Raw genomic sequence first — 144,179 nt, forward strand, 5'->3', positions numbered from 1 at the left:
CGACGTTGAAGTTATTCTGATGTTTGATTATCAGGAGCATTATTTTCTGCATCAATTGCCCTGTCAGGAATTCCAAAAATTAAGTCATAATCAAAATCATTAATTTCAGAATTATCAATTTGAGTATTTGAATCCACAAGTATTGATTTCTGATCGAATTTACTATCAATCTGTTTAAGATAGTAATCGTCAAAAGTTAAATTGAAAGTTTCTTCAATTTTTCTTGTTCGTTTATTAAGCACTCTGTATGCAACTGAATTCTGTGAATATCCTAAGAAAATGCCTTCATCAGCTTTTGCTTGAAACTTTGACAAATTATCTTTGAGATTCATAATAAAGCACCTGCAACCAAAAACATGAAAGAATTTTACATTAGGTTTCCGATTATTGATTATTTCATATGGAGTAACATTGAATCTTCTGTGAATGAATGATCTATTTTGAGTAAAACATGTTGTGGACACAGCTTCTGCCCAAAGATATTGAGGTAGATTCGCATATGTGAGCATGGTTCTGGCTGCTTCGCATAGAGTTCGATTTCTTCTTTCAACTACACCATTTTGTTGTGGAGTATATAATGATGAGAAATTATGCGAAATACCTTTGTTTGTAAGAAAATTGTCAAGAGTTTGATTTTTAAACTCCGAACCATTATTACTTTTAATTTTGCGTACATTCGTTTTCAAACTAATTTCAATCTTTTTGATAAAATCAATCATGGTCTGAGCAACTTCAGATTTCAACCTGAGAAAAAATACCCATGTGAATCTAGAGAATTCATCTACAACAACTAAAATATACCGCTTTTTATTTATTGTTGCAACAGTTGATGGTCCACATAGATCAATGTGAAGAAGTTCCAATGGATCTACTATCTTTGAATCTATGACAATCGGATGACCTTTTCAATGTTGTTTTCCTTGTTCGCAAGATGCACATAAAGAATCATTGTCAAATTTTAATATTGGTAAACCTCGAACTAAATCTTTAGTTACAAGTTTATTTATATTTCGAAAGTTCAAATGTGACGATCTTCGATGCCAAAACCAGCTAAGATCATTTGATGCTTTTGATAGTAAACACACAGCTGGTTTTCCCACAATTGGTTTGATGTCCAATGTAAACATATCACCATATCGTTTGGATTTCAGCAGTATTTCATTTGTTTTTGCATTTGAGATGATACTTCCTTCTTCATTAAACACTACTTGATTTCCTGTACCCACAACAAGTTGTGATACACTAATCAAATTGTGTTGAAGTCCTTCAACATAAGCAACTCTGTTTACTGTGAAGTTTCCATTTGTGACTTTCCCATATCCTTTCACTTGACACTTGTGATTATTTCCAAATTTGACAACTCCAGCATTCTCCAAGCTTCGATAATCTCGCAATTTTTCCTTTCTTCCAGTCATATGACGAGAGGAACCACTATCAATATACCATTTTGGATCATATTGCTCGTCACATAGCACCTACATTTATTGAAAAAATTTAGGAACCCAAGACTTATTGGGTCCATCATTAGTAGAATGAAACAACTTTTTGGAACTTAAAAACCATGTTTTCACTTTGTTTGTAACTGAATCCATTATATCAGCATCATCAGTTCTAGATATTGAAATATAGTCATTTAATAGTTTTGGATTCGCATTGATTGTAATCTTATCCTTCACAACATTCGCATGTTTGATAACTGGTTTCCATTTTTGAACCGGAACTTGTGAATTATGGGATGATGTACTAGCAGTTGAAGAATTATTTGCGAACTTATCAAAGGCACTTTTGATTTCTTGTTCTGAAAACTTTGCACTTTGATATTTCTTTCCTTTCCCTTCAAACCAATTATTGATCATATTTACATCAGTCTTTACTTTGATATATGAAACTTTGGTTTTTGATGATATTGAAGGATTTGGAAAATTTGGTTGTTGTGGTGAAAATTTCGCTTTGACTTGATTTGATTTCTTCAAATTTGATGAATTATTCGTGAATTTGTCAACATTTGGAAACTTTTGATTATTTGCAAATTTTTGCGAATTCTCAAATTTTCTATTGTTGTCATATTTGCGAACATATGAAACTTTGTCAACAGAATTTATTTGTTTATGAAAACTCGAAGTTGTGTTATTGTTTTTATTTTGAAATTTTGTCAATGATTTTGAAATTTGTTATTTTTCATTATTCACAACTTGCCAGAATATTGCTTTTCTTGCTTGTCTTTTTGAAACATTATTTTCTGTTGAATAATTTTCAACCATAAATTTGAATTCTTGAGAATTTAATTTCACTTCAACCTTTGAGTTTTCAACTTTTTCAAAAGGTTTGTTTGATTTTTCACCTTTAACTACCCATTTTTGTAATGATTTTTGTTTTTGAAACGCATAAGAATTTTGAGTTAAATTGTTTTCTACTGTGTTTTGATTTGCGAAGAAACCTTCAGGTGTTGACTTTTGATTATCTTTTTCAATCATTTTATTGAACTTAGGATGAATTTTCTCAGCATTTCCAGTAGTAACAAAAACTTGATTTGGAAAAATAGTTTCATCAGTACATACAAAATTTGGATATACTACTGTGTTGGTTTCCAAATAATGTGCGCCTTTGTCATTTAAAAGTTTGTCAAATTCTTTTGTGTTTTCAAACACTTGATCAACTACAACCCTTTGATGTGTTTCAGTTGAATTTTTCTTGTCTTCTTTATTTTCATTAGTATCATCACATTTCCAGCTTTCAACTTCCACATTATCAAACTTACAATATTGCGAAGTTGAAGATTTATCAACTTTATCCTCTACTATTGAATCAACTATTATTTCTTTACCTTTGATCTTAGATGTAATACTAATGATTGACAATTGAGAACAATCAATCTCTTCTTCTTCTTCAATTTCACTGATTTCACTCACATTATAAGAATTTTCATCAATATCAGCATAATTGAATTGCGAAGTAAGAGTTGAATTTTCGGTTTTCTTTAAGATTTTCACTTGTTCACTTTTTGTCAAACTTTCATTTACAATGTTAACCAACTCATCAGCATTCAGAAATTCATCAATTTTGACAATACCATAGGAATATCTATCATCACGTATTTTGTCAAACTAAGCAATTGTACTTTCGCAATCATAAGAAACAACATCAACTTTTTCACGCTCATACTCAAGAAAAGGTAAAAGTTTCCTATGTTGTTCTTTGCTAATTTCAGAAGAATGATGTAAAGCAGTTAATTTTGCATATAATCTTTTTGCTGAATTACAATAGATGTTTCTTTGTGTTAGTAACAATATAACATCATTCGAAAGATTATTCCTATCACAATCTATTTTTTTGATTTGCATTTCTAATTTTTCAACTCTGCTCTTCTTTATTTCTAATTCCCTTTGTGTCTCACTAAGTTGCACATTCAATTTCTTAGCTTCATTACTAGCAGACACAATAACAGAATCAAAATAAGCCACAGTATCATCAAACGAAACAATTTCAGTATCATAAGCAGATAAAGGAATATTAAAATATTCAAGAATTGCACGTACCTTGGTTGTCATGGGAGATTTGTCTGTGGATTTAGACATAAAACATTTCCCATCGTAGTCCTCAAAACTTGCGAACATAGCTCCATGTGTTGGATGCCTCATTTCTTCATCATCAGATCCTGAAGACCAAATCTGATACGTTCCACTTTCTTCTTCATCCGATTCTCCCTTAGCAACCAAAGACACTCCTTTGTTCTTTGCACGTAACTCTTCAATCTTTTCAGAATAGTAAGCTTCATCTTTGACCTTTTCTTTCTTTTCTTCTTTCTTTCGTAACATGCAATCAGCTGCGAAATGATTCGCACCATTGCAGTAGTGGCAATAAATTCCTGAATCACCCTTCAACTTTTTCTCTTCATTCGTATTCTTCTGTTTTCCATCTGTTTTCTCCATTTTCTTCTTCTCTTCTCCTCCAGTTCTTGTTACATCATTTTTCACATCACTATTCATTCCTTTTGGATTAAAAGGCTTTTTGAAAAACTTTTTAACTTTGTTGTTTGAATAGTATGCTACAGCTTCATCATCAGAGTTCATAAAAAATCCTTCTACATCTGAACCCTCTTTTTCATCAGTTTCAGTTACTTTTGAAACAAGAGCCAAAGGACCACCAATAGCTTGTTTTGATTCTTCATACATTTCTGTGACCTCACATTCATGTGTTTTCAGTTGATTGTAAAGATCATTCAACGTTGTTGTATCAAAACATTGTTGATTCTTTATCATCATGCTCACACCGCGCCATTCCTTTCGAAGACTCGTGATGAAAGTTAATTTGAACTCCATGGTTGATCTAGTAATTCCATACCTATTGCAGCGAAACATAAGCTCATTCAGACAATCATCACAACTTTCTAGAGTTTTTGAATCCTTTTGTCTGAATCCCTTCAGTTCAACGAGGCACTGCTTCACAGAGTTGATCTTTGTCTTTTCACTACCTTGATATTTTTCTTTTAGAGTATTCCAGATCTCTTTTGCTGTTTTACAACTACGAATGTAATTGTAAACCACAGGAGGCAGAGCACCTCTTAGTTCTCTCATGCATCTCTTTTCATTTTTCTTCAATCGATTGCGTTGTTCTTCAACATCAGTAGACGCAGTAGATGATCCAATTGGTTGAACATTAGCAGCATCTAGTACTGTTCCATCGATACACATCTAAAGTTCTTCATCAATTCCATTTAAGTAATCTTCCACTCTATCAACCCACTGATCATAGTATTCTGGAATTAACATCGGGATTTTGGTTGATGAACCAAGCAAGTGAGAGAAAGAAGTCATTGAATTCATGTTGAAGTTCGCCATTGATGAACACAGAAAATATCTGAAAACTTGAAACCTTGATATATTTCAGAATTTATCAAACGAATTGATCACAAATCACTAATCGATTACTCGATTTAACAATTCAAATGCAGAATCAATTCAAATCTGAAGATCAAAGTGATTTTCAAAACCAAAAATGTGCGGAATATTTTGAGTGAATCTGTAACTCAAATAAACAAATGATTCTTATACGAAAATCAGATCTAAGCAGTTTGAATCCTGCTCTGATACCAATTGATGAGAATTTTTATCGAGAATTTAGAACAGAAAAGATAGATTTGAATGATTTAAGATGAAGAACACAGAGAGTAAATATTAATCAGATCTTATATTGATGAAGACTGATTACAATGTTAAGCAGAAGTGAGTTCAAGTATGGTCCTACAACTTCTAGCCTAAGTCCCTATTTATAGGGAACCATCAAAAAGTATACTAAGTCTAAACATTTTATCTTCGCACAAAAATGACTTAGTAAAATAACATAAAGTGCGAAACTATACAAAACACTCTATTCGACTTTTACTATATACATCAACAAGTAGAAAGGCTTCAATAGCTTGCTAAACCACAAAACAACACTTGGACTTTAAGACTAGAGCTTATGATCGTCAAATCTATAGTTTACTGTCGTAAACTCTCTAAGTCTTGACCACAAAATCGTAAACTCGAAGGGAGTTTACCCTTCGACTCCAAACACACTAGTGTTTCCCTACCCACACTCCAAACACACTAGTTATAAATTGGCTAATTAGTTATATATATGTTCATTATATGATAACTAGGCTCGTGCGTGTCTACAAGTTTTCATTTGTCACCTCGCACCGTACCCGATATTTCAATCCAATCCACTCACCACAAGTGAGTTCATACCCCTTTAATTAACCTTTGAAATACTTTTGAATGTTTTAAATGCTTTTATGGGGGGCGTGGAATACAAGTTGAATATTTATTGTTATTATATCAATCACATGTGATTAATAACTACAAAACTAATGATTTTACTACTATTTAAACTATTTATCAGAGCTGTTTTACTTCCAATTGTTTTACAAACTCTTTTACTTATCAAATATGTTTACTTAAACTTGTTTACACTTATTATAAATTGCATGCCCGTATATGTATAGTTATATGAGGAATGTTAAAAAGGCTTAGGAAGGCCGCACGCCCTTTTTCCTTTTCCTCGATTTGGATGTGGTCTGGTGGGATATCGGGTAGCCGTCTAAAGGTCGTTTCAATATTAATTATATATCATGTGTACATATATAGACATAAAAGTTCTTCCATATTCATACATACTAGTTACATCATTTGTAAGTTACCATCTGGGTAACACAGGATCATACTTATACTATTGTTAGATCAATGAGTTAGTTCATTCATGAGTCAATACTTATTACTATGAGAACATATACAACTATACTAGAAAGAGAACATATACAACTATACTAGAAAGAGAACATATACAACTATACTAGAAAGAGAACACAGCTATACTAGAAAGAGAACATATACAACTATACTAGAAAGTGAACACAACTATACTAGAAAGAGAACATATACAACTATACTAGAAAGAGAACATATACAACTGTACTAGAAAGAGAACATATACAACTATACTAGAAGGAGAACATATACAACGATACTAGAACGAGTAACAATACATTACATATACATATATACATTGACATAATTGTGATCCATTGTATCGGAGCATGCCTTAAATGTCATGGCCAGAGTTGTAGCCAGAGTCTCTTGGAGGGAGAGCGTGAGTTTGTGTATAGATCTATACTGGATTGACTATCCTACACCTTGTTGCTAGCTACAGCCGGACCTGCAGGTCTGCGGGTGCCAAACATCATTTCATTTTACGACTTACATTTTTCGTTGTTTATCCAGTTGATAGTATGGTGCAATTTATCACATGATACCTTAATATAAATCCAGTTTAAGGTGGTTAGTACAGCAGTAGTTCCTATAATATAACACTACATTACAACATAATTTACCCTTTACATATTTAGTGATCTTTTCACTTAACATTAATGTACAAACTATATTTTGAGAATGATAGTTACACTGGTAAAATTTACACACTTTTACAGTAAACGAACATACAAAACAGTTACGCCTTGGTAGAAGGCTACTTTTAATAGAAAATATAGGTTTTTCTAAGAGATTCAAACTTTTACAAACACTTACAAATATTCACGTACTTATATTTCCAATGTTTACAAACTCATGTTTATAACTACGTTCAAACATTTTGATACAAACACCGACACTAAAATACTTATGGACTCACCATCTTTAATGTTGATAAACTCTTTCAAAATAACTTGTATTCTCAGGTCATCAGTAGACAGGTACCGAGGCTAGATTTTGAGAAGATGGAGCACATTCAAGACTCATCTTATTATTTTGATTTACAATTTTTGGTGTCTATAACTGTACGGAACACGCTTGTATTAAAATTTTATATTTAATGCAATGAATGATGTTGTTTGCTTGTTTACTGTTATACTATGTTGTGATACTATACATGACGTCCTCCGCCCCAGAAGGTTTCTGCCGTTCTTGGTTGTGGGGTGTGACAGATTGGTATTAGAGGATTATTTATAGTGAATTGAGTATATCAATCGATAAAAGATATACTAACTATAAATACATGGGATTAAAATACTCTGACCAAGAGTTTATACTTACAAACACTAAAATATTTAATTAAGTTTACAAAGTCTGCATTCATACTCAAATCAGTGTCACTAGGACAATACAAAAGAATTACGATTGTTGAACAATACAGGTGGACTTAGAGACATATAGTCAAAACTGGGAAGATATAGCCTGATCAACTATATTATCCGAGGGTTGACTAGCATGTGCCTAAGTATACTTGTGTGGTTGCAACAAGTCTAAAATCTTACCAACAATACCACAATGAAAACACTAGAACATAACATTAAACTTAAATTACTATAGGAGTATTTTGTGCTACTACAAACTATTGCTACACTAGATTCTTATACCTCTCTTCTCGTGTAGATTAAATGGATGGATTCCATCATGGCGACCCATACTTTCCACCCAACGGAAATGCTGGATGGCTTGAGGCAGAGTCTGATGATGAGCATCAAATCCCTTTGGATGATCATCAAGCAGAAGGATTTTATGATGGATTTGACTCTGAGCCTGAAGTCAACAACCTACCGCTAGTAGGCCAAGCCCCAAACAACAACCTCCGACCAGCTTTTCCAGGTCCTACACCCTTATGGGCAACCAACTTGAATCGCTGGAGCGATGAACAGGGTTAACCCTTACCATACTTTGGGGACCGAAGCTTTTACAACCTCAGCGAAGGTGGCTCTGCGGATCGAGCTCTACCCGTCATCATCCACAGAATAGCCCGTAATGATTAACAAGGTCGAGCAGCCATCGACCGAGTCATGGAGATTGATGCCAATTCTGGTGTCAACACAGTCAGCATCCGCCGTCTCGAAGAAGAAATGGAAAGGACCAGGAGAACCAACGAGACCCTGCAGCAACAGCTGGCTACCTCTCAAGCCGAAGTCATAGAACTTCGAGCTCGTCAAAGAGCTCATGAACGACACCTCCAAGAGGTGGTCCGTCAAGTGGGAGACCTCAAGGTTCGCCCGAGGAATTCCCATCGCCGTTAGAAGATGTCTACTACATCTTTTTCTTTTGGGTTAAGGATTAGCCTTTAGTATATGTGCTCTAAGTAGCACTTGTCTATAAAATATTCCTAACTTTCAGTACTCTAACTAGGAATCTAGGAACTGTCAAACCTTCCGTATGGTATGATGTAAGACCTACTGTTAGGTCGATTTTCCTTGAACTCATTACATCAGTAATACCAGTATTATTGACAACAACCTACTCTGTGGGAAAAATATGTACACTTGTGTTTTCCTACTAATCTTCCTTGTTGTGATCTCAAAAACTCATTCACTGTTAGGCTATGATTAGTTAGTTCATGTGTCACTCTCACCTCTTTTACAATTGATTCTTACCATTGCGTTTATCTTTATAAACTTATAGCTGAAAGATGCCCCCTCGCAAATCTCCTAGGAATAATACTGCACCACCACCTCCTCCTCCGGTCATCGATACTGCAGCCCTGAATGATGTCGTAGCTGCAGCAGTGGCAACTGCCATGGCACAGTATCACTCTACTGATGCCAGCAGAGGTGGAACCCATGTTAACTCAATTCCTGTTGAAACCCCTGTGCGCTCGAGAGAGTGCTCCTACAACGATTTCACTAACTGTAAGCCGATGTCCTACCATGGCACCGGTAGAGTCATTGCCCTCTCCCAATGGTTCGAGAAGACTGAATCAGTCTTTGAAATCTATTCATGCTCGGCTGCGAGCAAAGTCAAATATGCCGCATGCACCTTTGAAGGAAAGGCCCTAATATGTTGGAACGGCCACGTTAAAGCACTTACTCTCGTAGTGGCGAATGATATGGGCTGGGAAACCATGAAGGACCTCATGATTGAGGAATACTGCCCGAGGGGTGAAATCCAGAAATTGGAACAGGAACTTTGGAGCCTAACCATGAAGGGCACCAACGTAGTCGCATATACCGCCAGATTTAGCGAACTGGTGGCCCTCTACCCCAATATGATTCCCACTTAAGGGAAAAAGATCGAAAGGTACATATGGGGGCTAGTGCCTCCGTATCAAGGGAATGTCCTATCATCAAACCCCGCTACCTTTGACAGTGCTAAGCGATTGGCACAATGACTCATCGACCATGGAGTCAAAACCCTCGCAACAACAACCACCCTAGCCATCCCGGAGCCCTCCAAACCCGCTGACACTAAACGGAAGTTCTGGGAAGAGAAGAAGAGGCAGCGAGCTGCCAAAAAGCAGCAAGTTGTGGATGTGCATGCCGCAATAACCCCTGGTGCTGATACTACTCCGGTGAGACAATACGCTGGAAGTTTGCCTAAGTGCAACAGATTCAACTTCCACCACAACGGCCCCTGCCGTGAAATGCAGTGCTCTAACTGCAACAGGAAAGGACACACCGTCCGTTTCTGTAAATCCCTGGCGAAGCCGATCACCCAAGTCCCCGGATCTGGCGCGAGCCCGACCTGCTATGGATGTGGTGAAGCATGCCACTATAAGAGGGACTGCCCCAAAGCGAAGAATGTTTGAAGAGCAGGGAGGGTACTAGCAATAGGCCATGGAGAAGCAGTTGCTGACCCGACGGTAGTGACTGGTACGTTCCTCCTCGATAACTCCTATGCATGCATTTAGTTCGATAGTGGAGCGGAGCGAAGCTTCGTGAACCATAAATTTACTCGCATGCTTAAACAACAACCACACGCACTTAAGGAACTCTTCACAGTAGAAATGGCTAATGGAAAAACATAAAGTACAAATAGCATTTACTTAGGATGTAGCCTAACTTTAGATAAACATTCTTTCCAATCGACCTTATGTCGGTCTCGATCAAAAGCTTCAACGTTATCATCGGTATGGATTGGTTGAGTCTTCATCGCGCCGACATCATGTGCTATGAGAAAGTTGTCCGTCTAAATCTCCCGTCTAATGAAACTCTTATCGTCTACGGCGACAAACCCAGTGCGAGTCTTCATATTATATCAAGTATTCAAGCACAGAAGTACCTACGTAAAGATTACCATGCATTCCTTGCTCACGTCGTCGATACGAGCCTCGAAGCTAAAGAACTAAAGAACATTACATTAGTGAGCGACTTTCCCGACATCTTCCCAGAAGAGCTACCTGGATTACCTCCGCAACGACAAGTCGAGTTCATAATCGACTTAGTCCTAAGAGCTACCCCAGTAGCCAAGTCGCCCTACCGATTAGCACCAGCAGAGATGCAGGAACTATCTGGTCAACTTAACGAAATGCACAACAACGGCTTTATAAGACCAAGTTTCTCGCCGTGGGGAGCACCGATCTTGTTCGTTAAGAAGAAAGATGGATCATTCCGTATGTGTATCGACTATAGAGAACTCAACAAACTGAAGGTCAAGAATCGTTACCCTCTGCCTCGCATAGATGATCTATTTGACCAACTGCAAGGGGAGAACTACTTTTCCAAAATTGATCTAAGATTCGGATATCACCAGTTACGAGTGCTAGAGGAGGATGTTCCGAAGACAGCCTTCCGAACTCGTAATGGACACTACGAGTTCGTGGTGATGCCGTTTGGACTGACCAATGCGCCCGCAGTTTTCATGGATCTAATGAATAGAGTATGCCGACCTTACTTGGATCAGTTCGTCATTGTTTTCATAGATGACATCCTGATCTACTCCCGAAGTAAGGAAGAGCATGGAGATCACCTGGAACGGGTTCTAGGAACCTTACCAACGGAGAAGCTCTATGTGAAATTCTTTAAATGCGAATTTTCGATCCGAAGAGTTGAATTCTTAGGACACATGGTAAGCGAAGATGGAATCCACGTGGACCCATCCAAAATTAACGCCATTGAGAACTGGTCAGCACTGAAGATGCCTACATAAATTCGTCAATTTCTAGGTCTCGTTGGCTACTACCGCAGGTTCATACAGAACTTCTCCTGAATTGCAAAACCTCTTAAAACACTGACCCAGAAAGGCATGGCCTTTAACTGGGAAGAGAAACAGGAGAGAGTGTTCCAAACGCTCAAACAAGCCTTGTACACCGCACCAGTACTATCCCTCCCCGAAGAGATAGAAGACTTCGTAGTCTATTGTGATGCATCAAATCAAGGGCTCGGGTGTGTTCTGATGCAGCGAGGTAAGGTCATCGCCTATGCCTCGAGACAGCTTAAGACACATGAGATCAACTACACAACCCACGATGTTGAACTAGGAGCAGTGGTGTTTGCTCTGAAGATCTGGAGACATTATTTATACAAAACGAAAAGCACTATCTTTACTGACCACAAGAGTTTACAACACATATTCAATCAGAGGGAGCTCAACATGTGACAACGAAGATGGGTCGAGCTACTCAGTGACTACGAATGCGAAATTCGTTATCATCCAGGTAAAGCCAATGTAGTAGCGGACGCCCTGAGCCGGAAAGAATATTCTGGTCGAAGAATCAAATATTTGACTATAACTATCCATCCACACTTGTCCATACAAATTAAGGCTGCACAACTCGACGCTTTGAAGCCTAAAAACGTAGTAGGTGAATCCCTGAGAGGAATGGATAAGAACTTAGAAGTTAAGGGTGGTGGAGCTTACTAACTCATGGACCGAATCTAGACACCAAAACACGGTGGTTTCTGAGGCTTGGTCATGACCGAGGCGCACAATACTCGATATTCAGTCCACCCAGGTTCAGATAAGATGTATTTGGATCTCAAAAAGCTATACTGGTGGCCTAATATGAAAGCAGATATTGTTAACTTCGTAAGGAAATGCCTTACTTGCGCAAAGGTTAAGGTCGAATACCAGAAGCCCTCCGGTTTACTACAACAACCAGAAATTCCAGAATGGAAGTGGGAGCGGATCGCTATGGATTTCATAACCAAGTTGCCCAAGACAACGGGTGGACTTGATACCTTATGGGTCATCGTCGATAGATTGTCCAAGTCTGCACACTTCCTGCCTATCAAAGAAACTGACAAGATAGAGAAACTTACAAGAACTTACATTAGGGAGATTGTAAGATGGCACGATGTTCCCTTATCTATTATCTCATATAGAGGTAGTAGATTCACTTCAATGTTTTGGCAGTCGTTACAAAGTTCCCTAGGAACTAGGCTGGATATGAGTACGGCCTACCATCCACAAACCGACAGGCAAAGTGAGAGAACCATCCAAACACTGGAAGATATGTTGAGAGCCTGTGTGATTGACTTTGGAAAGGGATGGGATACTCATTTACCCCTTGTCGAGTTTTCCTGCAATAACAGTTACCACACGAGTATCAAGGCAGAAAGTGCAGATCTCCTCTCTGCTGGGCTGAAGTGGGGGATACCCAATTAGCTAGGGGGCAAACATCTGACAGTACTCTCACCGGCCCATAAATCATTCAGGAAACGACAGAGAATATCGTTCAGATCCGTCAACGATTGAAAGCCTCTAGAGACCGACAAAAGAGCTACGCTGATAAGCGAAGGAAACCTTTGGAATTCCAGGTGGGAGACCGAGTCCTTCTTAAAGTCTTATCTTGGAAGGGCTTGATACACTTCAGTAAGCATGGAAAGCTTAATCCAATATACATAGGGCCCTTCGAGATTCTCGCAAGAATCGGCCCTGTAACATACAAACTCAATCTACCCGACGAACTTCGTAATGTACATTTTACATTCCACGTATCTAACTTGAAAAAGTCTCTGTCCGACGAGACTCTTGTAATCCCACTCGACGAGATTGACATCAACGAGAGCCTCAATTTCGTGGAAGAACCAGTAGAAGTCATGGACCGAGAAGTCAAGCAGACAAAGCAAAGCCGTATCCCGATTGTGAAGGTTCGCTGGAACGCCAAGCGAGGGCCGGAATTCACTTGGGAGCATGAGGATCAGATGAAACTGAAATACCCTCATCTCTTTGCTTAGTTATTTGTAACTACTTTAATTGTTTAGACTTTAATTTCAGGATGAAATTCCCTTAACAGGGGGATGATGTGACAACCCGAAATTTCCTTTTGGTCAAACCCTAACAGTCAACCACTTCGTATCATAAATTAATATCATTATTTCTTATTTTTAAGAAATATAAAGTTCTTTTGACAATTTTAATATTATTTTTAAACGAACGGGTGAAAGAAAGTGTCGTCTCGGGTTTTGATTTTTGAAAACCGCAAACACTTCATGTATTAGAAACAACCGACCAAACTTTTATGTTTTGGGTTTAGAATTCACCCAAAAACAGTGAACTCATACATATGTATGAGTTTACTCCCCAAAAACTAGTCATTTGTGTTTACTCCCCAATAGTCAAAAGGGTAAACTCCAAAAACTCTTTCAAGTATCATCCAAGATTTAATTCCAAATCTTCAATCTTGTAAGTGTTCTAACCATTTCAAGTTTGTAAAACACTTAATCTAGTTTTTGTGCATCTATTCATCCATTCATATCCAGTTTTTGTTTAGATTTTCCAAAACACCAAGAACACACACTAACTGTTCTTGGCCTTTTAGCTCAAATCAAGCCTTCTACTAGTAAGTGCTTCCATCCTTGAGTAATTCTAAGCTAGTATTACATTTAAACACCAAGGAAATATGTCAAGAACATAAGGTAAAGGGTGCTCACAGTCCAAGAAGATGCTTGGGTCGTAAACACCATAAAATGCACCAAAGTGTGCCTAAGTCCTTATCTAAGCCCTAGTTTGATGTATAAACCATCCTTGACATGTTTAAACCTTCCTTTGTAGTATTTATGCCTTGAAAAACATAAAATGCCCAAAAAATAGGTGTTTACGGTTTGGGTATCTCCCAAAACCGTGAACACCCAAAAGCATGTCTAAATGGGTTATTTTCCTTCCTTAGGCTTATAAACTAGCTTATACACTTACCAAATTGTGTTAGGGACTTGAAAACATGGCTATACACTCTTCCATATGGGTTTACGGTTTCTAAACCCAAAGGAAAAAGCCATGAGGCCGTAAACTCCGCAAAAGAGGTGTTTTGTTGCCCTAGTCCATTCCAAAGGCCAAACCACTTAGTAGAAAGGCTTCAACAGCTTACTAAACCACAAAAAAAAAAACTTGGACTTTAAGACTAGAGCTTATGACCGTAAACTATAGAGTTTACTTCCGTAAACTCTCTAAGTCTTGACCACAAAACCGTAAACTCCAAGGGAGTTTACTCTTGGACTCCAAACACACTAGTATTGCCCTACCCACACTTAGATGCAACCCTTGTGATCTTTAACAGTTGAAACAAAGTGTTTTCATGTTCTAAGGTGTCCTAACTTAATTTATTAGTTATAAATTGGCTAATTAGTTATATATATGTTCATTATATGATAACTAGTCTCGTGCGTATGTACAAGTCTTCATTTGTCACCTCGCACCGTACCCGACATTTCAATCCAATCCACTCACCACAAGTGAGTTCATAACCCTTTAATTAACCTTTGAAATACTTTTGAATGTTTTAAATGCTTTTATCGGGGGTGGGGGGGAATAGAATTTGAATACTTATAGTTATTACATCAATTACATGTGATTAATAACTACAAAACCAATGATTTTATTAATATTCAAACTATTTATCAAAGCTGTTTTACTTCCAACTGTTTTACAAACTCTTTTACTTATCAAATAATTTTACTTTAACTTTTTTACACTTATTATAAATTGCATGCCCGTATATCTATAGTTATATAAGAAATGTTAAAAAGGCTTAGGAAGGCCGCACGCCCTATTTCCTTTTCCTCGATTTGGATGTGGTCTAGTAGGATATCGGGTAGTCGTCCGAAGGTCGTTTCAATATTAATTATATATCATGTGTACATATATAGACATAAAAGTTCTTCCATTTTCATACATACTAGTTACATCATTTGTAATTTACCATCGGGGTAACATAGGATCATACTTATACTATTGTTAGATCAATGAGTCAGTTCATTCATGAGTCAATACTTATTACTATGAGAACATTTACAACTATACTAGAAAGAGAACATATACAAATATACTAGAAAGAGAACATATACAACTATACTAGAAAGAGAACATATTCATCTATACTAGAAAGAGAACATATACAACTGTACTAGAAAGAGAACATATATAACTATACTAGAAGGAGAACACATACAATGATACTAGAACGACTATCAATACATTACATATACATATATACATTGACATAATTATGATCCACTGTATCGGAGCATGCCTTAAATGTCATGGACCGAGTTGTAGCCAGAGTCTCTTGGAGGGAGAGTGTGAGTTTGCGTATAGATCTATACTGGATTGACTATCCTACACCTTGCTGCTAGCTACAGCCGGACCTGCAGGTCTACAGGTGCCAAACATCATTTCATTTTATGACTTAGATTTGTCTTTGTTTATCCAAACGATAGTATGGTACAATTTATCACATGATACCTTAATATAAATCCGGTTTAAGGTAGTTAGTATAGCAATAGTTCCTATAATACAACACTACAGTACTACATAAATTTACCCTTTACATGTTTAGTGATCTTTTCATTTAAACATTAATGTACAAACTATATTTTGAGAATGATAGTTACACTGGAAAAATTTACACACTTTACAGTAAACGAACATACAAAACAGTTACGCCTTGGTAGAAGGCTACTTTTAATAGAAAATATAGGTTTTTCTAAGAGATTCAAACTTTTACAAACACTTACAAATATTCACGTACTTATATTTCCAATGTTTACAAACTCGTGTTTATAACTACGTTCAAACATTTTGATACAAACACCGACACTAAAATACTTATGGACTCACCAGCTTTAATGCTGATAAACTCTTTCAAAATAACTTGTATTCTCAGGTCATCAGTAGACAGGTGCCAAGGCCAGATTTTGAGAAGATGGAGCGCATTCAAGACTCATCTTATTATTTTGATTTACAATTTTTGGTGTCTATAACTGTACGGAACACGCTTGTATTAAAATTTTATATTTAATGCAATGAATGATGTTGTTTACTTGTTTACTGTTATACTATGTTGTGATACTATACATGACGTCCTCCGCCCCAGGACGTTTCCGCCGTTCTTAGTTTTGGGGTGTGACATAATAGAAAACAACTCATGGCTCTGATACCACTGTTGGGTTTTTGGTATAATACAACATCCTATGGTGAACATACAACCCTAAATACTTTTGCTCTATGTTTTCTCTATTATACATGCAAATATAAATTTTCCAATGTATTGTTCTAACTAGCAAAATATGAAGTACATTTAATATAAATTCTAGTAGAATTGCATACTTCTTTGTTGTAACTTGATTCCATGGAGCTTAATAGCCTAGTGCCTCAAATGTGACATCTCAAATGGTTCACACAGCATCACCAACATCTGGGAATAACTTCAGGGAAAAGGTTCCTCTGCTCAAATTGGCTAGTCCTCATGTGTACACACACTAGTGCGAATTTCTTGAGCCATGGGGCCCTTATATATGGTGGTTATTAGGGTTACACCATGTAACTCATGTCATTCCATATTCTTCATGCTCCATGGGTTAAAACCTCCATGGAGTATCCATGGGTTACTCCACGGGGTTAGCCCAACATGAAAAACTATGGACCATAAGCCCACATATATAAGAATGAATGATTTACACAATCAATCCCCATATATTTAATTAGTCTAATTAATTTCAAATTAATTCTTGATCAATACTAATTAAATAATATGATTTTATATTAATATATTAGAACTTATGATATGTTAACAAATCATAATTATCCTTTTCGCATAAAAGTCTATCCAAATTGTTCTGATGCCATGCAACCCAAATGGACCATGTTAATCAGTTTGAGTACATACCAATTATAGTTACGGGCTTAGATACTAATCCAACAGAAATGAGAACGGATCACGATGGACTTCATTACTAAGTTTTCGAGGAAGAAGAAGGGATATGATGCTATATGGGTCATCGTGGATCAATTGACCAAGAGTGCGTACTTCTTGGCCATATGGGACAGTTCGTCGACCGAGAAGATGCCCGACATAAATGTCCACGAGATTGTTGGTCGCCACGGAGTTCCAGTCTCCATTGTTTTCGATCGAGATGTTAGACTCACCTCCCGCTTCTAGTAGAAATTCCACGAGGAGCTGGGCATGCGGCTGCATTTTTGCACATCATATCATCCGCAAATCGATGGTCAGAGTTAGTAGACTATACAGACCCTCGAGGATATATTGAGGGCTTGTGTCATCAACTTCAGTGGGAGTTCGGATTCCCACCTACCAATTGCAGAGTTCGCTTACAACAACATATATCATTACGATCTGTTGGGGTGAGGTTGGTCACAGAGTGATAGGGTGGACGGAAGTAGTTTTACAAACTACTGAGAAGATTCAGCAGATTAGACAGTGGTTGCAGACCGCACAGAGTATACATAAGAGCTACGCCAACCGACGTCGATCAGAGTTCGAGTTCCAGGTCGGTGACATGGTACTCCTGAAGGTCTCGCCCTAGAAGGGTGTGATCCGCTTCAGGAAGAGGGGGAAATTGGGTCCCCGATACATCGGTCCATTCAAGTTCATTGCCAGGGTTGGCAAGGTAGATTACAAACTAGATCTTCCCGATGAGCTCAGTCAAATCAACAACACTTTTCACGTATCACAACTGCAAAAGTGTATACTGGACGAGGAGGTCGTAGTATCATTGGAGGACATTCAGTTTGATGAGCGCCAGAATTATGTGCATAGGCCCGTGGCCATTCTTGAAAGGAAGGTGAAGGTTCTACAAAACAAGGAGATACATTTGGTAAAGGTACAGTCGGAGCACCGAAGAGGGTCCAAGTGGATGTGGGAGTCGGAGGGCTGTGATGTGGGAGCATTATGCGGAGATATTCACCGAAGCGGACTTCGAGGACGAAGTCTAGTTCAAGTTGGGGAGAACTATAATGCTTTGACTCTTAGTTATTAATTTTTATAGATTTATTTTCATATTAGAAGGTCTACTCAATGAGTTGATGCCCTTACTCATCGAGTAGGAACTTTTGGGGGCCACATGTTTTACATGACCAACTCGCCGAATTGGAGACATGACTCGACGAGTTGGAGCTGTAGGATGAAACCCTAATTTATGGGGTTTGCATCTTATTTAAAGGGTCATTAACCTCCCTTAGCCTCCCTTATAGCCCCTTGTGAGTCCAGAAACCCTAAATCGTCTTTTTCTCTCCATATTTGTGTGTTTTAAGCTTGGAAAGTGAATTTTTTAGTGACAGGAGCTTGAAGATCAAGAAGTTTGAGGCAAGGAATGTGTGAGGATCTTAAGTCTACCCCACTTTAGCATCATTTGAAGGCATCAAGTTGTTACCTTGATCTCATTCTAGCTAGATCCTTCTTCATTTGGGTTTTAGGGCCATTTTAGCATGTTGGTGCTCCATTTCAAGTGATGAACCAAAAACTGAAGTGGCAACTTAAGATCTAGGCTCACATTGGTCCTTATAATCACAAAGTTTCAGCCTTTAGCATGCTAAAGCATTTCCCTTGCCTAGAATCTCTTCTTTAGCTTGATTTAAGTCATTATCACCATGCATGTACGTAAAATGTTAGGAACTCAGATATGCATTATACAGCTTTAGAATGGCATACAATCGTTTGGATGGTGAAAGGACTGAAGGGACTGAATGAGTTGCATGGCCAACTCGGCGAGTCTAATGAAGATTGTCGTGCAAGGACTTCTGCATGGACTCGGTGAGTCAGTAGGGTGACTCGGCGACTCTACTAAGGTTTCCCGGACATTGGAACATGCATGAACTCGGTGAGTTTCAAGGAAACTCAACTTGTCAACTGGGGATTTCACGGCTTCTCGAGTTCAGGAAGGACTCGTCGAGTCAATGAACTGCACTCGACGAGCCAGGTCAACATGGAATGTTGATCTTGACCATTGACTTGGACTTTGACGAAGGGTTGACTAGTTAACTTCTTGGGTACTTTGGTAAATGGGAATTTATGGAAAACATCTTATGGTAATTATAGGTGTTGGAGTTCGTGGCCGTGGTTCAAGAGCTCTATTTATCACTTTGATTCGACAGTTGAGAGGTGCGTTATCCTCATTATACTAAAGGGTCGAATGCACCAATGCCAGCCTATTAGATATGTTATCCTAGAAGTTAGTAGTATGTTGAGTATGAGTTATTGTTGCTTGCTAGTTGTTATGCCAGTTTGGTAGATCTGTAGGACTAACTGTACTGTTAAGTGATTATCTGTATGCACATTAGTTGTGTTATATGTCGACATATTATATGTGTTGGGTTGAGGTTATACTGCTCCGTACGGTAGCCAACGAACCCTAGAGTATTCTAGATATGAGCTGAGGCCCGGGCAGTGCATGTCGGGCTCATACTGAGGACATAGGAGCATTCCAGATACGAGCTAAGGGTCGTGTAGGCACGCCAGACTCGTACTGTGGGCTTGGGAGCATTCCAGATACAAGCTGAGGTCCGGGTGTGGAATACCAGACTCATACTGTGGGCTTGGTGGCAATACAAATGTGAGTTGTGGCCCCAGAAGGCAATCCAAACTTACACTGTGGGCCTAGGGGTAATCCAGTGTGTAAACGTGTGGACCCAGTACATGCTGTTATTTGTATATGTGTTATGTGCAGTGTATCGGTATTTTGGGGGAACTCACTAAGGTTTAGGCTTACAGTTTCAGTTTTTGTTTCAGGTACATCAGATGATCGCGAGAAGGAAAATTTGTGATCGTACAGCTCCTCATATTTGTGTTTATGTTTCTGGGATACTCTGATATTATAGTATTTTGGAAACAAGTTTTGTAATAATTAATGATTTTGAAATGTTTTGAAAAGTTTAAATTTGGCATGATTATTATGGATGTTATAGATTTCAATGATGAAATATGTTGTGGAGTCGCATTGTAGTGTTAAATTCTAATAAATCGGAGGCATGTATTGCTAGAAGTTGGAAGTTGCAAAAAAAATGTTTCGATTTGGTTCACGAATTTAAGTTACTTTAGATTGGTTCAATACATATCGATCGAAGGGAAACGGGCAACAAGCTTGTTGGAATGATTAAACCTTAAAGATCGATATATTCAAGCAGAATAATAAACGACAACGTAATAGATAACATAATAAAGAACACATGAATGGTTTAACTGGTGTCTAATGATTAAACTTTAACACCATAGAAGAGCTTGATTAAGAACTTCGACTGTAGAGGTGTTTAGGGTTACAAAGCAATAATGATAATAATAATAATAATGGTCATTGTATCTAAGGCATACATGCATGCACTATAAATAACATAACCCTGATCTATAATCACGGATGGACAGGCCCAATCCGAATATACAAAAATGAGCTCATGATGCAACACTAAATACCCAACAAAGCTGCACCGCTAGCCCTTTCTAGATGGCAAAACCAATTCTTTTGAAAACAACATTTGTGGATCTAGGAGATATGACATTAGAATGCATGACCCATTGGATTCTTTTGAGGAGCTCCACCGTCTCTGGTGCGAGAAAACTAGATATATCGAATGCAAAAGGTACAAACGCATGTTGATTTTCTATACATGCATTCTCGTGCTTTCCACTTTGCACGCAACGACTTTCAAAGCGGCATGCCCAACTGTGAAACCCCCGCTCCCCAAACCAACTAGAGGAGAGACCCCAGTAAGATCCACGCATGCATGCTTTCCTCCTATCCATCCAAAGACCAAAATTTCAGGCGGTCTAAGTGTGGACCTACCATCCTGCAGATCCGTCAAAAAGTTCACAAACGCTTCTTTCTTCACAGAAATACCAGCAAGTCGACAAGCTTCAAAGACAACATCCTGAACCACATCATGTCTGTACTTAAAACCATGGAGCTCTCTACAATGAACCGCGTGTTCCCCAAAGGTATCCAAACATGTCTTGCAGCAAACTGGGCATATCTTATCAATTGGGAATATGTGAATCATGAGGCGGTAACGAAGGATAGTTTGGTACTCCACATATGCTGGCCAAGACCATCAATAGGCATAGTTAGCAGAAAATCCTAAGCAGTAGGTACCCGCAGACACTCAAAGACTGCTTTCTGTCTGACAGTCATATCGAAGTCGACTTCCATATCTTGGACGATTTTGCTAAAAATGGCACACGCCAAAGCATTTTGGGATTTAAGGGGGGCAGTGTCCTTATTAGCGAAACCGCTACAGTCAAATCTCGGAATTGTATCGCGAAGACAAGTCATAGCAGATAGGTAATCCGAGTCCATACCACATACGCCACTGTCACGTAAGATGTGGTCTTGTAATGCCCAAGATTGGGCCGTCGAGGCTACAAATGCGTAGGAGCAAACCTCGTATGCTGAATACAAACCCAAACCACCGAAACGAATAGGTAATGAAGCTAGGCGCCACTGAATGTCTCCAAAGAAGGGGCCTCCACATACCATCATATCCTCGATAGACCTGCGCAATCCTTTGTCAAAGAACAAAGTTGCCTCTTCTATATGTACCGTCTGGCATGTCCCTAAACCGAAGAAAAGTTTTGCAATGCCCATACATGATCGAAATGTTGTTGCATTCGACGAAATTAAAATGATACATGGTTTTGTATTTTGTTCGTTACCTTTTTCTCTGCAACCAAAATTCACGTTTGTGTTTTTGTATCCTTCAGTTGTTCTACTTCGCAAGTGTTCTTTTTTGCTTCATAAGTGGCTATTATTATTTAATTTGAAATATAAATTTTTTATTTATCATAAGAAAAATAGCATATTAATGAATTTTTTTATATTGGATCGTCGTTTTTCGTAGTGTTTTAGATTGAAAATCATATTAATCAATTAATTAGCTAATAAAAGTTAAAATACTTATAACTCTTCAAATTTCGAACTGATACAATAATTAATTATTTTTATATCTCTAATAACAACAAATTGATTAAATAAATTCTCATATATTTATATATTGACGTTAATTATAAATATGTATATCATATTAAATAAATAATTTATCATGTTTTCGAGAGATGACCGTTAATTTTAAATTTAAAGTCTAAAGTTTTTACTAATTTATTCAAACTAGTAGGAATTACATGCGCCGATGGCGCTGGGTTGGATCAGATTTACTTAGATGTTGATAAATTTTTGAAGCAGAAAAGCATATTCGCTATATCGGTTCTCCACAAAAGAGGCTCTTTCCTATGCCGGAGAGGGAAAAGGCGTCGGAGGAGGGCTGAGGGAGGCAAGGTCAGCGGTGAATGTCTTGATGAGGATGGGAATGATAATTAAGGGGGGGGGGGGGGGGGGGAATGGGGTTTAGGGCAAAAGTATTGGAGTTGGTAAAAAAGGGAATTGACGTGCCAATTTTAGTGAATCACGACGATGAGTGAGGAAGTTAATACCCGACATGTGTATAGTAAGGGAAAAATTGACGAAACACACCCTCAATTGTTAAAAGAAAAGGGTAAAGAAGATATGAAAGGGAGGTAAAGGTAAAATTAAAAAAAAGTGAGCAGCGATTATATTAAACCCGAAAAAATGTGTGGCTAAAATCAAAAAGTATAAAAAAATGTGAAAGAATATGATGTGACAATTTTCTTAAGTCTGCAGAAATCCATGGCAAAATTCGAATTTTCAAAACATTACTGTTCACCAACCCTTTTATATATCTTTACTACTTATAAAAGAAATCTAACTATTTCTATAAATAGATTGAATATAATAATATTATTTTTTTAAGACGTCCAAACTATTAAGCTTGAAGTACAACCCATTTATAATATAATAATATTAAAACTTTAATCATATCCTTTATCCCTTAAAAATCTCGTATCAAATTAATAGAAGAATTCATTTGCAAATTGAACCCGTCAATCTCAACACTTCAACCATTTGAAGCGGTCAATGTCAACCATTGGTAACAAACAATCTCATAATATCTATCTTCGTAATCCCTTCAAAGTAAGAAATATACGCACTCTCTCTCGAAGAACTCTAACCAGTAACCAAGACAGTATAACCACCACCACCACAGCCGCTCTGCCTCCTTTCGCCTTCAATCAACCACTATCACGACTACCGCCCTACCTCTCACCCACGACATGAACTTTCTTTTGGAACATAACATTTTTCTTTAAAAAAATATCGTTGAAAGAAGCTATTTGTCTCCGCCGCTGTGCGCGGGTAACGGCTAGTGTATATATATATATATATATATATATATATATATATATATATATATATATATATATATATATATATATGGGTTAACAACATTTAAATTAATTATAATCCTTATATATGTATTTTATTTGAAACTTCCATAATTTTTTGAATACTTTTAGTAATGATTTTATTTGGTTCATTAATCTATATAATTGTAAACAAATCAAAAAAAAAAAAAAACAAAACAAAAACAAAATCAAAAACAAAAAAATCTAGACTTTAGTATTTATAGTATTTTAGTTATAAAAAATGATTTTAAAATTACTGATAAATTGTTAATAATAATAATAAGTTGTTTTAAAATTATTTAACAATAATACTAATAATTATAGTAACACAAAATATAAATTATATTACATTAATTCAAAACCATTTGTTTAACATTTTAAAGAATTATCGTGATCCAATTTAATAGATATAAATGAGTAAATTTTATATTAATCTTTAAATATTATTAAAAGATAACATTTAATTCACCAATGAAGCAATCGGAACCTTTGATTGCATTTCAATCCTATGTTTTCCACCATTAGATTAGATTGATGACATCATCTCATTCAAATAAAATTCAAATACAATTACATTTAATTATATAATCTTTAAATTCAATAATTATATTATCAATTACAACATATTATTCTACTTATATACGAGATATTAGTTTCTCTGATTAATATTGTTTCTAATTTAACTCCCTTATTTATAGCTTTTGGCTTCAAAATCAAACCCATTTAGATTTTTTTTTTTTAACTCATTAAATAAGCATATCAATAATTTAGTCATTAACCTATAAAATCTAATCTAATCCTATTAAATTAGAAAAATATTTAAGAGTCAAAAATAAAGTCAATATTATTTATAATTTATCTCCCGATACATCCGACTAAAATAAATCAAGTTGAGATAATAGTTTTGCATTTAAAACTCATTAATTAAGCAAGTCAATTAATTTGAAATTTTGATTCAATATAAATGATATCCTTTTTTTTCCAGAGGAATAATCGAAAATTTCCAAGATAATATTTTAGGATCCCATTTTTTTTGGAAGATAATGATTTCTTTATTGAAAAACAACCTATATATACGATTACATTGAAGTTGTTCTTCTTACGATTTTGGATTGAGTCGTATGATTTACAATGTTCTTCTTCAACAGTCTTATTCTATAATTATTTTTTCTAGGTTCTTTCTTTACCCTGTTCTCATTCTTCTTCTACAATTTCTTGTATTTACGTTGTTCTTATTACTTGTTATTACTGTATTCATGTTGAGAGGTGATGAAAAAATTAAACAATCTACTTTATTCATTTAGTTATAGAAATAAAATTATATCCTTTATATTGATTTTTTTAATATGTTGTCCTATGTTTTGTCAAGAGAAAACCATAAAAGTCGTTTTAACGTATGATGGAAAAACTCGTGGAACGGACCAAAAGCAAGATGAAGAAGTTTTTTATTGTTACACTTCAACTTGCATGAACAAATACATATATCTTGTTCTAAGTTTTTCAATAATTCTTTTATACATATTATTATACTCTTTAGTTAAATTTTCTAATTTTATATTACTGTATTTGTTTATATCAATGGCTTTAGTTTCAAATCGACATTCAAGTACAAGACTTTACCGGTATGTTATTTGATTGTGACACAAAGAAACTTCTCGAAAAAACCGCACAAGAGTTGCTTCAAAAGTTTAATAAGGTTATGGAATGGGCACAATTATTAATCCGAGAGCAGGAATTAGATCCGAGATTATGGGTTAAGTAAGAGGTAAAATTCAAAGTCCGAGAGTATGGATAGTCTCGTTGTAAGGATTAACGGGGTGGGGTAAGAGTTGCTTATGTATATATGGTGAAATTGTATATTTTGTGAGTTCTAAATTATATATATGATATAACATTGTGTGATTGAAATCCATATGTACTCGCCAGGTTTCCTAACCTAACCCACTTAGTTTATTTATATCACAGGTGTTGATATGAATTCACATTACACTGTGAGATTAAAGAGATGTAGATCACTAGTGTAAATGAATGTAAGTTATGTTCATGCTTATGTTTCTGTATTAACGATGACATCCCAAATGCTTTAAAATGAAAAAAAAAATAGATTTCCTCGGAAATGCTTTGATAACGTGTTTATCATGTTTTACTGGTAACAAATTCCACAACATATTTATTAAAAGAATTACTCTGATTTTTATAAAGCATAAACAAAAATCGGTCTTTTCTGGCCATGAAAATAGGGATGTCACAGTTGGTATCAGAGCATTAGTTTAAGCGAACTAGGAATATGGATTTATTTCTAGACTTGAACTTAGAATGTTAAGCAATGATTGTGAGGTGTGAGCACTAGCTTATTTTAGGAATTGTGCCTAAAATGCTTTTATGTGCTAAATGCTTGTGCCTGATATGCTTTTATTTGTTCGGATCTATGGTTTATTGCCGACCGAATTTGGAAACCTTATGTGTTTAGGATTATAAGCGTTTAACTACGATATTAGAACTAGCATATAAACGTTTCAGAGTGATAAGGATGATTAAATAAAGATATAAATTCACCTTATTCGGTGTATAGCTCAAGATGGCTAGGACCTGTAGTGGAAACGTGAATGCAAATGGGAACCGAGATCAGCCCACAGTGATTGAGCAAATACCTGTTGTAGTAGTCGCTCCTGAGCAAATCACAATGGCCAGAGTTCAAGCATTGATCCAGATGATGTTGGATCGTCAAATGGAAAAAACAAGGCGTTTGCTTTAACAAACTCGAGAGGAACTTACGATGCCTATCGAAAACCAAGAACTAAATGATGGGCAGTCAGAGGAAGGGAACTACAGTGGGACCGTTGGTCAGGCTGATGCACCGGCGATTAGAAGGATTAATCAAGATGACGGAGTCGAGAGGAATGGACGGAAGTACAAAGATTTTCTGACTTGCAAGACATCGAATTTTACTGGAAAGGAAGATCTGATCGGAGTTATGGATTGGATCTCAGAGATGGAGTTGGCCTTCATGATGTTTGGTTGTAGAGGCAATATACAGACCACGTTTGTGGTACAACACTTCTGAGGAGGTGTTGTTCGTTGGTGGAACACCCTAGGGAAGACTTTAAACCCCAATGAACCCTTGAAACTAACTTGGGTAGAGTTTTTAGTGCAATTCAAACATAAGTACTTTTCAGCCCAAAACCTGCTCGAGCTGGAGAACCAATTGCTAACCTTGAAGAAAGGAAGCATGTGATGGGTTTTAGGTAAAACAAATAAACTAGAAAACAATTCCTAAGTTCACATGCAACCTACTTTGGATCTATGTTTTAACTATTGAACATACAACTTTGAATTGCAAAACAAGAACCCTAGAGGAGAGAGGCTATAATCAAAATTTACAAACTAGGGTTTAGTAATTACATACCTTTCAATTGTTATAGTAAACAATTGATAATTCCCTTGATCTTGATCTTGATCTTCTTGGAAGCTTAGCACCACAAGTGTAATGCCTCTAATGGAATCACACCCAAACTAGCAAGAAGGAAAGTAGAAAAGAGAGGGGAGAGGGAGTATGCAAAATCTCAGCCTTTAGATTTCTTCAAAAGAAAGAGTGACCAAAATATGAACCGGGAGGCTCCTTATATAGCTGAGGGATCTAGGGTTTAGGGAAAACCCTAGTTATCCTTTTCTTAGGGCCTAAGCAAACCCAAGGGTCTTATCCAAGCCCTTATGGACGAAATTATTAGGGTTTTCCCTAAAGATTTCGTCCACCCTTATGCAAGGGGGTTCTAGAGCCTTACACTCTACTATTAGATAATTGCAAACTAGTCCCTGCACTTTATAATTAATTCTTTTAACCCCAAAATTAATTCTAATTAATTTATGGCTAACAATTAATTAAACAAAATGATTTCATATTAATATATTAATCTTTTAACATATTAATAAATTCATTTATATTAATTTATTAATCTTATAATAAATTAATATCTCTCCTTTCATAATTTCCTTGTCCGGTTGCTAGGTTTGAGGGCAACCCAAAAGGACTGTGCTGCTATCTATTCAAGTACATACCAATTATAGTTATGGGCTTAGACACCTAATCCAACAGTCTCCCACTTGGATAAGTCTATAACTATAATTGCTAGTATGCCTTCTAAATTTGACCAGCAAATTGTAGCTTCCAAAAAACTGCTGACGAACTCTGACCCAATCAGTTACGTGTCCTAAGATAAGTGATCATATAATCCTTCGTTCTGCTAGATATCCCTAGACAAAAGACATGGAATGCAATAAACCTCTCTATCCAGAATCTATGTTTCCCGATTTCTGATTTTTGATGATGTAGGACTTCTGATTGAACACATCAATTTAGTCCTGGCTGGGCCTCGCACATAAGTCAACACCAAATCATCGAGGGGCCCACAGATATCGTTTTTCCTGTTAGGGAAAAAGGAACGAATAAACATTGACTCATATGCTTGTATCTTTCACTCATCAAACCATACATGATAATACGTTTTATAACACCAAGTTAACGATGCGTTTTCGTATCACCAATGCATAGCCGACTTGCAAATTACAACTCATATATCTCTGTTTCAAGATCATAGATGTTATCGTCTCGGTATTACTCGTGATGAATTCCAAGAAGTAATACTCTGAGCGTGGGTTTATCCAATACTCAAATCTCACTCTCTGAGTACTCATGAACATTGCAACAATTATATCGCTATGTCTATCCTCAGAAAATCTGCAATCCAATTCATGACAGTCTTAATTCACTACTTACTTCCAAAAATCTGAGCGACTGTGGAGTTTGAATAATCTTATTATTCGGGAAGTAAAACATGCAAAAATTAAACACAATAATAAACAATTGACAAAAGCTAGAACCCAAACTTATAAATAATACTTTATTATTTATTCACCAAAAGTCAATTACATTTACTTTGTTTCAAGTTTCAAAAAACTAATCTAACTACTAAAACTAATATCATCTTTCAGTCCTATGCTCCGAGCATGCTGAATATGCTTAGCCCTACTCAAACCCTTTGTGAGGGGATCTGCTGGGTTATCTTGAGATGACACCCTCTTGACTATAAGATGGCCTTCTTCTACTCAATGTCTGATGAAATGGTACTTTCTGTCGATATGTCTGGTTTTACCATGATCTCTCGGTTCCTTCGTCAAGGCAACCGCTCCTTCATTATCGCAGAATAGTTCCATAGGCTCCTGGATGGTTGGAACAACTCCGAGATCCCCGATGAAGTTCCTCAACCAAGCTGCTTCTTTCGACGCTTCACTTGCTGCTATGTACACTGATTCACAAGTAGAATCAACCACCGTATCTTGCTTGGAACTCTTCCAAGTAATTGCCCCTCCATTTAATAAGAATACCCAGCCTGACTGAGAACGGAAGTTATCTATATCCATTTGAAAGCTGGCATCACTGTAACCATCTACTCTCAAAGTATCATTCCCACCAAGCACGAGGACCTAGTCCTTCGTCCTTCACAAATACTTGAGTATATTATTTACGGCTATCCAATGTGCTCTACCTGGGTTTCCCTAATAGCGACTGACCATGCTCAAAGCAAAGGCCACATCAGGGCGAGTACATGTCATAGCATACATGATCGATCCGACAGCGGAAGCATAAGGTACATGACTCATGTCATCTATTTCCTCATCTATACTCGGGCATTGAGTCTTACTCAATTTGGTATTGCTCTGGATAGGTAGCTCTCCCTTCTTGGAATTTTCCATAGTAAACCTCTTTAGTACCTTATCCATGTATGTGCTCTGACTAAGTCCAATTAGTCTCTTCTTTCTATCTCTCAATATTCTAATCCAAAGAATATAGGCGGCTTCTCCTAGGTCTTTCATGGCAAAACACTTTCCAAGCCAAGACTTAACTTCATTCAAGGTTGGAACGTCGTTACCAATGAGTAATATGTCATCGACATATAACACCAGAAAAGTTACTATACTCCCACTAGCCTTGATATACACACAAAACTCATCTTCACTTCTAGAGAAACCAAACTCTTTGACTTTCTCATGGAAGCAAAGATTCCAGTTGCGAGATGCTTATTTCAATCCATAAATGGATTTCTTAAGCTTGCATACTCTATTTGGGAACTTTGCATCAACAAAACCCTCTGGCTGATTCATGTAAACATCCTCAGCCAACTTCCCGTTAAGGAATGCAGTCTTGACATCCATCTGCCAGATTTCATAGTCATGAAAGGCAGTTATGGCGAGCAATATCCTAATAGATTTAATCTTAGCTACTGGTGAAAAAGTCTCATCATAGTCAACCCCTGGGGTTTGAGTGAAACCTTTTGCAACCAGTCGAGCCATGAATGTATGCACATTCCCATCCATGTCTGTCTTCTTCTTGAAGATCCATTTGCACCCAACTATCTTACGACCTGGTGCACTATCAACCAAATTCCAAACTTGGTTGTCATACATGGACTTAATCTCACTGTCCATTGCCCCTTTCAACTTGGAAGCCTCTGGGCCTGCCATTGCTTCCTTATAAGTGACTGGTTCATCTAAGTTTACCAGTGTTTTGTCACTTATGAATGTGTCACCATCTGAAGTAATATGAAAACCATACAACTCACGTGGCACACTTACCCTAGTGGATCTTCGAAGAGGTAATGATTTATCAACTGGTTCAACAGGAACTGTTTCCTCTGGTTGAGTGCTAGTGTCATCTAAGGTTCCTTCATTGGTTGACTCTTGAATTTCCTCAAGGTCAATGGTACTCCCACTGTCCTCTTTGAATATGACCTCTCTTTCCAGAAAGACTCCTCTTCGAGCTATAAACACAACGTTTTCACTAGGTCTGTAGAACAAATATCCAAAAGATTGTTTTGGGTAACCAATGAAAACACATTTCTCACTTCTAGCTGCTAGCTTGTCATGAGTCTCTTGTCTTACGAAAGCTTCACAACCCTAGACTTTAATATGTGCTAACAAGGGAACTTTGCATGTCCACATTTCGTGAGGTGTTTTGGAAACCTTCTTTGAAGGGACAAGATTGAGGATGTGGGCGGCTGTCTCTAAGGCATACCCCCAAAAGTGAATAGGAAGCGAGGCACGACTCATCATAGAACGAACCATGTCTAACAAGGTTCGATTGCGCCTCTTAGGTACACCATTTAACTGTGGTGTCCTACGAGGAGTCAATTGTGAGACTATCCCATATTCTTTCAGATAGTGGTTGAACTTGGTACTAAGATACTCCCCGCCTTTATCGGATCTATGTATCTTTATCTTTCTACCCAATTGATTTTCGACTTCATGCTTAAACTCTTTGAACCTTTCAAAGGTTTCTGACTTATGTTTGATCAAGTGGATGTAACCATATCTGCTATAATCGTCAGTGAAAGTCACATAGAATCGATTAGCATCCCTTGTGGTTGATCTGAAGGGCCCACACACATCTATGTGTATGAGATCCAACAAACCTTCACCTCTTTCACAAGACCCTATGAATGGTAATTTTGTCATCTTTCCCAAAAGACAGGACTCACACATATCATCTGATTTTAGGTCAAATGATTCCAACACTCCATCCTTTTGGAGTTGGGCTATGTGTTTCTTGTTAATGTGTCCAAGATGACAATGCCACAAGTATGACTTGTCTACACTATTAGACAAGTCAATATTAAGTACACTATTTCCTAGGCTATCAACACAATTCACTGTTTCATACACACCATCACAAGGTAAAGCTTCGAACATAAACACACCATTCTTATAAACAGAAATTGAACCATTCAAATCATTAAAAGAATATTTAAAACCTTATCTGAACAATGCATGAAATGAAATAATGTTTCTCGTCATCTCAGATGAATAGCAACAATTTATCAAATCTAATCTAACATCATTACTAAGCAAAAGTTGATAAACTCCGATCATGGTTCCTGGTGAATACTTCTTGTTTCCCATGATCAAGTTTATCCTACCTCGCTTTATCTCCTCACTTTCCCTTAGCCCCTGCAAATCAGAACAGATGTGAAAACCACATCCTGTATCAAGGACCCATGAACGAGGAGATAATGAGTTATTAGAAAAAATAGTGTAAATACTTACCGAGGATGGCTTCACTTTTCTATCTTTGATGTCCTGCAGATATTGTGGGCAAGTTCTCTTCAAATGCCCTTTTTGATTGCAGTAAAAGCAAACAGCTTCCTATGGATCAGATAGATGGGGAATGGAAGCATTGGGCTTGGCTTTCGGGCCATTGCTAGACGACCTTACTTGTACCTTTGCCTTCCAGTTTTGCTTAGGAGGACCTTTCCTCTTTTTCCCCTTTGCCTATCCAATAGCTAGAACAGGAGCACTTGCAGGAGTGGAGGCTATACTATTACCCTTCATTCCTGCTTCAGCAGTCTGCAACAAGTTGTGCAATCGGGCCAATGTCTGCTCAGTGTTGTTCAAATGGTAAGTTAAGATAAACTGACCATAACAATCAGGCAATGAGTTCAAGACCATGTCAATGGCCAATTCCTCATTAAAATGAATGTTGATCTTGACCAAACGCTCTATGTAGCGTTGCATTCTTTGCTCATGAGATACAACTGATTTCCCCTCTTTCATCTTGCAAGCCATGAGTGACTTGAATACTTCAAACTTTTCATGACGAGCTCGCTTATGGTATTTTTCCATAAGGTCCCTGTTCATCTCAGAAGGCCAGTAGTCCTCATAGTACCTTTGCAGTTCTGGAGACATGGTTACGACCATGATGCATGCCACCTTGGTAGCATCATCATAGTGCTTCTTGTAGGCAGCGTACTCTTCGGGAGTGGCTTTGGACTCATCAAGTTCCTTGAGCTCCTTTTCAAAGACATACTCTTTGTCCTCGAACCTAAGCGCCATCTTGATGTTGCGCATCCAATCATTATAGTTTGAGCCATCCATAACGACTTTGGAGCAGATGTTTAGTAGAGAGAAGTTGTGGCTGGAGGATGATGAAGCAAAAGTGTTTCCAGGAGGAAACATCTGAAAAAGAAGGATAGTTTTAGTTAGATTTCAAGACACCTTAATATAATAACCCAAAGATATCATATCAAGGTTAGGATCCAACTATGACGATTTACAACTTAGAAATGGGATGTCGAGATCCAAGTTCAAATCTCATAAAGGTAGGTGAATGACGATTCACCAATTCCACTATTAGACAAAATAAACGAAGTGAAATTCCTAATTCTTTTGAGATACATTAAGACTATTTAATGGCATGTTTTAATCTCGGATTATGCTCTACTATTTGTGACTGGGATACCGAGGATCACAAATTAGATGCGAATAACCATGCAAATGTGCTTGGTAACCTTATTGTCTTTATCATTTACTATTGATGTGCCGGTAAACCACACACGCTCCATCAAAATGACAATTATAAGATACCCATTACTACTCTTTATTAGTGCCTTTTAGTGTGCCGGTTAACCACACACACTCCACTAACGACCAATAAAGCATAATGTGCAATTTCATGGATTAGCATACTTTTCACACTTTTCCTAAAGTAACTAGAGTTGGGATTTTGAAAAATAATGTTCCAGTACCTTCTTTAATAGCATTATACTTTTAATGAGGAGTAGTTGTCCTATCAAATCCGTTCTGCTAACGACCCTCCACTAATCAAGGAAGCGGTGGGTGAGAGTGGACACCCATTCAACTACCATTTTATAGGCAATTTCCTTATACCCCCCTTGTAGACTAGCTTCGTGAATGAGGCATACTAGCGATGTGACTGACCATATTCTTATACATATATAATGTTTAACTTTTAATTATAATATATATATATATATATATATATATATATATATATATATATATATATAAGGTGTGTTTTAAAAGATTTTAAAACTCCAAGAGTTTATATAAATTTTCAAAATTTAAACTATTAAATTTTAAATTTAAATAAACCAATCAACTTTAATATTTATCTATTAATTAACTTTTAGTTAATTTATTAAATCTTGTAAGGATTATCTAATCAAATTAATCAATTAATTTAATCCTAATCCTTATCCCTCTAAATTTCGAAAATTAGGGGTAAAGGATAATTATCCAATTAATCTAATCAAGTAACAATTATCCAAAACAAGAAACCCTAAAATCTCTAGCATATTTCGAAATTCACATGGGAGGAGGCTAGGGTTTTCAAAACCCTAACCCTAATTTCGATTAGGGTTCTTTGGAGGCTAGGGTTTTCGAAAACCCTTTGATCCAAAACCCTAGAAATCGAAAAATGGCCTTTAGGGTTTAATAGCTATAAACCCTAATTTGCAATTCAACAATTATAGTAATTCAATTTAAAAAAAAAAAACAATGGCTCTGATACCACTGATGGGTTTTAAGTAAAACAAATAAACTAGAAAACAATTCCTAAGTTCACATGCAACCTACTTTGGATCTATGTTTTAACTATTGAACATACAACTTTGAATTGCAAAACAAGAACCTTAGAGGAGAGAGGCTATAATCGAAATTTACAAACTAGGGTTTAGTAATTACATACCTTTCAATTGTTATAGTAAACAATTGATAATTCCCTTGATCTTGATCTTGATATTCTTGGAAGCTTAGCACCACAAGTGTAATGCCAATAATGTAATCACACCCAAACTATCAAGAAGGAAAGTAGAAGAGAGAGGGGAGAGGGAGTATGCAAAATCTTGGCCTTAGGGTTTCTTCAAAAGAAAGAGTGACCAAAATATGAACCAAAAGGCTCCTTATATAGCTGAGGGATCTAGGGTTTAGGGAAAACCCTAGTTACCCTTTTCTTAGGGCCTAAGCAAACCCAAGGGCCTTATCCAAGCCCTTATGGACGAAATTATTAGGGTTTCCCCTAAAGATTTCATCCACCCTTATCCAAGGGGGTTCTAGAGCCTTCCACTCAACTATTAGATAATTGCAAACTAGTCCCTACACTTTATAATTAATTCTTTTAACCCCAAAAATAATTCTAATTAATTTATGGCTAACAATTAATTAACCAAAATGATTTCTTATTAATATATTAATCTTTTAACATATTAATAAATTCATTGATATTAATTTATTAATCTTATAATAAATTAATATCTCTCTTTTCATTATTTCCTTGTCCGGTTGCTAGGTTTGAGGGCAACCCAAAAGGACTGTGCTACCATCTATTCAAGTACATACCAATTATAGTTATGCGCTTAGACACCTAATCCAACAGCATGACCATCGATGAATACGCCAACAACTTCATGGACAAGATGGAGTTTGCTTTGCACCTTGTCCCGGACGAGCAGACAAAAATTGACCAGTACGCAAAGGGACTTCCATGGGAGTAAGCGGTTCCAGTACGTCGGGAACCTACTCTGGAGGCAGCTATCTGAGCTGCCAAGTCTGTTGAAGATATGATCAAGGGAAGAGCCACCAACAAGATGGAGGTTGTCAAGAAGAGAAAGTTTGAAGGATCCTCAAGGTCCGACGAGAAGAGAAAATTCTCGAAGTCTTGTTCAAAGAAGTTCGAAGAAGGAACGTAATGGTGTGACAAGTGCAGAACGAAGCACATTGGGAAATGCTCTAAAGAGATGATGAGCTTTAAATGCAGGAAGATTGGTCATTATGCTAGCGAATGCACAACCAAGAGAGAAGTCTGCTTTAAGTGTGGTGAAGAGGGACACTTCAAGCAAGACTGCCCAAGAAAAGAGGGGCTACAAAGCCAAATATGCGGCCAAAACTGAAGGCAAGAGCATTTCAGATGATCCTTGACGAGGTAGAGGGCAATGCGAGGAATCAAGGATGCGGAATTCATATCCGAAGATCGAGTTATGCAGTAGGCATAATATCGTATGATGTAGCCTATTAGAGGCATAGTCTAGGGTGAACTTGAACACCTATGTAATCATTTCAAGGAATAATATAAAACCTTCGTTTTGATAATTGATGTGTTAAGTTGTTATGTGATTTTCTTGTACGGTGACTTGGAAAACTACGGGACAATACTTGGGATGAGTATGAGTAGGTGTGAATGGTAGTAGAGGCCTATACTACGGGAAACACAAGACTCACGCTTAGATCAGGGAAAGTCACAAGGTTACCAAAAAGCTAGTAATTGATACCGATTTATTCAAATATGTCATTACTATTGTTTCAGTAATGATTAAGAAGATGATTTTCATTTCAATGCTAGTGGTCCTATCATATCGAGTCTGACTAAGACGAGTATGTTAAGAGAACCAAGATCGATGTAGCATCCGATTTAAGCCACATGATTGAAGTAAAATCAAAGCGATCATATGAAGTAGCACGATCATTGTAAGAGCTTGTAGCTAGAAGTGCTACATGTTAGAATGTGATTATATCACATTAGAGCATGAAGGGAGTTGTCTTCAAGTATGGAATTTGATTCTAAAAGACGTGAGTCTAAGCGTCGCATCATACGATGAGAGGTCATTAGAACATGACCCATCGGTCTATTATGATAATCAAAGGAAAAAACTTACCTCAAGATTGTTGAAGAAGGAGTCTCCAACAAAGATCGAGATTGTGACATGAAGATCATGATTGGAAGTCTAACATGACATAGAGAGTGGGTCGAAGATCGGGCACCGCCTGCAGTTAGGAAGTCTTAGAGTTAGATACTCGTTCGAAGAAACATGAAAGTTACGGTTATTACCTAGGATGAAGAGATAACGTATGGAGACATCATGTGAGCCCTGTTTCGTTAATGATTTCGGGACGTAATCATCCTAAGGGGGAGATAATTCTAAGGCCCTTACATCTGGGCTAGTCAATTTAGAGATAATAGGGGTCAAAAACAAATTTTCAACAAAAGATTATTTAGAATAAATAATCTTAACCAAGTATTATAATATGACTCAAGGGTTCGTACATATAAAAAACACCGAAATCCAAATTATAGCGAAGAAGTTATGGCACGTCAAAGTTTTACGGCAAAACAGACACAGCACCAGGAGACGTAAATAGTGAATTTTTCATAAAGGACTTTATAGGCTTATCGATCCAAATAAAAGTTGTTAATTTTCTAAGATTTGGCATACAAAAAAAAAAAAAAAAAAAAAAAAAAAAAAAAAAAAAAAAAACCAAAATCTGACTTCGTATGAGGAAGTTATTAATTTTCTAAGATTTGGCATAGCAGTGCACAGCCCGAAACTCGAATTTTAGTTCTAGTAGTTTTTGGCCTACGCGACCTAAATGAGAATAGAAGATCTCATTAATAGGAACTCAACGGTAAAATGACAGACAAAAACAGAGTCCGTATGTAGAAGTTATGAATTTTACGCAGACATTTAACAGTATCATCTCCTTGTACTATTAAATTTAAGATTGGTCGAGAATTAGCCAACCAAGTCAAAATGAAAGTTGTAGACCCTATTTTTACCTGCGCGTGAATATAAAGAACGTCAAATACAGAGGTCGTATGTGAAAGTTATGGATTTTAGAAGTCGGAAGTGTTTTGTACGAAAATAGCTGATGTGGCACAATCTTGGCGATTCCTTTCTCCCCAAGTCTTGCCACTAGATGGTGGCATGTGGCACCAAGTTCAGCCATTTTCACTCTATAAATAGAACCACTCCCACCCTCATTTTCTTCACACCTTTCCCATTCTTTCTTCTTTTTACTCTCTCTTAAGAACCTCTCTTTAACCCCGAAACCCCCCGAAAAGCCTAGGGAACCTCCCTAGCACGAGGTGGAAGCCCCGGAGTACTTGATGGCTCCGAGAAGGGAGAGCTTTTTGCCTCGGGGACGCTTCTCCAAGAAAATCCCATTTTTCTATAAAACCCGCTGTTTTGTCAAAGGAAATTATTTTTTAGAAGCAAATTGATGTCTGAGTTCGGAATCACCACGATAGTAAGTGAGTGCATAGTCCATTTCATGAACATGATTTTAATACAAGTATTGAATGAAGTATTAATTATATGTTTATGTGCGAGTTAATTGATGTAGCCTGAAATATGTGTTAAAGAACATACCTGGTTATATATGATGATTTAGGATAAAGAGTAAACCTAAATTAATTATGAGGAATATTGGGTAGTATTTTCTTACGAGTACAAGTGACTTGTACTCAGAGGATAGAAATTTAGTATATGTCATTGATCCGGGAGCATGGATTAGACACAGTCATTGTCCCTAGTCCGAGAGTATGAATTGGACATAGTCAATTGTCATTAATCTGGGAGCATGGATTAAGACATAGTTAATTGTCCTTAGTCCGGGAGTATGGATTAAGATATAGTTAGTCGTCCTCAGTCCGGGAGTATAGATAGGACATAGTCATTCTTCGTTAATCCTGGAGAATGGATTTACACATAGATACTTATCCCTAATCCGAGATTATGGAATAGGCACAATTATTAATCCGAGAGCGGCAATTAGATCGGAGATTATGGGTTAAGTAAGAGGTAAAATTTAAGGTCCGAGAGTATGGATAGTCTTGTTGTACGGATTAACAGGGCGGGGTAAGAGTTGCTTATGTATATATCGTGAAATTGTATATTTTGTGAGTTCTAAATTATATATATGATATAAAATTGTGTGATTAAAATCCATATGTCCTTGCCACGTTTCCTAACCTGACCCACATAGTTTATTTATATCACAGGTGTTGATACGAATTCACATTACACTGAGAGATTAAAGAGATGTAGATCACTAGTGTAAATGAATTTAAGTTATGTTTATGCTTATGTTTCTGTATTGAAGATGACATCCCAAATGTTTTAAAATGAAAAAAAATATATTTCCTCGAAAATGCTTTGATAACGTATTTATCATGTTTTACTGGTAACAAATTCCTCAACATTTTTAGTAAAAGAATTACTCTGACTTTATAAAGTATAAACAAAAATCGGTCTTTTCTGGCCATGAAAATGGGGAAGTCACAGTACCCTTGCTTTCAAAAGCCAAGGAGATTCAAGGGACTAGTTGTTATTAGTATATAACAACAAAAGGTATCTATTTTATTCTCCTATGTGGATTTCGAAAATAGAGTTGTATGTTATGTTTCTTTTTGTGTTCATAAGGTTGTATGCTTAATAGTGAAAACATAGATCCAACTCTAGGGTTACATGCACGTATAGGATTGTTTGTATCAAACCTAAAATTTTCTTTACCTGCTCGTGCCCTACTGACCAGAAGGTCAGTTGTGCCCTGAAACTGCTTGAGGCCTGGGGCCAAGGACTGGTGGAGATTGACGACTGGGTCCTACACTTATGATAAGAGAGTTGATGTTACTTGCGAGCAATACATGGATATGTTCCGCGCTCGTTACATTCCATGGGTTGAGTGGGAACGATTGACTCAGGAGTTTTTGAGTGTAAGACAGGATAGGGAGTCGGTGATGGAGATAACCTACATGTTCACAAAGAGGGCGATGTTCAGCCTTGAGTTTACTTCCAAGCAAGCTCAGATGACACATTATCTAAGCATGCTCAAGACTGAAATTCGTCAAGTTGTGTCTACCGGCGATGTGATACTCAACTGGAGTTACAGGAGGCCGCTAGGTGGCATGAGTTGGAGATTAAGCTGCAGTTGAGGGAGTAGCAGAAACCCCGGCACAGTCACATCTAGTGCCAAAGCAGTCTAAGACCGCCAATTCTAGGACTGGGAGTCAGCAGAGCCGCACTTGTGGAAAGTGCGACAAGGGTCATTATAGGGTTTGTCGAGCTGATAATGGGTGCTACAGGTGTGGCAAGGACGGGAACTATGTGAAGGATTGTCGCCAGCCCGCCTCAGTTCCGACTATGATATTGTGTTATCACTGCGATCAGGTTGGCCACTTGAAGGGCAACTGTCCGTTACTTACCGCCAATCCGGCACAGGCTCCCGCACCAGCTACACTAAAGATTACGGATGGGAGGCCAGGTAAAGCAGATCTCCCGAAGGCTTAGGGACGTGCCTTCCTGCTCACAACAGAGGAGGTCAGGGAAACACCCGATGTGGTTGCTGGTATGTTTCTATCCCTTATCTTATTGATTGTATATATTTTTAGTGAACTCCTTGCCTGCATTGGTTTTGTTTGACTTAGGGGCGAGTCAGTCATTTGCATCTCAAATGTTTACTAGGGAGTGTAGTGTGCTAGTAGGAGAGCTAGAGTGTCCGTTGCGAGTCTCTATCGCCAATGAACATGGGGTTTCCGCTTCTTCGATTTACTGAGGATGTGATTTAGTAATCTTCGGAGTATCTTTTCCAATTAACTTGATTTCGATACCCATGAGGGTGTGTGTGTGTGTGTGATTGCGGGGATGGACTAGCTTAGTCGATTCGATGCCATGATCGAACGCGAGGGTCAGTAGGTAGTGGTTAGAGCCCTAAGTGGGGGAGATTTGATTGTCTATGGCGAGGGTACTAGAGTGGTATCAGGGTTTTGTTCAGCCGCCAGGGCTAGATAGTATACTCAGCATGAGTGTGTAGGTTATCTAGCGTATATGGTGGATACGCAAGGAAGAGATCATATACCAGTCTCAGAGGTTCCAGTGGTTAGGGACTTCGCGGATAAGTTTCCGAAGGAGTTACTAGGGATATCTCAGGAGACGCAGGTCGTGTTTGAGATCGACCTGGTGCCAGGTGCGGCACCTATCGCCAAGTCACTATACCGATTGGCGCCACCAGAGATACAAGAGTTGTCATCACAACTACTGGAACTGCTGGGCAAGCAGTTGATTCTGATGGGTTTTGAGCATTCTAACACTTCCTAAGTGTACATGCAACCCTAATAACCTTGGATCTATGTTTGTCTAATTTTTCATGCAAAGTTGATTTCCAAGGTTATATTCCTATCTAGCATACATAGGGAACAATTTTAACATAAAGTATAGATAGAATAACTTACCTTGTTGTTGCTTGTGTTCCTTGAAACCTTGTGAGCCTAGCACCCCAAGTGTGATGCCTCAAATGCTTCACACAACACCAAATGCTCTTGGAAGAACTTATGAGAGAATACTCACTTCACAAAATCGGCCAAGCCCTCTATATTCTTAGTGTGTAGATGTTGTAGCCAATTTTAGGTGGAGACATGTTTCTTATATAGTGTTGACACATCTAGGGTTAAACCCTAATGTGTCATGACTCTTCATTTCCATGACCCATGGGTTTGTAACTCCCATGGAGTATCCATGGAGCATCCTATGGGTGGAACCCAACTTGATGATCCATGGAGCCTTTTAGCCCACTATACAAGATATGGATGATTTACTTAATCAACCCATATATTTAATTAGTTATCTTTTGATCACTTAATTAATTCTTAATCAAACTAATCAAATAATATTATTAATATATTAGAACTTATAATATATTAATAATCTCCAAGCGTTATTTCTCTCATTTAGTCTATCCAATTGCATGGTGCCATGCAACCCAAATGGACCATGCCGGGTCGGGTCAAGTACATACCAGAAATAGTTATGGACTTAGACACCTTATCCAACAGTCTCCCACTTGGATAAGTCTAGTAACTATTACTGCAAGTATGACTTCAGGAACCGATCGGCAATCGTAGCTCTTTACAAGGTTTCTCGAAACTTGAGAAGATGATGGTACGCCATTTAAGATAAGTGATCATATAATCCTCTGTTCTAGATATCAGTCGTACAAATACACGGAACAATGTCTTACTTATTGTCCAACATTTGTTTCCCGATTTCCGATTTGTTTGACAAAGAACTTTATTGAACACATCAATTTAGTTCTGACCGGGCCCGATACATAGGTCAAAACAAAATCATCGAGGGGCCCAAATATCAGCTTCTAATCCAAGAAGGAACAGATAAACTTCGACTCATATGTTTGTTCTACTACTCATTGAATTACACACAAGAGCACGATTTTATAACATTGAGTTACCAATGCGTTTTTCGTACAATCAATGCATAACCAACTCGTAAGTAACAAATCATATCTCTAGGTTTAAAGACTTATATGATATTACCGTCTCACGATCACTCGAGATAGAATTCCATGAAGTGATTCCAGTGAGCGTGGGTTGAGTCCAATGCTCAGAACTTATGAGCACTCATGATTGTTGTAGCCTTGTCCCAGACCTCTACAATCAAACATGACAGTCTTGATTCATACCTACTTCCGACATATGACCGACTGTGGAGGTTTGAATAATATGTTATACCAAACAAAATTATTCTGGAAGTCAAAACATGCAAAAGAAATATAGTAAACGATCGACAAGAGATAGCAACACTTTACTCATAAATAAAACACTTTTATTCATCATCAAATGTCAATTACACTTTACAAATTTCGAGATTATCTAACTACTAAATCTAATATCATCCTTCAGCCCTATGCTCCGAGCATGCTGGAGATGCTTAACCCGAGTCAGTCCCTTCGTGAGGGGATCTGCCGGATTCTCATCTGATGATACCCTCTTTGCCACGAGGAGTCCTTCTTCGATCCGATGTCTGATGAAATGGTATTTTCTGTCGATGTGTCTGGATCTCCCGTGATCCCTTGGTTCCTTGGCTAAGGCAACAGCACTTTCACTATCACAGAAAATTTCCATCGGCTCTTTAATAGCTGGTACAACTCCAAGATCTCCAATGAAGTTCCTCAGCCATAACGCCTCCTTTGCCGCTTCGCTAGCTGCAATATACTCTGATTCACAAGTAGAATCTGCCACTGTCTCTTGCTTGGAACTCTTCCAAGAAATTGCTCCTCCATTTAGGGTAAAAACCCAGCCCGACTGAGAGTGGAAGTTATCCCTATCAGTCTGGAAGCTAGCATCACTATACCCTACAACTCTCAAGTCATCACTCCCACCGAGGGTAAGGACCCAGTCCTTAGTCCTTCGTAGGTACTTGAGAATATTCTTTACCGCAATCCAGTGTGCCTTGCCAGGGTTCCCCTGAAACCTGCTAACCATGCTCAAGGCAAAGGCTACATCAGGTCGAGTACACTTCATAGCATACATGATCGAACCTACAGCCGAAGCATAAGGTATTCGACTCATTTCTGCTATCTCAGCCTTAGTGCTAGGGCTTTGTGTCTTACTCAACTTGGCGCTACTCTGGATGGGTAACTCTCCTTTCTTGGAGTCTTGCATTCTGAATCTCTTCAGAATCTTCTCCAAGTAGGTACTTTGACTAAGTCCAATTAGTCTTTTACTCCGATCTCTCAAGATCCTTATCCCCAAAATATAGGCAGCTTCACCAAGGTCCTTCATAGCGAAACACTTTCCAAGCCAGGACTTTACTTCCTGCAAGGTTGGAATGTCGTTTCCTATGAGTAGTATGTCATCCACATACAATACCAAAAAGCTAACTATACTCCCACTAGCCTTGACATATACACAAGATTCATCTTCACTCCTAGAAAAGCCAAATTCCTTGACCTTTTCATCAAAACAAAGATTCTATCTGCGAGGTGCTTGCTTTAATCCATAAATGGATTTCTCAAGCTTACACACTCTATTGGGGTACTCGTTACTGACAAAACCCTCTGGCTGACTCATGTAAACATCTTCAGCCAACTTCCCATTAAGGAAAGCGGTTTTGACATCCATTTGCCAAATTTCATAGTCATGAAATGCGGCTATGGCTAACAGAACCCGAATAGACTTAATCTTGGCTACCGGAGAAAAGGTCTCATCATAATCCACTCCAGGAATTTGAGAGAAGCCCTTTGCAACCAGTCTAGCCTTATAAGTGTGTACTTTACCATCCATGTCGGTCTTCTTCTTGAAAACCCATTTGCACCCTACAGTCTTTCGACCTGGTACATTCTCAACCAAGTTCCAAACTTGATTGGCATACATGGATTGTATCTCGCTATCCATAGCCTCTTTCCATTTGGCAGACTCGGGGCCCGCCATGGCTTCCTCGTAGCTGTTAGGGTCATCTTGACTTACTAGTGTCTCATCACTAATAAGTGTCTCACCTTCTGCAGTAATATGGAACCCATAGTAATGCTCAGGTACACTCCTAACTCTCGTGGAACGCCTCAGAGGTACAGATTCGTCAATTGGCTCAACAGGAGTTTCCTCCTCAAGTTGAGGGCTAGAGTTTGAAGTTCCTTCACCACTTGACTCTTGAATTTCTTCAAGATCAACATGCCTCCCACTGTCTCCTTGGCTTATAAACTCTCTTTCTCGAAAGACTCCTCTTCTTGCTACAAAGACCACATTGTCACTAGGTCTGTAGAAGAGGTAACCAAAAGATTGCTGTGGGTAGCCGATGAAAATACACCTCTCGCTTCGGGGTTCGAGCTTATCATGAGTCTCGCGTCTCACGAAAGCCTCGCAGCCCCAAATCTTGATGTGGTCTAGTTTAGGTACTTTACCAGTCCACATCTCGTGAGGAGTTTTGGCAACTTTCTTTGTAGGGACTAGATTAAGGATATGGGCGGCAGTCTCTAAGGCATACCCCCAGAATGAGATTGGTAGCGAAGCTCGACTCATCATGGAACGAACCATGTCCAACAAGGTTCGATTACGCCTCTCAGCCACACCATTCAACTGCGGTGTCCTGGGAGGTGTCAATTGTGAGACAATCCCACATTCCTTTAGATAGTCGAGGAACTCTGAACTAAGATACTCACCACCTCGATCGGATCGAAGCATCTTAATGTTCCTTCCCAATTGATTCTCGACTTCCTGTTTAAATTCCTTAAACTTCTCGAAAGTCTCTGACTTATGCTTGATTAAGTAGACATATCCATATCTACTGTAATCATCGGTAAAAGTCAAATAATAACGATTAGCATCCCTTGTGGCATGTTTGAACGGTCCACACACATCTGTGTGTATAAGGTCCAACAAACCTTCACCCCTTTCACACGAGCCTGTGAAGGGTGACTTTGTCATTTTTCCAAGTAAGCATGATTCGCAACTATCATTTGACTTTAGGTCAAACGACTCCAAGACTCCATACTTTTGGAGTTGGCCTATGCGTTTCTTGCTTATATGTCCAAGACGACAATGCCATAACGATGCTTTTTCCAAGTTATTATTATTAGTAGAATCAATACACAAAACATTATTTCCTAAGTTATCTACAATAGATACAGCTTCATACACACCATTACAAGGTAATGCTTTAAAATAAAGTACATTATCAAAGAAAGCATTAATCGAACCAACTTCATTATCAAATGAAAAGGTGAAACCTTGTTTGTACAATGCATGAAAGGAAATAATATTTCTTGCCATTTCTGGCGAATAACAACATTTATTCAAATCTAAATTTAACCCACTACTTAGCGATAAAGTATAAACTCCAATCTTGGTGACAGGTGTAACTTTCCTATTCCCCATGATTAAGTTTATTCTTCCTTGCTCCACATTCTCACTTCTTCCTAGTCCCTGCAAGTCACAACAAATATGAATTCCGCAACCTGTATCAAGGACCCAAGATTTCGAATGGGGTGAGTTATTAGAAATGATAGTGTAAATACCTGCATGGTTGGGTTTGACTTTCCCATCCTTTACATCTTGCTGGTACTTTGGGCAGTTCCGCTTCCAATGAGCTTTTTCGTGGCAATAGAAGCATTCAGCCTCTTTTGGGTCAGAAGAGGGAGTAATGAAACCTTTCTTGGTTCCACTTGAAGAAGAGCCATCAAGGGTCCGAGCCTTGGTACCCTTTGAAGATCTCTTTCTCTTCCTCCCTCGACTTTACCCGATTGCCAAGACCGGAGTTGAGTCTGGAGTAGGAGTGATAGCAACCGACTTCCCCTTAAGACCTGTTTCTGTGGTCTTGAGAAGTCCCTGAAGTTTGCTGAGGGTGACCTCTTCCTTGTTCATGTGATATGTCATGCGGAATTGATCATAGCATGATGGTAAGGAGTGCAAAATGATATCTATTGCAAGCTCCTCAGGGAAGTTCACATTGAGCTTCAGCAACCGATCCACATACCTTTGCATTTTCTGCATGTGGCTCGTGACGGACTCTCCGTCCTTCATCATGGTCGTTATCATGGAGCAGATGACTTCGTACCTCTCTTGTCGTGCACTTTGATGGTATCTTTCCATCAAATCTTGGTGCATTTCATAAAGGTAGAAGTCTTCATAAGACTTTTGGAGTTCAGCTGTCATGGTGGCTAACATGATGCAAGCCACCTTGGTTGCATCTCTTTCATGAGTATGAAAGTCAGCGATCTCCTGGGGAGTTGCAGTGGACTCGTCAATTTCCTTAAGCTCCTTGTCAAGGACATATTCTTTGTCCTCGTAGCGGGTAATCATCCTGATGTTTCTGATCCACTTATTGAAGTTGGATCCATCAAAGGTGACACTCCCACATAGACTCATAAGAGTAAAGGAGCCATTAGGATTCGAGCCAGAAGCATTAGTTGAAGTCATCTGAAAAAGAAGAACAAGTTTAGTTTAGATTTAAGTGAGTCCTTAATAAAACACCCAAATGTAATATTAAGGCTAGGATCCAATCACAATATAATATAACTTAGAAGAGGTATGCCGTAATCTAAGCTATACCATATTTCAAAGGTAGGTGAATGACGATTCACCAATTTCCACCACGAAAACCGAAATATTAAATATTTAGTTTTTATTGGTTTTAGAAATTCCTAGATTCTTTGAGATCCAATGAACTTTTCAAAGGCATGTTTCAATCTCGGGAGTGCCCTCCAGGTTTTGTGACTGGGATGCCGAGGATCACAAAACAAGGTGTGAAGTAACCATGCAAATCACTTGGTACTCTTAAAGTTTATCACTCAATCGATGTGCCGGTAAACCACACACGCTCCACCGATACTATAATAAACCTTAAGTCACCCTTTACCTACCTTGTTAAGTCCAAGTTAGTGTGCCGGTTAACCACACACGCTCCACCAACGACTCAGACAAAGTGTAAAGTGTAATTTCATGGATTAGCACCTTATTCACATTTTTCCTAAAGTAACTAAGATTGGGAATTTAATAAACATTTAGTTACTTTATTATATTCATCATACTTTGAATGAGAATTTATAAGTCCTTGTCTTACCCGTTCGGCTAACGACCCTCCACCAGTCAAGCAAGCGGTGGGTGAGAGTAGACACCCATTAAGTCACCATTTTATAGGCAACAACCTTATACCCACCTTATAGACCGGCTTCGTGAATGAGGCGTACTAGCGGTAAGACGACTTGTTCTTATACATATATATATATAATTATTAAATCATCATAATATAAGTATAAGGGTTGAATTTTAACTTTTAAAATTCTAGGGGTTGGAACTAAAGTTTTAACTTAACTTTACTTGTTCCAAAACTTGAGGGCAAGTTTTGTAACTTTCAAAACTTTTCATTTCTTGTAACTTATGAGTTTTAATAGAGTCATAAAATGACGACTCTTCATTTTTATAACTCTTGTGTTTTCTTAATGGTTTTAACTCAAGTGTGACTCTTGGTTTTCCATAACTTAAGGATAAGTTATGGACTCCATTAAAACACATTATGATCAAGAATTAAACTACCAAATAGGTTACAAATAATTCCTATGATCATCTAAAACATCATAAGAACAAGAACATGAATATGAACATAATCAAAAAATACATAAAACTTTGTAATTTTGATAACTAGTTGTTGTAAATGAATTAGCAAAGACATTACACCACCAAAAACAAGTTTACAATTACCAAAATAGTTTAGGGTAATGTTTCTAATTCATTTTCCAGCAACTGAATCGAAATTCTGCACTCATTCGACCCTACTCGCCGAGTGCATGAACATGACTCGCCGAGTTGGTTGAAGATACACATGGACTCGACGAGTCCCCCCTATAGACTCGACGAGTCCATTCGCAGACAGCAAATTTCCGATTCTGTTTTCAACTTTTAAGCACAAATAAGAACAAACAAGCCTAGGCTCTGATACCACTGATGGGTTTTGAGCATTCTAACACTTCCTAAGTGTACATGAAACCCTAATAACCTTGGATCTATGTTTGTCTAATTTGTCATGCAAAGTTGATTTCCAAGGTTATATTCCTATCTAGCATACATGGGGAACAATTTTAACATAAAGTATAGATAGAATAAGTTACCTTGTTGTTGCTTGTGTTCCTTGAAACCTTGTGAGCCTAGCACCCCAAGTGTGATGCCTCAAATGCTTCACACAATACCAAATGCTCTTGGAAGAACTTATGAGAGAATACTCACTTCACAAAATCGGCCAAGCCCTCTATATTCTTAGTGTGTAGATGTTGTAGCCAATTTTAGGTGGAGACATGTTTCTTATATAGTGTTGACACATCTAGGGTTAAACCCTAATGTGTCATGACTCTTCATTTCCATGACCCATGGGTTTGTAACTCCCATGGAGTATCCATGGAGCATCCTATGGGTGGAACCCAACTTGATGATCCATGGAGCCTTTTAGCCCACTATACAAGATATGGATGATTTACTTAATCAACCCATATATTTAATTAGTTATCTTTTGATCACTTAATTAATTCTAAATTAATTCTTGATCAAACTAATCAAATAATATTATTAATATATTAGAACTTATAATATATTAATAATCTCCAAGCGTTATTTCTCTCATTTAGTCTATCCAATTGCATGGTGCCATGCAACCCAAATGGACCATGCCGGGTCGGGTCAAGTACATACCAGAAATAGTTATGGACTTAGACACCTTATCCAACAGATTCGTCCGAGCAGTTCCCCATCGGGAGCACCGATACTTTTAGTTAGGAAGAAGGATGGTTCATATCGGATGTGCATTGATTACCGGGAGTTGAACAAGCTAACAGTGAAAAAGTCTTATCCACTCTAGAGGATAGATGATCTCTTTGATTAGTTGTAGGGAACATCTTCGTTCTCCAAGATAGAGCTGAGGTCCAGGTACCATCATGTCAGAGTTAGGGAGGAGGACGTGGAGAACATCGCGTTTCGGACTTGTTATGGACACTACAAGTTCGTGGTGATGCCGTTTGGGCTCACCAACTCCCCAATGGTATTTATGGACCTGATGAATTGGGTCTATAGACCGATGCTCGATCGCTCGGTCATTATGTTCATAGACGATATCTAGGTGTATTCCAAGACCCGAGAGCACCATGAGGAGCATCTATAGGATTTATTGGGAGTTCTAAGGCGGGAAAGACTCTATGCTAAGTTCTCAAAGTGTGAGTTTTGGTTACGAGAGGTTCAGTTCCTCGGACATCTCATTAACCAGCAAGGGATTTTGGTTGACCCGGCCAAAATTGAGGCAGTCATGCAGTAGGAGGTTCCGAAATCTCCCTCAGACATTAGGAGTTTTCTAGAATTAGGAGGGTACTATTGGAGATTCATACATGATTTCTCCAAAATTATAGTAGCCTTCACTCGTTTGACGAGGCAGGAGGTGGATTTCCGATGGCGCCCCAAGCAATAGAGAACATTTGAGACCCTCCGACAGCGACTATGCGAGGCTCCAGTCTTGAGTCTTTCGAAGGTTGTTAAGGATTTTGTAGTATTCTGTGATGCATCTATCACGGGATTGGGGACAATCCTCATGCAGAGAGGATGGGTGATAGCCTACACATCACGCGAGTTGAAGCCGTATGAGATGAGATACCCTACTCACGATCAGGAGTTGGGAGCGGTGCTATTCGCTCTCAATATTTGGAGACATTACCTCTATGGGGTTCGTTGTACCATATACACAAATCACAAGAGCCTGAGACACATCATGGATCAGCTGAACATGAACATGAGACAACACAGGTAGCTGGATGTAGTTAAGGACTACGGTTGTGAGATCCTTTACCACCCAGGAAAAGCGAACGTGGTGGCAGAAGATCTAAGCCGCAAGTCAGCCAGGTCTTCCATACCAGAGACATGTATGAGGATATTGGTGGATTCTCTACTTGTGAGTTTGATTAGAGATGCTCAGGTTGAGTGCATGCGACTAGAGAACCGGAAACTGGAGAGGATCAGGGGTGAGAACACCCGATTTGTATAAGATAGTTGGGGATTGTTGACCCGATGCGGTTGGGTATGGGTTCCGATGTCTAGCGTAGTCCGGAAGACAGTTATGTATGAGGCTCAAAAGTCTCACTAATCTATTCACCCAGGAGCCACCAAGATTTACTGCGATTGGAGTTTGACATACTGGTGGCCATGCATGAAGCGAGAAATCGCTTGGTACGTCGAGAGGTGCTTCACCTGTAGGATGGTCAAGGTCAAGCATCAGAGGCCGCATGACAAGCTGCAGCCTCAAGAGATTCCCGTATAGAATTTTTTGATTTTTTCGTATAATACAACATCTTATGGTGCACACACAACCCTAAATACCTTGGCTCTATATTTTCTCTATTATACATGCAAATATAAATTTTCCAAGGTATTGTTCTAACTAGCATAATATGAAGTACATATAATATAAATTCTAGTAGAATTACATACCTATTGTTAGATATAGTGTCTCAGTCGATAACTATATTTGGTATGTACTTAACCCGACCTGGCATGGTCCATTTGGGTTGCATGGCATCATGCACTTGGATAGACTAAATGAGAGAAATAAGGCACTTATGGTTTATTAATATATTATAAGTTCTAATATATTAATAATAAGAATAATAATATTTAGTTAGTATTGATCAATAATTAATTTCGAATTAATTATGTGATCAAAAGAAGACTAATTAAATATGTGGGTTGATTGTGTCAATCATTCGTAACTTATATAGTGGGCCAAGGCTCCATGGATTATCAAGTTGGGTTAAACCCATAAGATGCTCCATGGGAGTTATATAACCCATGGGTCATGGAAATGAAAGGTCATGACAATTAGGTTTTACATGGTGTAACCCTAATTGTGACACACTAAATAAAGATTATTCTATTTACCAAAATCGGCGACTAGAAAGAAAGAGGAGGGAAAACCAAATTTGCAAGTCTTATTATTCTCTTAGAGTTTATTCCAAGTGTACTTGGTGTTGTGTGAGACATTTGAGGCATCACACTTGAGGTGCTAGCCTCACAAGGTTTCAAAGGAATCCAAGCTACAAAGTGGTATGTAATTCTTACTAACTATTAGAATAAAAGATCCCCATTTATACTAGATAGGATTATGAACCTTGGAAAATCATTTTGCGTGTATCCTAGTCAAACATAGATTCAAGGTTTCTAGGGTTGCATGTACACCCTAGGAGTGTTAGAATGCTTAAAACCCAATAGTGGTATCAGAGCCTAGGCTTGTTTGTTTGATACTTGATGCAAAATAGCTTAAAAAGGAATTTTTTTTTGTTCACTGCACGTATAAACTCACCGATTCCATGGGAGGACTAGACGAGTCCATGAAGAAATGTGTGCTACTCTTCAAGTCTATTCATGCACTCGACGAGTAGAGGCTGTAGTGTCTAGTTTTTGGAGTTTTGCCGCTCGAAATGGACTAGAAACATTACCCTAAATTGTTTTGGTGTTCTAAAACTTGTTTTAGTTGGTGTAATGTTTATGCTAATCCATTTACAATGGCTATTATCAAAAATTAAAAGTTTTATATAAGTTTGTTATGATTCTTGAAATTCTTGATAATCATGTTCTTGAACTTATGAATTTAGATGATCATAGGAACTATTTGTAACCTCCATGTTAGTTAATTCTTGATCATTATTTGTTTTAATGGAGTCCATAATTTGTCCTCAAGTTATGGAAAACCAAGAGTCACACTCGAATTAAAACCATTAAAATAACACAAGAGTTATGCCAATGAAGAGTCTTCATTTTAATACTCTAATAAAATCATAAGTTATGAGAAATAAAAAGTTTTGAAAGTTTACAAAACTTCCCCTCAAGTTTTGGAACAAGTAGAGTCATAATTAAAACTTTAGTTCCAACCCTTAGAATTTTAAATATTAAAATTCAACCCTTATACTTTATAATATTATAAGAGAATAATAATTATATATGTATAAGATAAAAGTCGTTTTATCATTAGTAGGCCTCATTCACGAAGCCGGTCTATAAGGGGGTATAAGGTTGCTGACTATAAAATGGCAACTTAACAGGTGTCCATTCTCACCCACCGCTTCCTTGATTGGTGGAGGGTCGTTAGCCGAAAAGGTAGAACAATGACTATAATTCTCATAATAAGTATTATTAATATACTAAAGTAACTAAACTTTTATTAATTCCCAAATCTTAGTTATTTTAGGAAAATGTGAATAAGGTGCTAATCCATGAAATTACACTTTGCACTTTGATTAAGTCGTTATTGGAGCATGTGTGGTTAACCGGCACACTAACTTGGACTTACCAAGGTAGGCAAAGGGTGACTTAATGTTTATCATAGTATCGTTGGAGCGTGTGTGGTTAACTGGCACTTCGATTGAGGGGTAGTACATTAAGTGTACCAAGTAATTTTCATGGTTACTTTACACCTTGTTTTGTGATCCTCGGGATCCCAGTCACAAAACTTGAAGGGCACACTTGATATTGAAACATGCCATTGAAAAGTTAAATAAATCTTAAAGAACCTAGGAATTTCTAAACCAATTAAAACCCAACAAAATTTATTCCATTTTATGGTGGAAATTTGTGAATATTGTGTTCGGTCCTACCCTTAATATAGCATTTGGGTGATTTATTAAGGACTATCTTGAAATCTAATCTAATCTTATTCCTTCATTTTAGAAGTCTTCCAAAAACAATGCTTCTGGCTCAAACCCTACTGACTCCTTCTCTCTCATGAACCTTTGTGGGAGAGTCATCTTTGATGGATACAATTTTATCGATTGGATCAAAAACATCAGGATGGTCACTCGCTATGAGGACAAAGAATATTTCCTTGATAGGGAGCTGAAGGAGATTGACGAGTCAACTGCTACCCCAGAGCAGATAGCTGCATTTCAAGCACATGAAAGGGATGCTACGAAAGTAACATGCATCATGACTTCCACAATGATAGCTAATATCCAAAAGTCCTATGAGGACTATTACCCTTTTGAGATGCATATGGACTTGATGGAGCGATACCATCAAAGTGCTCGTCAAGAGAGGTATGAAATAATCTCCTCCATGATAACCACCCAAATGAAGAACAATGAGTCCCTCATGACCCACTTACAGAAAATTCAAAGGTATGTGGATCGCTCGAAGAAACTGAATGTTGACTTTCCTGAGGAGTTAGCAATAGATATCATTTTGCACTCCTTACCTTCATGTTATGATCAAGTTAGAATGAGATACCACATGAATAAGGAAGAAGTTACACTTAGTAAATTTCAAGGACTCTTAAAGACTATAGAAAGTAGTCTTAAGGTTAAGTCGTGTGTTACTACTCCTCCTACTCCTAGTGCGGCCAATGTCTTGGAAATCGGGCATGGCAAAGGTAAGAAGAGAAAGAACCCTTATAAGGGTACCAAGGGTAAGACCCTTGAAGGCTCCTCTTCAAGCAAAACCAAGAAAGGTTTTGTCACTCCTTCTGCTAACCCTAATGATGTTGAATGCTTCTATTGCCATGAAAAGTCGCACTGGAAGCGAAACTGCCCAAAGTACCAGCAAGATTTGAAGGATGGGAAAGTAAAACCCAACCATGATGGTATATACACTATATTGTCTAACAACTCAGCTCATTCTAAGTCTTGGGTCCTAGATACAGGTTGTGGCATTCACATATGTTCTGATCTGCAGGGACTAAGATGAAGTGAGGATTTGGAGCATGGAAAGATAGAACTAATCATGGCGAATAGGAAAGTTTCACATGTCACCAAGATTGGAATTTATTCCTTGTTACTGGATAGTGGGTTTACATTAGACTTGAATAAATGTTTTTATTTGCCAGAAATGGACAAAATGTTATTTCCTTTCATGCATTGTACAAACAAGGGTTCACCTTTTATTTTGATAATAAAAGTGGTGGTATTGATGCTTTCTTTAATAGTGTTCTTTATTTTAAAGCATTACCTTGTGATGGTGTGTATGAAACTGTATCTATTGTAGACAACATATGAAATAATGTATTGTGTATCGATTCTTCCACTAGCTTAGATAAAGCATCTTTATGGCATTGTCTTCTTGGACATGTAAGCAAGAAATGCATAGGCCAACTCCAAAAGGAAGGAGCCTTGGAATCATTCGACCTAAAGTCGAATGATATTTTTGAATCTTGTCAACATCGAAAAATGACAAAGCCACCTTTTACTGGCACTTGTGCTAGGGGTGAAGGTTTGTTGGATCTCATACACACAGATGTGTGTGGACCCTTCAGAACCACCACTAGAGATGCTAATCGCTTTTATGTGACTTTTATTGATGATTTTAGCATATATGGATATGTCTACTTAATCAAACATAAGTCGGAAACCTTTGATAAATTCAAAGAGTTCAAGAAAGAAGTGGAGAATCAATAGGCCAGGAACATTAAGATCCTTCAATCCAATCGAGGTGGTGAGTATCTTAGTACTGAGTTCCTTGACTATATTAAGGAATGTCGGATAGTCTCACAATTGACACCTCCCAGAACACCACAATTAAATGGTATAGTTGAGAGGTGCAATTGAACCTTGTTGGACATGGTTCGTTCCATGATGAGTCGAGTTTCGATACTAATCTCATTATGGGGGTATGCCTTAGAGACTGCCGCCCATATCCTTAACCTAGTCCCTACAAAGAAGGTTGCCAAAACACCTCACGAGATGTGGACTGGAATAGTTCCAAATCTAGACCACATCAAGGTTTGGGGTTGTGAGGCTTTCGTGAGATGCGAGACTCACGATAAGCTCAAACCCTGAAGCAAAAGCTGTATTTTCATCAGCTACCCACATAAATCCTTTGGTTACATCTTCCATAGACCCAGTGACAATGTGGACTTTGTAGCAAGAAGAGGAGTCTTTCGAGAGAGAGAGAGAGAACTCATAAGCCAAGGAGACAGTGGGAGGCAAGTTGACCTTGAATAAATTCAAGAGTCAAGCGGTGAAGGAACCTCAAACCCTAGCCCTCAACCTGAGGAGGAAACTCATGTTGAGCCGACTGAAGAGTCCATACCTCTGAGGCGTTCCACCAGAGCTAGGAATGCACCTGAGCATTATTATGGTTTCCATATTATTGTAGAAGGTGATACCCTTATCAATGATAATACACTGATAAACCTGGAAGAGCCTAACAGCTACACGGAAGCCATGGCAGGCCCTGAGTTTGCTAAATGGAAAGAGGATATGGATAGCGAGATACAATCCATGTATGAAAATCAAATTTGGAACTTGGTTGACAATGTATTAGGTCGTAAGATAGTAGGGTGCAAATGGATCATCAAGAAGAAGATCGACATGGATGGTAATGTACATACTTATAAGGCATGACTGGTTGCAAAGGGTTATTCTCAAACTCCATGAGGTTATTATGATGAGACCTTTGCACCAGTGGCCAAGATTAAGTCTATTAGGGTTCTATTAGCCATTGTTGCATTTCATGACTATGAAATATGGGAAATGGATGTCAAAACCGCTTTCCTTAATGGAAATTTGGCTAAGGATGTTTACATGGTTCAGCAAGAGGGTTTTGTAAGTATAGAACACCCTAATAGGGTGTGTAAGCTTGAAAAATCAATATATGGATTGAAACAAGCACCTTGCAGATGGAATATTTGCTTCGATGAGAAAGTCAAAGAGTTTGTCTTTTCGAGATGTGAAGATGAATCTTGTATATATGTCAAGGTTAGTGGGAGTATAGTTAGCTTTTTGGTACTGTATGTGGATGACATACTGCTCATAGGAAATGACTTCCCAACCTTGCAGGAAGTGAAATCCTGGCTTGGGAAGTATTTCGCTATGAAAGACCTAGGAGAAGCTGCCTATATCCTCGGGATAAAGATTTTGAGAAACAGGAGTAAAAGACTAATTGGACTTAGTCAGAGTACCTACTTGGACAAAGTGCTGAAGAGGTTCAGTATGGAAAATTCCAAGAAAGGAGATTTACCTATTCAATGTAATGCTAGACTGAGTAAAACTCAGAGCCTGAGTACAGATGAAGAGATAGGTGAGATGAGTCGAGTCCCATATGCTTCCACTGTAGGCTCGATCATATATGCTATGACTTGTACTCGTCCTGATGTTGCTTTTTACTTTAAGCATGGTTAGCAAATATCAGAGTAATCCTGGGAAGGCTCACTGTACTGTAGTAAAGAATATTCTTAAGTAACTACGAAGGACTAAGGACTGGGTCCTAACCCTTGGTGGGGGTGTTCACTTGGAAGTAGCAGGGTATAGTGATGCTAGCTTTCAGACTGATAGGGATAATTTCCGCTCTCAGTCGGGCTGGGTCTTTACCTCATATGGTGGGTCAATTACTTGGAAAAGTTCCAAGCAAGATACAGTGGCTGATTCCACTCGTGAATCAGAGTATATAGAAGCCAATGAAGCAGAAAAGGAGGCTATATGGATAAGGAACTTCATTGGAGACCTTGGAGTTGTACCAGCTATTAAGGAGCCCATGGAAATTTTCTGTAATAGTGAAAGTGTAGTTGCCTTAGCAAAGGAACCAAAGGATCATGGGAGATCCAGGCACATCAACAAAAAATATCATTTCATCAGACATCGAATAGAAGAAGGAATCCTCATGGAAAAGAGGGTATCAACAGATGAGAACCATGTAGATCCCCTGACAAAGGGACTGAGTAGGGTTAAGCATCTTCAGCATGCTAGCAACATAGGGCTAAGAGATGATATTAGTTTTTAGAATTTAGATAATGCTAAAATATGTAAAATGTAATTAACATTTGATGATAAATAAAAGTTCTTGTTTATGAGTAAAGTGTTGCTATCTCTTGTCAATCATTTACTAGTATTTCTTTTTGCATGTTTTGACATCCAGAATAATTATATTATGGTATATATCATATTATTCAAATTCTCCATAGTCAATCATATGTTGGAAGTAAATATGAATCAAGATTGTCGTGGGTTGGTTTGTAGAGGTCCAAGATGTTGGACAAAGGGGGCTACAACACTCATGAGTGCTCATAAGTTATGGGTATTGGATTCAACCCATGCTCACTGGTATCACTTCATGGAATTTATCTTGAGCAATCGTGAGAAGGTAATATCATATAAGTCTTCAAACCTAGACATATGACTTGTTACCTATGAGTTGGTTATGCATTGATTGTACGAAAACGCATTGGTAACTCGATGTTATAAAATGTACCTTTGTGTGTAATTCAACAAGTAGTAGGGCAAACATATGTGTCAAAGTTTATCTGTTCCTTCTTGGATTAGAAGCGATATCTGGGCCCCTCGATGATTTTGTTTTGACCCATGTACCGAGCCCGGTCACAACTAAATTGATGTGTTCAATTAAGTTCTATGTCAAACAAATCGAAAAGAGGGAAACAACTGCTAGACAATAGAAAGACATTGTTCCATGTGTTTGTCCGGCTGATATCTAGAACAGATGGTTATATGATCACTTATCTAAAATGGCACTCCATCATCTTCTCAGTTCCGAGAGACCTTGAAAGAGCTACGATTGTTGATCGGTTCCTGAACTCATACTTGCAACTATAGTTATGAGACTTATCCAAGTGGGAGACTGTTGGATATAGTATCTAAGTCCATAACTATATTTGGTATGTACTTGACTCGACCCGACATGGTCCATTTGGGTTGAATGGCATCATGCACTTGGATAGACTAAATGAGAGAAATAAGACACTTATGGTTTATTAATATATTATAAGTTCTAATATATTAATAATAAGAATAATAATATATAGTTAGTATTGATCAATAATTAATTTAGAATTAATTATGTGATCAGAAGAAGACTAATTAAATATATAGGTTGACTGTGTCAATCATCCATAACTTATATATTGGGCCAAGGCTCCATGGATTATCAAGTTGGGTTAAACCTATAAGATGCTCCATGGGAGTTATATAACCCATGGGTCATGGAAATGAAAGGTCATGACAATTAGGGTTTACATGGTGTAACCCTAATTGTGACACACTATATAAAGGTTAGTCTATTCACCAAAATCGGCGACTAGAACAAAAGAGGACGGAAAACCGATTTTGCAAGTGCTCTTATTCTCTTAGATTTTATTCCAAGTGTAGTTGGTGTTGTGTGAGACATTTGAGGCATCACACTTGAGGTGCTAGGCTCACAAGGTTTCAAAGGAATCAAAGCTACAAATAGGTATGTAATTCTTACTAACTATTAGAATAAAAGATCCCCATGTATGCTAGATAGGATTATGAACGTTGGAAAATCATTTTGCATGTATATTAGCCAAACATAGATCCAAGGTTTCTAGGGTTGCATGTACACCATAGGTGTGTTAAAATGCTCAAAACCGAACACCTATTTATTGTAGCTTGATTCCATGGAGCTTAAGAGCCTAATGCCTCAAGTGTCACACCTCAAATGGTTCACACAACATCACCAACATCTTGGAATAACTTGAGAGAAAAGGTTCATATGCTCAAATTTGCTAACCCTTATTTGTACACACACTAGTGCCAATTTCTTGAGCCATGGGGTCCTTATATATGGTGGTTATTAGGGTTACACCATGTAACTCATGACATTCCATATTCTTCATGCTCCATGGGATAATACCCCCATTGAGTATCCATGGGTTTAGCCCAACCTAAAAAACTATGGATCATAAGCCCAAATATATAAGAATGAATGATTTATACAATCAATTCCCATATATTTAATTAGTCTCCTTTTGATCACATAATTAATTCCAAATTAATTCTTCATCAATACTAATTAAATAATATGATTTCATATTAAGATAATATAACTTATGATATATTAACAAATCATAATTATCCTTTTCCCATAAAAGTCTATCCAAACTGTTCCGATGCCATGCGACCCAAATGGACCATGTCAATTGGGTCGAGTACTTACCAATTATAGTTATGGACTTAGACACTAATCCAACAGAAATGAGAACGGATCACGATGGACTTCATTACTAAGTTGTTGAGGACGGTGAAGGGATATCATGGTATATGGGTCATCATGGATCGATTGAACAAGAGTGCCTACTTCTTTGCCATATGGGACAGTTCGTCGACCGAGAAGCTGGTCGACGTAAATGTCCGCGAGATTGTTGGTCACCACGGAGTTCCAGTCTCCATTGTTTCCGATCGAGATATTAGAGTCATCTCCCGCTTCTGGCAGAAATTCCATGAGGACCTGGGCACGCGACTACATTTTTGCACAGCATATCATCCGCAAACCAACGGCCAGAGTTAGCGCACTATACAGACCCTCGAGGATATGTTGAGGGCTTGTGTCATCAATTTCAGTGGGAGTTCAGATTCCCACCTACCACTTGCAGAGTTTGCCTACAACTGCATCTATCATTATGATCTGTTGGGGTGAGGTTGGTCATAGAGTGATGGAGTGGACGAAGGTAGTTTTACAAACTACTGAGAAGATTCAGAAGATTAGATAGCGGTTGCAGACTGCACAGAGTAGACATAAGAGCTACACTGACCGACATCAATCAGAATTAGAGTTCCAGGGCAGTGACATGTTACTCCTGAAGGTCTCGCCCTGGAAGGGTGTGATCCGCTTCAGGAAGATGGGGAAATTGGTTCCCCGATACATCAGGTCGTTCAGGGTCATTGCTAGGGTTGGAAAGGTAGCTTACAGACTAGATCTTCTTGAGGAGCTCATTTGGATCCACAACACTTTTCACATTTCGCAACTACAAAAGTGCATACTAGACGACGAGCCCGTAGTATCATTGGAGGACATTCAGGTCGATGAGCGCCTGAATTATGTAGAGAGGCTTGTGTCCATTCTGGAAAGTAAGGTGAATGTTCTACGGAACAAGGAGATACATTTGGTAAAGGTACAGTGGGAGCACCAAATAGGGTCCAAGTGGACGTGGGAGCCAAAGGATGAGATGCGGGAGCATTATTCGAAGATGTTCACCACAGCGGACTTCGATGACGAAGTCTATTTCAAGTGGGGGAGAATTGTAATGTGCTGACTCTCAGTTATCAATTTTTATAGCTTTATTTTCATATTAGAATGTCTACTCGACGAGTTGATGCCCTAACTCGTCAAGTAGGAACTTTTGTGGGCCACGTGTTTTACATGACCAACTCGCCGATTCGGAGACATGATTCGACGAGTTGGAGCTTGTCACACCCCAAAACCATGAACGGCGGAAACGTTCTAGGGTGGAGGACATTATGTATAGTATCACAGCAATGAAAAGTAGTAAACAAGCAACAACATCATCCATTGCATTAATAATATAATTTTTTTTACAAGTGTTCTGTCAAATTATAATAAACACCAAAGTATAAATCCAAAAGACAGATGAGTCTTGATTAAGTTCCATCTTCTCTAAACCTTGCATCGGTACCTGCCTATGGTTGACTTGAGGATACAAGTTATTTTGAATGAGAGTATCAACTTTAAAGCTTTTGAGATCATAAGTATTTTAGTGTCTTAACTTGTATGTAAGTATTTGTATGTATATGAACTGTAGTATTGAAAATGTATGTGAACTGTAAGTATAAAAATGTATATGAATTGTGAGTATGAACATGTTAGTAAAAAAACTGTAAATGTATGAAAAACCCAAGAAATCCCAATGATTCCTACTATTATAAAAGAGAGTCTTCTACCAAGACCTAACTGCTCTGAATGTAGTCTTCTACCTAGACATCTAGTGTCTGTATGTGTGTCTCTTGTAAGAGTGTGTATTTTCCCAAGTCTAACTATCATTAACCAAAAATATAGTTTCTACATTACTATGCGTCGTGTGAATGTTCACAAAGTGAATGTAATGGGAAAATTAAATAGTACTACGGTGTAGTGTCGAACTACAACCGTACCAATTACCTATAGTCTAGGGTAATTCTTCTAACTACTGTAGCATTTGTAATAAATAATTACATCGGTACTCAACTGCCTTATTTGAGAGATAAGGTATAATGTGATGTCTAGATCCCAGACTATACGCTCCCCTGTCAAAGGGATTTTGAGACCTACCCATGACCCATGCATGTATGCAAGCCGTGAGCATCCACATTGCTATGATCATGTATACTCGATATAACTATCACAATTGCGTTGTGATTCATCGGTATAGTTAGATCTTGAACTGGTTCCATGCTATAGCACCTAGTAACGTCTGTCCTATGTATATGTAAGCGTACTCATGTAAGTGTGATCATGTAATTGTACTCATGTAAGTGTGATCATGTAATTGTACTCGTGTAAGTGTAATCATGTAAACATATCTATGTAATAGTATAGTAATGTACTGAAATGTTCTGTGTGTGCTAGCTGTAATGTGTGTTCTCTATCTGTCTAGCATGTATAGTAATGTACTGTGTGTACTAGCTGTAATGTGTGTTCTCTCTCTATCTTGCATGTATAGTAATGTATTGTGTGTACTAGTTGTAATGTGTGTTTTCTCTATATCTAGCAAGTATTGACTCATGAATGAACCGACTCATTGTATGATATTACGTTCTAGTAATAGTTCTAGTATCCTCCTAAACTACCCCTATGGTAGTTTACTAGTAATCTAACTGGTACGTATGGACATGGATGTATACCCTTGCTACCCAAGGGCATTGGATGAACTGGAAGGACCTTTATGACTATATATGTACACATCATATATAACTAATATTTAAACGACCTTCGGACGGGTACCCGATATCCCACCAGACCACATCTCAAGCGCAAAAAGGAAATACGGTGGATCGCCTTCCTAAGTCTTTTGAACATTCCTTATTTAAATATACATACATATATATATATATATATATATATATATATATATATATATATATGCATGCAATTTATAATATAAAAGCATAAAGTAAGTTTTGTAAAACCTTTGAACAATATTTATTATCTAAGAAAAGATCGACGTGATGTCAATCTATAAAACGGTTTGAAGGCATAGGTTTGATAAAACAATTTAGTGTAAAGAAACATTTGTTTGAAACACAATTGTAAATAAGTTTGAAATGTAACATACAGAGTAAAATGTACAGTGTAATAATGAGTTTTAAACACATAAAGTGTTTATGAAAAACATTTGAAGGAAACTGTTTGGTAAAATGGCTAATGAGTAGCCAATCATTTAAATGTTGCTTATTAATCACATGTGATTGATATAATAATTAGCATAATTCAACTTGTACCCCCCCCCCCCCCCAATAAAAAATTTAAAAACAGTTAAAACGTTGATTAAAGGATATGAACTCACCTGTAGCAAGTGGATCGGAAGGAAGTTTCGGATAAGTGCTTGGTGTTAAGTGAAGACCTAGACACGCACAAAGATCCTAATAACATATAAGGATATATGTATATAAACAATTAGTCTTTAAATAACTAATAAAAAAAGTCAAGACACTCTAAGGCATGACAAACACTTTGTATAGGTGTTATAAGTGCTAAGGAGTGCATCTAATTGTTGTAGGGAAAGGCTTGTATGATTAGGGGTTGAAGGAACACTCTTAAAATGAGTTTACTCCCTAAGGACCAACACCCCTTGAGCTTACGGTCCTAAACTCTTGAATTTACGGTTGTAAAGTCCTATCCTTTTGATCATTTGTTGGTTTGAAGTCTTCTAAGCTATTCTAAGCATTCCTACTTCATGTTTTAGCCTTAGAATGTGTTGTGTGGCATCAAAACACTCCTAAATGGAGTTTACGGTCTAAGGACCATTTCTCTATGAGTTTACTACCTTAAACTCATGAGTTTACTACCTTAAACTCATAATTTTGGTATTTGGCGGTTTTCAAGTCCTTAGCTCAAACAAGGCAATAATCTAGGTTAGATTTAGACATAAGGAACAACCGTGGGACATTTATTGGACTTTTACACCTCATTTGAGGTGTTTACGGTTTTGGGAGCTCCCCAAACCGTAAAAACATAAAAATATATGATTTTGGTGCTTTTTGTGTGATACACCCATCGAGGATGGATCTAGACAAGTCCCTAAGGTATTATGAAGCATTTAGACAACCTAAAGCACCCTAAGGCACTATATTTGCCGTTTACGGTTTTGGGAGCCTCCCAAAACTGTGAACACCTTGTTCTTGGTGTTCTTGGGACTTTTCCTTGGTATAAACATGTATAGCAAGCTTAAAATGACTCTAGGATAGAAGTACTTACATAGAGGAAGCTTGAAATGAACTTTAAGTCCAAGAAAACTTAGTGTGTGTTCTTGGTGTTTTTGGAAACTAATCAAAACACAAAAATGGATGGATTAAAGGATGTACAATCACTAGATTAAGTGATATGCTAAGTTGATAGGCTAGAAACACTTACTAGATTGAAGATTTTGAATAAAAACTTGGATGATACTTGAGAGGATATTTTGGAGTTTACTCTTTTGACATTTGGGTAGTAAACACAAATGACTAAATTTTTGGGGAGTAAACTCATACATATGTATGAGTTCACGGTTTTGGGTGATTTCTCAACCCAAAAAATAAATGTTTGGTCGGGAATTTGTAAGACGCGAGGCGTTTGCGGTTTTTAAAATTCAAAACCCGAGACGACACTTTCTTTCACCCGTTCATTTAAAAATAATATTAAAATAATCAAACAAACTTTATATTTCTTAAAAATAAGAAATAATGACATTGACTTATGATATGAAGTGGTTGACTTTTAGGGTTTTACTGAATGGAAATTTCGGGTTGTCACATCATCCCCCTGTTAAAGGGAATTTCGTCCAAAAATTAGATTTTAGATAAGGAAGTAGGTATGAATGATCGGGTCGAGAGGAGGACACTTGCTAATCGATTAGTTCTAGCGCTCCTAAGTGAAATCGGGTCCTCAGTTGGTATCCCAACGAACCTTCACTAACGGGCGACTGCGTTGCTTCGTCCGCTTGACCTCTCGGTCGAGGGTCACTACGGTTCTAATACGAAGGCGAGGATCTCGACGAGTGGACTTACAAAAGTCCTAATGGAAAGGTACGGTTTCGCCATCAATACGTTAATGGTAAAATGTACGTTACTGAGTTCGGGGAGTAGGTCTAGTTTGCGAGGTACAGGACCGATTTTGGTGAGAATCTCGGAGGTCCTATCTATATTGGATTTAGCTTTCGACGCTTTACGAAGCACAATAAGCCATTCCCAGAGTGAGATTCCTTAAAGAATTTGGTCTCTCACTTGGAATTCGAAAGGTTCTTTCTCTTGCTAAACTTCCCAGTCAAGGGCCACCCCTTGCTGGGTCAAAGTCGAAAGGGTTTCCACAACACTAACTGTGTGTCCTAGGAAATTTTGACTCTTCAATTCCAAAACTCGTGTTCAGAGAACTTTGCGAAAAGTATCTTTGAGGGTAATGTTTCCATGGGTTTCTTCTTATTATGAGGGTAGATAAGTAAGTCATTACATGGAGTAATGACGAACTGATCCAAGTACGAAAGATGTACCCTACTCATTTAGCTCATGAATACTATGGGAATATTGGTCCTATCCGAGGGGTATCACTACGGACTCGAAGTGTCCGCATCGAGTTCGGAAGGTAGTCTTCCGGACATCCTTCCCTAACACTCGAACTGGTGATATGGGGATATCAGATCCATTTCTGAAAGTAATTCTTTCCTTGCGTTTGCTCAACCAAATCATTTATGCGAGGTAGAGATAACGATTTCTACTGGAAAATCTTGATGGAGTCCTCGATAGACAAGGTACATACGATGCAATCCGTCGATCTCTAGAAGAATAAGACCGAAGTTCTCCAGGGTGAGAATCCTAGTCTTCTAAGTCTATTTCTGTGTAGTTCGTTAAGTTGTCTGTACTGTTCTTATATCTATGTACGTGTTTAGACTGTAGGGCAATCTGTTTACAGAAGTCGTACTGGGTTCTAAGTTTGTTCACATGACGATGCGAACATGCCTTGCGGCAAACTGGATATATCTCGTCAATTGGGAATATGGGAATCATGAGGTGGTAACGAAGGATAGTTCGGTACGCCACAGGAGACATATGCTAGCGAAGACCATCAATAGGGATAGTTAGCAGAAAATTTTGAGCATGAGGTGCCCGCAGACACTCAAAGACTGCTTTCAGTCTGACAGTCATGTCAAAGTCGACTTCCATATTTTGGACATTTTTGCTAAAAAGGGCACACGCCAAAGATTTTTAGGATTTAGGAGGGGGGTGTGTCCTTATTAGTGAAACTGCTACAATCGAATCCCGGAATCGTATCGCGAAGACAAGTCATAGCACAAAGGTATTCCGAGTCCATACCACATACGTCATTGTCACGTAAGACGTGGTCTTGTAATCCCCAAGATTGGGCCCTCGAGGCTACAAATGCGTAGGAGGAAACCTCGTATGACGAATACAAACTCAAACCACCGAAACGAATAAGTAAGGAAGTCAGGCGCCACTGAATGTCTCCAAAGAACAAAGCTGCCTCTTTTATGTGTGATGGCTCGCATGTCCTTAAACCGAAGAAAAGTTTTGCAATGCCCATACATGATCAAAATGTTGTTGCATTCGACGAAATTAAAATGATACATGGTTTTGTATTTTGTTGGTCATCTTTTCCTCTACAACCAAAATTCACTTTTGCCTTTTTGTATCCTTCACTAGTTTCACAAGTGTTCTTTTTTGCTTCATAAGTGGCTATTATTATTTAATTTGAAATATAAATTTTTTATTTATCACAAGAAAAACAGCATATTAATGAATTTTTTTATATTGGATCGTATTTTCGTAGTATTTTATATTGAAAATCATATTAATCAATAAAAGTTAAAAGACTGATAACTCTTCAAATTTCGTCCTGATACTATAATTAATTATTTTTATATCTCTAATAACAACAAATTGATTAAATAAATTATCATATATTTATATATTGACGTTAATTAAAAATATGTATATCATATTAAATAACTAATCTATCATGTTTTCGAGAGATGACAATTAATGTAAAATTTAAAGTCTAAAGTTTTTTCTTATTTATTCAAATATGTATCAGGATTAAATTAATTATAATCCTCATATAGGTATTTTATTTGAAACTTCCAAAAAATTTTAAATACTTTTAGTAATGATTTTATTTGGTTCATTAATCTATATAATTCTATAAAAAATAAAAAAATAAAAAAATAAAAAAAAAAAAAAAAAAATTAAACAAAAACAAAACCAAAACAAAAACAAAAAAAAAATCTAGACTTTAGTATTTATAGCATTTTAGTTATAAAAAATGATTTTAAAATTACTGATAAATTGTTAATAATAATAATAAGTTGTTTTAAAATTATTTAACAATAATACTAATAATTATAGTAACACAAAATTATAAATTATGTTATATTAATTTAAAACCATTTGTTTGGCATTTTAAAGAACTATCGTGATCCAATTTAAAACGTAAAAATAAGTAAATTTTAAATTAATATATTCTAATAAATAAAACCATTTGCCAAATTTTTAATCATTTCACGTCATGTTATTTTCTTATAATCTAGCCGTTCTTTTTAACATGGCCTAGAAAAATTGCACATCATATTTTTCTTAATAGGAAAGTCTTATAAGAGGTCAAAATATTGATTCCTAATTGATAAGGATTAACTTTTGGAAATGACTAGAGGAATTTTAAAGAATAATATGATTTGTATCCAAATAATCCTCAAAATTTTTAATGTAACCTTAAAATTCAATTAAAAATCATCCATACAAAGAGATTTTAAACTTAAATGGATGCTAATTTGCGAGCTAAATCCTCAAAATCTCAATAATTTTGAATGACTTCTCATCAGGTTGCATAAATTAAGGAGAAAAGAAATGATTATTTCAAATTCCAAATTCACTGTAACGTCCGTACATCAGGGCTAGTCAATTTAGAGACAATGAGCATTAAAAATGATTTTTTGATGGAAGATTATTTAGAAGGAATAATCTTAACTAAGTTGTAGTATATGTTACAATGATTTTGTACATATAAAGAATGCTGAAATCCAAGTTATAACGAAGAAGTTATGACCTATCGAAGTTAAATAGAACCAGCACGACACAACGTGACATAAAAAGAACGTCCAAATCTGACTACGTATGAGCAAGTTATGATTTTTCTAAGTTTCAGCTTAGCAGTATGCAGCCCGAAGTTCGAATATGAGATGGACGGATTGCTAACCGAAACAATCTAAATGAGAATCGAAGATCTCATCGATAGTAGTTCAATGATAAAAAGACAGACGAAAACGACGTCGGATGAAGAAGTTATGAGTTTATAACGGAGTTTTCCTGTCCCGATCTACTAAAAATAATATAATAAAAATTAAATTCAAAATTAGTCGACGAAGTTCAGACGAAAGTTGTAGATCTTGTTTTTACCTACGCGTGGAAAAAAAGAATGTGGAAATCGGAGCTCGTATGCAAAAGTTATGAATTTCTGAAGTTCAGGGAGCGAACCCCAACACTGTGTCAGAGCTCACGCCGTGAACTCAATAATTATGATTTCTGGAGCCTGACAGACGCAACTTGCGATGACGCATGCAATGACGATCAAGCCAACGACGTGAAAATATTGTTCACAATGTGAATATCGAGAAATCAGTCCTATAAAAAGATTTGAAGAAGCACCCGGCCAAAGTTGCTAATTCACCATTCTATCACCCATAATACCTCGATTTACGTGCAAAGAAGTACCCCCGAAGCCCCGATATCATCCCTAGACCCGAAGCGAGTCCCGATACTCCGAAGAACCCAAGAAGAAAAGAGTTTTCTAGCCAAAACTCTACCCACGAGAAGTCCGGTGTGTGAAGATATCTCGGTTTCACCGAAGAGTTACTACTTGGAGAGCCATAGTGCTACCCGATAATCATCTTATCAAGTGAGTGTATAGTCAACACAATAGGTTACAAACCTCAAGTTGTGTGCTAGTGATTAACAATAGGTTTACTCTTGATTAGTTCTTGAAACTATTCAAGATCTTGAAAACTCCCACTTTCCTCTTGACATATAAGATTTTTTTTTGTCAAGAACCATTCCTTGACAAAACAAATATTCAAGAGTTAGTGTGGATTCCAATCAAGTTAAACAATTGTCACAATTGGTCTTAGTTGGTCTTTGTATTATCCAAAACATCATAACTTACCAATTTCAAATATAGTGGAGTAATAAAACATTTTACTCTACATTTGACAACTGTTTTAAGCCTTTCTTAAGATTACGTCATTCAAGTTACAATATTAGAGTATGACTCTAAGATTTGATTTTGGAACGAAGTATGATTTATCTTTTGATTTAATCATTTCAACAATTCATGATTCCTCTCCTTAGTCAAACAAATGAACTAAGGTGTAATTAGAGAATCAGTTGTGATATTGTTTCATAATCGCTAAGATAGTCATAAAACAAGATACTCAAGTACTCTCCCATCTCTTCATATTCGAGAAACTTTTATCTTTCTGTCTTATTTGATTCTTCTCATCCGTTCTTCCATACATTGAAACTTTTCCAATGTTTCAGAATTACAATTAAACTTGTAAGCATAACCATATTCATTAAACTTTAGTAAATCATAACGAATACTTGTATTGACCTTTGTGGTGAACCTAATCAATGCACAACCAAGTGTACCTAATCCTTTAGTCCTTCACTCAACTCACACATACATGTCAACAAGGTCTTAGTCTTAATTTCCAAAAGATGAAAATTCTCATTCATCATACTATACAACTCTCATGATTTCCAAGTTTCTATCCAACTGAAACATTGGGTGATGAGAATCTTTCCTTATTTCGTAAATTTAGACACGACCATAAATGAAAGTATCAAATTCATATTTCCATTATTGCTAAAAATATACAAACATCAATTTTCCATAAGTGTCATTGCAAGGACATATAAAATACAACAAAATTTTATTTATTTATCAAATGCACAAAAGTTTTCCTTACAATGAACCTTTAAATGGAAACTATGCTATTACATATTTCCTAGCAATCTATAACAACTCTTTAAGTAGTAGCTCAAGAATCCGATCTTCGAACCATTCGATTGAAATCCATCTTCGTGATCAGATTCAGCATACTCTTTTTCTGAGTTCCCTTCCCTTTGCTTGATCCTGCCATACATTAAAAATGTATTAAGAATCTTCAAATAGGAAGTTAGATAGTGGACTTACCTGAAGCAGAGACAAGCTTTTTGACTAGACCTTCTCTCAGATCTTTCAGGTAGTTAAGATAGCTTCACAATCAATGCCCCTTCCTTTGGCAACAGAAACATATGGACCCTTTGGGAATGCTGCACTAGACTATCTCACACTTGCCTTTCTCTTTACCATTTGGTCAAATGAGTTAACTATGGTCAATCCCTTTCCATTGGGAAGAGAAAGATTTTCTGTATATCCAACGTTACCATTTTTAAAGTCCATGGAAGTTTGGGAAGTTGATCTTCTAATCAAATTTGCTATACCAGTGCTCCAAATCATTCTTGATTCCGTAGCACAAAGCAAATCAATAAGATCATTAAGGGTCATGTCATAGTCTTTAACATAGTAGTCCATAAAGAACTCACTATGTGTCTTAGGAAGTGATTAGTTGACATCCAACTTCCTCAAGACTTTGACAAGCAACTCTCCCGACTTGTCAATATGTGACTTCATCTCCAAGATGTGAGCACACATAAACCTTTATTGCTAACGGGGCTTGCGTGAGCTTCAACTTGTAGGTTCGGGAGAATAATTGGAGGAGGTGGAGGGAGTGAAGAATGATTTCTGGCACATCATCTTCATTAGGAAAACTTGTTCCAAGAGTTTTTGGGAAGATCATAAATGGCTGAACCAGACATCTTTTGGGAGATATTCAAGACAGTTGATTTAAAATCCTTAATATAACACCCAATATGAAATATTAAGGCTAGGACCCAACACAATATTTTATAACTTGGAAGAGGGATGTTGTAATCCAAGCTATAGAATATTTGAAGGTAGGCGAATGATGATTCACCAATTTCCACCATGAAAAACAAAATAATTTATTAGGTTTTAATTGGATTTGAAACTTCTAGATCTTTTGAGATTCATTGAACTTTTCAATGGCATGTTTCAATATCAATTGTTCCCTCTCAGGTTTTGTGACTAGGATCACTAAACAATGTGTCAATAACCATGCAAATATACTTGGTACCCTTAATATTTACCCCTCAATCGATGTGTCGGTTAACCACACACGCTCCATCGATAATGTAATAAACATTAAGTTACCCATTGCCTACCTTGCTAAATCAAGCTAGTGTGTCGGTTAACCACACGCGCTCCACTAACCGACTTAAGGAAAGTGCAAAGTATGATTTCATGGGTTAGCACCAAATTCACATTTTCCTAAACTAACTAAGATTAGGAATTTATAAAAGCTTTAGTTACTTTATATTTTTCATTCACATTTTTAATGAAGGGAGAATTCTAGTCCTTGTCCTACCCGTTCAGCTAACGAACCTCCACCAGTCATGGAAGCGGTGGGTGAGACTGGACACCCATTAAGTTGACATTATATAGGTAGTAACATTATACCCCCTTATAGACCTGCTTCGTGAATAAGGCCTACTAACGGTAAGACTGACTTGTTCTTATATATATATATATATATATATATATATATATATATATATATATATATATATTATTAACTTATAATACTATAAATTGTAAAGGTTGAATTTTAACTTTTAAAATTTGAAGGGCTTAAGTTGGAATTAAAGTATTAATGAGGGAAACTTTACACATTCCAAAACTTGAGTTCATGTTTTGAATAATTCAAGAACTTTTCTATTCCATATCTTATGTGTTTAAAGTAGTTTTTAATAAAACAACTCTTCAAGTTCCATAACTTGAAGACAAGTTATGGAAGACTTTAAAGCATTTATAAAATGAGAGTATTCATTTTTTTATAACTTGTGGAAATCTTATGAATTTAATTAAAGTTTTAGAGACTTAAATGAAGAGACTCTTGAACATCCATAACTTGAGGAAAAGTGGAGTTCATAAAAACTATTTATGTGAATAAGACTCTACATTTTGTAACCTATGACATTATTTATGAGTTTTAAGAATCATAAATGTATCTTTTCATATAACTTGAGGACAAGTTACAAAAGTACATCTTATGAACAATTTGTAGATTAATTTGGTTTGAAAACAACTAACACAAAGGTTTTTCATTAATCTAAATTAACTCATAAAACAAGGTAACACAATTTTTTTTTAGAATCTATAACTTATGGAAGTTTCAAAACTCTTAAGATCATAACTTTTAAAAAAGACTTTTGAGTTCCAAAATTTTATGACAAAATTTGTAAATCCTTAAAAAAAATTTAGATCAAACTTTTAAAAAAAATAAAATAATCATATCATTCTATCTTTTAATAATTAACCTAATTCAACTCTTGTAGTAAAATGACTCAAATTTTACAAATTATTAGTTTTCCATAAAATCAAGTAATTAACTTAAAATTTCACAAACTTAATGTTTTTTTTTTGTTATCAACTTTGAAAACCAAACATTTGCATCAAATATAATAGAAAAAAACTCATGGCTCTGATACCACTGTTGGGTTTTTAGAATAATAGAACGTCCTATGGTGCACATACAACCCTAAATATACTTTGGCTCTATGTTTTCTCTATTATACATGCAAATATAAAATTTCCAAGGTATTGTTCTAACTAGTATAATATGATGTACATATAATATTATTTCTAGTGGAATTATGTACCTCTTTGTTGTAGCTTGATTCCATGGAGTTTTAGAGCCTAGTGGCTCAAGTGTGACACCTCAAATGGTTCACACAATATCACCATGATCTCGGAATTACTTCAGAGAAAAGGTTCCTATGCTCAAATTAGCTAGCCTTCATGTGTACATACACTAGTGCCAATTTCTTGAGCCATGGGGTCCTTATATATGGTGGTTATTAGGGTTACGCCATGTAACTCATCTCATTCCATATTCTTCATGATCCATCGGTTAAAACCTCCATGGAGTACCCATGGGTTTAGCCCAACATGAAAAACTATGGATCATAAGCCCACATATATAAGAATGAATGATTTACACAATCAATCCCCATATATTTAATTAGTCTCCTTTGATCACATAATTAATTACAAATTAATTCTTGATCAATACTAATTAAATAATCTGATTTCATATTAATATATTAGAACTTATGATATATTAACAAATCATAAGCATCCTTTTCGTACAAAAGTCTATCCAAACTGTTCCGATACCATGCAACCCAAATGGACCATGTCAACCGGGTCAAGTACATACCAATTATAGTTATGGATATAGACACTAGTCCAATAGTCTTCCACTTGGATAAGTCTAAAACTATTATTACAAGTACGACCTGATAACCCGACTAGAAATCGTAGCTCTTAAAGTTGTTGTCAAACTCTGAACAAATCAATGACGCGTCCATTAGATAAGGGATCATATGTTCCTCCATTCTAGATATCATATAGATTGAGAGAGGGATTATAATCATTCTCTCTGTCCATTTTTTTTCCTGAATTCTGATTTATGACAACTAACTGATTGAACAAATCAAATCAGTCATGGCTCGACCAAGCACTCACAAGTGTTATCATCAAAATCATCGCGGGGCCCACAAATATTGCTTTTATCCATTTAAGGGTAAAAGGAATGGATAACCTTCAACCCATATGGCTTGTTCTACTACTTGTCGCATCATACACAAAGGCACATTTTATAACATCGAGTTACCAATGCATTTTCGTGCAATCAATGTATAACCAACTCATAGTAACAACTCATATCTCTAGGTTTGAACAAAATAGGATATTATCATCTCATCATTTCTCGTGATAAAATCCATGAAGTGATTAAAATGAGCGTGGGTTGAATCCAATACTCAGAACTTATGATTACTCATGAGTGTTGTAGCAACTCTTGTCATGTCCAACATATTAGACATCTACAAGCCAACTCATGACAGTCTTGATTTAATACCTACTTCTAACGTATTAACGACTGTGGATGGTTTGAATAACTTAGTCATTCGGGAAGAATGACCTAGTTATTCTGGAAGTCAAAACATGCAAAGTGAAACATAAGAATAATACTAATCCTTTATGGCCCCAACACTTTGAGAGTAAATAAAACACCTTCTATCTAAGCACCATATTGATGACTTATTATTCAATGTTTCGATTGTATAACTCAAAATCAGAAAGGCCAAGAAAGGAAAGAAAACCCTAAGTCAAAGGGTCAACTCGTCGAGTCCAGGGAGGAACTCGACGAGTCGGAGCAGGATCCAGGGGATCGATTAAGTAACCGACTCGGCGAGTCGGCAAAGAGGACTCGGCGAGTCCGGTCTGAAGAGGGGAACCCTAAATCCGGGACTTTGCGCACTATTTAAGCATTTCCTTCTCTCCCTTAGGGTTCCTTGTAGCCTCTCTTATCCAGAATACGAAATCCTAAGCCTCCATTGTTGCACATTCAAGCTTTCTTGCCATGTTGGGTGATTTGAAGGAAGAAGGTAGAAGGGAATCATTAGGGATTCAAGGAGTGGCAGTAGATCCAAATTTTGTGCGATTTTTCAGAGCATTTGAAGGTAATGAGTCACTAACTTCACTCTTTTTCATATACATCAACCTTTAACATGAGATTTAGGGCTTTAAGGGCAAGTTTAAGAACGATTTCGAGTTAGAACCCCAAATCTGAAGTTGCTACTTCATATCTAAGTGTATCTTGGCCTAGAGAATCATAAAGCATCAGTCTATTGGTTCATTGTAAAGCCTCCTTTTCTTAAACCCTAGTTTATAGTGTTTTGAGCCTAGATCTCCTTAGCTACACGTAAAGTTTTCCACTTTACGTGAGGAATAGGCTTTAGAAGAGTGGATCTACAGTTTGGAGTCCATGCATGACTCAAAAGCCTCTGAATGTTTGAAGGACTGAATAGACTCGGCGAGTCCTTCGAGTGGACTCGGTGAGTAGTATGAAGATGGAGATGAACTCGACGAGTTGGATGAACAACTCGGCGAGCCTGTTTAAGATTGCCTTGGACTCGGCGAGTCTGTTCTTGGACTCGGCGAGTCAAGTCGTGAAACCCCAAACCCTTTGAGTTAAGACTTGGATCAGTGAGTCGAGTGGGGACTCAGTGATTTGGACAGGTCAGGACTCGAAAATCAGTAGACTCGGCAAGTCATGGTCTGACTCGGAGAGTCGAGTCGCGAATGAAAGGGGTTTCTGAGCTTATGAACTCGGTGAGTCAGTAGGCTGACTCGACATGTAGGGTCAACCTGGAAGGTTGACTTTCACCAGGACTTTGACTTTGTCAAAGATTTGACTTAGTTGACTTTTGGAGGACTGTCAGACTAAGTGTTATATTGAGATTGGTAGCATGGAGAGCTAGAGGAGCAGCGCCTCAGAGGGTTGTCAGTTAGCAGCTAGAGGGTTATCAGTAGAGCTCAACAGTTCAGGTGAGTTTCCTTCCAGTAGGAACGGGTCTAAGGACATAATGCCTACCCATTTAGCTAGCAGTAGTTTCCGGACTCCAGTCCGATACAGTAGTTACTATGTTTGATGCCTTCGTGGCTCAGACAGGATTTATGTGTTATGTGTTCCGGGCTACGACCCGATGTAGTATGCAATATATGTGTTCATCCTAGTTGATATGTTTATGTTATGCCATGTTCAGTTAGTTCCGGACTTCGGTCCGATGCAGTTAGTTCGGACTTCGGTCCGATGTAGGGGACAAGGTCCCAGTCAGTTTCTGGACTCCGGTCCGATGTAGGGGGCAAGGCCCCAGTTAGTCCGAACTTCGGTCCAATGCAGGGGACAAGGTCCCAGTCAGTTTCCGAACTTCGGTCCGATGTCAGGGGAAAGGCCCTAGTTAGCCCGGACTTCGGTCCGATGTAGGGGACAAGGTCCCAGCCAGTTCGTGACTTCAGTCCGATGCAGAGGGAAAGGCCCCAATCAGTCCGGAACTCGGTCAGATGCAGTGGACAAGGCCCAGTATGTGCTTTATATGTTATTGTATGGTATGTGGTAGTCTAGGGGAGCTCACTAAGCTTCGTGCTTACGGTTTCAGTTTTTGCTTTCAGGTACTCAGTTTTCTAAAAAGGAGCTCGGAGAGGTTGCAATGCACACTCCATAGTCAGCTAGCATGGGAATATTTACTCTGATAATAAGATTATGTTTTGGATTAATACTCAGAAATTATGTTATGACTTATGATGCGATTTTTATAAATATGGTTTTAGTAATGTTTTTTTAAAGAAATTTTTATTCGTGATTTTTGGGTTGTTACATCGATTTTATCAACTTTATACTTGAATTTAAAAAAACACTAGTTGTCCCATGCTCCAAGCATGTACACTATGTTTTTCTAAACACTAGTTATGCCATACATAAAGTATGCACCCTATGTTTGTTTACGATCCTTACTTTGTGAAATAGATCGTTTGAACATAATTCCAATGATTCTCATTTCACACTCCCCGATACTTATTGAAAAATGTAAGAATTCCAAATTCCTGCCATTTACTGAAATCTGTTAGATTTTAAACTTATATGCACTGATCCTATGTAATGATTATGCATAAAGTCACAAAGACTAGTCACCAGACAGTACAGAGTATTCCAATAGAGATCAACTCCACGGAAACGAAGTCTCATATTCAAAGTACATTTCTTTGAACATCCTTCTTGCATTAAGTTTTCTAATCTTACACAGGTTGAATAACTTCCATCTATTAGAATATTTCCATATTCTCATTTTCACTATCACTTCTGAACAAGAGTTGCCTATTTTCAGAATATGTCAATATGGTCCTTCCAAAATTAATACTATACTTCCAACTATCCCTAAGCAACCAATATTTGGTAAACCTTAGATTGTCCTTGACAATTGTTTAATCATTTTAGTTATATCCAATTCTAGACTTTTTCCCTTCTTAATGCCCCATGCATTTGGAAAATTTAGAAAGGATAAATATTATAAAACATGTAATCGATCCTATACCCGAAACATATGGGACATGATTCATGCTATAAAATTTTTATTTGTCATGTTCTCAAAATTTGACTATAAGGAGGGATGCCGTAATGATAATCAAATTTTGAGAACGCAATATATAGAATTTTTCTTATGTTGAACCATTCCAACATAAAATTCATATATATATATATATATATATATATATATATATATATATATATATATATATATATATATATATATATATATATCCTTGACTAAATGTGATTAAAATCTCAATTTAAGCTTTTAGAATTGAAATGAAGTACATCCTCTCCCTTAATTATAGAAAAACAACTTTTCCAACCCTTGCAACTTCGAGAATTGAAACTTTGTTTTCTATAATTAACATTGTTAAGTTACAATAATTATCATAATTATCATGCTCCCACTAACATAATGATTATTAGCATAATACTTATGCTCCCACTAGCTTTGACATGTATCAGAAAACAACTCGACTTCTAGAAGTCAATACTTTATTGAATTTCTTACTAAAGTTCAGATTTCTGATACGAGATTGCTTTGACAAGATTTTATCAAAATCAAACACCTTTTCTTAGATAGCTCATATGTGTGTCTAAACAATTTCAAAACTATGAAAATGGATGCTGTAATTATAGTCTCAATTGTTTAGACGTTTGCCATTTCTCATAAGTCCATGTTAGTGGATCGGTTAACCACACACGCTCCACTAACGACTTTGTGAATGCAAATATTACAATTGCTATCTACTTAAAATCTACTTAGTTAAATCGTTTCCTCACTATCATTTTAATGAATCAGAGAGAAACCATATGACACTTAGATTTTTTATAGTGTAAGTGTTCCTATCCATGTGAATTTTTTGTAACCTTAATCACAAGAATATGTCAACACAATAGGTTACAAACCTTAAGTTGTGTGCTAGTGATTAAAAATAGGTGTACTCTTGATTAGCTCTTGAAACTATTCAATATCTTGAAGACTCTCACTTTCCTCTTGACATATAAGATTCTTTTTGTCAATAAACATGTTGGATAAGGTGTCTAAGTCCATAACTATTTCTGGTCAGTACTTGACCCGACCCGGAATGGTCCATTTGGGTTGCATGGCACCATGCAATTGGATAGACTAAATGAGAGAAATAACATTTGGAGATTATTAATATATTATAAGTTCTAATATATTAATAATATTATTTGATTAGTTTGATCAAGAATTAATTTAGAATTAATTAAGTGATCAAAAGATAACTAATTAAATATATGGGTTGATTATGTAAATCATCCATATCTTGTATAGTGGGCTAAGAGGCTCCATGGATTATCAAGTTGGGTTCCACCCATAGGATACTCCATGGACGCTTCATGGGAGTTACAAACCCATGTGTCATGGAAATGAAGAGTCATGACACATTAGGGTTTACATGGTGTAACCCTAGATGTGTCAACACTATATAAGAATCTCATTCTCCACCAAAATCGGCCACATACATGAAACAAGAGGGCTAGGCCGATTTTAAGAAGTGTGTATTCTCTCAAAAATCTTTCCAAGAGCATTTGGTATTGTGTGAAGCATTTGAGTCATCACACTTGGGGTGCTACGCTCACAAGGTTTCAAGGAACATAAGCAACAACAAGGTAAGTTATTCTATCTTTCATTCAAGTTAAAAATTGTTCCCCATGTATGCTAGATAGGAATATAACCTTGGAATTCAACTTTGCATAATAATTAGACAAACATAGATCCAAGGTTATTAGGGTTGCATGTACACTTAGGAAGTGTTAGAATGCTCAAAACCCATCAAAACATTCCTTGACAAAAACAAATATTCAAGAGTTAGTGTGGATTCATGTCAAGTTAAAAACTTCTCACAATTGGTCTTAGTTGGTCTTTGTCTTATCCAAAACATCACAACTTACCAATTTCAAATATACTGGAGTAAATAAAACATTTTACTCTACATTTGAGAAGTGTTTTAAACCTTTCTTAAGAATATGTCACTGAAGTTACAATCATAGAGTATGACTCTACGATTTGATTTTGGAACGAAGTATGATTTATCTTTTGATTTAATCATTTCAACAATTCATGATTCCTCTCCTTAGTCAAACAAATGCACTAAGGTGTACTTAGAGAATCAGTTGTGACATGGTTTCATAACCGCTAAGATAGTCATAAAACAAGATACTCAAGTACTCTCCCATCTCTTCAGACTGGAGAAACTTTTATCTTTCTGTCTTATTTGATTCTTCTCATCTGTTCTGCCATACATTGAAACTTTTCCAATGTTTAAGAATTACAATTAAACTTGTAAGCATAACCATATTCACTAAACTTTAGTAAATCATAATGAATGATTGTATTGACATTTGTGGTGAACCTAATCAACGCATAACCAAGTGTACCTAATCCTTTAGTCCTTTACTCGACTCACACATACATGTGAACAAGGTCTTAGTCTTAATTTCCCAAAGATGAAAATTCTCATCCATCATACTGTATAACTTGCATGATTTGAAGTTTCTATCCAACTGAAACCTTGGGTGATGAGAATATTTCCTTATTTCGTAAATTTAGACACTGCCACAAATGAAAGAATCAAATTCATATTTCCATTATTGCTAGAAATATACAAACATCAATTTTCCATAAGTGCCATTGCAAGGACATATAAAATAAAACAAAATTTTATTTATTTATCAAATGCACAAAAGTTACCCTTACAATGAACCTTTAAATGGAAACTATGCTATTACATATTTCCTAGCAATCTATCATAGCTCTCTAGGTAGTAGCTTAAGAATCCGATCTTCGAACCATGCGATTGAAATCCATCTTTGCGATCAGATTCAACATACTCTTTTTCTAAGTTCCCTTCTGTTTTCTTGATCTTTCCATACATCAAAAATGTATTAATAATCTTCAAATGGGAACTTAAGAGATTTAGCTAGTGGACTTACCTGAAGCAGAGTCAAGCTTTATGACTATACCTTCTCTCAGATCTTTCAAGTAGTTAAGGCAGCTTCGCAACCAATGCTCCTTCCTTTTGCAACAGAAACATATGGACGCTTTGGGAATGCTGCACTAGACTATCTCACACTTGCCTTTCTCTTTACCATTTGGTCAACCGAGTTAACTATGGTCAATCCCTTTCCATTGGGAAGAGAAAGATTTTCTGTATATCCAATGTTACCATTTTTACAGTCCATGGAAGTTTGGGAAGTTGATCTTCTAATCAAATTTGCTCTACCAGTGCTCCAAATCATTGTTGATTCAATAGCACAAAGCAAATAGATAAGATCATTAAGGTCATGTCATAGTCTTTTACATAGTATTGCATAAAGAACTCACTGTGTGTCTTAGGAAGTGACTAGTCAACATCCAACTTCCTCAAGACTTTGACACGTAACTCTCCCGACTTGTCAACATGTGACTTCATCTCCAAGATGTGAGCACACATAGACCTTGGTTGCCAATGGGGCTTGCGTGACCTTCAACTTGTAGGTTCGGGAGAATAATTGGAGGAGGTAGAGGGAGTGAAGAATGATTTCCGGTACATCGTCTTCATTAGGAAAACTTGTTCCAAGAGTTTTTGGGAAGATCATAAATGTTTGAACGAGACATCTTTTAGGAGATATTCAAGACAGTTGATTTAAAATCCTTAATATAACACCCAATATGAAATATTAAGGCTAGGACCCAACCTAATATTTTATAACTTGGAAGAGGGATGTTGTAATCCAAGCTATAGAATATTTGAAGGTAGGCGAATGACGATTCACCAATTTCCACCATGAAAAACGAAATAATTAATTAGGTTTTAATTGGATTTGAAACTTCTAGATCTTTTGAGATTCATTGAACTTTTCAATGGCATGTTTCAATCTCAATTGTGCATTTCAAGTTTTGTGATTGGGATGCCGAGGATCACAAAACAAGGTGTCAATAACCATGCAAATATACTTGGTACCCTTAATATTTACCCCTCAATCGATGTGTCGGTTAACCACACATGCTCCATCGATATTGTGATAAACATTAAGTTACCCTTTGCCTACCTTACTAAATCAAGCTAGTGTGTCGTTTAACCACACACGGTCCACCAACTGACTTAAGGAAAGTGCAAAGTGTGTTTTCACGGGTTAGCACCAAATTCAAATTTTCCTAAAGTAATCAAGATTGGGAATTTATAAAAGGTTTAGTTACTTTATATTTATCATTAATAATTTTAATGAAGGGAGAACTTAAGTCCTTTGCCTGCCCATTCGGCTAATGAACCTCCACCAGTCATGGAAGCGGTGGGTCAGAATGGACACCCATTAAACTGGCATTTTATAGGTAGTAACCTTATACCCCCTTATAGATCGGCTTCGTGAATAAGTCCTACTAACGGTAAGACTGACTTGTTCTTATACATTCATACATACATACATACATACATACATACATATAATACTATAAAGTATAAGGGTTGAATTATAACTTTTAAAATTCTAAGGGCTTAACTTGGAATTAAAGTATTCATGAGGGAAACTTTAAACATTCCAAAACTTGAGGAAAACTTTTGAATAATTCAAAACTTTTCTATTCCATAACTTATGTGTTTAAAGTATTTTTTAATAACAAACTTTTCAAGTTCCATAACTTGAAGACAGGTTATGGAAGATTTGAAAGCATTTACAAAATGAGGCTCTTTATTTGTTTTATAACTTGTGGTAATTTTATGAGTTTAATTAAAGTGTTAGATACTTAAATGAAGAGACTCTTGAACATCCATACCTTTAGGACAAGTTATGGAGTTCATAAAAACTATTTATGAGAAACAGACTCTTGATTTTGTAACCTATGGCATTATTTTTGAGTTTTAAGAATCATAAATGTGTCTTTTCATATAACTTGAGGACAAGTTACAAAAACACATTTTATGAACTATTTGTATATTAATTTGGGTTGAAAACAACTAACACAAAGTGTTTTCATTAATCTAAATTAACTCATAAAAAAAGGTAACACAACAAAACTTTTGAGAATCCAAAACTTATGGAAGTTTCAAAACTCTTAAGATCATAACTTTTAAAAAACACTTTTGTGTTCCAAAATTTTATGAAAAAATTTGTAACTGCTTCAAAAAAATTTGGATCAAACTTTTATAACAAATAAAATAATTATATCATTCTATCTTTTAATAAATTGACCTAATTCAACTCTTGTAGTAAAATGACTCAAATTTTCCAAATTATTAGTTTTCCATAAAATCAAGTAAGTATCTTAAAATTTGACAAACTTCATGTTTTTTTTCTCTTTTTGTTTCAACTTTGACAACCAAACATTTGCATCAATATAATATGTGACAACCCGAAATTTCCTTTTGGTCAAACCCTAAAAGTCAACCATTTCGTATCATAAATTAATATCATTATTTCTTATTTTTAAGAAATATAAAGTTCGTTTGACTACTTTAGTATTATTTTTAATCGAACGGGTGAAAGAAAGTGTCGTCTCGGGTTTTGATTTTTGAAAATCGCAAACACTTCACGTATTAGAAACAACCGACCAAACTTTTATGTTTTGGGTTTAGAATTCACCCAAAAACCATGAACTCATACATATGTATGAGTTTACTCCCCAAAAACTAGTCATTTGTGTTTACTCCCCAATAATCAAAAGAGTAAACTCCAAAAACTCTCTCAAGTATCATCCAAGATTTGATTCCAAATCTTCAATCTTGTAAGTGTTCTAACGATTTGAAGTTTGTAAAACACTTAGTCTAGTGTTTGTGCATCTATTCATCCATTCATTTCTTGTTTTTGTTTAGATTTTCAAAAACACCAAGAACACACACTAAGTGTTCTTGGCCTTTTAGCTCAAATCAAGCCTTCTACTAGTAAGTGCTTCCATCCTTGAGTAATTCTAAGCTAGTATTACATTTAAACACCAAGGAAATATGTCAAGAACATAAGGTAAAGGGTGCTCACAGTCCAAGAAGATGCTTGGGTCGTAAACACCATAAAATGCACCAAAGTGTGCCTAAGTCCTTATCTAAGCCCTAGTTTGATGTATAAACCATCCTTGACATGTTTAAACCTTCCTTTGTAGTATTTAAGCCTTGAAAAACCTAAAATGCCCACAAAATTAGGTTTTTACGGTTTGGGGATCTCCCAAAACCGTGAACACCCAAAAGCATGTCTAAATGGGTTATTTTCCTTCCTTAGGCTTATAAACTAGCTTATACACTTACCAAATTGTGTTAGGGACTTGAAAACATGGCTATACACTCTTCCGTATGGGTTTACAGTTTCTAAACCCAAAGGAAAAATCTATGAGGTCGTAAACTCCTCAAAAGAGGTGTTTTGTTGCCCTAGTCCATTCCAAAGGCCAAACCACTTAGTAGTGATGAGAATTGTTCTCGAGAATTTAGAACATAAAAGATAGATTTGAATGATTTAAGATGAAGAACACAGAGAGTAAATATTAATTAGATCTTATATTGATGAAGACTGATTACAATGTTAAGCAGAAGTGAGTTCAAGTATGGTCCTATAACTTCTAGCCTAAGTCCCTATTTATAGGGAACCATCAAAAAGTATACTAAGTCTAAACATTTTATCTTCGCACAAAAATGACTTAGTAAAATAACATAAAATGCGAAACTATACAAAACACTCTATTCGACTTTTACAATATACATCAACATTCTCCCCCTTTGTAAACAGTCGATACAATTCAATTCATAAGCTTTTGAATTACAGAGTCAATTGCCTTTCGCATCTCTCCATACCAGGAGATCACCTTCTTCAAATCCTTCTTGTCTCCTTCGTTATTTTTTTTGCAATTGTTCATACGTACAATGAAGTGCGTATATTGCGAAGAATTATATCGTTCAATCTCTGAGACCTTGAAAAAAAAATTCTTTGGATTGCCTTTAGTGTCTCAGCCTGAAAACGTCATACCAAATGGTTTGAGACAGATTTCTCCAACAGCATACTTTGACAAAGCAGATTGTGTCAAAGTCTCCTCCCATGGAACATTCACTTCCCTTCCCACAACATGTGCTAATTCATCATCAGTAAGGGCTAGACAATCGAAGTAATTGTCTATGAAAGTCTTCACATGTGCGAAACCAGCTTTGAACACATCTGTATCAGAGCCTTTGAGATTGTTTTCTTCCATATGTTTCAAAATCAGTGCCACTTGAATCAAGTCATTGCAATTCATCAAAGGAAAGTCAGCAACTGTGAAGTCATATTGTTTGTTGTCAGCTCTGATAACAAAGTATCTGAAATTCTGTAACATCTCTTCAAACATAACATCTTTCTTTATAGTCACAACCTTCTTGATCTTCATTAACGACCAAACTTCATCAGGATTCTTCCCCAAGACAGCATGAAATCTGATTTTCATTTGAGTGTAATCATTCGGATTATCAAATTTCTCACTGATCTTGTATTGTGCATTGATGAATAGCATTTCATTAATGGGGAAGTCCAACTGGCAGTGATCTGAGTTCGCAATATCATAACTTCTTTTCGGCTTTTTCTCGAACTCATACATCTCCCTACACACAACTTTTGACTCTATGGTTTCGTAAGAGTAAAGTTTTGCAGGACCTCCTTTGTTCATGGAGGGAGGATCGCTTGCCCGTTGCCTCATAATGCTGTGGAGTTGCCTCATCTTTTCCATCTCAGCCTCAGCCACTGCTTTCAACTCTTCTTTTGATTTTTCATATAAAATTCCTTTCCCTCTTCCTACAACATCATGTTGGGATTTAGAGCTTGAACCACCTTCATTTCTTCCAATAACAATACCCTTGGTAATTGTTCTTGTGGTGATCGTTGTTGCAGAAATCAGCTTTGAAGGAATTGAAAGAGTAGCAATAAGCTGAGTCGAAATCACTCTTCCCACAGTTTTCGCATCCTCTTCTTTACTTTGTCTTTCTTCTCCCCCTTGCACCCCTGTGGAAACAGTCGGAGCACCCTTTGGAAGTAAAGAAGTAAAATTGGTGAGTGGAGTAAGGGCTTTGTGAATAGCTTGTTCTAAAGTATTAATCTTTAAAGACAAGAGTTCTGGAGTAAGAATTTGAGATGATGAAGAATGCGAAAGAGCTGTTTTTAGATCAGTGACCAACTGGATGAGCTGATCAAACTTCATCATTATTTCTGCTTTGTGATCGGAAAGAGCAGGAAGATTATGTAGCTTTTGAAGCTGAGAAGCAATATCCACAATTTATTGTTGAACTGCATCTTGTTTGTTGTGGACATCATTTAGATCCTTCGCAAGTTCAGACTTCAACTCCTGAATTTTGAAGTTGACGTCTTCACGAACCTTTATAACATCTTGTACAAAAAGAACATGACATTCTTTTGTAACTGCGCGAAGATCTTGAACTACAGAATTAAAATTATTGCCTTGAGACATAATTCTGAGCTCATTGTTTTTATCAGACTGAGCAATTTTCTCCATTATTCATTTTTCTGCTCCTTTAATCATGATATCAACCTCCATGGCAGATATTGATGACATTCGACCTAAATCAGCCTGTGATTGAATAATGGTCTTCAACTTTTGATTCAATATTTTAAACTGTTTTCCTGTCATCAGCATATGATCAGGAATATCTTCTTCATCTGAATCCAAAGGAATATCATCAAGTATCCCCCCAAAGGCACCTCCTTCGACTTCTGGATCAGACATTGGTTGCGAAGGTTGAGGATTTTCAGGTGATTGCGAAGGGAAAAGTGTGGTGAAAGGGTTTTGTAGAGCATGGTCAAAAATGTTTGAAGTGGTAGATAAAGTGGTAACAGGTAAGGAAATGGGTAAGGTTGTTTGAACGGATGGTGCATCACTCAGGATAGGTGCCCCCGTATCAGATACGTTGACAACTATATCCGAAATAGGAACCTCCTCAGTAACTGATTTGGTAAGAACTATTTCGAGTGGTTTGGTTTGGGAGATAGTGGTAGAAATTTGTGAAGTGGGAATGATAGGTAAAGAAATAGGTACCATTGTGGTGAAAGGTGGAGTTTCTGGGACAATGTCTTCTTTAGATGATTCATTTTGAATCACCTTCTTCCTTCGCTTTACCATTGTACGTTGCATGTTTTTCGCAACATCTTCAGCTCGTTGTCGTTTCTTCGTGGGAGATACTGGCGCTGGAATATTGCGGATAGTAACTCCCTTACTACTCACTTCCGCTTTGCGAAGCTGCTTCAGTACCCCAGACTTGGAAGGTAAGATTTCCTTCTTCGACTTCTTGGAAGGGTCCTCAGTTGGGATGACTTCAGCTGGTACTGAGGAAGATAAACCCTTCGCAAGTTTCTTGCCAACCTTCTTTGTTTTAGATGGATTTGCAACATCTAATAAAACTCCAGTTGGCTCATTTGTATCAACAGTTCTCAAATATCTCACCAAAATTTTGTGAGTGGGAAAGACTTTGTGAAGCATCGCATCTGGAATTCGAGCTACATGTGTAAAGATCTCTTCATCATCTTCTACAGCTTTAGGAAATTGATAGAATGAAAATTCAGCAACTTCAACATTTGACAGCATCGGAATCTCTTCTTTCTCATACATGTGTTCAAGAATCAAACTCCAATATCTTGCACACGAAATTCCCTTCTCCGGATTTGTGTGTTCTAAACTGTTGACAAATTCCATCCATAGCTGTGTTGCGTAATCAACACTAATGTCATAGTATATGCCCATCACCATGGCATATACTTCCATTCTTCCTCTATCCAACCCAACTACTCTGCCTGTAAGACATCGGAGAAAAATTCCAAAAAGAAAATTCCACATACACGGCAAACCAGATTTTCTGAAATCACTGATTTTTGTTAACTCCGATTGATGCCCCATTTCGTTAAACATATGAATAACCTAGGAGTTGACAGGTTTGATAAAGGGAGGATTGTTTGGAATTTGTAGAATTTCCACAAACAAGTTCTTTGATAGTTTAACTCGTTTGTTGTTGATGAGATTAAAAGTAATCACATCCGTTGTGTGATTGTATGAAGCTGTGGAAGCGGCACGTGATAACCAGACCATTGGAACCGGAGATGAACTGAACATTGCAGTTGCCAAAGAAGAACGTTTTAGAGCAACAATCAGCATCTTTAACCCTTCAGGATAAGCAGAAACTTTGGGATCAACTTGGTAGTTAGTGCTTTGAATCTTCATCAGAGACTGAGAAAGAACCTCATCGATGTTGGAAGTAGTGGCCGTCATTGTTAGGGTTTGGAAAAAGAAAGTAGAAGTTTGTATCAAGGGTTAATCTTGGAAGTGTTTGTGAGAGTTCTTGTTTGCGTAACCGTAACCAGTGTTCTTTACCCCCTTTTATAGGTTGCTCAAAATTGATTTGAAATTGAAGCGGGATACATTTAATGTTATCCAACGTGGCACCTTGAAAGTCGGATCATGACTGCAAAAGGTAACAACATTCCAAAAAGTAACTGTCACGTCTCCTTGAAAACCGGACAAAATACCAACGATGTTGAGTATACAGCCTGTCAAGTATCCGTTGTAGAGTAGTAACCAATAAAACCCTTCGCATGGAAGCAAGGCTCATTCACTTTTGGGATTTAAAGTGAATTCATATGCCAGATTTGCGAAATCATCAGTTTGAGTTGGTTGTACTCAGAACCTCAAGGATTTCGTGTGTGGATTGTGCCAAACGAAATAAGATAAGAAACAAAGATATTTGGAATGTGGTGATGTCAACAATTCAATTTGACATGAATGCATTAAAACCCCGGGCAAAGGTTACTTCGTTAATTATCAAGAGAGATAATCAACTGCTTGTATAGTGTCCCGTGAATTACAATCGAATACTTATAGAAAAGTATCGAAGGGCTTCTTTTTAAAAGTCATTTTGGATTGGTTTGAAATTTCATTACATATCAACCTTAACATAAGGTGAGAAAGTGTAATTGAAATTACTTGTTTGACCAGTGTAGTCAGTGACAAGTTGGTTTTGGAAAAATATTTATCATGACAAGAATTTGCGAATGAAACTTACACTGAAATCATATTCAAATGAAAAGTTTGTTCTGGATCTTGTTGGGTAATCAAACATTCTGGGTTCGGAATATTTGATCAAGACCACACATGCGAATTGAATATGATTTGAAGTTTCGAAATTTTGATACAGAAACAAAAGTTTCGTAAAAATCTAGAACAAAGTTCCCCGTCAATTCCTTAAGGTGTTTGATTTTTGGGTTTCACTTTCATCACGGACTCATGATGACAGGTCATTAACACAGAGTTGTGATTTGTCTAGGTTTTGATTGGTTTGAACAAAAACCTCAAGGACAAATCTTTTCAAAAAAAAATTTGGATTGAAAGAATTGTTTGGTTTAAAAAGATTGGATGAGAATCGAAGTGTACCTCTGTTATAATGGAAAAAACAGAAAACTCTTAACTCATTTGAGAAGAGTAAGGTAGCTCATTTTTGACTTATGCGAATATAAGCCTTTATGGGAAGAAATTATCATGTGATAATGTCATCAAGGCTTTCTTTGCACACATAGAGTCATGTCGAGGCTTTTGGTCTACATACAGCAGCATGCTTCTAGGGACATCCTAACTAGTCATAAAAAAAATTTATACCTTCCCATAGAAACAAAATCTATGACCACTTCACATTCTAGCCCTGCAGTAAATTCATAGCACACAAATGAAAAAACAAAGAAAAATAAAATCTTTTTGGATTTTTGATTTTTCAAAAGAAAATACAAAGAAATGAAAATCTTTTTGTATTTTTGATTTTTCAAAAGAAAATACAAAGAAATGAAAATATTTTTGTATTTTTGATCTTGCAAAAGAAAAGAAAGTAACATATGTAAAACATTCCTAAGTTGATATTACCACAGATACGAAATGATATGGATGCGAAGCCATGCGAAGCCTCTGAATGAACAGTAACTTCTAAACAATGTGAACGCATCTTCTGAACAAAAAATTTATTCTTGTGTGGATGAAATTGAATTCACATTAAGCATCCCCAAACCTGCTAAAATTCTAACAAATGATTTTTCATCAAGAGGTTTTGTAAAAATATCAGCAAGTTGTTCAGCTGTTTTGACAAAATGAATTTCAATATTCCCATCTTCCACATGATCTTTGATAAAATGATATCTAAGAGCAATGTGTTTTGTCTTTGAATGTTGCACTGGATTATGACAAATGCGAATCGCACTTTATGAATCACAATACAAAGGAATCTTTTTCATGTTGATTGCATAATCACGAAGTTGACTCTGAATCCATATTATTTGCGAAGTGCAAGCAGCCGCAGAGATGTATTCTGCCTCAGCAATTGAGATAGCCACACAAGTTTGTTTCTTTGATTGCCAGCTCACCAACTTTCCATCCAACAATTGACATCCACCAGTTGTACTTTTTCGATCTAATGTACATCCTCCTAAATCAGAATCTGAAAAAGCTTGAATGAATAATCCTGTTTTCGCAGGATACCAAAGGCCTAAGGAAACAGTTCCCTTTAAATATCGAAAGATATTTTTCACTGCCGTCAAATGTGGTTCTCTTGGATTTGCTTGATATCTAGCACAACAACAAACCGAAAACATAATATCAGGTCTACTCACAGTTAAGTACAATAAAGACCCTATCATGCTACGATACACTGTTAAATCAATAGTAGGAGTGTCTAACGAAGGAGTTAGTCGTGTTCCTACTGCCATAGGGACTCTGAGCTTCGTGCTATTAATCATTCCAAACTTTTCAAGCAAGTTCTTTGTATATTTTTCTTGATTAATGAAAATTCCTTGCCTGTTCTGTTTTATGTTTAAACCAAGAAAATTATTAATTTTTCCCATCATGCTCATTTCAAACTGACTTTTCATTAAATTTTCAAATTCAAGTGACAATGCTAGATCAGTTGAACCAAAGATAATATCATCAACATAAATTTGAACAAGCATTAGATGACACCCAACTTTCTTGCGAAATAACGTGGGGTCAATTGATCCTTGTTTAAATTTAGATTGTTTCAAGAAATTTGTAAGTGTTGCGTACCAGGCCCTTGGTGCTTGTTTTAACCCATATACAACTTTATCTAAAATATAAACATGATCAGGATGTTCAGTGTTTACAAAACCTGGTGGTTGTTCAACATACACTGTTTCTTCGAGTTAGCCATTTAAGAATGCACATTTAACATCCATTTGATAAACATCAAAATCTTTGTGAGCTGCATAAGCTAAGAATATGCGAACTGCTTCAAGTCTTGCAACAGGTGCAAATGTTTCTTCATAATTAATGCCTTCTTGTTGCGAATATCCTTTAACCACTAGTCTTGCTTTATTTCGAATAATATTGCCATCTTTGTCGGTTTTGTTTTTAAAAATCCATTTTAATCCAACAATCGAAACATCAGAAGGTTTATAAACTAATCTCCAAACCTTGTTTCGTTCAAATTCATCCAATTCAGATTGCATAGCAACAACCCAATCTGAGTGTTCCATAGCATTCTTGACTGTTTTTGGCTCTATTTTCGAAATAAAGATATTAAACATACAAAGTTCTTGGTTAGTGTTTAGTACCTCATTTTTCGGACGAATTTGAGCTCTAGTCAACACACCTTCTTGTAAATTTCCAATTACCTGTTCTTGTGGATGATATCTTGTCCATTTCGCAAGGGGTGGATAATTTGGATCATAGTCTAATAGTGCATCTTCATGCATATCTTCATTTTCAGATCCTGCAACAGAAAAATTATCATTAAATTCATGAAAGTCTGCATTGTTATCAAGACCATTTGTTGCTATTTCATGAAGCTCTCTCTCAACATGATCTACATTTGGATACTCCCCCTCAAAATTATGTGCATGTTGATTTTGCGAATGCTCCCCTTCAACTTGATGTTCTTGTTGATTTTGTGAATGCTCCCCCTCAATTTGATGTTCTGGTTAATTTTGTGAATGCTCCCCCTCAAACGTTGGTATAAAATCTTCATGGACACTTGTGTGTTCCTCCGTCATATGAACATTTGGTGTGCTTTCACAAGTTATCGACGTTGAAGTTATTCTGATGTTTGATTATCAGGAGCATTATTTTCTGCATCAATTGCCCTGTCAGGAATTCCAAAAATTAAGTCATAATCAAAATCATTAATTTCAGAATTATCAATTTGAGTATTTGAATCCACAAGTATTGATTTCTGATCGAATTTACTATCAATCTGTTTAAGATAGTAATCGTCAAAAGTTAAATTGAAAGTTTCTTCAATTTTTCTTGTTCGTTTATTAAGCACTCTGTATGCAACTGAATTCTGTGAATATCCTAAGAAAATGCCTTCATCAGCTTTTGCTTGAAACTTTGACAAATTATCTTTGAGATTCATAATAAAGCACCTGCAACCAAAAACATGAAAGAATTTTACATTAGGTTTCCGATTATTGATTATTTCATATGGAGTAACATTGAATCTTCTGTGAATGAATGATCTATTTTGAGTAAAACATGTTGTGGACACAGCTTCTGCCCAAAGATATTGAGGTAGATTCGCATATGTGAGCATGGTTCTGGCTGCTTCGCATAGAGTTCGATTTCTTCTTTCAACTACACCATTTTGTTGTGGAGTATATAATGATGAGAAATTATGCGAAATACCTTTGTTTGTAAGAAAATTGTCAAGAGTTTGATTTTTAAACTCCGAACCATTATTACTTTTAATTTTGCGTACATTCGTTTTCAAACTAATTTCAATCTTTTTGATAAAATCAATCATGGTCTGAGCAACTTCAGATTTCAACCTGAGAAAAAATACCCATGTGAATCTAGAGAATTCATCTACAACAACTAAAATATACCGCTTTTTATTTATTGTTGCAACAGTTGATGGTCCACATAGATCAATGTGAAGAAGTTCCAATGGATCTACTATCTTTGAATCTATGACAATCGGATGACCTTTTCAATGTTGTTTTCCTTGTTCGCAAGATGCACATAAAGAATCATTGTCAAATTTTAATATTGGTAAACCTCGAACTAAATCTTTAGTTACAAGTTTATTTATATTTCGAAAGTTCAAATGTGACAATCTTCGATGCCAAAACCAGCTAAGATCATTTGATGCTTTTGATAGTAAACACACAGCTGGTTTTCCCACAATTGGTTTGATGTCCAATGTAAACATATCACCATATCGTTTGGATTTCAGAAGTATTTCATTTGTTTTTGCATTTGAGATGATACTTCCTTCTTCATTAAACACTACTTGATTTCCTGTACCCACAACAAGTTGTGATACACTAATCAAATTGTGTTGAAGTCCTTCAACATAAGCAACTCTGTTTACTGTGAAGTTTCCATTTGTGACTTTCCCATATCCTTTCACTTGACACTTGTGATTATTTCCAAATTTGACAACTCCAGCATTCTCCAAGCTTCGATAATCTCGCAATTTTTCCTTTCTTCCAGTCATATGACGAGAGGAACCACTATCAATATACCATTTTGGATCATATTGCTCGTCACATAGCACCTACATTTATTGAAAAAATTTAGGAACCCAAGACTTATTGGGTCCATCATTAGTAGAATGAAACAACTTTTTGGAACTTAAAAACCATGTTTTCACTTTGTTTGTAACTGAATCCATTATATCAGCATCATCAGTTCTAGATATTGAAATATAGTCATTTAATAGTTTTGGATTCGCATTGATTGTAATCTTATCCTTCACAACATTCGCATGTTTGATAACTGGTTTCCATTTTTGAACCGGAACTTGTGAATTATGGGATGATGTACTAGCAGTTGAAGAATTATTTGCGAACTTATCAAAGGCACTTTTGATTTCTTGTTCTGAAAACTTTGCACTTTGATATTTCTTTCCTTTCCCTTCAAACCAATTATTGATCATATTTACATCAGTCTTTACTTTGATATATGAAACTTTGGTTTTTGATGATATTGAAGGATTTGGAAAATTTGGTTGTTGTGGTGAAAATTTCGCTTTGACTTGATTTGATTTCTTCAAATTTGATGAATTATTCGTGAATTTGTCAACATTTGGAAACTTTTGATTATTTGCAAATTTTTGCGAATTCTCAAATTTTCTATTGTTGTCATATTTGCGAACATATGAAACTTTGTCAACAGAATTTATTTGTTTATGAAAACTCGAAGTTGTGTTATTGTTTTTATTTTGAAATTTTGTCGATGATTTTGAAATTTGTTATTTTTCATTATTCACAACTTGCCAGAATATTGCTTTTCTTGCTTGTCTTTTTGAAACATTATTTTCTGTTGAATAATTTTCAACCATAAATTTGAATTCTTGAGAATTTAATTTCACTTCAACCTTTGAGTTTTCAACTTTTTCAAAAGGTTTGTTTGATTTTTCACCTTTAACTACCCATTTTTGTAATGATTTTTGTTTTTGAAACGCATAAGAATTTTGAGTTAAATTGTTTTCTACTGTGTTTTGATTTGCGAAGAAACCTTCAGGTGTTGACTTTTGATTATCTTTTTCAATCATTTTATTGAACTTAGGATGAATTTTCTCAGCATTTCCAGTAGTAACAAAAACTTGATTTGGAAAAATAGTTTCATTAGTACATACAAAATTTGGATATACTACTGTGTTGGTTTCCAAATAATGTGCGCCTTTGTCATTTAAAAGTTTGTCAAATTCTTTTGTGTTTTCAAACACTTGATCAACTACAACCCTTTGATGTGTTTCAGTTGAATTTTTCTTGTCTTCTTTATTTTCATTAGTATCATCACATTTCCAGCTTTCAACTTCCACATTATCAAACTTACAATATTGCGAAGTTGAAGATTTATCAACTTTATCCTCTACTATTGAATCAACTATTATTTCTTTACCTTTGATCTTAGATGTAATACTAATGATTGACAATTGAGAACAATCAATCTCTTCTTCTTCTTCAATTTCACTGATTTCACTCACATTATAAGAATTTTCATCAATATCAGCATAATTGAATTGCGAAGTAAGAGTTGAATTTTCGGTTTTCTTTAAGATTTTCACTTGTTCACTTTTTGTCAAACTTTCATTTACAATGTTAACCAACTCATCAGCATTCAGAAATTCATCAATTTTGACAATACCATAGGAATATCTATCATCACGTATTTTGTCAAACTGAGCAATTGTACTTTCGCAATCATAAGAAACAACATCAACTTTTTCACGCTCATACTCAAGAAAAGGTAAAAGTTTCCTATGTTGTTCTTTGCTAATTTCAGAAGAATGATGTAAAGCAGTTAATTTTGCATATAATCTTTTTGCTGAATTACAATAGATGTTTCTTTGTGTTAGTAACAATATAACATCATTCGAAAGATTATTCCTATCACAATCTATTTTTTTGATTTGCATTTCTAATTTTTCAACTCTGCTCTTCTTTATTTCTAATTCCCTTTGTGTCTCACTAAGTTGCACATTCAATTTCTTAGCTTCATTACTAGCAGACACAATAACAGAATCAAAATAAGCCACAGTATCATCAAACGAAACAATTTCAGTATCATAAGCAGATAAAGGAATATTAAAATATTCAAGAATTGCACGTACCTTGGTTGTCATGGGAGATTTGTCTGTGGATTTAGACATAAAACATTTCCCATCGTAGTCCTCAAAACTTGCGAACATAGCTCCATGTGTTGGATGCCTCATTTCTTCATCATCAGATCCTGAAGACCAAATCTGATACGTTCCACTTTCTTCTTCATCCGATTCTCCCTTAGCAACCAAAGACACTCCTTTGTTCTTTGCACGTAACTCTTCAATCTTTTCAGAATAGTAAGCTTCATCTTTGACCTTTTCTTTCTTTTCTTCTTTCTTTCGCAACATGCAATCAGCTGCGAAATGATTCGCACCATTGCAGTAGTGGCAATAAATTCCTGAATCACCCTTCAACTTTTTCTCTTCATTCGTATTCTTCTGTTTTCCATCTGTTTTCTCCATTTTCTTCTTCTCTTCTCCTCCAGTTCTTGTTACATCATTTTTCACATCACTATTCATTCCTTTTGGATTAAAAGGCTTTTTGAAAAACTTTTTAACTTTGTTGTTTGAATAGTATGCTACAGCTTCATCATCGGAGTTCATAAAAAATCCTTCTACATCTGAACCCTCTTTTTCATCAGTTTCAGTTACTTTTGAAACAAGAGCCAAAGGACCACCAATAGCTTGTTTTGATTCTTCATACATTTCTGTGACCTCACATTCATGTGTTTTCAGTTGATTGTAAAGATCATTCAACGTTGTTGTATCAAAACATTGTTGATTCTTTATCATCATGCTCACACCGCGCCATTCCTTTCGAAGACTCGTGATGAAAGTTAATTTGAACTCCATGGTTGATCTAGTAATTCCATACCTATTGCAGCGAAACATAAGCTCATTCAGACAATCATCACAACTTTCTAGAGTTTTTGAATCCTTTTGTCTGAATTCTTTCAGTTCAACGAGGCACTGCTTCACAGAGTTGATCTTTGTCTTTTCACTACCTTGATATTTTTCTTTTAGAGTATTCCAGATCTCTTTTGCTGTTTTACAACTACGAATGTAATTGTAAACCACAGGAGGCAGAGCACCTCTTAGTTCTCTCATGCATCTCTTTTCATTTTTCTTCAATCGATTGCGTTGTTCTTCAACATCAGTAGACGCAGTAGATGATCCAATTGGTTGAACATTAGCAGCATCTAGTACTGTTCCATCGATACACATCTAAAGTTCTTCATCAATTCCATTTAAGTAATCTTCCACTCTATCAACCCACTGATCATAGTATTCTGGAATTAACATCGGGATTTTGGTTGATGAACCAAGCAAGTGAGAGAAAGAAGTCATTGAATTCATGTTGAAGTTCGCCATTGATGAACACAGAAAATATCTGAAAACTTGAAACCTTGATATATTTCAGAATTTATCAAACGAATTGATCACAAATCACTAATCGATTACTCGATTTAACAATTCAAATGCAGAATCAATTCAAATCTGAAGATCAAAGTGATTTTCAAAACCAAAAATGTGCGGAATATTTTGAGTGAATCTGTAACTCAAATAAACAAATGATTCTTATACGAAAATCAGATCTAAGCAGTTTGAATCCTGCTCTGATACCAATTGATGAGAATTTTTATCGAGAATTTAGAACATAAAAGATAGATTTGAATGATTTAAGATGAAGAACACAGAGAGTAAATATTAATCAGATCTTATATTGATGAAGACTGATTACAATGTTAAGCAGAAGTGAGTTCAAGTATGGTCCTACAACTTCTAGCCTAAGTCCCTATTTATAGGGAACCATCAAAAAGTATACTAAGTCTAAACATTTTATCTTCGCACAAAAATGACTTAGTAAAATAACATAAAGTGCGAAACTATACAAAACACTCTATTCGACTTTTACTATATACATCAACAAGTAGAAAGGCTTCAATAGCTTGCTAAACCACAAAACAACACTTGGACTTTAAGACTAGAGCTTATGATCGTCAAATCTATAGTTTACTGTCGTAAACTCTCTAAGTCTTGACCACAAAATCGTAAACTCGAAGGGAGTTTACCCTTCGACTCCAAACACACTAGTGTTTCCCTACCCACACTCGGATGCAATCCTTGTGATCTTTAACACTTGAAACAAAGTGTTTTCATGTTCTAGGGTGTCCTAACTTAATTTATTAGTTATAAATTGGCTAATTAGTTATATATATGTTCATTATATGATAACTAGGCTCGTGCGTGTCTACAAGTTTTCATTTGTCACCTCGCACCGTACCCGATATTTCAATCCAATCCACTCACCACAAGTGAGTTCATACCCCTTTAATTAACCTTTGAAATACTTTTGAATGTTTTAAATGCTTTTATGGGGGGCGTGGAATACAAGTTGAATATTTATTGTTATTACATCAATCACATGTGATTAATAACTACAAAACTAATGATTTTACTACTATTTAAACTATTTATCAAAGCTGTTTTACTTCCAATTGTTTTACAAACTCTTTTACTTATCAAATATGTTTACTTAAACTTGTTTACACTTATTATAAATTGCATGCCCGTATATGTATAGTTATATGAGGAATGTTAAAAAGGCTTAGGAAGGCCGCACGCCCTTTTTCCTTTTCCTCGATTTGGATGTGGTCTGGTGGGATATCGGGTAGCCGTCTAAAGGTCGTTTCAATATTAATTATATATCATGTGTACATATATAGACATAAAAGTTCTTCCATATTCATACATACTAGTTACATCATTTGTAAGTTACCATCTGGGTAACACAGGATCATACTTATACTATTGTTAGATCAATGAGTTAGTTCATTCATGAGTCAATACTTATTACTACGAGAACATATACAACTATACTAGAAAGAGAACATATACAACTATACTAGAAAGAGAACATATACAACTATACTAGAAAGAGAACACAACTATACTAGAAAGAGAACATATACAACTATACTAGAAAGAGAACACAACTATACTAGAAAGAGAACATATACAACTATACTAGAAAGAGAACATATACAACTGTACTAGAAAGAGAACATATACAACTATACTAGAAGGAGAACATATACAACGATACTAGAACGAGTAACAATACATTACATATACATATATACATTGACATAATTGTGATCCATTGTATCGGAGCATGCCTTAAATGTCATGGCCAGAGTTGTAGCCAGAGTCTCTTGGAGGGAGAGCGTGAGTTTGTGTATAGATCTATACTGGATTGACTATCCTACACCTTGTTGCTAGCTACAGCCGGACCTGCAGGTCTGCGGGTGCCAAACATCATTTCATTTTACGACTTACATTTTTCGTTGTTTATCCAGTTGATAGTATGGTGCAATTTATCACATGATACCTTAATATAAATCCAGTTTAAGGTGGTTAGTACAGCAGTAGTTCCTATAATATAACACTACATTACAACATAATTTACCCTTTACATATTTAGTGATCTTTTCACTTAACATTAATGTACAAACTATATTTTGAGAATGATAGTTACACTGGTAAAATTTACACACTTTTACAGTAAACGAACATACAAAACAGTTACGCCTTGGTAGAAGGCTACTTTTAATAGAAAATATAGGTTTTTCTAAGAGATTCAAACTGTTACAAACACTTACAAATATTCACGTACTTATATTTCCAATGTTTACAAACTCATGTTTATAACTACGTTCAAACATTTTGATACAAACACCGACACTAAAATACTTATGGACTCACCATCTTTAATGTTGATAAACTCTTTCAAAATAACTTGTATTCTCAGGTCATCAGTAGACAGGTACCGAGGCTAGATTTTGAGAAGATGGAGCACATTCAAGACTCATCTTATTATTTTGATTTACAATTTTTGGTGTCTATAACTGTACGGAACACGCTTGTATTAAAATTTTATATTTAATGCAATGAATGATGTTGTTTGCTTGTTTACTGTTATACTATGTTGTGATACTATACATGACGTCCTCCGCCCCAGAAGGTTTCTGCCGTTCTTGGTTGTGGGGTGTGACAGATTGGTATTAGAGGATTATTTATAGTGAATTGAGTATATCAATCGATAAAAGATATACTAACTATAAATACATGGGATTAAAATACTCTGACCAAGAGTTTATACTTACAAACACTAAAATATTTAATTAAGTTTACAAAGTCTGCATTCATACTCAAATCAGTGTCACTAGGACAATACAAAAGAATTACGATTGTTGAACAATACAGGTGGACTTAGAGACATATAGTCAAAACTGGGAAGATATAGCCTGATCAACTATATTATCCGAGGGTTGACTAGCATGTGCCTAAGTATACTTGTGTGGTTGCAACAAGTCTAAAATCTTACCAACAATACCACAATGAAAACACTAGAACATAACATTAAACTTAAATTACTATAGGAGTATTTTGTGCTACTACAAACTATTGCTACACTAGATTCTTATACCTCTCTTCTCGTGTAGATTAAATGGATGGATTCCATCATGGCGACCCATACTTTCCACCCAACGGAAATGCTGGATGGCTTGAGGCAGAGTCTGATGATGAGCATCAAATCCCTTTGGATGATCATCAAGCAGAAGGATTTTATGATGGATTTGACTCTGAGCCTGAAGTCAACAACCTACCGCTAGTAGGCCAAGCCCCAAACAACAACCTCCGACCAGCTTTTCCAGGTCCTACACCCTTATGGGCAACCAACTTGAATCGCTGGAGCGATGAACAGGGTTAACCCTTACCATACTTTGGGGACCGAAGCTTTTACAACCTCGGCGAAGGTGGCTCTGCGGATCGAGCTCTACCCGTCATCATCCACAGAATAGCCCGTAATGATTAACAAGGTCGAGCAGCCATCGACCGAGTCATGGAGATTGATGCCAATTCTGGTGTCAACACAGTCAGCATCCGCCGTCTCGAAGAAGAAATGGAAAGGACCAGGAGAACCAACGAGACCCTGCAGCAACAGCTGGCTACCTCTCAAGCCGAAGTCATAGAACTTCGAGCTCGTCAAAGAGCTCATGAACGACACCTCCAAGAGGTGGTCCGTCAAGTGGGAGACCTCAAGGTTCGCCCGAGGAATTCCCATCGCCGTTAGAAGATGTCTACTACATCTTTTTCTTTTGGGTTAAGGATTAGCCTTTAGTATATGTGCTCTAAGTAGCACTTGTCTATAAAATATTCCTAACTTTCAGTACTCTAACTAGGAATCTAGGAACTGTCAAACCTTCCGTATGGTATGATGTAAGACCTACTGTTAGGTCGATTTTCCTTGAACTCATTACATCAGTAATACCAGTATTATTGACAACAACCTACTCTGTGGGAAAAATATGTACACTTGTGTTTTCCTACTAATCTTCCTTGTTGTGATCTCAAAAAATCATTCACTGTTAGGCTATGATTAGTTAGTTCATGTGTCACTCTCACCTCTTTTACAATTGATTCTTACCATTGCGTTTATCTTTATAAACTTATAGCTGAAAGATGCCCCCTCGCAAATCTCCTAGGAATAATACTGCACCACCACCTCCTCCTCCGGTCATCGATACTGCAGCCCTGAATGATGTCGTAGCTGCAGCAGTGGCAACTGCCATAGCACAGTATCACTCTACTGATGCCAGCAGAGGTGGAACCCATGTTAACTCAATTCCTGTTGAAACCCCTGTGCGCTCGAGAGAGTGCTCCTACAACGTTTTCACTAACTGTAAGCCGATGTCCTACCATGGCACCGGTAGAGTCATTGCCCTCTCCCAATGGTTCGAGAAGACTGAATCAGTCTTTGAAATCTATTCATGCTCGGCTGCGAGCAAAGTCAAATATGCCGCATGCACCTTTGAAGGAAAGGCCCTAATATGGTGGAACGGCCACGTTAAAGCGCTTACTCTCGTAGTGGCGAATGATATGGGCTGGGAAACCATGAAGGACCTCATGATTGAGGAATACTGCCCGAGGGGTGAAATCCAGAAATTGGAACAGGAACTTTGGAGCCTAACCATGAAGGGCACCAACGTAGTCGCATATACCGCCAGATTTAGCGAACTGGTGGCCCTCTACCCCAATATGATTCCCACTTAAGGGAAAAAGATCGAAAGGTACATATGGGGGCTAGTGCCTCCGTATCAAGGGAATGTCCTATCATCAAACCCCGCTACCTTTGACAGTGCTAAGCGATTGGCACAATGACTCATCGACCATGGAGTCAAAACCCTCGCAACAACAACCACCCTAGCCATCCCGGAGCCCTCCAAACCCGCTGACACTAAACGGAAGTTCTGGGAAGAGAAGAAGAGGCAGCGAGCTGCCAAAAAGCAGCAAGTTGTGGATGTGCATGCCGCAATAACCCCTGGTGCTGATACTACTCCGGTGAGACAATACGCTGGAAGTTTGCCTAAGTGCAACAGATTCAACTTCCACCACAACGGCCCCTGCCGTGAAATGCAGTGCTCTAACTGCAACAGGAAAGGACACACCGTCCGTTTCTGTAAATCCCTGGCGAAGCCGATCACCCAAGTCCCCGGATCTGGCGCGAGCCCGACCTGCTATGGATGTGGTGAAGCATGCCACTATAAGAGGGACTGCCCCAAAGCGAAGAATGTTTGAAGAGCAGGGAGGGTACTAGCAATAGGCCATGGAGAATCAGTTGCTGACCCGACGGTAGTGACTGGTACGTTCCTCCTCGATAACTCCTATGCATGCATTTAGTTCGATAGTGGAGCGGAGCGAAGCTTCGTGAACCATAAATTTACTCGCATGCTTAAACAACAACCACACGCACTTAAGGAACTCTTCACAGTAGAAATGGCTAATGGAAAAACATAAAGTACAAATAGCATTTACTTAGGATGTAGCCTAACTTTAGATAAACATTCTTTCCAATCGACCTTATGTCGGTCTCGATCAAAAGCTTCAACGTTATCATCGGTATGGATTGGTTGAGTCTTCATCGCGCCGACATCATGTGCTATGAGAAAGTTGTCCGTCTAAATCTCCCGTCTAATGAAACTCTTATCGTCTACGGCGACAAACCCAGTGCGAGTCTTCATATTATATCAAGTATTCAAGCACAGAAGTACCTACGTAAAGATTACCATGCATTCCTTGCTCACGTCGTCGATACGAGCCTCGAAGCTAAAGAACTAAAGAACATTACATTAGTGAGCGACTTTCCCGACATCTTCCCAGAAGAGCTACCTGGATTACCTCCGCAACGACAAGTCGAGTTCATAATCGACTTAGTCCTAAGAGCTACCCCAGTAGCCAAGTCGCCCTACCGATTAGCACCAGCAGAGATGCAGGAACTATCTGGTCAACTTAACGAACTGCACAACAACGGCTTTATAAGACCAAGTTTCTCGCCATGGGGAGCACCGATCTTGTTCGTTAAGAAGAAAGATGGATCATTCCGTATGTGTATCGACTATAGAGAACTCAACAAACTGAAGGTCAAGAATCGTTACCCTCTGCCTCGCATAGATGATCTATTTGACCAACTGCAAGGGGAGAACTACTTTTCCAAAATTGATCTAAGATTCGGATATCACCAGTTACGAGTGCTAGAGGAGGATGTTCCAAAGACAGCCTTCCGAACTCGTAATGGACACTACGAGTTCGTGGTGATGCCGTTTGGACTGACCAATGCGCCCGCAGTTTTCATGGATCTAATGAATAGAGTATGCCGACCTTACTTGGATCAGTTCGTCATTGTTTTCATAGATGACATCCTGATCTACTCCCGAAGTAAGGAAGAGCATGGAGATCACCTGGAACGGGTTCTAGGAACCTTACCAACGGAGAAGCTCTATGTGAAATTCTTTAAATGCGAATTTTCGATCCGAAGAGTTGAATTCTTAGGACACATGGTAAGCGAAGAAGGAATCCACGTGGACCCATCCAAAATTAACGCCATTGAGAACTGGTCAGCACTGAAGATGCCTACATAAATTCGTCAATTTCTAGGTCTCGTTGGCTACTACCGCAGGTTCATACAGAACTTCTCCTGAATTGCAAAACCTCTTACAACACTGACCCAGAAAGGCATGGCCTTTAACTGGGAAGAGAAACAGGAGAGAGTGTTCCAAACGCTCAAACAAGCCTTGTACACCGCACCAGTACTATCCCTCCCCGAAGAGATAGAAGACTTCGTAGTCTATTGTGATGCATCAAATCAAGGGCTCGGGTGTGTTCTGATGCAGCGAGGTAAGGTCATCGCCTATGCCTCGAGACAGCTTAAGACACATGAGATCAACTACACAACCCACGATGTTGAACTAGGAGCAGTGGTGTTTGCTCTGAAGATCTGGAGACATTATTTATACAAAACGAAAAGCACTATCTTTACTGACCACAAGAGTTTACAACACATATTCAATCAGAGGGAGCTCAACATGTGACAACGAAGATGGGTCGAGCTACTCAGTGACTACGAATGCGAAATTCGTTATCATCCAGGTAAAGCCAATGTAGTAGCGGACGCCCTGAGCCGGAAAGAATATTCTGGTCGAAGAATCAAATATTTGACTATAACTATCCATCCACACTTGTCCATACAAATTAAGGCTGCACAACTCGACGCTTTGAAGCCTAAAAACGTAGTAGGTGAATCCCTGAGAGGAATGGATAAGAACTTAGAAGTTAAGGGTGGTGGAGCTTACTAGACACCAAAACACGGTGGTTTCTGAGGCTTGGTCATGACCGAGGCGCACAATACTCGATATTCAGTCCACCCAGGTTCAGATAAGATGTATTTGGATCTCAAAAAGCTATACTGGTGGCCTAATATGAAAGCAGATATTGTTAACTTCGTAAGGAAATGCCTTACTTGCGCAAAGGTTAAGGTCGAATACCAGAAGCCCTCCGGTTTACTACAACAACCAGAAATTCCAGAATGGAAGTGGGAGCGGATCGCTATGGATTTCATAACCAAGTTGCCCAAGACAACGGGTGGACTTGATACCTTATGGGTCATCGTCGATAGATTGTCCAAGTCTGCACACTTCCTGCCTATCAAAGAAACTGACAAGATAGAGAAACTTACAAGAACTTACATTAGGGAGATTGTAAGATGGCACGATGTTCCCTTATCTATTATCTCATATAGAGGTAGTAGATTCACTTCAATGTTTTGGCAGTCGTTACAAAGTTCCCTAGGAACTAGGCTGGATATGAGTACGGCCTACCATCCACAAACCGACAGGCAAAGTGAGAGAACCATCCAAACACTGGAAGATATGTTGAGAGCCTGTGTGATTGACTTTGGAAAGGGATGGGATACTCATTTACCCCTTGTCGAGTTTTCCTGCAATAACAGTTACCACACGAGTATCAAGGCAGAAAGTGCAGATCTCCTCTCTGCTGGGCTGAAGTGGGGGATACCCAATTAGCTAGGGGGCAAACATCTGACAGTACTCTCACCGGCCCATAAATCATTCAGGAAACGACAGAGAATATCGTTCAGATCCGTCAACGATTGAAAGCCTCTAGAGACCGACAAAAGAGCTACGCTGATAAGCGAAGGAAACCTTTGGAATTCCAGGTGGGAGACCGAGTCCTTCTTAAAGTCTTATCTTGGAAGGGCTTGATACACTTCAGTAAGCATGGAAAGCTTAATCCAATATACATAGGGCCCTTCGAGATTCTCGCAAGAATCGGCCCTGTAACATACAAACTCAATCTACCCGACGAACTTCGTAACGTACATTTTACATTCCACGTATCTAACTTGAAAAAGTCTCTGTCCGACGAGACTTTTGTAATCCCACTCGACGAGATTGACATCAACGAGAGCCTCAATTTCGTGGAAGAACCAGTAGAAGTCATGGACCGAGAAGTCAAGCAGACAAAGCAAAGCCGTATCCCGATTGTGAAGGTTCGCTGGAACGCCAAGCGAGGGCCGGAATTCACTTGGGAGCATGAGGATCAGATGAAACTGAAATACCCTCATCTCTTTGCTTAGTTATTTGTAACTACTTTAATTGTTTAGACTTTAATTTCAGGATGAAATTCCCTTAACAGGGGGATGATGTGACAACCCGAAATTTCCTTTTGGTCAAACCCTAACAGTCAACCACTTCGTATCATAAATTAATATCATTATTTCTTATTTTTAAGAAATATAAAGTTCTTTTGACAATTTTAATATTATTTTTAAACGAACGGGTGAAAGAAAGTGTCGTCTCGGGTTTTGATTTTTGAAAACCGCAAACACTTCATGTATTAGAAACAACCGACCAAACTTTTATGTTTTGGGTTTAGAATTCACCCAAAAACAGTGAACTCATACATATGTATGAGTTTACTCCCCAAAAACTAGTCATTTGTGTTTACTCCCCAATAGTCAAAAGGGTAAACTCCAAAAACTCTTTCAAGTATCATCCAAGATTTAATTCCAAATCTTCAATCTTGTAAGTGTTCTAACCATTTCAAGTTTGTAAAACACTTAATCTAGTTTTTGTGCATCTATTCATCCATTCATATCCAGTTTTTGTTTAGATTTTCCAAAACACCAAGAACACACACTAACTGTTCTTGGCCTTTTAGCTCAAATCAAGCCTTCTACTAGTAAGTGCTTCCATCCTTGAGTAATTCTAAGCTAGTATTACATTTAAACACCAAGGAAATATGTCAAGAACATAAGGTAAAGGGTGCTCACAGTCCAAGAAGATGCTTGGGTCGTAAACACCATAAAATGCACCAAAGTGTGCCTAAGTCCTTATCTAAGCCCTAGTTTGATGTATAAACCATCCTTGACATGTTTAAACCTTCCTTTGTAGTATTTATGCCTTGAAAAACATAAAATGCCCAAAAAATAGGTGTTTACGGTTTGGGTATCTCCCAAAACCGTGAACACCCAAAAGCATGTCTAAATGGGTTATTTTCCTTCCTTAGGCTTATAAACTAGCTTATACACTTACCAAATTGTGTTAGGGACTTGAAAACATGGCTATACACTCTTCCATATGGGTTTACGGTTTCTAAACCCAAAGGAAAAAGCCATGAGGCCGTAAACTCCGCAAAAGAGGTGTTTTGTTGCCCTAGTCCATTCCAAAGGCCAAACCACTTAGTAGAAAGGCTTCAACAGCTTACTAAACCACAAAAAAAAAACTTGGACTTTAAGACTAGAGCTTATGACCGTAAACTATAGAGTTTACTTCCGTAAACTCTCTAAGTCTTGACCACAAAACCGTAAACTCCAAGGGAGTTTACTCTTGGACTCCAAACACACTAGTATTGCCCTACCCACACTTAGATGCAACCCTTGTGATCTTTAACAGTTGAAACAAAGTGTTTTCATGTTCTAAGGTGTCCTAACTTAATTTATTAGTTATAAATTGGCTAATTAGTTATATATATGTTCATTATATGATAACTAGTCTCGTGCGTATGTACAAGTCTTCATTTGTCACCTCGCACCGTACCCGACATTTCAATCCAATCCACTCACCACAAGTGAGTTCATAACCCTTTAATTAACCTTTGAAATACTTTTGAATGTTTTAAATGCTTTTATGGGGGGTGGGGGGGAATAGAATTTGAATACTTATAGTTATTACATCAATTACATGTGATTAATAACTACAAAACCAATGATTTTATTAATATTCAAACTATTTATCAAAGCTGTTTTACTTCCAACTGTTTTACAAACTCTTTTACTTATCAAATAATTTTACTTTAACTTTTTTACACTTATTATAAATTGCATGCCCGTATATCTATAGTTATATAAGAAATGTTAAAAAGGCTTAGGAAGGCCGCACGCCCTATTTCCTTTTCCTCGATTTGGATGTGGTCTAGTAGGATATCGGGTAGTCGTCCGAAGGTCGTTTCAATATTAATTATATATCATGTGTACATATATAGACATAAAAGTTCTTCCATTTTCATACATACTAGTTACATCATTTGTAATTTACCATCGGGGTAACATAGGATCATACTTATACTATTGTTAGATCAATGAGTCAGTTCATTCATGAGTCAATACTTATTACTATGAGAACATTTACAACTATACTAGAAAGAGAACATATACAAATATACTAGAAAGAGAACATATACAACTATACTAGAAAGAGAACATATTCATCTATACTAGAAAGAGAACATATACAACTGTACTAGAAAGAGAACATATATAACTATACTAGAAGGAGAACACATACAATGATACTAGAACGACTATCAATACATTACATATACATATATACATTGACATAATTATGATCCACTGTATCGGAGCATGCCTTAAATGTCATGGACCGAGTTGTAGCCAGAGTCTCTTGGAGGGAGAGTGCGAGTTTGCGTATAGATCTATACTGGATTGACTATCCTACACCTTGCTGCTAGCTACAGCCGGACCTGCAGGTCTACAGGTGCCAAACATCATTTCATTTTATGACTTACATTTGTCTTTGTTTATCCAAACGATAGTATGGTACAATTTATCACATGATACCTTAATATAAATCCGGTTTAAGGTAGTTAGTATAGCAATAGTTCCTATAATACAACACTACAGTACTACATAAATTTACCCTTTACATGTTTAGTGATCTTTTCATTTAAACATTAATGTACAAACTATATTTTGAGAATGATAGTTACACTGGAAAAATTTACACACTTTACAGTAAACGAACATACAAAACAGTTACGCCTTGGTAGAAGGCTACTTTTAATAGAAAATATAGGTTTTTCTAAGAGATTCAAACTTTTACAAACACTTACAAATATTCACGTACTTATATTTCCAATGTTTACAAACTCGTGTTTATAACTACGTTCAAACATTTTGATACAAACACCGACACTAAAATACTTATGGACTCACCAGCTTTAATGCTGATAAACTCTTTCAAAATAACTTGTATTCTCAGGTCATCAGTAGACAGGTGCCGAGGCCAGATTTTGAGAAGATGGAGCGCATTCAAGACTCATCTTATTATTTTGATTTACAATTTTTGGTGTCTATAACTGTACGGAACACGCTTGTATTAAAATTTTATATTTAATGCAATGAATGATGTTGTTTACTTGTTTACTGTTATACTATGTTGTGATACTATACATGACGTCCTCCGCCCCAGGACGTTTCCGCCGTTCTTAGTTTTGGGGTGTGACATAATAGAAAACAACTCATGGCTCTGATACCACTGTTGGGTTTTTGGTATAATACAACATCCTATGGTGAACATACAACCCTAAATACTTTTGCTCTATGTTTTGTCTATTATACATGCAAATATAAATTTTCCAATGTATTGTTCTAACTAGCAAAATATGAAGTACATTTAATATAAATTCTAGTAGAATTGCATACTTCTTTGTTGTAACTTGATTCCATGGAGCTTAATAGCCTAGTGCCTCAAATGTGACATCTCAAATGGTTCACACAGCATCACCAACATCTGGGAATAACTTCAGGGAAAAGGTTCCTCTGCTCAAATTGGCTAGTCCTCATGTGTACACACACTAGTGCGAATTTCTTGAGCCATGGGGCCCTTATATATGGTGGTTATTAGGGTTACACCATGTAACTCATGTCATTCCATATTCTTCATGCTCCATGGGTTAAAACCTCCATGGAGTATCCATGGGTTACTCCACGGGGTTAGCCCAACATGAAAAACTATGGACCATAAGCCCACATATATAAGAATGAATGATTTACACAATCAATCCCCATATATTTAATTAGTCTAATTAATTTCAAATTAATTCTTGATCAATACTAATTAAATAATATGATTTTATATTAATATATTAGAACTTATGATATGTTAACAAATCATAATTATCCTTTTCGCATAAAAGTCTATCCAAATTGTTCTGATGCCATGCAACCCAAATGGACCATGTTAATCAGTTCGAGTACATACCAATTATAGTTACGGGCTTAGATACTAATCCAACAGAAATGAGAACGGATCACGATGGACTTCATTACTAAGTTTTCGAGGAAGAAGAAGGGATATGATGCTATATGGGTCATCGTGGATCAATTGACCAAGAGTGCGTACTTCTTGGCCATATGGGACAGTTCGTCGACCGAGAAGATGCCCGACATAAATGTCCACGAGATTGTTGGTCGCCACGGAGTTCCAGTCTCCATTGTTTTCGATCGAGATGTTAGACTCACCTCCCGCTTCTAGTAGAAATTCCACGAGGAGCTGGGCATGCGGCTGCATTTTTGCACATCATATCATCCGCAAATCGATGGTCAGAGTTAGTAGACTATACAGACCCTCGAGGATATATTGAGGGCTTGTGTCATCAACTTCAGTGGGAGTTCGGATTCCCACCTACCACTTGCAGAGTTCGCTTACAACAACATATATCATTACGATCTGTTGGGGTGAGGTTGGTCACAGAGTGATAGGGTGGACGGAAGTAGTTTTACAAACTACTGAGAAGATTCAGCAGATTAGACAGTAGTTGCAGACCGCACAGAGTATACATAAGAGCTACGCCAACCGACGTCGATCAGAGTTCGAGTTCCAGGTCGGTGACATGGTACTCCTGAAGGTCTCGCCCTAGAAGGGTGTGATCCGCTTCAGGAAGAGGGGGAAATTGGGTCCCCGATACATCGGTCCATTCAAGTTCATTGCCAGGGTTGGCAAGGTAGATTACAAACTAGATCTTCCCGATGAGCTCAGTCAAATCCACAACACTTTTCACGTTTCACAACTGCAAAAGTGTATACTGGACGAGGAGGTCGTAGTATCATTGGAGGACATTCAGTTTGATGAGCGCCAGAATTATGTGCATAGGCCCGTGGCCATTCTTGAAAGGAAGGTGAAGGTTCTACAAAACAAGGAGATACATTTGGTAAAGGTACAGTCGGAGCACCGAAGAGGGTCCAAGTGGATGTGGGAGTCGGAGGGCTGTGATGTGGGAGCATTATGCGGAGATATTCACCGAAGCGGACTTCGAGGACGAAGTCTAGTTCAAGTTGGGGAGAACTATAATGCTTTGACTCTTAGTTATTAATTTTTATAGATTTATTTTCATATTAGAAGGTCTACTCAATGAGTTGATGCCCTTACTCATCGAGTAGGAACTTTTGGGGGCCACATGTTTTACATGACCAACTCGCCGAATTGGAGACATGACTCGACGAGTTGGAGCTGTAGGATGAAACCCTAATTTATGGGGTTTGCATCTTATTTAAAGGGTCATTAACCTCCCTTAGCCTCCCTTATAGCCCCTTGTGAGTCCAGAAACCCTAAATCGTCTTTTTCTCTCCATATTTGTGTGTTTTAAGCTTGGAAAGTGAATTTTTTAGTGACAGGAGCTTGAAGATCAAGAAGTTTGAGGCAAGGAATGTGTGAGGATCCTAAGTCTACCCCACTTTAGCATCATTTGAAGGCATCAAGTTGTTACCTTGATCTCATTCTAGCTAGATCCTTCTTCATTTGGGTTTTAGGGCCATTTTAGCATGTTGGTGCTCCATTTCAAGTGATGAACCAAAAACTGAAGTGGCAACTTAAGATCAAGGCTCACATTGGTCCTTATAATCACAAAGTTTCAGCCTTTAGCATGCTAAAGCATTTCCCTTGCCTAGAATCTCTTCTTTAGCTTGATTTAAGTCATTATCACCATGCATGTACGTAAAATGTTAGGAACTCAGATATGCATTATACAGCTTTAGAATGGCATACAATCGTTTGGATGGTGAAAGGACTGAAGGGACTGAACGAGTTGCATGGCCAACTCGGCGAGTCTAATGAAGATTGTCGTGCAAGGACTTCTGCATGGACTCGGTGAGTCAGTAGGGTGACTCGGCGACTCTACTAAGGTTTCCCGGACATTGGAACATGCATGAACTCGGTGAGTTTCAAGGAAACTCAACTTGTCAACTGGGGATTTCACGGCTTCTCGAGTTCAGGAAGGACTCGTCGAGTCAATGAACTGCACTCGACGAGCCAGGTCAACATGGAATGTTGATCTTGACCATTGACTTGGACTTTGACGAAGGGTTGACTAGTTAACTTCTTGGGTACTTTGGTAAATGGGAATTTATGGAAAACATCTTATGGTAATTATAGGTGTTGGAGTTCGTGGCCGTGGTTCAAGAGCTCTATTTATCACTTTGATTCGACAGTTGAGAGGTGCGTTATCCTCATTATACTAAAGGGTCGAATGCACCAATGCCAGCCTATTAGATATGTTATCCTAGAAGTTAGTAGTATGTTGAGTATGAGTTATTGTTGCTTGCTAGTTGTTATGCCAGTTTGGTAGATCTGTAGGACTAACTGTACTGTTAAGTGATTATCTGTATGCACATTAGTTGTGTTATATGTCGACATATTATATGTGTTGGGTTGAGGTTATACTGCTCCGTACGGTAGCCAACGAACCCTAGAGTATTCTAGATATGAGCTGAGGCCCGGGCAGTGCATGTCGGGCTCATACTGAGGACATAGGAGCATTCCAGATACGAGCTAAGGGTCGTGTAGGCACGCCAGACTCGTACTGTGGGCTTGGGAGCATTCCAGATACAAGCTGAGGTCCGGGTGTGGAATACCAGACTCATACTGTGGGCTTGGTGGCAATACAAATGTGAGTTGTGGCCCCAGAAGGCAATCCAAACTTACACTGTGGGCCTAGGGGTAATCCAGTGTGTAAACGTGTGGACCCAGTACATGCTGTTATTTGTATATGTGTTATGTGCAGTGTATCGGTATTTTGGGGGAACTCACTAAGGTTTAGGCTTACAGTTTCAGTTTTTGTTTCAGGTACATCAGATGATCGCGAGAAGGAAAATTTGTGATCGTACAGCTCCTCATATTTGTGTTTATGTTTCTGGGATACTCTGATATTATAGTATTTTGGAAACAAGTTTTGTAATAATTAATGATTTTGAAATGTTTTGAAAAGTTTAAATTTGGCATGATTATTATGGATGTTATAGATTTCAATGATGAAATATGTTGTGGAGGCGCATTGTAGTGTTAAGTTCTAATAAATCGGAGGCATGTATTGCTAGAAGTTGGAAGTTGCAAAAAAAATGTTTCGATTTGGTTCACGAATTTAAGTTACTTTAGATTGGTTCAATACATATCGATCGAAGGGAAACGGGCAACAAGCTTGTTGGAATGATTAAACCTTAAAGATCGATATATTCAAGCAGAATAATAAACGACAACGTAATAGATAACATAATAAAGAACACATGAATGGTTTAACTGGTGTCTAATGATTAAACTTTAACACCATAGAAGAGCTTGATTAAGAACTTCGACTGTAGAGGTGTTTAGGGTTACAAAGCAATAATGATAATAATAATAATAATGGTCATTGTATCTAAGGCATACATGCATGCACTATAAATAACATAACCCTGATCTATAATCACGGATGGACAGGCCCAATCCGAATATACAAAAATGAGCTCATGATGCAACACTAAATACCCAACAAAGCTGCACCGCTAGCCCTTTCTAGATGGCAAAACCAATTCTTTTGAAAACAACATTTGTGGATCTAGGAGATATGACATTAGAATGCATGACCCATTGGATTCTTTTGAGGAGCTCCACCGTCTCTGGTGCGAGAAAACTAGATATATCGAATGCAAAAGGTACAAACGCATGTTGATTTTCTATACATGCATTCTCGTGCTTTCCACTTTGCACGCAACGACTTTCAAAGCGGCATGCCCAACTGTGAAACCCCCGCTCCCCAAACCAACTAGAGGAGAGACCCCAGTAAGATCCACGCATGCATGCTTTCCTCCTATCCATCCAAAGACCAAAATTTCAGGCGGTCTAAGTGTGGACCTACCATCCTGCAGATCCGTCAAAAAGTTCACAAACGCTTCTTTCTTCACAGAAATACCAGCAAGTCGACAAGCTTCAAAGACAACATCCTGAACCACATCATGTCTGTACTTAAAACCATGGAGCTCTCTACAATGAACCGCGTGTTCCCCAAAGGTATCCAAACATGTCTTGCAGCAAACTGGGCATATCTTATCAATTGGGAATATGTGAATCATGAGGCGGTAACGAAGGATAGTTTGGTACTCCACATATGCTGGCCAAGACCATCAATAGGCATAGTTAGCAGAAAATCCTAAGCAGTAGGTACCCGCAGACACTCAAAGACTGCTTTCTGTCTGACAGTCATATCGAAGTCGACTTCCATATCTTGGACGATTTTGCTAAAAATGGCACACGCCAAAGCATTTTGGGATTTAAGGGGGGCAGTGTCCTTATTAGCAAAACCGCTACAGTCAAATCTCGGAATTGTATCGCGAAGACAAGTCATAGCAGATAGGTAATCCGAGTCCATACCACATACGCCACTGTCACGTAAGATGTGGTCTTGTAATGCCCAAGATTGGGCCGTCGAGGCTACAAATGCGTAGGAGCAAACCTCGTATGCTGAATACAAACCCAAACCACCGAAACGAATAGGTAATGAAGCTAGGCGCCACTGAATGTCTCCAAAGAAGGGGCCTCCACATACCATCATATCCTCGATAGACCTGCGCAATCCTTTGTCAAAGAACGAAGTTGCCTCTTCTATATGTACCGTCTGGCATGTCCCTAAACCGAAGAAAAGTTTTGCAATGCCCATACATGATCGAAATGTTGTTGCATTCGACGAAATTAAAATGATACATGGTTTTGTATTTTGTTCGTTACCTTTTTCTCTGCAACCAAAATTCACGTTTGTGTTTTTGTATCCTTCAGTTGTTCTACTTCGCAAGTGTTCTTTTTTGCTTCATAAGTGGCTATTATTATTTAATTTGAAATATAAATTTTTTATTTATCATAAGAAAAATAGCATATTAATGAATTTTTTTATATTGGATCGTCGTTTTTCATAGTGTTTTAGATTGAAAATCATATTAATCAATTAATTAGCTAATAAAAGTTAAAAGACTTATAACTCTTCAAATTTCGAACTGATACAATAATTAATTATTTTTATATCTCTAATAACAAAAAATTGATTAAATAAATTCTCATATATTTATATATTGACGTTAATTATAAATATGTATATCATATTAAATAAATAATTTATCATGTTTTCGAGAGATGACCGTTAATTTTAAATTTAAAGTCTAAAGTTTTTACTAATTTATTCAAACTAGTAGGAATTACATGCGCCGATGGCGCTGGGTTGGATCAGATTTACTTAGATGTTGATAAATTTTTGAAGCAGAAAAGCATATTCGCTATATCGGTTCTCCACAAAAGAGGCTCTTTCCTATGCCGGAGAGGGAAAAGGCGTCGGAGGAGGGCTGAGGGAGGCAAGGTCAGCGGTGAATGTCTTGATGAGGATGGGAATGATAATTAAGGGGGGGGGGGGGGGGGGGGGAATGGGGTTTAGGGCAAAAGTATTGGAGTTGGTAAAAAAGGGAATTGATGTGCCAATTTTAGTGAATCACGACGATGAGTGAGGAAGTTAATACCCGACATGTGTATAGTAAGGGAAAAATTGACGAAACACAACCTCAATTGTTAAAAGAAAAGGGTAAAGAAGATATGAAAGGGAGGTAAAGGTAAAATTAAAAAAAAGTGAGCAGCGATTATATTAAACCCGAAAAAATGTGTGGCTAAAATCAAAAAGTATAAAAAAATGTGAAAGAATATGATGTGACAATTTTCTTAAGTCGGCAGAAATCCATGGCAAAATTCGAATTTTCAAAACATTACTGTTCACCAACCCTTTTATATATCTTTACTACTTATAAAAGAAATCTAACTATTTCTATAAATAGATTGAATATAATAATATTATTTTTTTAAGACGTCCAAACTATTAAGCTTGAAGTACAACCCATTTATAATATAATAATATTAAAACTTTAATCATATCCTTTATCCCTTAAAAATCTCGTATCAAATTAATAGAAGAATTCATTTGCAAATTGAACCCGTCAATCTCAACACTTCAACCATTTGAAGCGGTCAATGTCAACAATTTATAGAGGATCTCTTCTCTCACATTGGTAACAAACAATCTCATAATATCTATCTTCGTAATCCCTTCAAAGTAAGAAATATACGCACTCTCTCTCGAAGAACTCTAACCAGTAACCAAGACAGTATAACCACCACCACCACAGCCGCTCTGCCTCCTTTCGCCTTCAATCAACCACTATCACGACTACCGCCCTTCCTCTCACCCACGACATGAACTTTCTTTTGGAACATAACATTTTTCTTTAAAAAAATATCGTTGAAAGAAGCTATTTGTCCCCGCCGCTGTGCGCGGGTAACGGCTAGTATATATATATATATATATATATACATATATATATATATATATATATATATATATATATATATATATATATATATATATATGGGTTAACAACATTTAAATTAATTATAATCCTTATATATGTATTTTATTTGAAACTTCCATAATTTTTTGAATACTTTTAGTAATGATTTTATTTGGTTCATTAATCTATATAATTGTAAACAAATCAAAAAAAAAAAACAAAACAAAAACAAAATCAAAAACAAAAAAATCTAGACTTTAGTATTTATAGTATTTTAGTTATAAAAAATGATTTTAAAATTACTGATAAATTGTTAATAATAATAATAAGTTGTTTTAAAATTATTTAACAATAATACTAATAATTATAGTAACACAAAATATAAATTATATTACATTAATTCAAAACCATTTGTTTAACATTTTAAAGAATTATCGTGATCCAATTTAATAGATATAAATGAGTAAATTTTATATTAATCTTTAAATATTATTAAAAGATAACATTTAATTCACCAATGAAGCAATCGGAACCTTTGATTGCATTTCAATCCTATGTTTTCCACCATTAGATTAGATTGATGACATCATCTCATTCAAATAAAATTCAAATACAATTACATTTAATTATATAATCTTTAAATTCAATAATTATATTATCAATTACAACATATTATTCTACTTATATACGAGATATTAGTTTCTCTGATTAATATTGTTTCTAATTTAACTCCCTTATTTATAGCTTTTGGCTTCAAAATCAAACCCATTTAGATTTTTTTTTTTTTTAACTCATTAAATAAGCATATCAATAATTTAGTCATTAACCTATAAAATCTAATCTAATCCTATTAAATTAGAAAAATATTTAAGAGTCAAAAATAAAGTCAATATTATTTATAATTTATCTCCCGATACATCCGACTAAAATAAATCAAGTTGAGATAATAGTTTTGCATTTAAAACTCATTAATTAAGCAAGTCAATTAATTTGTAATTTTGATTCAATATAAATGATATCCTTTTTTTTCCAGAGGAATAATCGAAAATTTCCAAGATAATATTTTAGGATCCCATTTTTTTTGGAAGATAATGATTTCTTTATTGAAAAACAACCTATATATACGATTACATTGAAGTTGTTCTTCTTACGATTTTGGATTGAGTCGTATGATTTACAATGTTCTTCTTCAACAGTCTTATTCTATAATTATTTTTTCTAGGTTCTTTCTTTACCCTGTTCTCATTCTTCTTCTACAATTTCTTGTATTTACGTTGTTCTTATTACTTGTTATTACTGTATTCATGTTGAGAGGTGATGAAAAAATTAAACAATCTACTTTATTCATTTAGTTATAGAAATAAAATTATATCCTTTATATTGATTTTTTTAATATGTTGTCCTATGTTTTGTCAAGAGAAAACCATAAAAGTCGTTTTAACGTATGATGGAAAAACTCGTGGAACGGACCAAAAGCAAGATGAAGAAGTTTTTTATTGTTACACTTCAACTTGCATGAACAAATACATATATCTTGTTCTAAGTTTTTCAATAATTCTTTTATACATATTATTATACTCTTTAGTTAAATTTTCTAATTTTATATTACTGTATTTGTTTATATCAATGGCTTTAGTTTCAAATCGACATTCAAGTACAAGACTTTACCGGTATGTTATTTGATTGTGACACAAAGAAACTTCTCGAAAAAACCGCACAAGAGTTGCTTCAAAAGTTTAATAAGGTTATCGATATTAACTTCATTTATATAAAACTAATTTTTTTACCTTTTCTCTATCTATTTTTATAACCATTTAAAAAAATATTAGGAGAGTAATATGGAGATTTATCTATTTTCTTTGAATGTACTTTTAGATAAAAAGTTGGTGTTCAAATTCAAATTTAACATTATAATTTGAAGAAGAAAGTCGATGGTTATGCAATCTCAAACTTCACTTTTGATAATACAATCATTGTTGGATTAGAAAATTTTTTAACATCGAACAGGAAACATTCTTTTACGAAGAATACTACAAACATTACAGTTATTAAATTTCGCTTTTTTGTATTTCAGTTGACCAACTAACATATTTCTATGTACTACAAATGTAGGCGCAAGAATCCGATTCGTTTAATATTATATTGGTAGAAGTCGGATCTCATGACATATTAAATTAGAAGGTTTTAAATAGAATATAACTAAATCTAATATTTTAAAAACTTTAAAAATATTATTGGCTTTTAGATTGACATATGAATTTATTTTCTACATTATGTTGTTTCGTTTACTGGTGATAACGACACACCCACTTCGAATCTTGATAAAAACACTGCAACAAGTCCACTAACTAAGTGGACATCCTTTAAAAAAAATGTATGGACATGAAGAATTAAAACGCAACCGGTAAGATGTTTACGATGCATGTCCTTAAATAAACGACCATCAACATCAATGACAAATTGTACTTCTAGAGAAGGCAAGTCAAAACTGTTAATTCCAAAGCAAAATAAATAATATATGATTTTCATGATTTTGTTTGAGTAGTTGAGTGATTTGAATATTATTCATTTCATATTTTTATACATACTATTTGGTTTTGGGGTTTGATTTTTGATGACTTTATTTCATACAATTCGTTTTTGGGTTAGAATTTTGATCGGTTGAATACATTTTGGGTTTTATGAAATGTTGAATTATTCATCTATTTTCCTTTTAGGTTTAAACTCAGATGAATTTAGAAATTTAATCATATTTTACTCTATTATTTCTTTTGAATGTGAGTTTTTCAACATTGTTACAATGTTATTTGTTACAACCTCAATATATATATTAGAAAATTACCACTTTTTAGTAAATTGTAAGCTTTTATAAATCTTTTAACCGTTATAAAACAATTATTTATATTTCTTGTAGAATTATTTATAAATTTATTAGTAATATTTACCATTGAAATATTATTATTTTTAGATATTAATGATATCATACAATTTTATAAATTTGAATAATAAAACTCATTACAATGATGCTAGAGAGAGACGAAGACTAAGACGTTTACATTTACTAAATAGAAGATTGATATCTATGTCTAAAAAAGAAACTTTATTCAATCATCTAAAGCAATAAAGACTCTTGATTGTGTTTCACTTATACATTTTCCACCCTTAAATCAAATTGTTTATGTCATATTTACCAATGTTTGATCAAACACGTTGTCCATTAATGTTTCCGCTCAAACGTTCACCAATTTCCTCTATTCCTAAAACAAAATTCAAAATTCAAATCATCTCCAAATTTAAAGCCGTAATTTATGCACTCGTTATCCTATATGTTTGCAAATTAATATGATAGATCTTCATAATTATTCTATTTCTTTCTCATTATAGATTGATGGTACCAAAATTCATCAAGGAAAAACAGTCATCTTGAATTTAAATCTTATTAATATAGTAAATACCTCAAGTTTTGAAAGTAATAATCTGTTTGATACATGTTAAATTACAATTGCTCGATTTCCAACCATCTAACTCAATAATTGTATGTATTTATTCTTAAACTTACCATTTTTATAATGTTATTGATTATATTTACCATATTTAAGTTTAAATTGTAAAGAATTTTACTTGAAAGTGATGAACATTAGTTGATGTTTGTATTGAAGCTTGAGGATGATGCAAAACTTTAAATACCTCAGTGGTAATATCCAACATACTTAATACTTGAGTATTTCGAAAAAAAAATTCCGTTAACTTTGATAACAAATTTGTTGAATTAAGCATATTTTTATGCTTATAAATTTGTTTTCTCTACTCACTTGTACTTATCATCTTGAAGATGAGAAAACATTAACCATGACTATACTGATAAGTGCCAAAAAAATCATATTCGTTATACCTTTCTGAAATGATCTTTACATGTTCTTTGCTCAATTCTTTGTTTTTTATTTATATCGTTTTTGTGTATTTGATTTGTTTCTTCAAGAAACTCGGTTTTCTACTAATTTTGATAAAAAAAAATTGTTGAATTAAGCATACGTTTATGACTATAAATTTGTCAATTTTCTATTAATAAATCAAGTGTAAATGAAGTTGAACAGTTGTTAAATTTCATATTCTATAATGTAATAAATGCACTAATTAATCAAATAATAATACATGATCATGTGGTTGGTTACCTCGAGGACAATAAGAAAACATGCAAATTATAAGCAATTTCACAATATTGTATTTTTTTTACTAGATTTAAATTAACAATTTCTTCTTTCACTTGCTTAAGATTATTGATTACTCATATAGGTTTGTAATAAAAGAAAATTTTAATAATTTGAAAAAATTGTTCAATAAAACCTAATTGGTTATATATCAATTTAGGCTTCTTTTGTGTTGTCATGTTTGTTGATTTGGTTATGCATGATTCATTTGAAGTTCTATTTCTCTACAAGAATGTTAATATTCATATTCAAGTAGAAACAATCACAGTGGGTAAGTATTCCAAATGATTTTTCACTTACATTAATCAAAATTGTTACTTTAAATGGTGCGTTCTCAAAGAAGTCACACCGGTTGTCACTATACAGATCTTCTAGCGGTCTATAAAAGAATCCTAGCGACTCTATGAATAATTTTGTTGCGTTTTCAATGAATGATCACTCTATCAACATTCGTTCTCTAAAGTTATTTCTTTTATTTTTGATATACATGTGTGTCACAACAATAAGGCAGAAAGACGTGTTAGTAACCATTAAAGATAAAAATGTAAGATATAATTTAAGAATATTATTTAAAGTATAAATTGTGGATTTGTGATATTTATTTCTATGAACAATATGTTGTTTGATTGCTAGGTTATATATCTAGTTTTTTTTTTTTTTTTTTTTTTTTTTTTTTTTTTTTTTTTTTTTTTTTTTTTTGTAGTTTGACAAGTTTGATCTAAATTTAATAATTGAATCAGGTAGGAAAGATATGTGCTAACGATTTTGAATTTGTATTGCTCTTCAGAAACTAGTTGTAGCCTCATAGACCATTCCTTCATATCTTGGTATGTCTTAGCATTTCCCCAAAATTGGCTACAAGAAGTCATGGATGCACTTCTTGAATCAATCCTCTAAATTGAATTTCATTTGTTAGTTGGATGTAGTGACCAAAATGCAAGATTTGTGAAAATTCATTATTATTTATTAGTGTTAACCTTTGGCAAATTATGAAACTAATATTATATTTTTGTTCATAACATGTTTTTTTTTCTTCTAATAATTTTTTTGATCAGAAGATATATATATATGTGTGATTGAATGTAGCCTGAAAAATCATATTTTATTTCTTATAAGGAAAAAATACTTTATAAATTTACAAAATTAAAATATCTGAATTTGATATTTATGGGTATGACAATACACTTAAACTGTAATGGTTATCAAATTTCTTTGTAGAATTTAATGTGGTACATATAACAACTTATTGTTGCTTTTGGTTTTACAGGGCCAATATGAAAAGAGTCATGTGAGCCTCCATGGAGGTTGGTACACCGAACAAAGTTAATTCATAAAGCTACTACACAACATGTTTTAACCAAGAAGTTGCATCATGTTGTGATAAAACAAAGATCAAGTGGATCATTTATGTTAAAAAATTACTGTATTAAAAAACTAAATTGCTCTAATATAAATATTAAATATTTTTAGCTAATAAGTTTGGTTCAAAAAGTCTAAAAATAAATCTAACATTTTTTACTAAAATTTCACCTAAGACAATGTCACCTATTAATGTAATATGTATTTAATTAATGTTCCTCGCGTTTAACGTGGGTCACAATCTAATATATTGTAATAAATAAAACCATTTTCTACTACTTGTCATCTTTTTAGTCATTTCATCACATATCATTTTCTTATCATTTAGCCATTCTTTTAACATGGCCTAGAAAAATCACACATCATATTTTTCTAGTAGGAAAGTCTTATAAGGAGTCAAAATATTGAATCCTAATTCATATGAATTAACTTTTATGAACGACTAGTGGAATTTTAAAGAATAAGATAGATGTATTTTAAAAAATAAGAGGATTTGTACACAAATAATCCTCAAAAATTTTAATGTAACCTTAAAATTCAATTAAAAATCATCCATACAAAGAGATTTAAAATGGACGCTAATTTGCGAGCGAAATCCTCAAAATCTCAATAATTTTGAATGACTTTTCATCAGGTTGCATTAATTAAGGAGAAAAGAAATGATTATTTCAAATTCCGAATTCACTGTAACGTTCGTATATCAGGGCTAGTCAATTTAGAGACAATGAGCATCAAAAATGTATTTTTGATGGAAGATTATTTAAAAGGAGTAATCTTAACTAAGTTGTAGTATATGTTACAAGGATTCCGTACATATAAAGAATGTCGAAATCTGAGTTATAACGAAGAAGTTATGACTTGTCGAAGTTTTGCGACAGAACCGTCACGACACAGCGCGACGTAAATACTGAATTTACGTTAGAGCGATATTTGGCCTTAGCGATCTAAATGAAAGTCGTAGAATATGTTAAACCGAGAGTGTGCATAAAAAGAACGTCTAAATCTGACTTCGTATGAGGAAGTTATGATTTTTCTAAGTTTCAGCTTAGCAGTATGCAACCCGAAGTTCGAATATGAGATCGACGGATTTCTAGCCGAAACAATCTAAATGAGAATCGAAGATCTCGTCGATAGTAGTTCAACAGTAAAAAGACAGATGAAAACGGACATCGGATGAACAAGTTATGAGTTTATAACGGATTTTTCCTGTCTCGGCCTACTAAAAATAATATAATAAAAATTAAATTCAAAACTAGCTGACAAAGTCTAAACGAAAGTTGTAAATCTTATTTTTAGCTACGCATGGAAAAAAAGAACGTCGAAAACGGAGCTCGTATGCAAAAGGTATGAATTTCTGAAGTTCAGGGCGCGAACCCCAACACTATGTTAGAGTTCATGACGTGAACTCAATATTTATGACTTCTGGAGCCTGACAGATGCAACTTGCAATGACGCATGTAGTGACGATCAAGCCCATGATGTGAAAATTGAGAAATCAACCCTATAAATAGATTTGAAGGAGCAGCCGGCCAAAGTTGCTGATTCACCCTTCTCTCACCCATATTACATTGATTTACGTGCAAAGAAGTATCCTCGAAGCTCCGATATCATGCCGAGACCCGAAGCGAGTCCCAATGCTCCAAAGATCCGAAGAAGAAAAGAGTTTTCTAGCCGAAACTCTTCCCGCAAGAAGTCCGGTGTGTAAAGATATCTCGGTTTCACCGAAGAGTTACTACTTGGAGAGCCGTAGTGTTGCCCGATAATCATCTTATCAAGTGAGTGTATAGCCCCTTTTATAAACACGATTTTAATACAAGTATTGGTTGAATGTATTACATCTATGTTATGAGTGAGTGTGTAGTTACTTTCTTCTAACACATAGATATGAAGTATTTGCTATGAAATATGTGCTATGTGTTTATATATTGTTTGTTTATTTGAGATGGATGTTGGATGAATGTTTTATACAAGTTTGTATATGATTTAAACTATATATGTAATTTACATCGACAAATATGTTGGTTAGAACATGGGTAGACGAAATAGTTGGTGTGTGATAAAGATTTGTTTGAGGATGAGACGAAAGATGATATAGATCCTGAGATGAGGGTGACATGTGAAAAATGAGTGAAACATTTACCCAAATGATGACCCCCTTTATTCTGCAGAGTAGGGATGATAACCACGTACGATTCTAGACAATTCAGTGGAACACTAGCAAGCTCGAAACTTGTAGGTGTTGTGGACTTGATGTTCACCGGTGTACTCTAAAAACCCTGGCAACAATAGATTGAGTGCCTCATAATAAAACGATGGTAGCTATGGATTTAGTACAGTGTAGATGAACTTTCGTAGCTATGGATTTAGTACTGTATAGATGAACCTTGGTAGCTATGGATTTAGTACTGTGTAAATGAACAATAGTAGCTATGGATTTAGTACTGTATAGATGAACCTTGGTAGATATGGATTTAGTAATGTGTAGATGAAAAATGGTAGTTATGGATTTAGTACAGTGTAGATAAACCTTGGTAGCTATGGATTTAGTACTGTATAGATGAACCTTGGCAGCTATGGATTTAGTGTTTGTTATAGGAACACCGAGCAGCAATGGACTTTGTGCCAACTCCTTAGGTCAATCATTAGGAACGAATGAAGGAAGGATAGTCGATTCTTAGCGTAAAACCTTAAGAAATAAAGAAGATAATCGGGATGGGTAATTGGGTTGATTGTTTGATGATTGAATATAATAGTTATATTATTGTGGGTTGAAAACCTTATATGCTCACCAGGCTCCCAAGCCTGACCCGCTCAGTTTTCTTTGCATTATAGGTAATGGCACAAGAGTAAAAGTTGTTGGACTTGACAAGAGATTTTGGATTATAGATCAGTAGTTATAAATAACTATTGTTAGGTTTATTTTATATTGTTTATGCTTTTGGTATGTATCGGAACATGGCATCCCGAGATTTTGTTATACATTTCTTTAAAGAAATGCTTTGATAAATTATTATCACATTTTGTTTTCGGAACAAGTTCCGCAGCAGTTTTCTTTAAACGATTACTCTGATTTTAAAACAACACATAAACAAATTGGTCTTTTCTGGCCATGAAAATGGGGATGTCACATTCACCTTCACTTCTAGGTTAAAATTGTGGTCGTATTTCTCTCTCAAGGTCGAGCATTCTAATAGTAAACACTTCATCTTCACTGCCTTTTGTCCTTTTGTTGACCATTGTCTCATCAGTGAATACTACAAGTAACGCTTTATGTTTCTCTATTTGTTATCTGAGTTTTTTGAATAATACATATAATCTTCATTATCTAAATTTCATTCATGCATTATTTTATGCTTATGTCTCTCATGCTTGTTCTATATTGAATCCTGACCTTTTTTTGTTATGGGGGTTATTTTGATTTTGCGTTTGATTTTTTTATTTCAAGTTTTGTATTCACAGGAAATATCTCAATTTTTTTTTTATTTTTCTTCGTAAGGTTTTTATCTGTCCATTAGTTTTTCAGTTATCTGTCCAAAGTGCATTTTTATCAACATGAAATCTTTTTCCCAACACAACATTTATATTTACAACTCGTGAAAATGCATCAAATCATTTCCGCATCGTTCTGATCTCAATACTTCCGTCAAACTCAATAGTTTTCTTCCTAAAACGGTGACCCTTCGGAAGGAATCATTAATGTCCCATGTATATAGTTTTTTTTGCAATTTGCTAACCATATCGAGCTTGTTTGATCTTCTCAAATTGGACAAGCTTTCTTACCCTTTGTTTTGTATCCTGACAAGTTACTGTATGCTAGAAAATCACTTTTAGTACAAAAAATCATGGCCCACAATTGAATTTTTTTTCTTATAAGCATCATATACATCTACACCCGAACTCCAAAGAGTTTTTAAGTCATCAATCAAAGGAGACAAATACGTATCAATATCATTACCAGGTTGTCTCAGCCCCTGAATCAACAACGAGATCATAATGTATTTTCGTTTCATGCATAACCACAGTGGAAGATTGTAAATGCATAAAAGAACTAGCCACGTACTATGACGACTGCTTATGTTCCCAAAAAGGATTGATGTCATCTGAACTAAGCCCAAACTGTATGTTTCTCATCTCTTTTCCAAATTCAGGATACTTCTTATCAATATTTCTCCACTGAGGCGAATCCACAACATGTCTTAGTCTTGGTACAATAAGGAGATACCACAAGATTTTAGCTAGTGGTCCATTTTTTTCCACATCATCATCTACTTCATCTGAATCTTTTTTCCGTTTATACCTCGATGCATCGCAAAAAACACAATTTTGTTTATTCTCGAACTCCTTTCTATACAACATACAATTATTTAGACATGCATGTAGTCTTTCAACTTCCAATCCCATCGGACACATTAGGTTTTTTGCTTGATTGGTAGAAATGGGTAAATCATTATCTTCCGGAAGAATGTCATGTAAAACCTCTAATAGACTTGTGAAACTTTTATCACTTCATCCGTTTTTTGACTTTAAGTTAATCAATCTCAATACCACATCAAGTTTCATACATTTGGAACCGTTATATAACACTGTTTCTACTTCTTCAAATAGGCGTTGTAATTTTTCTTGTTCAACATCACCCATATTAGTCTCCATGTCATCAAACATTTCATTGAAATTGTCATTTGGGTCATTTGAATGGTGATCATCATCAACATATGAATCGTTGTTGTATGTACTATTATTATTATTTAAATTGCTCGACGATGTGGCACGATCAAGAAGTGTTTCTTCATGTCTTGACCAACAAGTGTAATTAGACACAAAACCATTTTGCAACAAATGATACTCTATTTCTCCAGTACAATTAAACGTTTTAAAGTTTTTACAAGGTTACAAGGACTAGAAATCGATTCATTTCCTTTATTCACGCGATTTTGCATCGACAACTGATGTGCACAAAAGTACCCACTAATTTTAATATTTATATCCTAACAAACTTAGACTAACTATGCACTTATAGGCAGTGTACCTAGTCAGATTACAGTATAGCTTAGGTAAGTCGGGTGTCGATCACAGGGAACGGTAGTGAGTTAATTTAAAATATTTGATTATCGGTTACAGGTCACACGAAAAGAATAAAGAAATAGTTTAATAAATCTCAAACTAACAATTAATTAACAACTCTCGATAAACTAACAGGAAAGCAAATCTCTTCAGGTACTTTGGTTTAGACAAATTACACCTTAAAAACATAGACAATTGCATACACAAATTAATTTATTCATGTTCAGCGATTCCTAAAATGATTAGATTCGCGTTCACTATAACTAATCCTTTAGCAAACAAGTCAATTCAAACAGTGATCAGTTGGTTAAACTAACATGCTTCCTAGTGTTCAGTTCGTATCAAGCAAGACTTGTAATAATAGTTAATCAAATTACTAATTCAATTTAACCTCTTGTTGATGGTCATCAAACAAGGCTCACACATTAGCTTACTTCTTCTCAAGTTAATCCTAGTTTCACATTCATTATTCCTAGACTTATAACCTCGATGGTCATCAAAATCATAAGAGACAAGCAGTCAAGCGGATGTTCATGCAACTCAATTCAATTTACAATTAACAGCAAATAATTATCATTAATACGTAATGATCTTTTAACAAGCTTGTCAAAATAAATTAAACACAAACAAACTATTTAATATAGCAATTAGTCTAATAATCAAAGCTTCATTCAATCATAAACACAAAGTAAAAGGATTTTACACCAAAATCAGAAACTAAATATACAATAGTAACACAATGGAATGCTAAACATGGTCACGTTAGCAACCCATATGATTACCGACATGTATCCACTCTCCAATCCTTCCGATCTCCGCTCCCATTAGCTTAACCGCCTTCCGGCCGCCTTCTAGACCCTCAAAACGGCTTAACAAAAGTTTAATATCGACTAAATTAAGTTGGAAGTCGAATCCCCCCTTCTGGTTAGCTGAAAATCGACTTTTATAACCCTTGTAACCGACTTACGTATGCTGGGCGTAAGTCGGATTACGCTGGGCGTACTGAAGATTTCTACGCGATTGAGTTTATCTGGTGCCAGCCATTACGCGGGGCGTAATCCAATATTACGTTGGGTGTAATTCAATTTGGTCGTTACGCAGGGCGTAATTGCTATTTACGCGTGGCGTAATTGGTCTAATCCAGCATTTTTAATTTCTTTTAGCTTCTAAGCCCAGTTTCCGCTTCAGTCTCTTCTTTTGTGCTTTATCGACAACGAATAACTGCAAAACATAATTCGAAGCATTATGAGTACTTTTCAGTTTTAACAGAGAATAATAAAGGCCAAAATATTAAGGTATAATGCATAAAAATATATATAAAAATACACGTATCAAAATACCCCACACTTAGCCTTTGCTTGCCCCCAAGCAAATTTACTTTTATTTTACTAAAATCGCACTAAACAATCCATTTAAAACTCAACCATTATGTCAAGACCGCAACACATGCATGTGTGTCTAAAATTTCCCTAAAGTACCCCCCCATACTTTAAATACTGACAATATTCATAAACACTTGCCCACTTTTTCCGAACAATGCTCATTTTATGCAAGCCTCCGAATCCATCCGCAGAAAACCTCCTAACCTCAAAGTATTTTTAGTTGAGCAACCTAAGCGTACATAATCTAGAATTATAATTTATGATACCACTATGGAGCTTTTTAGGAATTCTTCACTTTCTTGATAATTTGATCTTTGATTTCTTTGAATTCACCACCTTATTTGATTTGATTTCATGGTATCTTCAATTTTTGAATTTCTTGGAATTTTGATCTTTTGATCTTCACTTTATCTGCTCCAAAATTCTTCAAACTTTTCTTGCAATTCTCTCTTTTTTTTTATATTACATGTACCTCACTTTTTTCACTCAAAACCTACATACTTAAGCAGAGGCGCTCAACCTCAACCTTTATTGGTTAATGATAATAATTTTCCTAGATACATTTCAGGTTTAGGCTGCTAAACATATTGCATCACTCAAACCAAGCGGGGTTATGTTTTTGTTCCATGATTTCACTAAAATAAGGGAGGCCACAAATGCACTATAACGTGTATTGGCTCAACTAAACATTTGAGTTCTCATCGGATCATCTCATACAATATTAGCAAAATTTTAAATTATCCCTAGATTTTTCTAAATTAAACTATTATTTCAAGTTTTTTTTAAAAAATTTTAAATTTTCTAAATCTAGCACTTTCCAAACTATTATTTCATTTTTATAATTTACTTTTACCGATCCCCCTACCCCACACTTATTTCATACAATGCCCTCATTGTATGCTAAAACACATTAAGAACATAAAAAGGGAGAAAAAGGAACAGACTCCCCTAGGTAGTTGTGGCGAGATCGAATGGGGCTGCTACAAGTTGCTTCAAATATTGATGAAAGACTGAAAACTGGAACTGCTGCTTCAGAATTTGCCGAAAAATAAAATCAAAAAATGAAGACCGCCGTCTTCAAAAATGTGGTGCAAAAGATTGCAAACAAATGAAATGTGTAATAACTATGACATGGGAAAGTGTCGACCACGTCGTCTCATCAATAATGGCATCCTCTTCTCGTGATGAAAAACTCCCCCACAACATAGGAAAGTGTCAACCATGTCGTGGCAGCCGGGATGATACTTCTTCCTTGCGTCAAAATAAAACTGAAATCAATATCCACCCCACACTTATGACAAATTGTGGGTCTTGACTATAATCTTCGAACTCTTACATGACTCTCTCTCTAGCAACAGTCGGACCTAGCTGCTGAACTTACTGCCAGCTTTCTAAGAGCGAAAATTCTGCAGAGATCTACACAACCAAAGAGCATCAACATGGAAAACAAAAGTAAAACAAACTAAATTAAAGTTTAATTACATAAAAAAACTAAAATAACACAAAAAATAAAAATTAATAGGATCACTCATCATTTCGATCATCATGCTGCTGTGTCCCAGAAGTATCGGCCCCATCATATCGTGACTGGAATGGTGGTGGGTAGGGAACCGAATACTGAAACCCCTGGTGGCCAAAGAATGCGTTCAACGCATCCCCATACCACTGTTGTTGCCTGTCCACATGTGCAACGTACTCACTAAGGTTTTGGACCCTTATGTCAAGACGGTCAATGCCCAGAGCTAGGTAGCGCATATCAATCTCCGGATCAGGTCCGTGTTGCGCTCCCCGAGGAGCAGGTCTATGCTGCTGGACCCATCTCGACTGTGGCTCGACGGCACCCTCCTCATCCGCTACATCATCTGCTCGTACTCGCAAGACACCATCTCCGCCCCACTCCAATACACGCATCGACTCTAACAACTGAAGGCTCATCGGCCTCATATCGTGGAACACCATCGATCTCATGATCTCACGCGTCAGCAACTGATATGACCGGGCTAATCGCGTGATAAAATGCCCTCCGCAAATCAGGCTATCCTCCCGAAGTCCCCTGGCGCTCCATCCCAAATATGCAGCTAAAGCAACTGGAAGGTTCAGGTGCCTCCCTGGAGTAACAAGTGCCCATAAAAAATACAAATCTATCGAAGGCACTCTCTCACTATTCTTGTGATGCGTGAGAGACATAGAAATCGAACGGTGCAGCAGTCTGTATGTAGTAGACCGAATCATCCTCCCTCGTGTGGTAGATGGTGTATAAACTCCTCCCGTAATCTCGGCCCAAAAAGTGTTATCGTTATAGTCTTCTGGCCGGTCTGTGAGACAATCAGAAAGGAATGTCGAGAAATGGACACTCCTCGTCTCATCGGTTGTGTAAATACCCACTCCAGTCGCAAGCTCTATCACGCTGTATTCCCGGCTCGCTCCCCCCAGTCTGAAGGCAAAGGTTGTCCTGTCATCGGGTGCCTTCCTAGGATCATAGGAAACTATAGCGTAAAACTCCAGCAAAAATTTCCGATAAACAGGCTCCTGGATCCTGAACAAACGTGCCCATCCCTGACACACGAACAAGTCCACACCACTCGTGTCCGAGTACGTGTATTGCAAAAATTCCTGGATCAATGCAGCTAGTCCAGTCCGGGTCACCAATTCCCAGTCAAATGAGGGTGCTATATCGATCTCCTCGGTGAGCAACAAACTTAAATTGGTGACATATCGTGCCCGGGTTGCATCGTTCAGAGTTTGTGGAAATTGTAAGAAACGGTGATCGGTCACATCCTCGGGTGGGTTGGTCCTTTGAGTTCTTTGGGCTATAACCTGCACATATTAACACAAGCACAAAACCAAACAAAATATAACAGCATTAATAAATTTTAAACCAAAAAAAATTGGAGTTGGACATGGACAGTAAGCTGGGCGTACATCCAGCGTACGCTGGGCGTACATCCAGGTTCCTCGATTCTATTTTCGGCGTCTCCTAAAATCAATACTCATGAAAAAGCTTTCAATTCACGCATATATACAGGCAGTGTAGTAGAGAAAACGGGACCATATCTAATATACCACCTCGTGGTCCAAGGCAGTAAAAAAACGGGACCACTCTTTGACTTATGAATCAATCCCTTGTAATCCCTTTGTCTATTCAAGATTAACAAACATTTAACAGGGAAACTTTATAAAAGCAGTCACGAATCGAATTCAAAAGAGCGTACGCTAAGCGTCCGTCCCCGAATGCAATATCGATGGGTCTATCACGGGGTTAAGGACAAATTAAGTCCTACGGTTCAGTTTATTGATAGAAATCGGTCCATTCAAGTGGTAATCAGAACATACATTTGTGAAATCGGCCCTAATTCAAGAACCCTATAAACCCTAGATTTCGAACAAAGGCAATATGCAACCAATTTCATCGATTGAAACATAAATCCATAACATTGAGTACCCGAAAAACATACATGTGTGCCGAATTTTACAGGAAAAAAATCGAGATTCTTGGACATAGTTTGTCGTCACAGTTCGTGTGTGTGAAGGAAGGAGTTGTGAAAAAGTAACAAAAAAGTCAAGGGTCAAAAGATATAACCTAGTCGTCATCTTACGTTGGGCGTAACGCGATGTTACGCGGGGCGTAAGCCCAGCTCCATGAAAATCCATACGCGATCAGTGGTTAATTACGCTTGGCGTAATCAAACTTACGTTGGGCGTAATTTTAAATGAAAATTTTCCTTTTTCTTAATTGAAATTCCTTTCTTTTAACTAATTAATTTAGGGACTTATAATTACAATTAATTATTTTTCTTTTTAATTGCTTCAACAACTGTTGACTTTCCGATGAGTGATAAAAAAATGAGACGTCATAATCGCTTGTCTTTGTCGAGATCAAACAACAACGGTTGATCAAAAACCTTTGCACGCAAGAATTGGTTTGCGAAAACACCCACTTTCGGGACCCGTTAGATTATTTCCTTTGTTTTCTTTGCACCTTTAACTAAAAGTGGAACAAGAAGTGACCTAACTAGTCAAGAACAGTAAGAGCTTGGTCTTCCACTTAACCACCACAATACGCCTTGCTATACTACGCCTCGTGGATTGAGTTGGACAAATCAACGAAGTAGTAGGCTAAGCAGGTCAAGAATTCCCTAATCGCTTTAATTCTCGAAACCCATGCAAAAAGTAAAGTCAAGCAATGTGTACAATCCCAAATTACTGCAAATAACAACAAGAACCTTCCCGACAAGTGAAATGATATCAACAAAAATCAAACTAAAAATAAAAACTAACTAAAAACAAATAACGATTAATCAAATAAACTAAATTAATGACAAATCGTTCCCCGGCAACGGCACCAAGAACTTGATGTGCACAAAAGTACCCACTAATTTTAATATTTATATCCTAACAAACTTAGACTAACTATGCACTTATAGGCAATGTACCTAGCAAGATTACAGTATAGGTTAGGTAAGTCGGGTATCGATCACAGGGAACGGTAGTGAATTAATTTAAAATATTTGATTATCGGTTACAGGTCACACGAAAAGAATAAAGAAATAGTTTAATAAATCTCAAAGTAACAATTAATTAACAACTCTCGATAAACTAACAGGAAAGCAAATCTCTTTAGGTACTTTGGTTTAGACAAATTACACCTTAAAAACATAGACAATTGCATACACAAATTAATTTATTCATGTTCACCGATTCCTAAAATGATTAGATTTGCGTTCACTATAACTAATCCTTTAGCAAACAAGTCAATTCAAACAGTGATCAGTTGGTTAAACTAACATGATTCCTAGTGTTCAGTTCGTATCAAGCAAGACTTGTAATAATAGTTAATCAAATTACTAATTCAATTTAACCTCTTGTTGATGGTCATCAAACAAGGCGCACACATTAACTTACTTATTCTCAAGTTAATCCTAGTTTCACATTCGTTATTCCTAGACTTATAACCTCGATGGTCATCAAAATCATAAGAGACAAGCAATCAAGTAGGTGTTCATGCAACTCAATTCACTTAACAATTAACTGCAAATAATTATCATTAATACGTAAGGATCTTTTAACAAGCTTGGCAAGATAAATTAAACACAAACAAACTATTTAACATAGCAATTAGTCTAATAATCAAAGCTTTATTCAATCATAAACACAAAGTAAAAGGTTTTTACACCTAAATCAGAAACTAAATACAGAATAAAACATGGTCACGTTAGCAACCCATATAATTACCGACACGTATCCACTCTCCAATCCTTCGGATCTCCGCTCCCGTTAGCTTAACGGCCTTCCGGCCGCCTTCTAGACCCTCAAAACGGCTTAACAGAAGTTTAATATCGACTAAATTAAGATGGAAGTCGAATCCCCCCTTCTGGTTAGCTGAAAATCGACTTTATAACCCTTGTAACCGACTTACGTACGCTGGGCGTAAGTCGGATTACGCTGGGCGTACTGAAGATTTCTATGCGATTGAGTTTATCTGGTGCCAACCATTACGTTGGGCGTAATCCAATATTACGATGGGCGTAATTCAATTTGGTCTTTACGCGGGGCGTAATTGCTATTTACGCGGGGTGTAATTGGTCTAATCCAGCATTTTTAATTTCTTTTAGCTTCTAAGCCCGGTTTCCGCTTCAGTCTTTTCTTTTGTGCTTTATCGACAACGAATAGCTGCAAAACATAATTCAAAACATTATGAGTACATTTCAGTTCTAAAAGAGAATAATAAAGGCCAAAATATTAAGATATAAGGCATAAAAATATATATATAAATACACATATCAACAACCCTAAAAAAAGTTCGAACACCCTCTATATAACGTTCAGAAAAACGTGAAGCTTTGTGCATCCAATAATCACGATTCATCTGAAAATTAAAATAAACAAACAAAGAATTTAATATATCGATTTTCAACAAACAGGTTATGTAAATTTTAACATGTTTAATAATCTATAAAAATCAAATTAAAAAATAACAATTAAACAATCATTTAATAAATAAATATGTAGAATAAAATCAAAGGAACAATAAAATTAAATTTACTTGTAATGAAGATAACTAGGCAATTTAATGAGGCTATATTGAGTTTTTGTGCAGCTGCAGAGGGAATCTATGAAGAAGAAGAGCGTTCACATTTAAAACAGAAACCCTCGTAGGATATACTGAATTACTGATAAATCTCTACCTTTTAATTGATGCGTTTTTCAGAAAATCGTATCAAAAAGTCAAAATTTAATAATGTGGGTTATAAACAAAAACGCACTAAAAGCTCATAATTTAATTGTGTGTTTACAACAAGTAGCATCAAAAAATCATTTTTGATGCTATTTTTCTTGAACCACATTAATAAATCTATTGAAGGATACTTGTAAGTGCTCTTTTAATGCAGTTTTCATATTTTTTTTGATGCTACAACCATCTAATAAGGCTGTTTTTATATACAACCGCCTAAAAAAGGATTCGCACTATAAAAACTCTTATGTACTTAGTGATGATTTGCATTTGTTAAAGAATTTTTAATCATAATAAGTTATAACACTGAATTATGCATCTTTCTTTTTATGTTATAATATTGTTCTTGCACTTGATAATTATTCTTTCATTTCTGCCCATCAAAATTTCAAGATTCTTTTTATTAAACTATCTTTTTTGACTTTTTACAATTTAATTTTATGTAAAACTCTTAGTCAAGTGTTAATTTTAAAACCTCAAAATGCAACCAATTAGCTAATGGTTTTCTTTGGGTATGTTGGGCGTACCCAAGGGTATCGTTATCGAACTAAGATGGAAGGACCGCAAAGGAAATGTTCGTACGTGGGGCGTACGCAACAGAGGACCAAAACCCTAATGCGCGGTCTTGCCCCTATTTAAACACATCTAAGCCTTTGGACCCAACCTTATTCGCCCCTAGAGCCTCATTTTTCTCCCTCGTCACCTGAGAATATTTGTGAGAAAGAGTTTGAGCCTAAGGAGTGGGTTTTGTGCTCTTCGTAAAGTCCATTCAAGAAGAAGGAGATCCTAAGCAAGCTTGGAGTGGCTTGGAGTTTCAAGATTCTACACTTAGTTCACCTTGGAAGCCTCCTAAAGGTATAAAGTCGGGACCTTTCCATCTTGTTCTATAGATCTAGTTAGGGTTTCCATTTTGTCCCCTTTAGTTGGATCTAGACCTTCTCTTGGATGTAAAACAACTCTAGAGACTTAGATGTCCAGAGCTGAGCTTTGTAAGCATGCTAAGTACATAAGGTTACGAGCTTGGTGGGTGCTAAGACTCCAAGCATGATTTGAGAGCTCTTACTTAAGGTCTTAGAGTGAGAAATGAGGTTTTGAGGTCCTTCATAGCATGTAAGGTCATAAAGTTGCCAGCCTTATGACCTAGGTCATTAAGATGTGCTCAGATCTGATTTTGGGACGGTGAACCATCAAGTAATAAGCACTTAATGGAAAGAGTGCTTAATCTATTCCTATGTTGGGCGTAGCATAGAGAACGTCACGTGTAATGTTCAGAAGCCCGTACGATGCACAAACCATGGTGGTACGCATGGTGTACGCACCCCTGATGGACTTGGACTTGTTTTGGACCCATAAGCCTTTTGGCCTGGCCATAATTCGAGTTAATGGGCCAACTGATCAGTCTTGGGCCGGAAGTATTATAGTTGGGCCTTGATGGGCCATATGGCCCATTAATAAATTTTGAACATGGACCTTGGGGCCCATTAGCCAAGGAAGACTCTTGGTCCATTAGGAAAGGACTTTGGGGTTGAGTTTTCAGTTTGGCCATGATCAAACTCTAATCTTAGGTTAATATTGTTATTGTTCAGCACTAGTGGTTTCGGACTGTTAAGAGAGCAGCTATTGTATTTAGCAGTTGGAGGTGAGTCTTCTCACCATACCTATGGGTCTACGACACCAAGACCGGACCATTATGTGATCATGTCATGTGTGTGTTATTCGTTTATGAAGTGATATGTTATGTGATATTATGTTGGTATGGAAGACCCCGGGGGGAGCCCGTGTCATTAAATATAAGACCATGTGGGGTAGCCCATGCCATTCCTAGGTAAAGACCATGTGGGGTAGCCCATGACATTGGATGTAAGACCATGTGGGGTAGGCCATGGTAGTCCTAGGTAAAGACCATGTGGGGTAGCCCATGACATTCGTGATGGATTATGTTGCATGGTTTTTGTGGCATGTTATAGCTTTATTAGCTAGCATGATATGTGTATGTGAATGTGTGTGGTATGCTCTAGGAAACCCACTAAGCATTTCGCTTACAGGTTGTTGATTTGTTGCAGGTACTTCTGAGCCCAAGGGCAAGGGCAAGGAAGGCATGATGACGTGGCGTAGTCTATCTCTGTTTTTAATGCATTTGGGATCCTGTGATGTTTTAAAAGGAAACAATGAAATAATGAATATTATTTTGAAAACATATGTTTGGGAAACTGTGGTTTATGAGATTTGTTTTGATTAACTTAAAAATGAAACTTTTTCTTTGTAAAATTGGGTCGTTACAATTTGGTATCAAAGCCTTGGTTTGAGGGATTCGGGCACATCCTCGGGTGTGTCAGGACTCAAACTAAGGAGGTGAGAAAATGTTTTCAAAAGTAACGTAAAAGGAATTTAAAAGAAACGCAAAAGATGAGAGTGTGACACATGTGATCAGCCGAGCCAAGTAAGTAGTTTCCCAATTTGAATAACCATGTGATACTGATATTGAACTTTCTTGATTATATGGAACCTGCTAAGTGTATGTTTTTAAAATTGTATACTGTTAGGAGCTTATAGCCTCAGAATGATTGATTTGGCCTCATGTTCTTTTCCTCATTTGGATATAGTATTTGGGTAGAATCTCTTATTCGAAAGTCTATTTGATCCTTTCTGTGTATAATTTGCATGTATAAGAGCAGCCTGTCATGATTGGTTTGGTTGATATGAGTGTAGCGAATCTTAGCACGACCTGAGGTTGATGTATTTGGTAATTAAGGGATATGGTTGTGTTGTGGGACGAATCGAAGTTATCAGGTAGAGCAGTGGGGAAAGGTATAGGTAGGTGTGGAAGGTAGTATTGGGCCCGTACTACTGGAAGCACAGGACCTGTACCCGAAGCATTGCTAGATCTGATGACCTCGAGGAAGAACAATGTGGGAAGATCCCTTTATATATAGAAATCATGATCATTTTAATTTATGATATTTCAGTTCAGCATGGTTGTAGCGATCGTCTTCTGAGGTATTAATTAATTTAATTTCATGAATGTTAGTGGGCTTTGATCGGTAAATGTCATCTTGGATTGGATTGGACCTTCATGATTTTTGGGCCGAGATGTAAGCTGCCCATAAGCCGTACGCGGGGCGTAAGCCGTCGTACGCGGGGTGTAGTGATTTTAGTTTGTGCAGGTTGTGACAAGCGTACACACAACGTACCTAGAGGTACGCCAAACGTATGCGACCAGGTGGTGAAACCCTAATTTTAGGGTTTGAGACGTATTTAAACCCCATTATAGCCTCCCATTTGGCCTCCTCACTTATCCTTCACCGCAGAAAACCTCTAGTTCGTCCCTTTTTCCTTGTTATGTGTGTGGTTGATCTTTTGGCCTCATTTTTGTGAAGAAAAGTTGGGAAGAAGAAGAAGAGAAGCGGAAGAAGGAGAACTTGAGTACTTTGAGCTCAAAGATCTGGGATCCTTCCTTCATTTGGCATTCAAAAGAGGTATAAAACTTCCAACTTTCCTCTTGTAAGCTTAGATCTAGGAGTTTTTGGAAGTTTGGACCTTTTATGTCGCACCCCCAAACCAAGGATGGCGGAAACGTCCGGGGGTGGAGGACTTCATGTAGAGTATCACAACAATGAGTATAATAGTGCTCCAAGTAAATACGACCATCACAAATATAATTGAAAATGTTACATCAAAGCACATGTTTACATGATTCACATCAATTACATTATGATACGAAATGAACTGTTTGACGATTTATCGTCCCATCCTCAAAACGTTGTTGATTTCCTGTTTTCACTGAATTCCTGAGAATACAAGTAGTTTTGAAAAGTGTCAACACAAAGTTTGGTGAGTTCATAAGAGATTTCGTTAGAAAAGTAAACCGTTTTCCTTGTAAAAGCGTTAGAATATGTATGCAAAAAATCCGATATTTTCTTTAAAATCTGTGTAATGTAGTCTTATGACCGAAGACCAAAATGTATAAGTAACCTTTCTTACTAATGGAAAATGTTATGTGTTTAAATGGACATGGACGCGTTTGAATTAAATAAAATTTCCGTATGTTCTCATGTTTGTTAATACTTTATGTATATGTAGTCCTAAATCCAAGGACCGAGAAATAACAAGTATTGACCATACTTAAAGGTATAAATGTGGTTTCAAATGATGTGTAGTCATAACTACCAAAACCAAAAGTGTACAGTAATATCCGTACTTATTGAGATAAAAAGTGATTTTAAATCGACATAAAAACCATTTAGGTTTTATAAATAAAATCCCGTAAACTTTATGGATTGTTATATCCCTATGTGAGTCGCTATAATCATACTATGACTATGTGAACCTGCCACGACGTTTCTCAGGCGTCGCGAAAACTGAAATGACATTTGTCACCCGTAGACCTGCAGGTCCCACTATAGCTAGCAGCAAGGTGTAGGGTGTCAAACCCAATATAGATCTATATACAAGTATGACGTTCTCCCTCCAGGAGATTCTGATTATAACTACCAGGAATTATATCCCGCACTCGGAAGTACGGGGAGAGAATGTCTCACAATATAGGTTAACAAGTTTACGTGAAATGTGTCTGAATATAAATCTTTTCTGTATGAACGTAACCTTTTTGTAAGAGTGTGTTGTGTGATGTATTATAAACTATACCTATTATAGTTTATCTAAAACGTTTGTAATATGTAAGAACTCTTTTATGGAAATGCTATGAATCCATTAAACTATACTTTTTATAGTTTATTATACGTGTTCTAAAATGAATGTATAATAGTTATTATGAATGACTTAGTTTCAGTTCATGATAATAAACTAACAAAGAAACACATTCAATAATTAGAACATATGATTATACACTTTGCTCAACATAATACAAAGTGTTATGATATTTATATGTTGTTGGCTAACTTTAGCCATTCTGCACTGTTTTGGAAAAATCATAGAAAAATCATACCAAGTCGAAAACTAGATCCGTAAATTCTGAGAGTTCACAAAATGTGTGTAGTTTACTCATAATTTTTATCACGATTTTTAATGATCTCCAACTTAGGTGAATAAGTCCAGAATCACAGACTGGTCCGGATTGTTGTTTGAAATGATAGGCAGTTTTGTAAAGATCACCATAAATTGTAGAAAAATCGTATGGAGATGTGCAAGTAGTTAATTTAAAGCTAAGAACTTGAACTATTTGAACCTTATACAGTTTGGAAAACAAAAATGTTTAAGTTGCCCAAAACGGTCCGTGAATGGAGTTGAACTTTCCTGATGAAGGCTGTTAGAAAATTTAGGTATGTTCTTGGTGTTTTAACTTGTATTCCCCCCTAAAAATTTGAGAAAACATGAAAATGTAGGGGTATGAACTCACCTTGAGTGATTTCAGTAGATAAGTGTTGAAGAAGAGAAGTGTTCAGCCCAAGAACACTTGAAGAATCACTTGAAGATTCGAAGCTCAGACACAATTATGATGGAGTTTGTGTAAGATATCCATGATTTGAGTATAAGAAGTGAAATAGTCATAAGGAGAATGGATTTATCTTACCAAATGTGGAGGAAAAACCCAAGATCATCCCTTGAATCTCTAATTTCTAGAGAGAGAAAGTGAGAGAGGAAAGAGTTTGATCTTCTTGGTGAAATGAGAGCAAATGAGAGAAGTGAGGAGAGAGGATGAATATTAAGCTCTCAAAAACGTGGGAAAGAGTGATAATTGAGTGGAAAGGACATTGATGTGACCTTGGTAAGGTGGGGAGGTGTGGCTGGTCAGAGAGTGGGTGTGGGAGTGGTTGCTTGTGTCATAAGGTAAAGCAAAGTCAACACTCCACCTCTTTGTACTTTACCTACTTGCTTTTATTATTTATGTTGGGCTGAAGATCATTTTTGTAGATTGCGTCTTTTGGGCTCGTTTAGCATAAGGCTTTTTGTATTCCGGTTTGGGCCTGTCCAACCATGAACCTTTTATGTATTGTATATAAGTTTACGCTTGCATGCATATTAGGTTAAGGGTTTTAGAGATCTGAGAATAGCGATACATCTAGACGACAACAGGTTTCTTTGATCATTCTTGTAACCTTCCAATCCTCTACAGTTGATGTTCTTAATCGAGCTCTTCTGAGGATTTTGTTTATTCATTCGACACATTTGATTCCATTTTGTCTTGTTCTTATTATTGTGTTTATATCATCTTTGTTTACTTACTTGTTCAAGATCTAATCGATCTTTATAGATTAAAGGTTGCTTAATCTCATCAATTTGTATCAGAGCAGGAGGCTGTGTAATTGATACACATCTTTTCTATGAAAAAGATTTCCATTAGGGTTTTTCCGCAATCATCAATATTTATTGAGCCGTCATCTCTTTATTGACGTATCTTGATATTTATTACTTTGCCCTAATCTGCTTTATTACAAGTCTGATCTTTGAACAGGTTTTTACGATCATAATGGACGTGACACAATCAAACCTTATTAATATTTCCAACAGCATTGGTTCGACGACAAAGATTCCAATCTTATACACCCATGACTATGAAGTATGGGCACATCACTTCGAAGACTACGTTATTGGATCGGAGGATAATGGGTATCTCATTTGGGAAGCCATCACCAATGGACCGTTTTCTCATTCTGCAACGTCCAGAATCATCAAGACACAAAAAGAGTACAATGATCTGCTAAAGGATATGAAAGATATTGCACAAGATGAAAAGGATAAGTTCCAGTGCAATATCAAGGCATTAAGGTTGATCAGGTTCGCCCTTCAGTCCGATACATTCAGATTGGTTAGCTCATGCACGACGGCAAAGGATGTTTGGGATAGACTTCGTGAACTGTATTCTACAGACGAGGATCTTGAACATTCTATTCAAACTTTGCTCCTATCTGAGTTTGGAGAATTCAGGCAAGGGGTTGAAGAAACTGTGACCCAGACGTTCGATCGCTTCAATCATCTTCTCAGCAAGATGATCAAACACGATATTGAAAGGAAGCTTATCGAACAGAAGGTTACATTCCTGAATGGTCTGAGGTCTGAATGGAGAGCAGTGGTTTCCACAGTTAAAGCCCATGAGCAATTTAAATCATACTCTTTGGCGAAACTGGTGGGTATTCTCAAGTCCCAAGAGAAGATTGTGCTGCAAGAAAAGAACGTCGTTTCCAATCTCGGTTCGTTGGCCCTCCTGTTAAAAAGTAAAGCTATTATGGAGGATGAAGACCTCAACCTAGAGGAATATGATCTCACATCAGAGGATTATGCCATGATGGTGTCCAATCCCAAGAGGTTCATAAAGAAGAGATTCCCCAGCAACAAAAACCGAAACTGGCAGGGGAGTTACAGCTCTGAAAAAGTGATTAATGAACCAAAAGTTGAGGAGCACAAGAAGGAACCGAAGGTGGATGGTGATTCTGGAGTAAGCTGTTTCTACTGTGGTGGGAAAAATCATTATGCTAAGGACTGTGTCCTTAAGAAAATGGCTAAAAAAGATGATGGGAATGACGAGGAAGCCGTGTTGCAGAAAAGACTGGACGAGTTGAGAAAGAAGAAGTCTACCACTAACCCTCCTATTAATGCTCTTATTGTGCAGGGTTCGGTTCAAGGTGATGAGTTCGGTAGCACAGAAGTTTGGTCTACCGACTCAGAAGACGAGGAAGTGAGGCAGCCTACCCATGGAAAGTCCTACGTGACTAAGGAAGAAAGTAGTGGTGGAAAGTGCTTCATGGTAACTAACGTATCTCAAATGAGGGGATACAACACCGATGGAGGAAATGATGGACCGAAGGCAAAGGAGGACATGTTCTTTACAGCCAAACCGCTCAACCAGCAGTTCAATGAGCTCGATGAACTGATAAAGAAGGTACAATCTGTTTTTATTTCATGCAAAGTACCATCATCCTCTTATGAGAAAGAACTAAAAAACGTCAATACAAGAATTTCACATCTAGATAGTAGCTTAACTCAAACTCGAGTCACAAATTCTAACCTAACTGATCAATTGAGCAGGGTGGCGTCGAAGAGTGAGGAGCGGAGAATGTGGATCGAGTTAAAAGAGTCGGAATTAGTTAAAGTTAAAGATGAAAACATTTATTTGCAAAGAGACAATTTAAAATTGTTAAAACAGCGGAATGTTTTTTGTTTAATTGCTAAACGTCTGTATTCTAATATTACTCAGCTTCACTTGGATTGTGAAATAGGCCAAAAGATCCACCGCATGATTTTGCCCTTCCTAGAGTTTAAGGAAGATGAAATCGATGCCGAAGCCTATAATTGTGAGAGTGTGATATCGTCTGATGATGTCAATCCGACCTACATGTATGGACTGGACAAAATTGAGTCTTTCATTAAATCCAAAGACCATAAAGACATGCTTAAAAATCTTTTGGATGAAAATGACAGACTTAAACTGAGAACCGAAACCATACAAAAATTTGATTCTTTAAACGCCAACGTAAGCTCAGACAACAAAATTGATGTTGAAAATGCATCTGAGCTTAACGAGGACGAAAACATGAGTGAAATTTCTATAGAGGACACGGTTGACTGCTCAGAATTTATTAAAACCGAATCTGAAAACCACAAAAATCTTATTTTTGAAAATTCAGTGGAGTTCGCTCAGTTTTCCCATCAAAAGTCCCCAAAATTAGTTGAGAAAGCAGTTGTGTATCAAAGGGTCAGGACCACTCCAAATCAAGTATACAAGGTAACACGAGTAACCGAACATCAAACAGCTGAACTTGTAGCCATTGTAAACGAAGACAATGCTGATGGCTGCGATGAGTACTTCTGGGAAGCTCCAATTGATAATGCAGACGAAACCATTGGTTTATCTGAAAGAACTTCCTGGAAGAGCAAAGGAAGATATATACCTGAACCCTTGAATAAGCCGAACAACTTCGATGAGCCAAACACTAGTGGTACAAAAGATATACCTCAGAAGGATGATCACTCGGCAAAAGAAGACATTCCCTCGGCTCCTTCGGCTCAAAATAAAACTCATGCAGTTCAAAAGGAACCAGCCAAGGAGACACCGAAAAAGAAAGCAAATGTTCATCATCAACCTTCTCAGATGAGGAATAGGAAAATAGAAAGGAACAATAGATACAGGAAGAACCTTTCTGAAAGGAAACAATTATGGCATTCCCAGAATGCATATTTCTCTCATCAAGACAAGAATCTGAAGCATGAAAACAATCCTGTAGGAAAGCCTGAAAGTCACAAAAACCGAAAGCCAAGGTTCGGTTCACAAGAAGATATCAACCGAAAGCCAAGGTTCGGTACACAAGAAGAAATCAACCGAAGGCAAAGGTTCGGTTCTGAAAAGGACTTCAACCGAAACCAAAGGTTCGGTTCCAAAGACAGTTCCAACCGAACGCAAAGGTTCGGTTCTGAAGTCAAAAGAGAACAAAACTCTAAGGTCATTCCCTCCAATGATCAAAAGCAAAAGGGTTACCTAGAGTCTCAAGCCCGGAACTTCTCTCAATCCAAACCCTCTTGTTCAAATTTTTCTCGTTCTTCTAATTCCTCTTCTCGGTCTCATAATTCTTCTACTCCCACCGATTCATCTCCGTCTTACTCTAAAGCTGATTTCTCTTGCTTTCAAAAATCCCATTCGTCAACTGAGAAAAAGTGGAAGAAAAAGGTCAATGAATCCCAACCAGAATCCAAACCTAACTCATCCAATCCTAACAAAATAAAAGTTTTTACCATTAAAAGGAAAGATGCAACAACTCTTATAAAACGAACTTATCTTGTTGATGTCTCTCTTATTGTTCCCGTTCCCATGCAAAGCTCACGTGGACCCAAGAAATTTTGGGTTCCTAAATCTGTCTAATTTTTGCAGGTTATAAGTGACGAGCAGTTCGACGAAGAATGGTACATCGATAGTGGCTGCTCGCGTCACATGACAGGGAGGAAAGAGGAGCTTAGGGAATACAGATCTCTTGCAAATGGTGGCAACGTCAAGTTTGGAAACAATTCATTCGGCACCATAAAGGGATACGGGATGATAACAAATGGAGACTTTACTATAAGGAAAGTGGCTTATGTGGAAGGACTCCAACACAACCTCATTAGTGTATCTCAGCTTGTTGGAGGTACAGGTCTCAAAGTCTCGTTCGATGATGAAGGTTCTGAAATCATAGAGAAAAAGTCAAAGAAAGTGATTCTCAAGTCAGAGCGAAAGGGTGAAATGTTTCCCTTAAACCTTAAACCCATCAAAGGAAACCCAGCTATATGCTTGTTGTCAAAAGCTCAATCCGACGAAAGCTGGTTGTGGCACCGAAGATTATCTCATCTTAATTTTAAAGACATCAACCGACTTGTCACTGGAGGTCTTGTTAGGGGTCTTCCATTGCTCAAGTTCGACAGAGATCATTTGTGTGCTGCATGCGAAATGGGGAAGCAGAGTCGTAAAAGTCACCCATCTATAATCAACACAAAAGTTGTAGAACCACTCGAACTACTTCATATCGATTTGTGTGGTCCTTCATATATTGAAAGCATCGGTGGTAGCAAGTATATTCTTGTTATCGTTGATGACTTTTCACGATTTACATGGGTGTTCTTTCTAAAGCTCAAATCTGAAGCGACTCAAAAGCTGAAAGTGTTTATCAAGCAAATTGAAGTACAACTCAAGAAGGTTGTTCGCAACATCAGAAGCGACAATGGTCTCGAATTCAAGAACAGGGAGTTTGAAGAGTTTCTTGCAGAAAAGGGAATTAATCACAATTTCTCAGCTCCTTACACACCGCAACAGAACGGAATAGTCGAAAGACGAAACCGATCTTTGTGTGAAGCTGTCCGAACTATGCTAAGTTTCGCTTCCTTACCTCTTTATTTTTGGGCTGACGCTATTTCGGCTGCTTGTTTTACACAGAACAGGTCATAACTCCACAAGAGGTTCACGCTCACTCCATATGAGATACTGAACAACAAAAAGCCAAATGTGAAATTTTTCCATGTGTTCGGCTCAAGGTGTTTCATATTTAATTCTAAAGAACACCGCAACAAATTTGATGTCAAAGCCGACGAGGGAATATTTCTGGGTTACTCGCTCACATCCAAGGCATTCAGGGTCCTAAACAAGTGTTCGAGAAAGATTGAAGAGACATACTATGTGACCTTTGATGACAACTATGTCAAGAAGCTACAGATTAAAGAAGACATCGCTGGGGAAATCTTTCCTCTAAATGGCCAGGTTACAGTCTCGGTCGCCAACTTATTCGAGACATTAATGGACATCTTTGACGAACCGAAGAACGCTTCACTCTCCGAAGCAGGTGCAGCAGACAACAAAGTTGATCACATGAAGCAGATTGTCGAAGATGCTGCAAGGAGAATGCATGAAGAAGCATCAATCTCTAACGACTCTCCTTCCAACGACGCTCAAGTCGAGGGGGAGCCAAGTGCTCAAGTCGAGGGGGAGCCAAGCGCTCAAGTCCAGGGGGAACCAAGTTCTACAACTTCAACCGAAGAGGCCTCAACACCAGAAAGCTCATAATCACACGAAATACCTGAACCTCATGTCTTTCAAAGCTCATCAACTGAGGGGGAACATAATGATATGACACTCGGTTACGATAGCCAATCTGAGCCAGACGAAATAATTAATGCTGAACTAGACCCAACCTTTGATCCAAATTACCCTCCTCTTATCAAATGGACCAGAGATCATCCTGTCTCTCAAGTAGTTGGAGATGTCTCTAAAAAGGTTTTGACCCGATCACAACTGAAAGCAAAACAGACTTCCTTATTTTCAAAGGTTGAGTTTTGCATGTTCAACTCATTCGTATCAAAAGTTGAACCAAAGACAGTTAATACTGCCCTAGATCACTCTGATTGGGTTCAAGCAATGCAAGACGAGCTGAACGAATTTGAAAGGAACAAAGTCTGGCGCCTAATTCCAACTCCTCCAGATGCTTCGGTTGTTGGTCTCAAATGGGTATTTAGGAACAAAATGGACAAGGAAGGTAATGTTATACGGAACAAGGCTCGTCTGGTGGTAAAGGGATACTGTCAGGAGGAAGGGATAGACTATGAAGAGACTTTCGCTCTAGTAGCTAGGCTAGAATCTGTTAGAATATTTCCGGCTTATGCTGCTCACAAGAACTTTGAGGTTTTCCAAATGGACGTCAAGTGTGCATTTCTCAATGGAGAACTCGAAGAAACTGTGTACGTGGAGCAACCTCCTGGGTTCGTGAACGAAAAGCATCCAAATCATTGCTATATTCTGGATAAATCTTTGTACGGCCTTAAGCAAGCTCCGAGAGCCTGGTATGAAACGCTTACAAAATTTTTAAAGATGTCTAAATTCAAACAAGGTTCGGTTGACCCAACCTTCTTTCGCAAAAAGGAAGGTAACCACCTTATGATAGTTCAAATTTATGCCGATGACATCATCTTTGGCTCCACGAATCCTAGCTTAACAGCTGAATTCAGAAAGCTGATGGAGACTAAGTTTGAAATGAGCTCAATGGGTCCTATTAATTTTTTCCTTGGTTTAAACATAAGACAGGGACCTGAAGGCATC

Source organism: Lactuca saligna, chromosome 9, assembly GCF_052625555.1.
Source record: "Lactuca saligna cultivar CGN05327 chromosome 9, ASM5262555v1, whole genome shotgun sequence".
NCBI classification, from domain to species: domain Eukaryota; kingdom Viridiplantae; phylum Streptophyta; class Magnoliopsida; order Asterales; family Asteraceae; genus Lactuca; species Lactuca saligna.